This window comes from Camelina sativa, chromosome 7 (genome assembly GCF_030686135.1).
Source record: "Camelina sativa cultivar CO46 ecotype springtype chromosome 7, ASM3068613v1".
Taxonomy (NCBI): domain Eukaryota; kingdom Viridiplantae; phylum Streptophyta; class Magnoliopsida; order Brassicales; family Brassicaceae; genus Camelina; species Camelina sativa.
The window spans coordinates 25348701-25483985 of NC_141886.1; the positions used below are offsets into that span (position 1 = coordinate 25348701).

At 34.5% G+C, this 135285-nt stretch overlaps 26 protein-coding genes, 1 long non-coding RNA gene, 4 other non-coding genes and 6 pseudogenes across 61 annotated transcripts in view; 16 read left to right on the top strand and 21 right to left on the bottom strand.

Moving 5' to 3' along the window:
* The first annotated feature begins 774 nt into the window (after nt 1–774).
* Nucleotides 775–3123, top strand: LOC147941679 (transcription factor MYB32-like). Its single transcript, XM_087456995.1, has 3 exons — nt 775–1149; nt 2062–2191; nt 2300–3123. The coding sequence occupies exons 1-3, from the start codon at nt 1017–1019 to the stop codon at nt 2871–2873; spliced, it is 837 nt and encodes a 278-aa protein (XP_087313121.1). The 5' UTR covers nt 775–1016; the 3' UTR covers nt 2874–3123.
* A 1819-nt stretch (nt 3124–4942) lies between these two features.
* On the top strand, nt 4943–9100 carry LOC147941680 (NEP1-interacting protein-like 2). Of its 9 annotated transcripts, none has more exons than XR_015561092.1 (7): nt 4990–5333; nt 6020–6198; nt 6691–6774; nt 7103–7261; nt 7347–7533; nt 7812–7996; nt 8186–9100. XR_015561092.1 is itself a non-coding variant. In XM_087456997.1 (5 exons), exons 1-5 carry the CDS (start codon nt 5213–5215, stop codon nt 7473–7475), a joined length of 672 nt encoding a protein of 223 aa, XP_087313123.1. In that variant the 5' UTR covers nt 4943–5212; the 3' UTR covers nt 7476–7707. The 9 variants fall into 9 exon arrangements, 1 of the variants encoding a protein (XP_087313123.1); XR_015561093.1 differs by having other exon boundaries at nt 7823–7996; XR_015561097.1 differs by having other exon boundaries at nt 6695–6774.
* On the bottom strand, nt 7674–9910 carry LOC147941681 (fucosyltransferase 3-like). The gene is made up of 2 exons (XM_087456996.1): nt 9515–9910; nt 7674–9120 (listed from the first exon to the last, which is right to left on the bottom strand). Exons 1-2 carry the CDS (start codon nt 9765–9767, stop codon nt 7799–7801), a joined length of 1575 nt encoding a protein of 524 aa, XP_087313122.1. The 5' UTR covers nt 9768–9910; the 3' UTR covers nt 7674–7798.
* A 12436-nt stretch (nt 9911–22346) lies between these two features.
* On the top strand, nt 22347–24695 carry LOC104702167 (transcription factor MYB32). Its single transcript, XM_010417996.3, has 3 exons — nt 22347–22721; nt 23634–23763; nt 23872–24695. Exons 1-3 carry the CDS (start codon nt 22589–22591, stop codon nt 24443–24445), a joined length of 837 nt encoding a protein of 278 aa, XP_010416298.1. The 5' UTR covers nt 22347–22588; the 3' UTR covers nt 24446–24695.
* A 1819-nt stretch (nt 24696–26514) lies between these two features.
* LOC147941682 (NEP1-interacting protein-like 2) lies at nt 26515–30672 on the top strand. 9 transcript variants are annotated; one of them, XR_015561100.1, is made up of 7 exons: nt 26562–26905; nt 27592–27770; nt 28263–28346; nt 28675–28833; nt 28919–29105; nt 29384–29568; nt 29758–30672. XR_015561100.1 is itself a non-coding variant. In XM_087456999.1 (5 exons), the coding sequence occupies exons 1-5, from the start codon at nt 26785–26787 to the stop codon at nt 29045–29047; spliced, it is 672 nt and encodes a 223-aa protein (XP_087313125.1). In that variant the 5' UTR covers nt 26515–26784; the 3' UTR covers nt 29048–29279. The 9 variants fall into 9 exon arrangements, 1 of the variants encoding a protein (XP_087313125.1); XR_015561101.1 differs by having other exon boundaries at nt 29395–29568; XR_015561105.1 differs by having other exon boundaries at nt 28267–28346.
* LOC147941683 (fucosyltransferase 3-like) lies at nt 29246–31482 on the bottom strand. The gene is made up of 2 exons (XM_087456998.1): nt 31087–31482; nt 29246–30692 (listed from the first exon to the last, which is right to left on the bottom strand). Exons 1-2 carry the CDS (start codon nt 31337–31339, stop codon nt 29371–29373), a joined length of 1575 nt encoding a protein of 524 aa, XP_087313124.1. The 5' UTR covers nt 31340–31482; the 3' UTR covers nt 29246–29370.
* A 12436-nt stretch (nt 31483–43918) lies between these two features.
* LOC147941684 (transcription factor MYB32-like) lies at nt 43919–46267 on the top strand. The gene is made up of 3 exons (XM_087457001.1): nt 43919–44293; nt 45206–45335; nt 45444–46267. The coding sequence occupies exons 1-3, from the start codon at nt 44161–44163 to the stop codon at nt 46015–46017; spliced, it is 837 nt and encodes a 278-aa protein (XP_087313127.1). The 5' UTR covers nt 43919–44160; the 3' UTR covers nt 46018–46267.
* A 1820-nt stretch (nt 46268–48087) lies between these two features.
* LOC147941685 (NEP1-interacting protein-like 2) lies at nt 48088–52245 on the top strand. Of its 6 annotated transcripts, none has more exons than XR_015561107.1 (6): nt 48123–48478; nt 49165–49343; nt 49836–49919; nt 50248–50406; nt 50492–50678; nt 50968–52245. XR_015561107.1 is itself a non-coding variant. In XM_087457003.1 (5 exons), exons 1-5 carry the CDS (start codon nt 48358–48360, stop codon nt 50618–50620), a joined length of 672 nt encoding a protein of 223 aa, XP_087313129.1. In that variant the 5' UTR covers nt 48088–48357; the 3' UTR covers nt 50621–50852. The 6 variants fall into 6 exon arrangements, 1 of the variants encoding a protein (XP_087313129.1); XR_015561106.1 differs by having other exon boundaries at nt 48135–48478; nt 50957–52245; XR_015561109.1 differs by having other exon boundaries at nt 48135–48478; nt 49840–49919; nt 50957–52245.
* LOC147941686 (fucosyltransferase 3-like) lies at nt 50819–52786 on the bottom strand. The gene is made up of 2 exons (XM_087457002.1): nt 52660–52786; nt 50819–52265 (listed from the first exon to the last, which is right to left on the bottom strand). Exons 1-2 carry the CDS (start codon nt 52769–52771, stop codon nt 50944–50946), a joined length of 1434 nt encoding a protein of 477 aa, XP_087313128.1. The 5' UTR covers nt 52772–52786; the 3' UTR covers nt 50819–50943.
* A 2363-nt stretch (nt 52787–55149) lies between these two features.
* LOC147941687 (uncharacterized) lies at nt 55150–56178 on the bottom strand (annotated as a pseudogene).
* A 1911-nt stretch (nt 56179–58089) lies between these two features.
* Nucleotides 58090–59896, top strand: LOC104702169 (protein ROH1D). Its single transcript, XM_010417999.3, has one exon. It carries the CDS (start codon nt 58431–58433, stop codon nt 59634–59636), a length of 1206 nt encoding a protein of 401 aa, XP_010416301.1. The 5' UTR covers nt 58090–58430; the 3' UTR covers nt 59637–59896.
* LOC147941688 (uncharacterized) lies at nt 59897–60868 on the bottom strand. Its single transcript, XR_015562359.1, has 2 exons — nt 60163–60868; nt 59897–60050 (listed from the first exon to the last, which is right to left on the bottom strand). It is a non-coding gene; the product is annotated as an uncharacterized LOC147941688 (long non-coding RNA).
* Nucleotides 60244–60353, bottom strand: LOC147941689 (small nucleolar RNA snoR17). Its single transcript, XR_015563033.1, has one exon. It is a non-coding gene; the product is annotated as a small nucleolar RNA snoR17 (small nucleolar RNA).
* Nucleotides 60446–60540, bottom strand: LOC147941690 (small nucleolar RNA R44/J54/Z268 family). The gene has a single exon (XR_015563030.1). It is a non-coding gene; the product is annotated as a small nucleolar RNA R44/J54/Z268 family (small nucleolar RNA).
* LOC147941691 (small nucleolar RNA Z267) lies at nt 60659–60733 on the bottom strand. The gene has a single exon (XR_015563015.1). It is a non-coding gene; the product is annotated as a small nucleolar RNA Z267 (small nucleolar RNA).
* Nucleotides 60869–61048: 180 nt separating the features above from the next.
* Nucleotides 61049–64214, top strand: LOC104702170 (agamous-like MADS-box protein AGL65). Of its 3 annotated transcripts, none has more exons than XM_087456443.1 (12): nt 61049–61186; nt 61553–61740; nt 61825–61908; nt 62014–62032; nt 62124–62191; nt 62296–62311; nt 62403–62464; nt 62598–62694; nt 62778–62828; nt 62903–63030; nt 63109–63481; nt 63555–64214. In XM_087456443.1, the coding sequence occupies exons 5-12, from the start codon at nt 62142–62144 to the stop codon at nt 63564–63566; spliced, it is 789 nt and encodes a 262-aa protein (XP_087312569.1). In that variant the 5' UTR covers nt 61049–61186; nt 61553–61740; nt 61825–61908; nt 62014–62032; nt 62124–62141; the 3' UTR covers nt 63567–64214. The 3 variants fall into 3 exon arrangements, with proteins under 3 accessions (XP_087312569.1, XP_087312568.1, XP_087312567.1); XM_087456442.1 differs by having other exon boundaries at nt 61056–61186; nt 61849–61908; XM_087456441.1 differs by having other exon boundaries at nt 61065–61207; nt 61849–61908.
* On the top strand, nt 64165–65071 carry LOC147941692 (uncharacterized). The gene is made up of 3 exons (XM_087456444.1): nt 64165–64544; nt 64639–64700; nt 64818–65071. Exons 1-3 carry the CDS (start codon nt 64451–64453, stop codon nt 64944–64946), a joined length of 285 nt encoding a protein of 94 aa, XP_087312570.1. The 5' UTR covers nt 64165–64450; the 3' UTR covers nt 64947–65071.
* A 324-nt stretch (nt 65072–65395) lies between these two features.
* LOC147941693 (GDSL esterase/lipase At1g74460-like) lies at nt 65396–67276 on the bottom strand. Its single transcript, XM_087456487.1, has 5 exons — nt 66895–67276; nt 66661–66791; nt 66313–66552; nt 65968–66217; nt 65396–65824 (listed from the first exon to the last, which is right to left on the bottom strand). The coding sequence occupies exons 1-5, from the start codon at nt 67118–67120 to the stop codon at nt 65571–65573; spliced, it is 1101 nt and encodes a 366-aa protein (XP_087312613.1). The 5' UTR covers nt 67121–67276; the 3' UTR covers nt 65396–65570.
* Nucleotides 67277–68312: 1036 nt separating this feature from the next.
* On the top strand, nt 68313–71538 carry LOC104713087 (geranylgeranyl diphosphate reductase, chloroplastic). The gene is made up of 3 exons (XM_087457004.1): nt 68313–69404; nt 69515–69911; nt 69999–71538. The coding sequence occupies exons 1-3, from the start codon at nt 68700–68702 to the stop codon at nt 70301–70303; spliced, it is 1407 nt and encodes a 468-aa protein (XP_087313130.1). The 5' UTR covers nt 68313–68699; the 3' UTR covers nt 70304–71538.
* On the bottom strand, nt 70498–71679 carry LOC104713086 (protein RKD2). The gene is made up of 4 exons (XM_010430131.3): nt 71609–71679; nt 71384–71511; nt 70913–71289; nt 70498–70827 (listed from the first exon to the last, which is right to left on the bottom strand). Exons 1-4 carry the CDS (start codon nt 71677–71679, stop codon nt 70498–70500), a joined length of 906 nt encoding a protein of 301 aa, XP_010428433.2.
* Nucleotides 71680–72278: 599 nt separating this feature from the next.
* On the bottom strand, nt 72279–74649 carry LOC104702175 (putative serine/threonine-protein kinase PBL3). 2 transcript variants are annotated; one of them, XM_010418003.3, is made up of 5 exons: nt 74112–74649; nt 73401–73726; nt 73172–73307; nt 72831–73091; nt 72279–72725 (listed from the first exon to the last, which is right to left on the bottom strand). In XM_010418003.3, exons 1-5 carry the CDS (start codon nt 74191–74193, stop codon nt 72349–72351), a joined length of 1182 nt encoding a protein of 393 aa, XP_010416305.1. In that variant the 5' UTR covers nt 74194–74649; the 3' UTR covers nt 72279–72348. The 2 variants fall into 2 exon arrangements, with proteins under 2 accessions (XP_010416305.1, XP_087313131.1); XM_087457005.1 differs by having other exon boundaries at nt 73401–73749; nt 74112–74524.
* Nucleotides 74650–83004: 8355 nt separating this feature from the next.
* On the bottom strand, nt 83005–84334 carry LOC147941694 (uncharacterized; annotated as a pseudogene).
* An 80-nt stretch (nt 84335–84414) lies between these two features.
* Nucleotides 84415–93948, bottom strand: LOC147941695 (replication protein A 70 kDa DNA-binding subunit D-like; annotated as a pseudogene).
* Nucleotides 93949–95707: 1759 nt separating this feature from the next.
* LOC104702177 (transcription factor PRE3) lies at nt 95708–96368 on the bottom strand. Its single transcript, XM_010418005.3, has 2 exons — nt 96100–96368; nt 95708–96013 (listed from the first exon to the last, which is right to left on the bottom strand). The coding sequence occupies exons 1-2, from the start codon at nt 96229–96231 to the stop codon at nt 95864–95866; spliced, it is 282 nt and encodes a 93-aa protein (XP_010416307.1). The 5' UTR covers nt 96232–96368; the 3' UTR covers nt 95708–95863.
* Nucleotides 96369–103970: 7602 nt separating this feature from the next.
* LOC104702178 (F-box/kelch-repeat protein At1g74510) lies at nt 103971–106591 on the top strand. Its single transcript, XM_010418006.3, has 3 exons — nt 103971–104208; nt 104338–104410; nt 104912–106591. The coding sequence occupies exon 3, from the start codon at nt 104933–104935 to the stop codon at nt 106262–106264; it is 1332 nt and encodes a 443-aa protein (XP_010416308.2). The 5' UTR covers nt 103971–104208; nt 104338–104410; nt 104912–104932; the 3' UTR covers nt 106265–106591.
* Nucleotides 106592–106842: 251 nt separating this feature from the next.
* LOC104702179 (HVA22-like protein a) lies at nt 106843–108311 on the bottom strand. Its single transcript, XM_010418007.3, has 5 exons — nt 108047–108311; nt 107714–107740; nt 107481–107603; nt 107143–107386; nt 106843–107057 (listed from the first exon to the last, which is right to left on the bottom strand). The coding sequence occupies exons 1-5, from the start codon at nt 108106–108108 to the stop codon at nt 106986–106988; spliced, it is 528 nt and encodes a 175-aa protein (XP_010416309.1). The 5' UTR covers nt 108109–108311; the 3' UTR covers nt 106843–106985.
* A 1009-nt stretch (nt 108312–109320) lies between these two features.
* Nucleotides 109321–111954, bottom strand: LOC104702180 (uncharacterized). 4 transcript variants are annotated; one of them, XM_010418009.2, is made up of 10 exons: nt 111666–111954; nt 110881–111047; nt 110678–110742; nt 110537–110577; nt 110361–110449; nt 110150–110263; nt 109928–110005; nt 109784–109849; nt 109621–109695; nt 109321–109554 (listed from the first exon to the last, which is right to left on the bottom strand). In XM_010418009.2, the coding sequence occupies exons 1-10, from the start codon at nt 111805–111807 to the stop codon at nt 109444–109446; spliced, it is 948 nt and encodes a 315-aa protein (XP_010416311.1). In that variant the 5' UTR covers nt 111808–111954; the 3' UTR covers nt 109321–109443. The 4 variants fall into 4 exon arrangements, with proteins under 4 accessions (XP_010416311.1, XP_010416310.1, XP_087313133.1 ...); XM_010418008.2 differs by having other exon boundaries at nt 109621–109698; nt 111666–111948; XM_087457007.1 differs by having other exon boundaries at nt 110674–110742; nt 111666–111948.
* Nucleotides 111950–113871, top strand: LOC104702181 (cytochrome P450 98A8 pseudogene; annotated as a pseudogene). Its single transcript, XR_015561113.1, has one exon. The product of XR_015561113.1 is annotated as a cytochrome P450 98A8 pseudogene (transcript).
* A 3218-nt stretch (nt 113872–117089) lies between these two features.
* LOC104702186 (cytochrome P450 98A9) lies at nt 117090–118750 on the top strand. The gene has a single exon (XM_010418013.3). It carries the CDS (start codon nt 117131–117133, stop codon nt 118604–118606), a length of 1476 nt encoding a protein of 491 aa, XP_010416315.1. The 5' UTR covers nt 117090–117130; the 3' UTR covers nt 118607–118750.
* Nucleotides 118663–121092, bottom strand: LOC104702185 (NAP1-related protein 1). Its single transcript, XM_010418012.3, has 10 exons — nt 120785–121092; nt 120222–120344; nt 120087–120137; nt 119904–119975; nt 119687–119800; nt 119525–119589; nt 119316–119379; nt 119167–119223; nt 119040–119087; nt 118663–118907 (listed from the first exon to the last, which is right to left on the bottom strand). The coding sequence occupies exons 1-10, from the start codon at nt 120911–120913 to the stop codon at nt 118854–118856; spliced, it is 777 nt and encodes a 258-aa protein (XP_010416314.2). The 5' UTR covers nt 120914–121092; the 3' UTR covers nt 118663–118853.
* Nucleotides 121093–121356: 264 nt separating this feature from the next.
* Nucleotides 121357–121437, bottom strand: TRNAL-AAG (transfer RNA leucine (anticodon AAG)). Its single transcript has one exon. It is a non-coding gene; the product is annotated as a tRNA-Leu (tRNA).
* On the top strand, nt 121430–125712 carry LOC104702183 (uncharacterized). The gene is made up of 3 exons (XM_087457008.1): nt 121430–124451; nt 124619–124734; nt 124830–125712. Exon 1 carries the CDS (start codon nt 121721–121723, stop codon nt 124010–124012), a length of 2292 nt encoding a protein of 763 aa, XP_087313134.1. The 5' UTR covers nt 121430–121720; the 3' UTR covers nt 124013–124451; nt 124619–124734; nt 124830–125712.
* On the bottom strand, nt 124634–125595 carry LOC104702182 (glutathione S-transferase U10-like). The gene is made up of 2 exons (XM_010418011.3): nt 125272–125595; nt 124634–125190 (listed from the first exon to the last, which is right to left on the bottom strand). Exons 1-2 carry the CDS (start codon nt 125593–125595, stop codon nt 124816–124818), a joined length of 699 nt encoding a protein of 232 aa, XP_010416313.1. The 3' UTR covers nt 124634–124815.
* Nucleotides 125713–125860: 148 nt separating the features above from the next.
* LOC104702187 (pentatricopeptide repeat-containing protein At1g74600, chloroplastic pseudogene) lies at nt 125861–128972 on the bottom strand (annotated as a pseudogene). The gene has a single exon (XR_015561114.1). The product of XR_015561114.1 is annotated as a pentatricopeptide repeat-containing protein At1g74600, chloroplastic pseudogene (transcript).
* A 1249-nt stretch (nt 128973–130221) lies between these two features.
* On the top strand, nt 130222–131124 carry LOC104704884 (uncharacterized). The gene has a single exon (XM_010420897.3). It carries the CDS (start codon nt 130298–130300, stop codon nt 131084–131086), a length of 789 nt encoding a protein of 262 aa, XP_010419199.2. The 5' UTR covers nt 130222–130297; the 3' UTR covers nt 131087–131124.
* Nucleotides 131125–131412: 288 nt separating this feature from the next.
* On the top strand, nt 131413–132138 carry LOC104704885 (uncharacterized). Its single transcript, XM_010420899.3, has one exon. The coding sequence runs from the start codon at nt 131413–131415 to the stop codon at nt 132136–132138; it is 726 nt and encodes a 241-aa protein (XP_010419201.1).
* Nucleotides 132139–133892: 1754 nt separating this feature from the next.
* LOC104702189 (uncharacterized) overlaps nt 133893–135285 on the bottom strand; it is a 2216-nt pseudogene continuing 823 nt past the window's right edge. The window contains exons 3-5 of the transcript XR_015560829.1: nt 135114–135285; nt 134873–135003; nt 133893–134324 (exon numbers count right to left, since the gene is read on the bottom strand). The exon at nt 135114–135285 is cut by the window's right edge and continues 195 nt beyond it. The product of XR_015560829.1 is annotated as an uncharacterized LOC104702189 (transcript). The remainder of the gene's footprint in view (nt 134325–134872; nt 135004–135113) is intronic.

Below are 135285 nucleotides of genomic sequence, written 5' to 3' on the forward strand. Positions count from 1 at the left end.
TGGGTCATGATAAGGATCATGACGAGAACAGGTTTGATCTACACCGGACTATAAATTTTGGTATGCGGTTATTAATTATTTGACCAAAGCATTTGTAATACTTAGGTTGTTTTAGCTTCTTGAGGTTGTTATAGGTTTTAAACGATTCGTTTAATTAATTTAAAGTATATATGGTGCTAAACGTTTTGTGTAAACTAAATTAGACGTGCTGTAAGATGGATTATCCAAGCGTAAGTAACAATTTTAGCTAGGTAAACAATATATATGTATTAGTCTTTGACTCTTTGTGGTCAATCAAAAGCTTCAAAGATATATTAGCTTATAATTCCTAAAACAGTGAGAAAGTTGTAGGACGAGAAGGACACAAATTAAACACAGCTTCATTCAAATAAATAAAAGTACTGTATTCAGTAAATACTTGAAGTCGATAATAATCAAAACAATACTATATAAACAACTATTGCTCTGAAGTTTACACAACAAATTAACAAGAAAATTTGTTAATATGTTTAATTATTTTTCGAATACAGTGCTAAAAAAAGGAATGATCATTAGTATCCTGTGATGTGAATACGCTATATATGTGTGACTTAACCTCTTGGAATAGGCATGTTGCATATTCGGAATAACAAAAAAAAAATATACGTATAAGAATCAAGAAATGAAAGGAAATATCACCATCAAGATGTCCACATACATAAGAATCCAACGGTTGAAATAATTTATCAAAATAAAAATAAAAATAAAAATATGGAAGGGACTATATATATACACACCCATAATTCCACACTCTTGGAAAGACCATTCTACTTCTAAATAAGTGAGAGAGTGAGAGAGAGCCTCACAAAAATAAAAGTCTCCTAATCTGAAGAGTATGTAAAAATCATTTTACTAACAACAATTCACTTATCTTTAGACCCATCAAATCTGATTGAGTAAAAGGAAGAAGAAGACTCAAATCGACCGGAGAAGTGATACGTGTGGTTCACGAGAGAGAGAGAAAACAAACAAAAGCTATGGGGAGGACGACGTGGTTAGACGTTGACGGGATGAGGAAAGGAGAGTGGACGGGGGAGGAAGACCGGAAGCTTGTGGCTTACATCAACGAACATGGTCTCGGCGAGTGGGGTTCAATGCCTAAGAGAGCCGGTATGCATCTATACTTACACCATGCTACATATACATTGTGTACGGTCGTCTCTATATATACTATGCTACATAAATACATTATGTACGGTCAGTGTTTGTTTCTCTTTGGAAGTTAGGGGCTTTGAAATAGTTAGGAAGATCTTTATAAGATTCCCAGTTTCTGTCGGATTTGGACCGTAGATTTTGTTTTATCTATTTGGTTCGTTGGTTCTAATTTTCTCGATTTATGCACAATAATCTCTTCTTCTTTTTTTAATTATTATGCACAATAATTTTTTTTTTTTTGTTAAAGAGATTTATTACACAATAATCTTTTTCTGAAGAGATTTATTACAGACATCCATATTGTATCGTTTGTGAACATTTATATTATATATGTATATGTATTATTTTTGGGGAGTAAATTAAAGAGTACATGAAATTTACAGAAAATAGTTTTGCAATCATAATCTTCTTAATTACGAGCCTTAGGTTGTTAAATTTGTGTATGCATTACAAAATAATGTCCTAGATTATTTTTGTCCGATTATAATATTTCATAAATTTGTAGAACCTTCTATAGATCAGATTCGACAGAGTGGAAAATGGAAATGATGATATTATATCTAAACGCAATCTGTGAAACCCATGAAAGCCAAGTGTTTTCCCTTGTTCCTATTTCTTCTGATTATTTATATATTATCGTGTACAAGTGTGTAAAGCTCTAGAAATCTCTTAAATTATGATCTTTTTTTAGCCAGTATCAGATAATTTATTTCATTGTGTGTTTACTCCTCTCTTTTCTTTTCTTTTTTTGATGGAAAAGAAGGTTCAAACTTTTTTTTTTTTTTGTAACTTCTCTGTTTGCTACCATGTTAGATCTAATAATTTATGATAAAACTTTTTATTTTAAATGCATTATAAAAAAAATAGGTCTGCAAAGATGTGGAAAGAGTTGTAGGTTAAGATGGCTGAATTATTTGAGGCCAGGGATTAAAAGAGGCAAGTTTACTCCGCAGGAGGAAGAAGAAATCATGAAACACCATGCACTTCTTGGTAACAGGTAAAAATTATTATTGTGATTAAATGCTACCAACCCACCCTTAAATCATTATTGTGGTGTTAGTATTATTTTAGTAATATGGTCTTCTTCTTATTTTTTAATTACAAGATGGGCAGCGATAGCTAAGCAAATGCCGAACAGAACAGACAATGACATAAAGAACCATTGGAACTCATGTCTTAAGAAAAGACTTGCTAAAAGTGGAATCAATCCAATGACCCACCAGCCAAAAAGCCTCACGGTCGATGTCACCTCCTCCTCAACGACGTCGTCTCCTATACCGAGCCCTTGTTCTTCTTCTTTTTCCTCCTCTTCTTCCTCTGCTACTGGCTCAGCACGTCTTCTTAACAAGCTCGCTGCTGGAATCTCCTCGAGAAGACACGGACTCGAGAGGATCAAGACTGTGATATTGTCTGAACAACCAAAAGAAGCCGAGATTGAAGAAGAAGAGAAGATGGTGATAAGCATGGGAGAGGATGAAATGATTGCTTGTTTCATGGATATTGATGAAAAGCTGAATATTCGTGAACTGCCTTGTGATCATGACTCTGCTGCTACCACTACGACGTCGCCGCCTGGCTTCGTGGCTTTTGATGACTACTCATCAACAATGGATCCATACGCTCTGTACGAGTCTGATTTCTATGATGAGACTCAACAGCTTGACCTGTTCCTCCTTTGAATCACATCTTTTGTCTGATTAATCAGTTTCTTCAGTGTGACGAGAGAGAGACAGAGACAGTGGAGATGTGGGATTTCTGAAAAAAAAGCAACTGCCTTTAGTACTTTAAATGACATGCATGGTCAATGTTTTTTAAACAACTCTGACAGTTGTTACTTACTTTGCTCTGAGATTCTTGTTCTCTCGAACACATGCGTATGAGCCTATTTTATTTTGGACTTTTTCATTATAAGGTTTACAGTTTTTCTTACGATCGTTTTTTTACACATATAAAAGATATGACTTATTACTTATTACAGTTTCAGGAAATTAAATTAAAAAAACAAGGACATAGGTTTTATTTTTATATAGACATCCAAAAATATATAAATATATCTGTTCTGAAATTGAATTTTATCATCATTTTTCCTAACAAGAGATTCTTGGTTCCGTGGGATCAAAATGGATTTACAATGTAATAATTGATTCTCATCATCCTTTTCAGTAATAATGGGGTCCTAATTTTTTATTCCCTCGATTCATTTCAGACCCAAACATGCATCAAATGTTGTTAACCTGTTACATTGTGAGTTTGTGACAAACAGACGAAAAAGGTTAAAACTTTTTCAGTTTTTTTTTTTCTTTCTTTTAATTATTATTCAGGTGTTCACTTTAACTACTTTAACTTTTGTTGTTTTTTTTAAATACTTGTTTAATTGATATAATTTAATTTAATTATTTACGACTATTGATAAAAAAAATTAAAAATACATCAGAGCAAGAAAAAATGAAGAATCAAAGATAAGGTTAAAACATTTTGACAAATGTAAAATTGAAGACGACAATATATTTAGAAGATTCATTGGTTTCCAGTGAGAAGTCAATCGATTTGAATTAGAATCTAGTGGAGATGCATTTATTAAAAAAATTAATAATGTGAAGAGTAATGTCGTAAAAGTTTTGTCTATAATGAACATGAACACAAATTTTTTTTTATCTTTTTATTTCTTTATAAAAACTAAAAATAATTAAAATTTAAATTAAACCAACATAGTTTAACTATTTTGCGTTGATGGATATTATTATTCTATTATTCTTTATGGCAGTACAAAAATGAAAATTATTTTTAAGATTTAAAATGTTAGTAAAATCATTTTAAAGGTTCAAAGTGTTATTAAAATCATTTTAAAGGTTTATAGTGTTAGTGAAATTCTCTCGAGGTTTAAAGTGCTACCCAGTGACACTTTGAAGGTTTAAAACTGATTTTCCCGAATTTTAACTCCAATTATTGAAATAATGATCAAATTTGTAATTACTGTTTTTTTTTTCAACTCACAAACAAAATTTCAAAACAAGAAACACATTGACACATTAAATGTAGGGGTGGGCAAAAAAACCGAAATACAAAAACTCGAACCGAACCAACCGAAATAAATGGTTTGGTTTGGTTATGGTTAAGTCTAAAAATCCGTTCGGTTTTTATTTTAATTAACCATTTGGTTTAGGTTTAGTCTGGTTAAAAACCGTAAAACCGAATGGTTTTTTTGGTTTTTTATAAAAATTTAGGATAATTAGATATAATTAGTTTCTCCAACTTATAAATTTATATTGGGTTTATAGTTATTGATCTCCAAGTTTTTTTTTTGGTTTTTTTTTCTGGTTTTCTTTTTCAATAGCCTTTACTTTTTAAGAGTTTAAATTTCAATTAAGTATTTGGGTTTACAAAACTATATTTGGATTCTATTTTTTTGAATTATGTTTAGGTTTTACTTTTTATGCTTATTTTTTAGTTATGTATCAACTATCTATTTTTTAAAATATGGAATAACCGAAAAAACCGAGACCAAACCGAAACCAAACCAAACCATTATACGTATGGTTTTTATATGGTTTTATTTTTGAAAAAACCGAAAAAACCATAAACCGAAAAAACTGAAAAAACCGAACCATAACCAAACCGAAATTACATATGGTTTCTATATGGTTCAATTTTTATAAAACCAAAAAAACCGTAAACTGAAAAAACCGAACCGAAATCAAACCGAAAAACCGACCGCCCACCCCTAAATGAAACAGCCAATAAAAAAAGTGGGGGACTAAATTGATAACTTTAAAATTGGTATAAGTTTTCACTTTTATCAAAGTGGCCCCAAAAAAATAAACCAAATTAAGGAATAATAATTTTTTTTTCAAAGAATGATGGGTTCCGTCTTAGTTGCTTTTACGAGCGGTGCCTTGTCTCTCAACTTCCATGGCTGACATCTTAAATTTTCTCAACCAACCACAGAGTATCTCCTTTTTCTGAATATTTCATCAAACCCTAAGGTTTTTTCTCTATCCAATTCTTCTTCTTCTTCTCTATGGATGCGATCCTTTCACCAGCCGTGGAGGCTGAACGAGCCGCCGACTCAACGATCGACACAGTTTCTCGCTTGATCGCCGGCGCTTTCTCGGGCGCTCTTACTGGAGTTTTCGCTATGGGTAATTTAAAGTTTCCATTTTTATCCTTCTTTTTTTTTTTTTGGGTTTGTGCATTTGATTTTGACTGATCATAGATTATAGTTTGACTAAGACGAATGATGATTGTTACTTGTAAATTCTAAGTTTTTCTTTTCTATAGTTTGGTCAACTCTTGCTAAAATTTTGTGAAAAAGTTTCATTTTTTTTTGTCCTGCTGAGGAATTTGGTTGAAATAGCGATGAGCAGCTTACAGAATGAGCATGTGCATAAAGTCGTTGAATCTAAAGACGTATTCTTTCTTAGTTTCTGTCCTCCAAATTCATCGACTTTTAAACTAATGTTCCTTTTATGAACAAGAAGACTCAGTCTTGTTGAGATCATTTAGTCAAAACTCCGGGTATTGATGATCATACATGTTTTTAAATAGCGCTAAATGGTCTGACCTTCATTCTCAGTTTGAAGACCAATCCTGGGTTTGGGACTAGGAAGTTTTCATCTTTATATGATCCCTATAGCCCTTTGAAACTTCAATCTACGTTTGGACAAAATGTTTCATCTTTATATGATCCCTATAGCCCTTTGGAACTTCAATCTACGTTTGGAACAAAAAGTTTCATCTTTATATGATCCCTATAGCCCTTTGTTATATATTTGTTCTTCTTTTTATTTTTTAGTTAAAACCATTCTTGTTCTTTAATATCTTGTAGCTGGAGCTTTCACTGGAGCAGTAACTGGTGCGGTAGCAGGCAGAGCTGCCCAGTATGGAGTACTCCGTGGGGCTGCACTTGGCGCTGTTGCAGGAGCTATTCTCTCTGTTGAAGTGTTGGAGGCTTCTCGTGCGTACTGGTATTTAGAGCTATCAGGATCAAGGGGTCCATCATCTATGGTTAGTCTTTAATTCTAACTTCTGAAATATCTTACACGTTTGTCAAATTGGAGAGTTTTTTTGGAGTTTTTCGACTGACTTTATGATCGAGATGGAGAAAGGGTTATGAGAGAAAAGATGTTTGGTGAAATTAATAATGACATAGTCTTGACATGTTACTTGTGGGCCATCAGAATTATGGGATGACAGGATGGCTTGGTTTAGTCCCTTTTAATTGTTTGTTTCAAGAATTATATACCAAGATAATAGGAAGGATTTGTGTTGCTAATGATGCCATGAGGCAATTTAACAAAGGATTTTTAGCTCGACCCTTGAAGTCCGGGGGACTTAGTCTGAGTCTGTTTTTATTATATTTTTCTGTGGGAAGGACTTGAACCAATTGCATTTCGCAATGCTGCACAGACCTGTCTTTTTTTCCACCTTCTGCCAAATTCGGTAGTTTTGACTGTTAAATATGAGTAAGCTGCCTTTGGTCTTTTGTTTTGGATCCAGGCAGATTTTGTAGAGCAACTCTTTCGTGGGAGACTAGTAGATGAACAACTGATGTCAACAATGATAAATTCACACCACTGGCAGGTTCTTTTCTAGCTCATCTTCTTTTGTATAGTTAAAACTGTTCTCTGAAATTCTACTATCGAGAGAACTCTAAAAAGCACTACTGATAGCTACTATATGAACATGGCTGCTGAAAGTCTTTTAAGTATTTGAAGGATGTCTCTTATTATCCAACGTCGGCCCATACCTCTTTTAGTGTCTTGAGTCTATATAAGAATAGCTAGATTCCTTACATATACAAGATCTGTAAATGCTACTTCTTCCTGTTTCACTCGATGTTAGGCAATCTCCTTTAGTTTGAATCGATTGAGATAGACTGATGTAAGGAGTTTTTGTCTACGTTCTGTAGTTAAGAATTTCCGATGTAAGTTATGAAGAGCGGGATGATGTTAATGGTGAACTGGAAGCTAGAGGATTATCGGGTGACTCTTTAAGGAAACTACCATGCTATATCATGTCAAGCGAAATGGTCAAGAGGCAGGTCACTCACTGCACAATTTGTCTGCAGGTTTCATCTGCTTCTATTGCTTTTACATGAATTGTTGCACTTCTTAGCATGGCCATTTGTCCATCTCACACGCGCGCATTTACAGGACATCAAAACAGGGGAAATCACACGAAACTTACCGAGATGTGATCATACATTTCATCTGGTTTGTGTTGATAAATGGCTCATCAGACACGGCTCGTGCCCCATTTGCAGACAGGCCGTTAAAGGTTAAAACACCACTGTCTCCGAGCTGTGTACATAGCAAAAACACATTAACCTTATATGTTGTTGTAAGTCTTAAAATCCTTCAATATTTTTTCCCATTTCATTTAGAGGTTCATCCATAGGTTTCTCTACTTTGAATGTATATTATTGTAGGCGTGAGTAAGAACACCTACAGAGTGTATTGGAAAGAATATAGAACTCGTCATGTCATAAAATAATATATTAAGTTAATTCTAATATTCCTTACATGTCTGTTGAGAAACTCTGAAAATCTTGACCTTAAGATCTAGTCAAGGCACAAGAAGAGCCTTAGAGACTCTATTTCATCTTTTAATCTTTACAGCTTTGGAACAGTGTCACTTGGGAACGGGGCTCTATTGACCTTGCTCTCACACAGGAAGGTTCATGGGAAGTCCCGTTCTCAGCCTTGTTCAATACCCATGGTGTCAACCCTCCAAGGCCATGAGCCACGTCCATGAGTGAGGACCATGAGCTTGTGACCACCAGCACATCAGTACAACTCAGAAGGTATATTTCAGCCCATGCTCTCTTATACTCCATGTTCCTCGGGGTTTTTTGGTAGTCCTTGTGACTCAGCTTGTGAACGCTGATTATCTCTCCCATCACTGTTGGGTTTTCCCAATATATGTCCCTGATACTCTCAAAATACTCTGGAGAAGAAGATGAGATAAACACTGCCTTTGATTTTTGGATTAGAACTTGGCTTGAAGGGAGATGTCTCTGTTTGTCAACTTCAGGAAGCAGCTTATATCTAGTTCCACAAGCTAGAATCTGATCTACCAAACACTGGAACTGATCATTTCCAGACTCAGAGACCCCAATATAAATTCCTATTCTTTGATCAGCTCTAGCAAGATATGTGCGATAGTATCGTGTAATGAGACCCCAGACAACATTAGTTGGGTGAAAGAGATACTGACCCAAGAAGTAAAATGCCGTTTCTTTTTCCGGGAAGAGCTTTTCAAGTTCCTGCTTGAATGACGAGGTTGAGAAGAGAGATGGGAGAAAGAAACTATCTGCTTTCATGATCAGCCATGGGGTTTCCTCCAACAAAACTTGACTTTCCTCGCAAAAGAAAAGCTTTTGTTGGTCACTGGAATCATCAACAACACGGCGATATGCAAGCATCGAGTTGGCAGATTCGCGAAGTAGATACTGTTCAGTGAACCGGCTCTTGAGTGGAAACTCTAAGGGAAGAAACCAAGAAGTGTTTGGAAATGGCTCGCAGAAAAGATCAGCCATGTCAACTCCTGGTTCGACAAGTAAAACCCGATTTGTTAAGAGAGCATAAAGAAAAGCTGAAGCTAGACTCAGCATCCTATTCCCAAGTTCACCATTAGAGTTCAACCATATTACATATCTACAACCAGAGACTCCACCATCAGACAGATCGCCCGACTTGAGTTTGTCCAGAGTTAAGTAATAGGATTTAGTGAATGGTCCACACCGTCTATGAAGATCTTCGTATCTTTGTAATCTATAATCCAGGTAAGAGGATTGCTTGAAAGGCGATTCCTTTCTATATAAACTCGCTTCATACCTGCTCAAGCATGATTCTTTATCAAAACTAGACACAAGATTAATGTCACCAAGCGGTTCCTTTTCGCTTAATCCATCTTCTGAATCGATGCCTGAAAAATCAGAAAACCACCAACGAGTGTAACTAATGCAACATTACATGAAGAAAAAAAAAAGTAGAATCTTTTGAAGACAACAACTAACATTGTAGCTAAAGCATAGCAAAAGGAAACACACATGCATTTAATTTACATGGTTCACTACACGTACCATCCATCAAATTTGCTTTATACCCTTTTCATGGAAATGTCTAGATATCGTTTGAACTTTATTGAAGCATAAAAAAGACTATCCTAAAAAAAAAAAGAAAAAAAAAAGACTATCCTAATTTGACAAAACTAACCATTTTGGAGAAAAGATTCATACGCAAAAAATAGTAACTATTCTGATGGGGACTTTTGAGCTGATCCACTTAAGTATAAAGGGAGCAAAAATCAAATCTTTTACCAGGGTGCAATCTGATCTGAAGAACCCTAGAAGCTGCGTCAGCCTCCACAACACCATCTGAAGGTGGGTCTCTGAGTACCACCGACAGAGAAAACATAACCGAAGCAACCATAAGAACTGCCAGAAGTAGACCCATCGATTTCATCGAGCTCAAACTTGGTTTCGTCGCATTCAATTCGCTATACCCGGTTCGAGTATCCGAGTTGGATAACGGGTCACCCGCATCCGGGTTCTTCTTGCCCCGCTTCATCATAAGTTGGGATTGAGAAGACCGGGTCGGATCCTATGAGGAGAACTCGGGTATTGAAGATAGAGAGTTTGGTGAGTGAAGAAGACAGTGTAGGGAGATGAAGTCATCATGTGATGTTGTCTGAGAGAAACAGAGAGTGAGTACGTGGCTCAGACAACGACAACGACACCTTTTTTTGGTCGAAACATTTTTACCGTTTAACTTTGTGCTATTTTTTAAAAAAATTTTACATAATCCGTTTCATAGTTAGTGTTCTTATTGTAGAATTTTGTTCTTGATTCATATATGTGTCATGCAGATTTTTTTCAATCAAAATCCTACATTTCTTCCTATTACTTTAGTAGTTTAGTTAGGCAGAAACACTTGTAAGGGTATTAATCAATTTAGAGTACAAATGAGAGAATTTAACTATGTGTACTTTAATGAGAGAATTTAACTAATGTAAAGATTGTCACACACACTTGCCGCACATATGTAAACAAACTTTGTTTATTAGAGAGCGAAGGCCGCCCTAATAAAAACATTATAGATTTTATGAAGTATTTGCTGTCATATCTATTTGCTTGGACATTTTTGGATGCAAAAATAAAAAGTAAAGAAACTTTGTTTACTAGAGAGTGAAGGCCGCCGTTTGCCAAAAAAAAAAAAAAAAAAGAGAGTGAAGGCCGCCCTGAAGGTATAGATGTACGTCCATCATGCATGCTGCTCCACATGTAACAAGCTCGAGAACAATCCATATGAAAGATCCAAATCTTTAATATTTTTACATTTAATGTCATTTAATACTTATATAGTTATATTTATATTCAAACAAGTTTAATTAATTATCTCTACTATCCTTATAACCAAATAGAATTAAAATCTTTTAAATATCCATATATAATATTCTATAATTAATATAGATATTTAGAAGATTTATTCTATATTAAAAAAACTATTCTCCTATTATCTTTATTTTTTATTTTAAAATTTAAATGTAGTGAATCATCATATAATACATAAGGTTGATAAAAATATATATTTTTTGTTTGGTTGAAAAAAAATGTATATTTTTTCCTGCATATATTGTGATTTGATTTTTTTTAAAAGAACATATATTATTCAGTTAATATAAAAAGTGTGTGTTCAACATACATATATTGTAAATTTTCTTATATAGTAAATTTACCTTTTATAGTAAATTATAGAATTTTAAGAAGTTTATAATTTATAACTGATATATCTAAACTTAATAAAAAGTTTAAAATTATGAATATTTAAACATATTCAATTTTTAAAATAATACAAACGAGTTATATTACATGACGGGTTATATGATATTACATAATTGAATTGATAATACTAAAAAATAAAATATTATTAATATGATACTTGAATACATATTAAATCCTTATTTTACTATTTTAAGAACTAACAATATAAAATATATCGAATCAAACTGATTTAATTAAGATTGTATTTAAAAAAATTTGTTGTGCGGTATACCACTAATTATATACTAAATCACTAAAATTAACAAAAAATTATATTAGCAAAATTAGTATTAAAATAGTACATTACAAAAACAAAACAAAAAACTTGTCTCGCGGTATACCGCGGGTCATAATCTAGTCTATATTAAAGAAATAGATGTATCTAATTAAGTTGAAAATTAATATATCTAAAAAATAAATTATATTGCGGTATTTTATGGTTTACACCATAAAATTAATAATTATTATACAATTATAACATATTTAACAAAAACAACTTATATTCCCTCCGTTTCATAATATAGGATGTTTTAGAGGTTTTCTTTGTTTCATAATATAAGATGTTTTCAACTTTTTAGATAACTTTTAGATTACTTTTATATTTTTATTATTTATTTTTTAGATTACTTTTATATTTTTTATTATTAGTTATTTTTTTATGATTGGCTAAACTTATTAAAGTGGTTATTTCTTAATATGTGTATTTTCACTAAAACATCTTATATTTTGAAACGGAGGGAGTAACTCAAATATTTTAATTATAAATAACTTGTCATGCGGTGTGCCGCGGGTCCTAATCTAGTACATATGCATAAGTGCAATTGATATGAATCATTTCGGAAGTTTTTAAAGAATATGAAATTATCAGTTCTAGGATTACTTTCTGTGTCTCCATATATTGGTTGGTGAACTTGCATCTTTTACGTGTTTGTCACAGGGGTTTCCTTTATTTCTTGCTGAGAATAGAACCAAGAACAAATAAGAAACTTGTAGATGAATACTACAGTAATACATCTCGTACTCATACCCATACTGATCATAGTGACCGATTCTCATACGAGTGTGTGTAATTGATGTTTGATGAACTGATCACATTACTCTTCTAATGAATATTTCGAGTCAAATTTGACATCTCACGCCAACTTATGTATATTGTAAAAGGAAACACAATGAAGTTATGACTCTATTTCAGGTGCACCAATCGCAGGATCAGCGGTGGAGCAAGTAGAGCAAGTGGTGGGATATGTGAGTTTGGGATACCCATTTGGCCTAATGGCCTCGATTCTGTTTGGGCGGCACCACAAGGCCATTCTCTCATCCCCCAAACCCAAACTATTCGGTGGCTTTGTGAGAATGTTGATACGACTGTGTGTAGTTGATGAACTGATCACATTACTCTTCTAATGAATATTTCGAGACAAATAAGCAGGAAGCTTATCATAAGATGAAGAATCAAGGCTGCCGTTGGTGTTAGAAGCTGTTGTGTCATTGTCGAAGCCTCAAAACCCTGAAGCAGTATAAGAATCAAGGCTTGGCTCATTAAAACGAGAAATCAACACAATCACCGCCATGTATAAGAAAGATGGTGAAGAGAGCTTTGCAAACTGCAGGATTTGGCACCGGAGAGAGCTTTTGCTGATTTTTTCTCTGCAACTCAGTCCTCCACTTGGTGACCATCAACTTCCTAAGGTGTTTCACTCTCCTATCTACAACTGGCTTGTGTGTCTTCATGTACTGGAGCTTTTAGGTGTCACTTGGAATCAAAACTCTAGTTTGAGATTTTTTTTTTCTTGTTGTCAAAGAATCAACAATGTAATATATTTGTGTTCTTTTATTCTTAAGACATTCATATGTAAAAGATGATCAATGGAAGAGAAAAAAATAAATAGAAGTTAGTGGAAGATTTTAGATAAAATTATTATTAATTAATATTTAAGACACCTATTAGAGGATGACTGATGGGAAGCCTAAGAGCATCATTAGTGGAGTAACCCACCATGGTTACTCTCACATTAATTAATTATATAAATAATCATAAATTAAGTTAAGTAATTCTAAGAGAACTTAAGCAAAATTACCCTATTACTAGAGAACCCCAAATAGGTTACTTAGACATTTAAATAATAATTTTTTAATTTTTGTTTATTAATTATCAAACTTTAATTATCTAAAATGATAAAACAATTATTTAAATTTTTTATATTACATAAAATAGAAAACAATATTTTACAAATTGAAACAATTTTTTACAAACTTTAGAATATTAAACATATTTTACAAAATTCAAAATATTAAACATATTAAACAGAATTTGGAATAAGATTTATTGTGCGGTTGCACCAAATTTTTGCCAGATATGCTCAATCAAGTCTTTTTGCAAAAGATCATGCATTTCTGTATCATGAACATCATTTCGAGTGACCATCATATTATGTAGATTTGTTGGCGTATCTGTAGAATATGATAAATCGACTTGAGAACTTCCGCTTCCTTCTCTGTGATGGAATTCTGTTGGATCGTAGAAATTGTGGTCATGTCGTTCGTCTTCCACTATCATGTTATGCAGGATGATAGATGCTCTCATTATTTTTCCTATTTTTCCTTTATCCCAGAAAAGTGCAGGATTCTTCACGATTGCAAATCGAGCTTGCAAGACTCCAAATGCACGCTCTACATCTTTACGACATCCTTCTTGCCATTGAGCAAAGAGTTTTGCTTTTCGACCACGTGGAAGTGTAATAGATTGGATGAAAGTTGCCCATTTGGGATAGATACCGTCTGTGAGGTAGTACGCCATGTTGTATTGCCGTCCATTGACAAAGTATCTAACTCTCGGAGCTCGGCCCTGTAGGATATCATCAAACACCGGGGAGCGGTCCAAGACATTGATATCATTTAACGAACCCGGTGGTCCAAAAAAGGCGTGCCAAATCCATAAATCTTGTGATGCCACAGCCTCTAGTACGATTGACGGTTTACCTGATCCACGTGTATATTGTCCTTTCCATGCAGTGGGACAATTCTTCCACTCCCAATGCATGCAATCTATGCTCCCTATCATTCCGGGGAAACCGCGATGTTCTCCAATGTTCAGTAATCGTTGGAGGTCTTCCGCTGTAGGTCTTCTGAGATACTCGTTGCCAAATAGATTTATAACTCCCTCTACAAAATGTAGAAGGCATTTGTGGGAGGTTGTTTCAGCGAGTCGTAAATATTCATCCGCCGCATCTGCCGAATATCCGTAAGCCATCAAACGAATAGCTGACGTACATTTTTGAAGTGCAGAAAGACCAAGCCTTCCAGTAGCATCTCGCCTTTGTCTGAAGTATGGGACTCCATTCTCAACAGCGGTAACAATACGAAGGAACAATAGTTTGTTCATTCTAAAGCGACGACGGAACATAGCGTTAGTGTAAGTTGGATTATCACTAAAATAATCATTCCACAATCGAATGTGGCCTTCTTCGCGGTCTCTCTCAATGTGCACTCTTCGGATTATTGGAGCTGGTGGTACCTCTGGGTGAGTGTAGTTGTATTGGATCTCCTCCACTATACTATCAACCTCCTCCTCTACCATTTCTTCAATTTCTTCATCAGAACTCCAATTAGACATTTTTTGGTAACTTGGGTATAGTAGTAGGCTTATATTTGGATTTAGTAGAGAATGAGTAATAGAGTTGAGTAGTGAAGATAGGAGTTTGAGTAATAGATAGAGAAATATTTTTTTGTAATAGGAGGTTGATTCTTTTCAATGCAAAGGTGAAGAGAAAAAAAAGATACAGAATCGGAACACAATGCAAAGTTGGTTGCAAATGGGAAAGAACGATACATCAATATATAGACTTTAAGTCTCGAGATACAAGCAAACACACAACTTCACAGGTTAAAATAAAACCAAAAGCAATACACAAGTGACTGTCCTCTTGTGAAACAAATACACATGTGACTGTCCTTGCCAAACAAATACAACCAAAAGACAAAAGCCTTTCTGTCCTAACCGACACTCAAAAGCCAAAGACACAAGCAAACAAAACATCCGTGACATGTTCCACAAGCAAAAGACACAAGCCATACTGTCCTAACCGACACTCAAAAGCCAAAGACACAAGCAAACAAACTATCCGTGACATGTTCCACAAGCAAAAGACACAAGCCATCCGTGACATGTTCCACATCCGTGACATGTTTCCCAAATCCGTGACATGTTCCACATCAAGCAAACTTCTTCTCTTCACATGACATGTTCCACAGCTACATTTGTGTTCCCGAAACCCTGAAACAAAAGAATACAAGTAGAGTTAAGCACAACAAAACTTATTAAACACAGAACATAAAATAATTGAGTTAAACTTATTAAACACAGAACAAGAAGAGTTAAACATAACAAATGATAATAATTGAAACCTAAATGTTTGTCAACATTTGATCTACGAGTTTGTCTCTAAGAGCAACTTCAGCAGTTGTTAGTTCACTCTTGTTAAGCAGGCTGTTTAGCAATCTCATTTTGCCATGCTTCTCTTTAGCTGCTTGTTCTTGATCCTTCATTGCAATGATCTTGTCTAACTTATGGACAGAACCATCTTCGACATCAATACTAACAGTCGGTCTCTTCCCTTTGTTCTTAGCAGCTTTAACTCCCGGAGGCCTCTTCTCAGCACCATCATTACTCGAAGTAGGAGCCTCAGATGCAAGCTTAGTCCGCTTGTGGCTACATTCTTCTGTGAGCCATTTCTGATCGTGCTTCAGCTCCCTCCAGCAATGTACAAGGAGAAATGGCTTCTTCATGTCGTTATTGAAAAGCTCATAAGCCATTCTCAAGACATCATCTTCTGATTCTCCACTCTTCCTTCTTGTACACGCTTGTGCGTAACAGCCCACAAACTTGTTGACTTGGTGGTTTATCTTGTTCCACCTAGCCTTACACTGTGTTTGCCCTCTTGCGTTTGAACCAGCTGATCCACCATTTGCTTCGAAATACCTTGTAACTCTCTGCCAGAAACTATATTTCCGCTGCTCATTACTGGTAACTGGATCCTTGCTGGTGTTTAACCAAGCACTTATGAGGTTGACATCCTCCTCTGCAGTCCACCTCTTCCTACTTCCTCTGCCTCCGTCTTCTTCAGTCTCTTCGACCTCAATACAGTCTTCAGTATCGGATGCTGGGCTAAAGTTAAGATTCTGAGAAGAGAATGTTGAGCTAAAATGAGGTGGCTGAGAAGAGAATGTTGAGGTAAAGTGGGGTGGCTCAGAAGAGAATGGGTTGCTAAATTGAATCGGCTGAGAGGATTGAGCAGAATGTGGAGGGTTAGGATTATCAGAAACGTTGAGAACTTTTTGAGAATTCAAAAGATCAACAAAATTTTCATCTGACAAACGATAAGGATCCATTGTTTTTGTTTAATGAAAGCTTATGTTTAACGAAAAGAGTTTGTAGCTTGAGGGTTTATATTGTTTAACAATGAGGGTTTATATTGAACTCAAGGTTAGTTTATCTTTTAAACTGAAGGTTAGATAACAAAAGGTAAAGGTTTATTGAGTAAAAGGCTAATGAGTGTTTAGTTGAAAAACTTTTCAGTAAATCTACATGTGAAGAGAAAAACTTTTCAGTAAATCTATGAGTAGACAACTGAATAACTTTTCAGAAAATCTACTTGTGTACCAAATTTTCAAAAAGTTGATGTTTAAAGTCAATACTAATTTCAAATTCAATCATGTTTCTCAATAAACCAGTGTAATTATGCTTTTTATTCAAAATCACAACAAATATCAAGACAAGCGAAAGAACAACAATCGGGTTTCAAAAAGACTAAAAAACACTAGAGCAAAAAAAGAAAACAGCAATATAGAACAAGAACTCACAGTTTTATAAAAAAACATAAACAATTTATAAAACCAAACCTTTTCAAGTTAGAACAAGAACAAGAACAATCTATAACACCAACTCATTCATCCCAATCACAACTCAAAAAAACAAGAACAACAACATATGAGAGATATAGGACCATACCTTATCAATTTTGACTGTCCGTAAGCCAAGAGTGAGCTTACTCTTGTTGTAGCTTACTCTCTGACCTTGCTGCTGGCTTCCTCCTCCTAACTTACTCTGCACACACACACACACAATGAATAGCAAAAACCCAGAAACCAAAAAGCTAGTAGCAATTGAAATAGAAAAACAGAACAAAGTAAAGGTCATATCCGATAGAAAGCCATAAAATTTCTTGACAAACCCACAAACCAAGTAGAGTAAGAACAACGTAAAAGGGAAAAAGTCACAGTACACACCTTGATGCCGATGCAGCCATTAGCATCAAGAGTGGTGAGTGTAGCAGAGCATGTCTGCGAGAGAGTCTCTAGACATCTATCAGTCACTCCTACTATCCCAAACAAGCTGCAATTTTTCGGTTTTCATTGGATGGTGTCAGCAAAAAGAGTCACTGACAACAACAACAAAGCAAAATAGTTCTAGAATTGTAAAAGAATAATACCTGAGAAATTCGAGGGAGGTCCAACTATTAGCCATGGTAATCACACCTTCATCTGTGATACGCACACACCTGCCATGTTGAAGAAGCATTTGGAATGAAAAGCATCGAGGGAGGTACAACATATATAATCTGTACTATGGATTTGCTAGCAATCAAAATCCCTGAGTTATACTCTACAAGACGGTGAAAGATAATCCAAGATCTCAAATAAACTCATCTATCTATCCACCAAGGAAAAAGGACAAATGCAACCAAATAAATGGATTCATTGACTCCAACCTGAGCGCCACATAGATCCAAGAACCTTAAATCAGCTAGAAGTGATATTTTTTTGAGTGAGGAACGTTCTGGATTGAAGTGAACATCAAATTAATCTCATAATCGATGCCTAATAAGTCAAATTGACAGCAAATATTAATAATTCTAACAAACAATCGAATTAATATGAAACCCTAAAAATTAAAGACCACCGGTGATAAATTAGGGTTTAAACAAACAATCAAAAATCAAAAGACGAACCGTTTCTCACCGATTCGCTAGACGGTGGAGCTCGCCGGACATTCGCCGTTATCCCACCAATCGTACGCCATCGTGCTCCCACCGCTGTGAAACATTCGCCGTCGCCAAAGATTGCAAATCGAAACGGATAACCCCAATTACGCCAATTCAGTCACCAATAACCCTCCGTCTGACCAACAACCATCGAGATTTAGCCGGAAAATCAACGATTTGATGGTAATCGGTTGATTTTTCCGATGGTTGTTGATTCGGCTTTTATCTCCGACGGACGAGAGAGACGAGAGAGACGAGTGAGAATCGGGAAAGAATGAAAAAAAAATTAGGAAAAAAAAAATTTACCTTTTATATTTCTCAATCAACCAATCACAAACGACCACGTCGCGTGACTTAGGGTGATTCTCCCAAACCTTCCCATGGAACCGATACTCTGTGTTTTGGACTAAAAAATGGGTTTAATATTACATTTTTGGGGCCCAATATAGAGAGTAACCCAAAGAGTTACACCAGTAATCATGCTCTAATAAGTTATCGTTGTTCCACCTTACGCGTTTGGACATGATCCTTCCTGCTTCTGCTTGTAATTAAATTCCCCTTTTCAGATTTGTTTTTTTTTTTTTAACGTATATGAAAATATCAAGAAACTATATATTTATCGTTGCAAATGTTATGGTCCTGTGTGAGAATTTTCAACATACTTTAACATCATTTTAAAAATTAACAAAATGAATTCAAATTATTATAATATATAAAAAATATAAGCACGTGGAAGTAGGGGAAAACATTGATTGAAATACAAACCTGAGAGATATAATTGTTTCCGTATTTCTCATCATCTCAAGACTCCATATATATAGATCGATCACGCGGCGTTGAATGGGAATACGGAAATGTATATATGTTTTTTAACCAAAAGGAGATATTTCTAAGGATTTAAATATTGTTTCAATTATGTCGAATTCAAATTTAGGTACGTGATTATGTTGTAGCTAGTAGATATAGATGACATTCGGAAATTTGGTTAATCAGTTCAGTTTGAATTTTTCTAGTAAAAACTTGATTTGGTTCATAAGTGTTAAATTTGGCCTTTTAGTTTGATGTTCTCCATTCGGAATTTAATCAAATTTTAAAACAAACAAAAGATCCAGTTATGTACAATAAGGACATACTGAAACCAACCGGTTTGGAGGTTTCTAATCGAATAAAACTGGTTACCGAATCAAATCCAAATTCCTACCGATTTATTTATGAGGAGAAACTAAAATCAATCCAAATTTATATAATTTACATATGTGGGATTCGGTTCAACGACTTCGGATGAGAAATAATGCCTAGATATCACCTACATAGTGGAATTGTAGCGCTTCAAAAGTTTATATTATTAGGCTAGAGAGGTTTTCCCATCAACCAACAACATTCTGGACCTCGGCTTATATGGGTCTATTTGGAAAAGAGCAGGGGTAAATAAATCTTCTCCATATCTCTATAAGTATCATCAACTATATATAGTAGCCTTCGTCTCCCGTTTCCTTACCAAAAAAAAAGAAAAAACTATATATATATATATATATATATAGTAGCAATTAAAGTTGTTGTAGATGCTAATGTAAAAGTTGTATAAATAACACATATAGGTTAGTCACTCGCTAAGATAAGTTGCATATATACAACAACAAAAGTTACAAGTTTTAACAAATCACAAGATATGAAGATAAGACATTTTTTTTTCAAAAGAAACAAATAAAAAAAGACGACAGGGACGCGATTGAGCTAGAATGATTCCATTATCTAAAAACCTCTTAAACGTGAAATTTCTTGGCAAATAGAAATGCGCGTTTTCTTGAACGCGGATTCAAGAGCTATACACAGTAGCAGAGAGACTAGAGTGTGACTGTCTGTGTGTGTGACCACTGACTACACCACCCAAAGAGGTCCCCATGAAGTGAAACCGTTGAAGGGCCCATCATGAGATATCAAATATACAATAATTGTATTGAAACACCCCATGAATATAGATTTATAGTTATTACGTAAAATTCTAATATTTAACATGTCTTTTGGAAAACGTATTAATTTTATTTTATTGTAGCCTAAAGTCAATGTCATATTATATATTATAATATAGAAAACATAAATAAGTTCTGAAGATATTCCAATTTTTTTATTTTTTTTAAAAAACTTAATTGATATGGAGTCCAAATGTCCAATCAAGATTTACTCCACCCTATATGGAATGTCATACAAATATACACATAGTATGTACTATCAGTGGCTACAATAATTAACATGGATGATTCAGACAAACTCACAGTATATCGAATTTTTTTTTGTTTGTAACCATTTCTTTCAAAGTGTGATTGCAAAAAAAAAACAAAAAAAAAACTTTTGAGAAAGACATGTTCACATTATTAGTCAAAAAGATACGGCGTTATTAGGCGTAATGAAATGATGCTGATATAAATAAATAAAAAACTTTCAGCTTAAATTGTTATAGTAATTGTCTCACTGATAATGTAGCGAGGTGGATGTATAACAAATAAAATTTGGAGCCCATCAAATTTGCAGATAACAATTCTGAAGATTCATTTATGGGAGGATGTCTCACTGTCTATATATTCGTATATAGAGTCATGACAATAATAAATCGAAATATCCAAAAACCGTGGATTGGGTGGGTGGGTTATGAGATCGAGATGGGAAAACTGATACGGTACCACACAACCTTAATATGTTTTGTAGCTTTCGTAAAAGAGCAAGTCACCACTTTCAGTAACATTATTGGTTTTTGTCTAAAGGAAAGAGAGGAACGATTTGAAAATCAACACAATAAATCAGAAATAAAATCATTGATAATGTAAATCTCAACGTGTGTATTGGAAAATTATGAAAACTACGAGAGCACGAACCACGTCAATATATATACCAAAACCAAATCGAGAAGATGTTCACCAATAAAGTCTCGACACGAGGACAGTGTCATTTGACAGTGAATGGACCATTTTCCCTTTTCAAATATTTTCTTTTTCTGTTTTATGCATCAAAACAGGAACCATTTTTCAGGTAAATTCGTAAATGTGAATGTAATAAATTTATTTCCTAGGAAAAAAATCAAGATATTAATAAACTTTAATATATAGTTCCGCGTAACCCCACAAAGGCACAAAGAAAGGTTAAAATTATGCTGTTTTTCAATCATTTATTATTTTTACTATTTAGGGTCCTACTTATATTTGCAGATAATTGCAGATTTCACACTTACCAAAGTACGTACACTTTCTTCGTTATTCACCAACGTGTATTATATAAAGTTCACCTTTTCAACAGTCGTTACCTCCAAATCGTGTGCTTAAGCAATTAAAATACCATACAAAAAGAGAAAGCGAAATGTAATAAAGTTGTTTAGGGCTGTTGTTTCTCAGACATCAATATGAACTGGTCTGTCTATTGAGGTGTATATTTCTCATCACAACAAACAAACAAGTAGTAGTATCTTAGATCAACCACAATTGACACATGTGGTGTTTATTATAAAAACTAAACACACACGTTCTTGGGTCATGATAAGGATCATGACGAGAACAGGTTTGATCTACACCGGACTATAAATTTTGGTATGCGGTTATTAATTATTTGACCAAAGCATTTGTAATACTTAGGTTGTTTTAGCTTCTTGAGGTTGTTATAGGTTTTAAACGATTCGTTTAATTAATTTAAAGTATATATGGTGCTAAACGTTTTGTGTAAACTAAATTAGACGTGCTGTAAGATGGATTATCCAAGCGTAAGTAACAATTTTAGCTAGGTAAACAATATATATGTATTAGTCTTTGACTCTTTGTGGTCAATCAAAAGCTTCAAAGATATATTAGCTTATAATTCCTAAAACAGTGAGAAAGTTGTAGGACGAGAAGGACACAAATTAAACACAGCTTCATTCAAATAAATAAAAGTACTGTATTCAGTAAATACTTGAAGTCGATAATAATCAAAACAATACTATATAAACAACTATTGCTCTGAAGTTTACACAACAAATTAACAAGAAAATTTGTTAATATGTTTAATTATTTTTCGAATACAGTGCTAAAAAAAGGAATGATCATTAGTATCCTGTGATGTGAATACGCTATATATGTGTGACTTAACCTCTTGGAATAGGCATGTTGCATATTCGGAATAACAAAAAAAAAATATACGTATAAGAATCAAGAAATGAAAGGAAATATCACCATCAAGATGTCCACATACATAAGAATCCAACGGTTGAAATAATTTATCAAAATAAAAATAAAAATAAAAATATGGAAGGGACTATATATATACACACCCATAATTCCACACTCTTGGAAAGACCATTCTACTTCTAAATAAGTGAGAGAGTGAGAGAGAGCCTCACAAAAATAAAAGTCTCCTAATCTGAAGAGTATGTAAAAATCATTTTACTAACAACAATTCACTTATCTTTAGACCCATCAAATCTGATTGAGTAAAAGGAAGAAGAAGACTCAAATCGACCGGAGAAGTGATACGTGTGGTTCACGAGAGAGAGAGAAAACAAACAAAAGCTATGGGGAGGACGACGTGGTTAGACGTTGACGGGATGAGGAAAGGAGAGTGGACGGGGGAGGAAGACCGGAAGCTTGTGGCTTACATCAACGAACATGGTCTCGGCGAGTGGGGTTCAATGCCTAAGAGAGCCGGTATGCATCTATACTTACACCATGCTACATATACATTGTGTACGGTCGTCTCTATATATACTATGCTACATAAATACATTATGTACGGTCAGTGTTTGTTTCTCTTTGGAAGTTAGGGGCTTTGAAATAGTTAGGAAGATCTTTATAAGATTCCCAGTTTCTGTCGGATTTGGACCGTAGATTTTGTTTTATCTATTTGGTTCGTTGGTTCTAATTTTCTCGATTTATGCACAATAATCTCTTCTTCTTTTTTTAATTATTATGCACAATAATTTTTTTTTTTTTGTTAAAGAGATTTATTACACAATAATCTTTTTCTGAAGAGATTTATTACAGACATCCATATTGTATCGTTTGTGAACATTTATATTATATATGTATATGTATTATTTTTGGGGAGTAAATTAAAGAGTACATGAAATTTACAGAAAATAGTTTTGCAATCATAATCTTCTTAATTACGAGCCTTAGGTTGTTAAATTTGTGTATGCATTACAAAATAATGTCCTAGATTATTTTTGTCCGATTATAATATTTCATAAATTTGTAGAACCTTCTATAGATCAGATTCGACAGAGTGGAAAATGGAAATGATGATATTATATCTAAACGCAATCTGTGAAACCCATGAAAGCCAAGTGTTTTCCCTTGTTCCTATTTCTTCTGATTATTTATATATTATCGTGTACAAGTGTGTAAAGCTCTAGAAATCTCTTAAATTATGATCTTTTTTTAGCCAGTATCAGATAATTTATTTCATTGTGTGTTTACTCCTCTCTTTTCTTTTCTTTTTTTGATGGAAAAGAAGGTTCAAACTTTTTTTTTTTTTTGTAACTTCTCTGTTTGCTACCATGTTAGATCTAATAATTTATGATAAAACTTTTTATTTTAAATGCATTATAAAAAAAATAGGTCTGCAAAGATGTGGAAAGAGTTGTAGGTTAAGATGGCTGAATTATTTGAGGCCAGGGATTAAAAGAGGCAAGTTTACTCCGCAGGAGGAAGAAGAAATCATGAAACACCATGCACTTCTTGGTAACAGGTAAAAATTATTATTGTGATTAAATGCTACCAACCCACCCTTAAATCATTATTGTGGTGTTAGTATTATTTTAGTAATATGGTCTTCTTCTTATTTTTTAATTACAAGATGGGCAGCGATAGCTAAGCAAATGCCGAACAGAACAGACAATGACATAAAGAACCATTGGAACTCATGTCTTAAGAAAAGACTTGCTAAAAGTGGAATCAATCCAATGACCCACCAGCCAAAAAGCCTCACGGTCGATGTCACCTCCTCCTCAACGACGTCGTCTCCTATACCGAGCCCTTGTTCTTCTTCTTTTTCCTCCTCTTCTTCCTCTGCTACTGGCTCAGCACGTCTTCTTAACAAGCTCGCTGCTGGAATCTCCTCGAGAAGACACGGACTCGAGAGGATCAAGACTGTGATATTGTCTGAACAACCAAAAGAAGCCGAGATTGAAGAAGAAGAGAAGATGGTGATAAGCATGGGAGAGGATGAAATGATTGCTTGTTTCATGGATATTGATGAAAAGCTGAATATTCGTGAACTGCCTTGTGATCATGACTCTGCTGCTACCACTACGACGTCGCCGCCTGGCTTCGTGGCTTTTGATGACTACTCATCAACAATGGATCCATACGCTCTGTACGAGTCTGATTTCTATGATGAGACTCAACAGCTTGACCTGTTCCTCCTTTGAATCACATCTTTTGTCTGATTAATCAGTTTCTTCAGTGTGACGAGAGAGAGACAGAGACAGTGGAGATGTGGGATTTCTGAAAAAAAAGCAACTGCCTTTAGTACTTTAAATGACATGCATGGTCAATGTTTTTTAAACAACTCTGACAGTTGTTACTTACTTTGCTCTGAGATTCTTGTTCTCTCGAACACATGCGTATGAGCCTATTTTATTTTGGACTTTTTCATTATAAGGTTTACAGTTTTTCTTACGATCGTTTTTTTACACATATAAAAGATATGACTTATTACTTATTACAGTTTCAGGAAATTAAATTAAAAAAACAAGGACATAGGTTTTATTTTTATATAGACATCCAAAAATATATAAATATATCTGTTCTGAAATTGAATTTTATCATCATTTTTCCTAACAAGAGATTCTTGGTTCCGTGGGATCAAAATGGATTTACAATGTAATAATTGATTCTCATCATCCTTTTCAGTAATAATGGGGTCCTAATTTTTTATTCCCTCGATTCATTTCAGACCCAAACATGCATCAAATGTTGTTAACCTGTTACATTGTGAGTTTGTGACAAACAGACGAAAAAGGTTAAAACTTTTTCAGTTTTTTTTTTTCTTTCTTTTAATTATTATTCAGGTGTTCACTTTAACTACTTTAACTTTTGTTGTTTTTTTTAAATACTTGTTTAATTGATATAATTTAATTTAATTATTTACGACTATTGATAAAAAAAATTAAAAATACATCAGAGCAAGAAAAAATGAAGAATCAAAGATAAGGTTAAAACATTTTGACAAATGTAAAATTGAAGACGACAATATATTTAGAAGATTCATTGGTTTCCAGTGAGAAGTCAATCGATTTGAATTAGAATCTAGTGGAGATGCATTTATTAAAAAAATTAATAATGTGAAGAGTAATGTCGTAAAAGTTTTGTCTATAATGAACATGAACACAATTTTTTTTTTATCTTTTTATTTCTTTATAAAAACTAAAAATAATTAAAATTTAAATTAAACCAACATAGTTTAACTATTTTGCGTTGATGGATATTATTATTCTATTATTCTTTATGGCAGTACAAAAATGAAAATTATTTTTAAGATTTAAAATGTTAGTAAAATCATTTTAAAGGTTCAAAGTGTTATTAAAATCATTTTAAAGGTTTATAGTGTTAGTGAAATTCTCTCGAGGTTTAAAGTGCTACCCAGTGACACTTTGAAGGTTTAAAACTGATTTTCCCGAATTTTAACTCCAATTATTGAAATAATGATCAAATTTGTAATTACTGTTTTTTTTTTCAACTCACAAACAAAATTTCAAAACAAGAAACACATTGACACATTAAATGTAGGGGTGGGCAAAAAAACCGAAATACAAAAACTCGAACCGAACCAACCGAAATAAATGGTTTGGTTTGGTTATGGTTAAGTCTAAAAATCCGTTCGGTTTTTATTTTAATTAACCATTTGGTTTAGGTTTAGTCTGGTTAAAAACCGTAAAACCGAATGGTTTTTTTGGTTTTTTATAAAAATTTAGGATAATTAGATATAATTAGTTTCTCCAACTTATAAATTTATATTGGGTTTATAGTTATTGATCTCCAAGTTTTTTTTTTGGTTTTTTTTTCTGGTTTTCTTTTTCAATAGCCTTTACTTTTTAAGAGTTTAAATTTCAATTAAGTATTTGGGTTTACAAAACTATATTTGGATTCTATTTTTTTGAATTATGTTTAGGTTTTACTTTTTATGCTTATTTTTTAGTTATGTATCAACTATCTATTTTTTAAAATATGGAATAACCGAAAAAACCGAGACCAAACCGAAACCAAACCAAACCATTATACGTATGGTTTTTATATGGTTTTATTTTTGAAAAAACCGAAAAAACCATAAACCGAAAAAACTGAAAAAACCGAACCATAACCAAACCGAAATTACATATGGTTTCTATATGGTTCAATTTTTATAAAACCAAAAAAACCGTAAACTGAAAAAACCGAACCGAAATCAAACCGAAAAACCGACCGCCCACCCCTAAATGAAACAGCCAATAAAAAAAGTGGGGGACTAAATTGATAACTTTAAAATTGGTATAAGTTTTCACTTTTATCAAAGTGGCCCCAAAAAAATAAACCAAATTAAGGAATAATAATTTTTTTTTCAAAGAATGATGGGTTCCGTCTTAGTTGCTTTTACGAGCGGTGCCTTGTCTCTCAACTTCCATGGCTGACATCTTAAATTTTCTCAACCAACCACAGAGTATCTCCTTTTTCTGAATATTTCATCAAACCCTAAGGTTTTTTCTCTATCCAATTCTTCTTCTTCTTCTCTATGGATGCGATCCTTTCACCAGCCGTGGAGGCTGAACGAGCCGCCGACTCAACGATCGACACAGTTTCTCGCTTGATCGCCGGCGCTTTCTCGGGCGCTCTTACTGGAGTTTTCGCTATGGGTAATTTAAAGTTTCCATTTTTATCCTTCTTTTTTTTTTTTTGGGTTTGTGCATTTGATTTTGACTGATCATAGATTATAGTTTGACTAAGACGAATGATGATTGTTACTTGTAAATTCTAAGTTTTTCTTTTCTATAGTTTGGTCAACTCTTGCTAAAATTTTGTGAAAAAGTTTCATTTTTTTTTGTCCTGCTGAGGAATTTGGTTGAAATAGCGATGAGCAGCTTACAGAATGAGCATGTGCATAAAGTCGTTGAATCTAAAGACGTATTCTTTCTTAGTTTCTGTCCTCCAAATTCATCGACTTTTAAACTAATGTTCCTTTTATGAACAAGAAGACTCAGTCTTGTTGAGATCATTTAGTCAAAACTCCGGGTATTGATGATCATACATGTTTTTAAATAGCGCTAAATGGTCTGACCTTCATTCTCAGTTTGAAGACCAATCCTGGGTTTGGGACTAGGAAGTTTTCATCTTTATATGATCCCTATAGCCCTTTGAAACTTCAATCTACGTTTGGACAAAATGTTTCATCTTTATATGATCCCTATAGCCCTTTGGAACTTCAATCTACGTTTGGAACAAAAAGTTTCATCTTTATATGATCCCTATAGCCCTTTGTTATATATTTGTTCTTCTTTTTATTTTTTAGTTAAAACCATTCTTGTTCTTTAATATCTTGTAGCTGGAGCTTTCACTGGAGCAGTAACTGGTGCGGTAGCAGGCAGAGCTGCCCAGTATGGAGTACTCCGTGGGGCTGCACTTGGCGCTGTTGCAGGAGCTATTCTCTCTGTTGAAGTGTTGGAGGCTTCTCGTGCGTACTGGTATTTAGAGCTATCAGGATCAAGGGGTCCATCATCTATGGTTAGTCTTTAATTCTAACTTCTGAAATATCTTACACGTTTGTCAAATTGGAGAGTTTTTTTGGAGTTTTTCGACTGACTTTATGATCGAGATGGAGAAAGGGTTATGAGAGAAAAGATGTTTGGTGAAATTAATAATGACATAGTCTTGACATGTTACTTGTGGGCCATCAGAATTATGGGATGACAGGATGGCTTGGTTTAGTCCCTTTTAATTGTTTGTTTCAAGAATTATATACCAAGATAATAGGAAGGATTTGTGTTGCTAATGATGCCATGAGGCAATTTAACAAAGGATTTTTAGCTCGACCCTTGAAGTCCGGGGGACTTAGTCTGAGTCTGTTTTTATTATATTTTTCTGTGGGAAGGACTTGAACCAATTGCATTTCGCAATGCTGCACAGACCTGTCTTTTTTTCCACCTTCTGCCAAATTCGGTAGTTTTGACTGTTAAATATGAGTAAGCTGCCTTTGGTCTTTTGTTTTGGATCCAGGCAGATTTTGTAGAGCAACTCTTTCGTGGGAGACTAGTAGATGAACAACTGATGTCAACAATGATAAATTCACACCACTGGCAGGTTCTTTTCTAGCTCATCTTCTTTTGTATAGTTAAAACTGTTCTCTGAAATTCTACTATCGAGAGAACTCTAAAAAGCACTACTGATAGCTACTATATGAACATGGCTGCTGAAAGTCTTTTAAGTATTTGAAGGATGTCTCTTATTATCCAACGTCGGCCCATACCTCTTTTAGTGTCTTGAGTCTATATAAGAATAGCTAGATTCCTTACATATACAAGATCTGTAAATGCTACTTCTTCCTGTTTCACTCGATGTTAGGCAATCTCCTTTAGTTTGAATCGATTGAGATAGACTGATGTAAGGAGTTTTTGTCTACGTTCTGTAGTTAAGAATTTCCGATGTAAGTTATGAAGAGCGGGATGATGTTAATGGTGAACTGGAAGCTAGAGGATTATCGGGTGACTCTTTAAGGAAACTACCATGCTATATCATGTCAAGCGAAATGGTCAAGAGGCAGGTCACTCACTGCACAATTTGTCTGCAGGTTTCATCTGCTTCTATTGCTTTTACATGAATTGTTGCACTTCTTAGCATGGCCATTTGTCCATCTCACACGCGCGCATTTACAGGACATCAAAACAGGGGAAATCACACGAAACTTACCGAGATGTGATCATACATTTCATCTGGTTTGTGTTGATAAATGGCTCATCAGACACGGCTCGTGCCCCATTTGCAGACAGGCCGTTAAAGGTTAAAACACCACTGTCTCCGAGCTGTGTACATAGCAAAAACACATTAACCTTATATGTTGTTGTAAGTCTTAAAATCCTTCAATATTTTTTCCCATTTCATTTAGAGGTTCATCCATAGGTTTCTCTACTTTGAATGTATATTATTGTAGGCGTGAGTAAGAACACCTACAGAGTGTATTGGAAAGAATATAGAACTCGTCATGTCATAAAATAATATATTAAGTTAATTCTAATATTCCTTACATGTCTGTTGAGAAACTCTGAAAATCTTGACCTTAAGATCTAGTCAAGGCACAAGAAGAGCCTTAGAGACTCTATTTCATCTTTTAATCTTTACAGCTTTGGAACAGTGTCACTTGGGAACGGGGCTCTATTGACCTTGCTCTCACACAGGAAGGTTCATGGGAAGTCCCGTTCTCAGCCTTGTTCAATACCCATGGTGTCAACCCTCCAAGGCCATGAGCCACGTCCATGAGTGAGGACCATGAGCTTGTGACCACCAGCACATCAGTACAACTCAGAAGGTATATTTCAGCCCATGCTCTCTTATACTCCATGTTCCTCGGGGTTTTTTGGTAGTCCTTGTGACTCAGCTTGTGAACGCTGATTATCTCTCCCATCACTGTTGGGTTTTCCCAATATATGTCCCTGATACTCTCAAAATACTCTGGAGAAGAAGATGAGATAAACACTGCCTTTGATTTTTGGATTAGAACTTGGCTTGAAGGGAGATGTCTCTGTTTGTCAACTTCAGGAAGCAGCTTATATCTAGTTCCACAAGCTAGAATCTGATCTACCAAACACTGGAACTGATCATTTCCAGACTCAGAGACCCCAATATAAATTCCTATTCTTTGATCAGCTCTAGCAAGATATGTGCGATAGTATCGTGTAATGAGACCCCAGACAACATTAGTTGGGTGAAAGAGATACTGACCCAAGAAGTAAAATGCCGTTTCTTTTTCCGGGAAGAGCTTTTCAAGTTCCTGCTTGAATGACGAGGTTGAGAAGAGAGATGGGAGAAAGAAACTATCTGCTTTCATGATCAGCCATGGGGTTTCCTCCAACAAAACTTGACTTTCCTCGCAAAAGAAAAGCTTTTGTTGGTCACTGGAATCATCAACAACACGGCGATATGCAAGCATCGAGTTGGCAGATTCGCGAAGTAGATACTGTTCAGTGAACCGGCTCTTGAGTGGAAACTCTAAGGGAAGAAACCAAGAAGTGTTTGGAAATGGCTCGCAGAAAAGATCAGCCATGTCAACTCCTGGTTCGACAAGTAAAACCCGATTTGTTAAGAGAGCATAAAGAAAAGCTGAAGCTAGACTCAGCATCCTATTCCCAAGTTCACCATTAGAGTTCAACCATATTACATATCTACAACCAGAGACTCCACCATCAGACAGATCGCCCGACTTGAGTTTGTCCAGAGTTAAGTAATAGGATTTAGTGAATGGTCCACACCGTCTATGAAGATCTTCGTATCTTTGTAATCTATAATCCAGGTAAGAGGATTGCTTGAAAGGCGATTCCTTTCTATATAAACTCGCTTCATACCTGCTCAAGCATGATTCTTTATCAAAACTAGACACAAGATTAATGTCACCAAGCGGTTCCTTTTCGCTTAATCCATCTTCTGAATCGATGCCTGAAAAATCAGAAAACCACCAACGAGTGTAACTAATGCAACATTACATGAAGAAAAAAAAAAGTAGAATCTTTTGAAGACAACAACTAACATTGTAGCTAAAGCATAGCAAAAGGAAACACACATGCATTTAATTTACATGGTTCACTACACGTACCATCCATCAAATTTGCTTTATACCCTTTTCATGGAAATGTCTAGATATCGTTTGAACTTTATTGAAGCATAAAAAAGACTATCCTAAAAAAAAAAAGAAAAAAAAAAGACTATCCTAATTTGACAAAACTAACCATTTTGGAGAAAAGATTCATACGCAAAAAATAGTAACTATTCTGATGGGGACTTTTGAGCTGATCCACTTAAGTATAAAGGGAGCAAAAATCAAATCTTTTACCAGGGTGCAATCTGATCTGAAGAACCCTAGAAGCTGCGTCAGCCTCCACAACACCATCTGAAGGTGGGTCTCTGAGTACCACCGACAGAGAAAACATAACCGAAGCAACCATAAGAACTGCCAGAAGTAGACCCATCGATTTCATCGAGCTCAAACTTGGTTTCGTCGCATTCAATTCGCTATACCCGGTTCGAGTATCCGAGTTGGATAACGGGTCACCCGCATCCGGGTTCTTCTTGCCCCGCTTCATCATAAGTTGGGATTGAGAAGACCGGGTCGGATCCTATGAGGAGAACTCGGGTATTGAAGATAGAGAGTTTGGTGAGTGAAGAAGACAGTGTAGGGAGATGAAGTCATCATGTGATGTTGTCTGAGAGAAACAGAGAGTGAGTACGTGGCTCAGACAACGACAACGACACCTTTTTTTGGTCGAAACATTTTTACCGTTTAACTTTGTGCTATTTTTTAAAAAAATTTTACATAATCCGTTTCATAGTTAGTGTTCTTATTGTAGAATTTTGTTCTTGATTCATATATGTGTCATGCAGATTTTTTTCAATCAAAATCCTACATTTCTTCCTATTACTTTAGTAGTTTAGTTAGGCAGAAACACTTGTAAGGGTATTAATCAATTTAGAGTACAAATGAGAGAATTTAACTATGTGTACTTTAATGAGAGAATTTAACTAATGTAAAGATTGTCACACACACTTGCCGCACATATGTAAACAAACTTTGTTTATTAGAGAGCGAAGGCCGCCCTAATAAAAACATTATAGATTTTATGAAGTATTTGCTGTCATATCTATTTGCTTGGACATTTTTGGATGCAAAAATAAAAAGTAAAGAAACTTTGTTTACTAGAGAGTGAAGGCCGCCGTTTGCCAAAAAAAAAAAAAAAAAAGAGAGTGAAGGCCGCCCTGAAGGTATAGATGTACGTCCATCATGCATGCTGCTCCACATGTAACAAGCTCGAGAACAATCCATATGAAAGATCCAAATCTTTAATATTTTTACATTTAATGTCATTTAATACTTATATAGTTATATTTATATTCAAACAAGTTTAATTAATTATCTCTACTATCCTTATAACCAAATAGAATTAAAATCTTTTAAATATCCATATATAATATTCTATAATTAATATAGATATTTAGAAGATTTATTCTATATTAAAAAAACTATTCTCCTATTATCTTTATTTTTTATTTTAAAATTTAAATGTAGTGAATCATCATATAATACATAAGGTTGATAAAAATATATATTTTTTGTTTGGTTGAAAAAAAATGTATATTTTTTCCTGCATATATTGTGATTTGATTTTTTTTAAAAGAACATATATTATTCAGTTAATATAAAAAGTGTGTGTTCAACATACATATATTGTAAATTTTCTTATATAGTAAATTTACCTTTTATAGTAAATTATAGAATTTTAAGAAGTTTATAATTTATAACTGATATATCTAAACTTAATAAAAAGTTTAAAATTATGAATATTTAAACATATTCAATTTTTAAAATAATACAAACGAGTTATATTACATGACGGGTTATATGATATTACATAATTGAATTGATAATACTAAAAAATAAAATATTATTAATATGATACTTGAATACATATTAAATCCTTATTTTACTATTTTAAGAACTAACAATATAAAATATATCGAATCAAACTGATTTAATTAAGATTGTATTTAAAAAAATTTGTTGTGCGGTATACCACTAATTATATACTAAATCACTAAAATTAACAAAAAATTATATTAGCAAAATTAGTATTAAAATAGTACATTACAAAAACAAAACAAAAAACTTGTCTCGCGGTATACCGCGGGTCATAATCTAGTCTATATTAAAGAAATAGATGTATCTAATTAAGTTGAAAATTAATATATCTAAAAAATAAATTATATTGCGGTATTTTATGGTTTACACCATAAAATTAATAATTATTATACAATTATAACATATTTAACAAAAACAACTTATATTCCCTCCGTTTCATAATATAGGATGTTTTAGAGGTTTTCTTTGTTTCATAATATAAGATGTTTTCAACTTTTTAGATAACTTTTAGATTACTTTTATATTTTTATTATTTATTTTTTAGATTACTTTTATATTTTTTATTATTAGTTATTTTTTTATGATTGGCTAAACTTATTAAAGTGGTTATTTCTTAATATGTGTATTTTCACTAAAACATCTTATATTTTGAAACGGAGGGAGTAACTCAAATATTTTAATTATAAATAACTTGTCATGCGGTGTGCCGCGGGTCCTAATCTAGTACATATGCATAAGTGCAATTGATATGAATCATTTCGGAAGTTTTTAAAGAATATGAAATTATCAGTTCTAGGATTACTTTCTGTGTCTCCATATATTGGTTGGTGAACTTGCATCTTTTACGTGTTTGTCACAGGGGTTTCCTTTATTTCTTGCTGAGAATAGAACCAAGAACAAATAAGAAACTTGTAGATGAATACTACAGTAATACATCTCGTACTCATACCCATACTGATCATAGTGACCGATTCTCATACGAGTGTGTGTAATTGATGTTTGATGAACTGATCACATTACTCTTCTAATGAATATTTCGAGTCAAATTTGACATCTCACGCCAACTTATGTATATTGTAAAAGGAAACACAATGAAGTTATGACTCTATTTCAGGTGCACCAATCGCAGGATCAGCGGTGGAGCAAGTAGAGCAAGTGGTGGGATATGTGAGTTTGGGATACCCATTTGGCCTAATGGCCTCGATTCTGTTTGGGCGGCACCACAAGGCCATTCTCTCATCCCCCAAACCCAAACTATTCGGTGGCTTTGTGAGAATGTTGATACGACTGTGTGTAGTTGATGAACTGATCACATTACTCTTCTAATGAATATTTCGAGACAAATAAGCAGGAAGCTTATCATAAGATGAAGAATCAAGGCTGCCGTTGGTGTTAGAAGCTGTTGTGTCATTGTCGAAGCCTCAAAACCCTGAAGCAGTATAAGAATCAAGGCTTGGCTCATTAAAACGAGAAATCAACACAATCACCGCCATGTATAAGAAAGATGGTGAAGAGAGCTTTGCAAACTGCAGGATTTGGCACCGGAGAGAGCTTTTGCTGATTTTTTCTCTGCAACTCAGTCCTCCACTTGGTGACCATCAACTTCCTAAGGTGTTTCACTCTCCTATCTACAACTGGCTTGTGTGTCTTCATGTACTGGAGCTTTTAGGTGTCACTTGGAATCAAAACTCTAGTTTGAGATTTTTTTTTTCTTGTTGTCAAAGAATCAACAATGTAATATATTTGTGTTCTTTTATTCTTAAGACATTCATATGTAAAAGATGATCAATGGAAGAGAAAAAAATAAATAGAAGTTAGTGGAAGATTTTAGATAAAATTATTATTAATTAATATTTAAGACACCTATTAGAGGATGACTGATGGGAAGCCTAAGAGCATCATTAGTGGAGTAACCCACCATGGTTACTCTCACATTAATTAATTATATAAATAATCATAAATTAAGTTAAGTAATTCTAAGAGAACTTAAGCAAAATTACCCTATTACTAGAGAACCCCAAATAGGTTACTTAGACATTTAAATAATAATTTTTTAATTTTTGTTTATTAATTATCAAACTTTAATTATCTAAAATGATAAAACAATTATTTAAATTTTTTATATTACATAAAATAGAAAACAATATTTTACAAATTGAAACAATTTTTTACAAACTTTAGAATATTAAACATATTTTACAAAATTCAAAATATTAAACATATTAAACAGAATTTGGAATAAGATTTATTGTGCGGTTGCACCAAATTTTTGCCAGATATGCTCAATCAAGTCTTTTTGCAAAAGATCATGCATTTCTGTATCATGAACATCATTTCGAGTGACCATCATATTATGTAGATTTGTTGGCGTATCTGTAGAATATGATAAATCGACTTGAGAACTTCCGCTTCCTTCTCTGTGATGGAATTCTGTTGGATCGTAGAAATTGTGGTCATGTCGTTCGTCTTCCACTATCATGTTATGCAGGATGATAGATGCTCTCATTATTTTTCCTATTTTTCCTTTATCCCAGAAAAGTGCAGGATTCTTCACGATTGCAAATCGAGCTTGCAAGACTCCAAATGCACGCTCTACATCTTTACGACATCCTTCTTGCCATTGAGCAAAGAGTTTTGCTTTTCGACCACGTGGAAGTGTAATAGATTGGATGAAAGTTGCCCATTTGGGATAGATACCGTCTGTGAGGTAGTACGCCATGTTGTATTGCCGTCCATTGACAAAGTATCTAACTCTCGGAGCTCGGCCCTGTAGGATATCATCAAACACCGGGGAGCGGTCCAAGACATTGATATCATTTAACGAACCCGGTGGTCCAAAAAAGGCGTGCCAAATCCATAAATCTTGTGATGCCACAGCCTCTAGTACGATTGACGGTTTACCTGATCCACGTGTATATTGTCCTTTCCATGCAGTGGGACAATTCTTCCACTCCCAATGCATGCAATCTATGCTCCCTATCATTCCGGGGAAACCGCGATGTTCTCCAATGTTCAGTAATCGTTGGAGGTCTTCCGCTGTAGGTCTTCTGAGATACTCGTTGCCAAATAGATTTATAACTCCCTCTACAAAATGTAGAAGGCATTTGTGGGAGGTTGTTTCAGCGAGTCGTAAATATTCATCCGCCGCATCTGCCGAATATCCGTAAGCCATCAAACGAATAGCTGACGTACATTTTTGAAGTGCAGAAAGACCAAGCCTTCCAGTAGCATCTCGCCTTTGTCTGAAGTATGGGACTCCATTCTCAACAGCGGTAACAATACGAAGGAACAATAGTTTGTTCATTCTAAAGCGACGACGGAACATAGCGTTAGTGTAAGTTGGATTATCACTAAAATAATCATTCCACAATCGAATGTGGCCTTCTTCGCGGTCTCTCTCAATGTGCACTCTTCGGATTATTGGAGCTGGTGGTACCTCTGGGTGAGTGTAGTTGTATTGGATCTCCTCCACTATACTATCAACCTCCTCCTCTACCATTTCTTCAATTTCTTCATCAGAACTCCAATTAGACATTTTTTGGTAACTTGGGTATAGTAGTAGGCTTATATTTGGATTTAGTAGAGAATGAGTAATAGAGTTGAGTAGTGAAGATAGGAGTTTGAGTAATAGATAGAGAAATATTTTTTTGTAATAGGAGGTTGATTCTTTTCAATGCAAAGGTGAAGAGAAAAAAAAGATACAGAATCGGAACACAATGCAAAGTTGGTTGCAAATGGGAAAGAACGATACATCAATATATAGACTTTAAGTCTCGAGATACAAGCAAACACACAACTTCACAGGTTAAAATAAAACCAAAAGCAATACACAAGTGACTGTCCTCTTGTGAAACAAATACACATGTGACTGTCCTTGCCAAACAAATACAACCAAAAGACAAAAGCCTTTCTGTCCTAACCGACACTCAAAAGCCAAAGACACAAGCAAACAAAACATCCGTGACATGTTCCACAAGCAAAAGACACAAGCCATACTGTCCTAACCGACACTCAAAAGCCAAAGACACAAGCAAACAAACTATCCGTGACATGTTCCACAAGCAAAAGACACAAGCCATCCGTGACATGTTCCACATCCGTGACATGTTTCCCAAATCCGTGACATGTTCCACATCAAGCAAACTTCTTCTCTTCACATGACATGTTCCACAGCTACATTTGTGTTCCCGAAACCCTGAAACAAAAGAATACAAGTAGAGTTAAGCACAACAAAACTTATTAAACACAGAACATAAAATAATTGAGTTAAACTTATTAAACACAGAACAAGAAGAGTTAAACATAACAAATGATAATAATTGAAACCTAAATGTTTGTCAACATTTGATCTACGAGTTTGTCTCTAAGAGCAACTTCAGCAGTTGTTAGTTCACTCTTGTTAAGCAGGCTGTTTAGCAATCTCATTTTGCCATGCTTCTCTTTAGCTGCTTGTTCTTGATCCTTCATTGCAATGATCTTGTCTAACTTATGGACAGAACCATCTTCGACATCAATACTAACAGTCGGTCTCTTCCCTTTGTTCTTAGCAGCTTTAACTCCCGGAGGCCTCTTCTCAGCACCATCATTACTCGAAGTAGGAGCCTCAGATGCAAGCTTAGTCCGCTTGTGGCTACATTCTTCTGTGAGCCATTTCTGATCGTGCTTCAGCTCCCTCCAGCAATGTACAAGGAGAAATGGCTTCTTCATGTCGTTATTGAAAAGCTCATAAGCCATTCTCAAGACATCATCTTCTGATTCTCCACTCTTCCTTCTTGTACACGCTTGTGCGTAACAGCCCACAAACTTGTTGACTTGGTGGTTTATCTTGTTCCACCTAGCCTTACACTGTGTTTGCCCTCTTGCGTTTGAACCAGCTGATCCACCATTTGCTTCGAAATACCTTGTAACTCTCTGCCAGAAACTATATTTCCGCTGCTCATTACTGGTAACTGGATCCTTGCTGGTGTTTAACCAAGCACTTATGAGGTTGACATCCTCCTCTGCAGTCCACCTCTTCCTACTTCCTCTGCCTCCGTCTTCTTCAGTCTCTTCGACCTCAATACAGTCTTCAGTATCGGATGCTGGGCTAAAGTTAAGATTCTGAGAAGAGAATGTTGAGCTAAAATGAGGTGGCTGAGAAGAGAATGTTGAGGTAAAGTGGGGTGGCTCAGAAGAGAATGGGTTGCTAAATTGAATCGGCTGAGAGGATTGAGCAGAATGTGGAGGGTTAGGATTATCAGAAACGTTGAGAACTTTTTGAGAATTCAAAAGATCAACAAAATTTTCATCTGACAAACGATAAGGATCCATTGTTTTTGTTTAATGAAAGCTTATGTTTAACGAAAAGAGTTTGTAGCTTGAGGGTTTATATTGTTTAACAATGAGGGTTTATATTGAACTCAAGGTTAGTTTATCTTTTAAACTGAAGGTTAGATAACAAAAGGTAAAGGTTTATTGAGTAAAAGGCTAATGAGTGTTTAGTTGAAAAACTTTTCAGTAAATCTACATGTGAAGAGAAAAACTTTTCAGTAAATCTATGAGTAGACAACTGAATAACTTTTCAGAAAATCTACTTGTGTACCAAATTTTCAAAAAGTTGATGTTTAAAGTCAATACTAATTTCAAATTCAATCATGTTTCTCAATAAACCAGTGTAATTATGCTTTTTATTCAAAATCACAACAAATATCAAGACAAGCGAAAGAACAACAATCGGGTTTCAAAAAGACTAAAAAACACTAGAGCAAAAAAAGAAAACAGCAATATAGAACAAGAACTCACAGTTTTATAAAAAAACATAAACAATTTATAAAACCAAACCTTTTCAAGTTAGAACAAGAACAAGAACAATCTATAACACCAACTCATTCATCCCAATCACAACTCAAAAAAACAAGAACAACAACATATGAGAGATATAGGACCATACCTTATCAATTTTGACTGTCCGTAAGCCAAGAGTGAGCTTACTCTTGTTGTAGCTTACTCTCTGACCTTGCTGCTGGCTTCCTCCTCCTAACTTACTCTGCACACACACACACACAATGAATAGCAAAAACCCAGAAACCAAAAAGCTAGTAGCAATTGAAATAGAAAAACAGAACAAAGTAAAGGTCATATCCGATAGAAAGCCATAAAATTTCTTGACAAACCCACAAACCAAGTAGAGTAAGAACAACGTAAAAGGGAAAAAGTCACAGTACACACCTTGATGCCGATGCAGCCATTAGCATCAAGAGTGGTGAGTGTAGCAGAGCATGTCTGCGAGAGAGTCTCTAGACATCTATCAGTCACTCCTACTATCCCAAACAAGCTGCAATTTTTCGGTTTTCATTGGATGGTGTCAGCAAAAAGAGTCACTGACAACAACAACAAAGCAAAATAGTTCTAGAATTGTAAAAGAATAATACCTGAGAAATTCGAGGGAGGTCCAACTATTAGCCATGGTAATCACACCTTCATCTGTGATACGCACACACCTGCCATGTTGAAGAAGCATTTGGAATGAAAAGCATCGAGGGAGGTACAACATATATAATCTGTACTATGGATTTGCTAGCAATCAAAATCCCTGAGTTATACTCTACAAGACGGTGAAAGATAATCCAAGATCTCAAATAAACTCATCTATCTATCCACCAAGGAAAAAGGACAAATGCAACCAAATAAATGGATTCATTGACTCCAACCTGAGCGCCACATAGATCCAAGAACCTTAAATCAGCTAGAAGTGATATTTTTTTGAGTGAGGAACGTTCTGGATTGAAGTGAACATCAAATTAATCTCATAATCGATGCCTAATAAGTCAAATTGACAGCAAATATTAATAATTCTAACAAACAATCGAATTAATATGAAACCCTAAAAATTAAAGACCACCGGTGATAAATTAGGGTTTAAACAAACAATCAAAAATCAAAAGACGAACCGTTTCTCACCGATTCGCTAGACGGTGGAGCTCGCCGGACATCCGCCGTTATCCCACCAATCGTACGCCATCGTGCTCCCACCGCTGTGAAACATTCGCCGTCGCCAAAGATTGCAAATCGAAACGGATAACCCCAATTACGCCAATTCAGTCACCAATAACCCTCCGTCTGACCAACAACCATCGAGATTTAGCCGGAAAATCAACGATTTGATGGTAATCGGTTGATTTTTCCGATGGTTGTTGATTCGGCTTTTATCTCCGACGGACGAGAGAGACGAGAGAGACGAGTGAGAATCGGGAAAGAATGAAAAAAAAATTAGGAAAAAAAAAATTTACCTTTTATATTTCTCAATCAACCAATCACAAACGACCACGTCGCGTGACTTAGGGTGATTCTCCCAAACCTTCCCATGGAACCGATACTCTGTGTTTTGGACTAAAAAATGGGTTTAATATTACATTTTTGGGGCCCAATATAGAGAGTAACCCAAAGAGTTACACCAGTAATCATGCTCTAATAAGTTATCGTTGTTCCACCTTACGCGTTTGGACATGATCCTTCCTGCTTCTGCTTGTAATTAAATTCCCCTTTTCAGATTTGTTTTTTTTTTTTTAACGTATATGAAAATATCAAGAAACTATATATTTATCGTTGCAAATGTTATGGTCCTGTGTGAGAATTTTCAACATACTTTAACATCATTTTAAAAATTAACAAAATGAATTCAAATTATTATAATATATAAAAAATATAAGCACGTGGAAGTAGGGGAAAACATTGATTGAAATACAAACCTGAGAGATATAATTGTTTCCGTATTTCTCATCATCTCAAGACTCCATATATATAGATCGATCACGCGGCGTTGAATGGGAATACGGAAATGTATATATGTTTTTTAACCAAAAGGAGATATTTCTAAGGATTTAAATATTGTTTCAATTATGTCGAATTCAAATTTAGGTACGTGATTATGTTGTAGCTAGTAGATATAGATGACATTCGGAAATTTGGTTAATCAGTTCAGTTTGAATTTTTCTAGTAAAAACTTGATTTGGTTCATAAGTGTTAAATTTGGCCTTTTAGTTTGATGTTCTCCATTCGGAATTTAATCAAATTTTAAAACAAACAAAAGATCCAGTTATGTACAATAAGGACATACTGAAACCAACCGGTTTGGAGGTTTCTAATCGAATAAAACTGGTTACCGAATCAAATCCAAATTCCTACCGATTTATTTATGAGGAGAAACTAAAATCAATCCAAATTTATATAATTTACATATGTGGGATTCGGTTCAACGACTTCGGATGAGAAATAATGCCTAGATATCACCTACATAGTGGAATTGTAGCGCTTCAAAAGTTTATATTATTAGGCTAGAGAGGTTTTCCCATCAACCAACAACATTCTGGACCTCGGCTTATATGGGTCTATTTGGAAAAGAGCAGGGGTAAATAAATCTTCTCCATATCTCTATAAGTATCATCAACTATATATAGTAGCCTTCGTCTCCCGTTTCCTTACCAAAAAAAAAGAAAAAACTATATATATATATATATATATATAGTAGCAATTAAAGTTGTTGTAGATGCTAATGTAAAAGTTGTATAAATAACACATATAGGTTAGTCACTCGCTAAGATAAGTTGCATATATACAACAACAAAAGTTACAAGTTTTAACAAATCACAAGATATGAAGATAAGACATTTTTTTTTCAAAAGAAACAAATAAAAAAAGACGACAGGGACGCGATTGAGCTAGAATGATTCCATTATCTAAAAACCTCTTAAACGTGAAATTTCTTGGCAAATAGAAATGCGCGTTTTCTTGAACGCGGATTCAAGAGCTATACACAGTAGCAGAGAGACTAGAGTGTGACTGTCTGTGTGTGTGACCACTGACTACACCACCCAAAGAGGTCCCCATGAAGTGAAACCGTTGAAGGGCCCATCATGTGATATCAAATATACAATAATTGTATTGAAACACCCCATGAATATAGATTTATAGTTATTACGTAAAATTCTAATATTTAACATGTCTTTTGGAAAACGTATTAATTTTATTTTATTGTAGCCTAAAGTCAATGTCATATTATATATTATAATATAGAAAACATAAATAAGTTCTGAAGATATTCCAATTTTTTTATTTTTTTTAAAAAACTTAATTGATATGGAGTCCAAATGTCCAATCAAGATTTACTCCACCCTATATGGAATGTCATACAAATATACACATAGTATGTACTATCAGTGGCTACAATAATTAACATGGATGATTCAGACAAACTCACAGTATATCGAATTTTTTTTTGTTTGTAACCATTTCTTTCAAAGTGTGATTGCAAAAAAAAAACAAAAAAAAAACTTTTGAGAAAGACATGTTCACATTATTAGTCAAAAAGATACGGCGTTATTAGGCGTAATGAAATGATGCTGATATAAATAAATAAAAAACTTTCAGCTTAAATTGTTATAGTAATTGTCTCACTGATAATGTAGCGAGGTGGATGTATAACAAATAAAATTTGGAGCCCATCAAATTTGCAGATAACAATTCTGAAGATTCATTTATGGGAGGATGTCTCACTGTCTATATATTCGTATATAGAGTCATGACAATAATAAATCGAAATATCCAAAAACCGTGGATTGGGTGGGTGGGTTATGAGATCGAGATGGGAAAACTGATACGGTACCACACAACCTTAATATGTTTTGTAGCTTTCGTAAAAGAGCAAGTCACCACTTTCAGTAACATTATTGGTTTTTGTCTAAAGGAAAGAGAGGAACGATTTGAAAATCAACACAATAAATCAGAAATAAAATCATTGATAATGTAAATCTCAACGTGTGTATTGGAAAATTATGAAAACTACGAGAGCACGAACCACGTCAATATATATACCAAAACCAAATCGAGAAGATGTTCACCAATAAAGTCTCGACACGAGGACAGTGTCATTTGACAGTGAATGGACCATTTTCCCTTTTCAAATATTTTCTTTTTCTGTTTTATGCATCAAAACAGGAACCATTTTTCAGGTAAATTCGTAAATGTGAATGTAATAAATTTATTTCCTAGGAAAAAAATCAAGATATTAATAAACTTTAATATATAGTTCCGCGTAACCCCACAAAGGCACAAAGAAAGGTTAAAATTATGCTGTTTTTCAATCATTTATTATTTTTACTATTTAGGGTCCTACTTATATTTGCAGATAATTGCAGATTTCACACTTACCAAAGTACGTACACTTTCTTCGTTATTCACCAACGTGTATTATATAAAGTTCACCTTTTCAACAGTCGTTACCTCCAAATCGTGTGCTTAAGCAATTAAAATACCATACAAAAAGAGAAAGCGAAATGTAATAAAGTTGTTTAGGGCTGTTGTTTCTCAGACATCAATATGAACTGGTCTGTCTATTGAGGTGTATATTTCTCATCACAACAAACAAACAAGTAGTAGTATCTTAGATCAACCACAATTGACACATGTGGTGTTTATTATAAAAACTAAACACACACGTTCTTGGGTCATGATAAGGATCATGACGAGAACAGGTTTGATCTACACCGGACTATAAATTTTGGTATGCGGTTATTAATTATTTGACCAAAGCATTTGTAATACTTAGGTTGTTTTAGCTTCTTGAGGTTGTTATAGGTTTTAAACGATTCGTTTAATTAATTTAAAGTATATATGGTGCTAAACGTTTTGTGTAAACTAAATTAGACGTGCTGTAAGATGGATTATCCAAGCGTAAGTAACAATTTTAGCTAGGTAAACAATATATATGTATTAGTCTTTGACTCTTTGTGGTCAATCAAAAGCTTCAAAGATATATTAGCTTATAATTCCTAAAACAGTGAGAAAGTTGTAGGACGAGAAGGACACAAATTAAACACAGCTTCATTCAAATAAATAAAAGTACTGTATTCAGTAAATACTTGAAGTCGATAATAATCAAAACAATACTATATAAACAACTATTGCTCTGAAGTTTACACAACAAATTAACAAGAAAATTTGTTAATATGTTTAATTATTTTTCGAATACAGTGCTAAAAAAAGGAATGATCATTAGTATCCTGTGATGTGAATACGCTATATATGTGTGACTTAACCTCTTGGAATAGGCATGTTGCATATTCGGAATAACAAAAAAAAAATATACGTATAAGAATCAAGAAATGAAAGGAAATATCACCATCAAGATGTCCACATACATAAGAATCCAACGGTTGAAATAATTTATCAAAATAAAAATAAAAATAAAAATATGGAAGGGACTATATATATACACACCCATAATTCCACACTCTTGGAAAGACCATTCTACTTCTAAATAAGTGAGAGAGTGAGAGAGAGCCTCACAAAAATAAAAGTCTCCTAATCTGAAGAGTATGTAAAAATCATTTTACTAACAACAATTCACTTATCTTTAGACCCATCAAATCTGATTGAGTAAAAGGAAGAAGAAGACTCAAATCGACCGGAGAAGTGATACGTGTGGTTCACGAGAGAGAGAGAAAACAAACAAAAGCTATGGGGAGGACGACGTGGTTAGACGTTGACGGGATGAGGAAAGGAGAGTGGACGGGGGAGGAAGACCGGAAGCTTGTGGCTTACATCAACGAACATGGTCTCGGCGAGTGGGGTTCAATGCCTAAGAGAGCCGGTATGCATCTATACTTACACCATGCTACATATACATTGTGTACGGTCGTCTCTATATATACTATGCTACATAAATACATTATGTACGGTCAGTGTTTGTTTCTCTTTGGAAGTTAGGGGCTTTGAAATAGTTAGGAAGATCTTTATAAGATTCCCAGTTTCTGTCGGATTTGGACCGTAGATTTTGTTTTATCTATTTGGTTCGTTGGTTCTAATTTTCTCGATTTATGCACAATAATCTCTTCTTCTTTTTTTAATTATTATGCACAATAATTTTTTTTTTTTTGTTAAAGAGATTTATTACACAATAATCTTTTTCTGAAGAGATTTATTACAGACATCCATATTGTATCGTTTGTGAACATTTATATTATATATGTATATGTATTATTTTTGGGGAGTAAATTAAAGAGTACATGAAATTTACAGAAAATAGTTTTGCAATCATAATCTTCTTAATTACGAGCCTTAGGTTGTTAAATTTGTGTATGCATTACAAAATAATGTCCTAGATTATTTTTGTCCGATTATAATATTTCATAAATTTGTAGAACCTTCTATAGATCAGATTCGACAGAGTGGAAAATGGAAATGATGATATTATATCTAAACGCAATCTGTGAAACCCATGAAAGCCAAGTGTTTTCCCTTGTTCCTATTTCTTCTGATTATTTATATATTATCGTGTACAAGTGTGTAAAGCTCTAGAAATCTCTTAAATTATGATCTTTTTTTAGCCAGTATCAGATAATTTATTTCATTGTGTGTTTACTCCTCTCTTTTCTTTTCTTTTTTTGATGGAAAAGAAGGTTCAAACTTTTTTTTTTTTTTGTAACTTCTCTGTTTGCTACCATGTTAGATCTAATAATTTATGATAAAACTTTTTATTTTAAATGCATTATAAAAAAAATAGGTCTGCAAAGATGTGGAAAGAGTTGTAGGTTAAGATGGCTGAATTATTTGAGGCCAGGGATTAAAAGAGGCAAGTTTACTCCGCAGGAGGAAGAAGAAATCATGAAACACCATGCACTTCTTGGTAACAGGTAAAAATTATTATTGTGATTAAATGCTACCAACCCACCCTTAAATCATTATTGTGGTGTTAGTATTATTTTAGTAATATGGTCTTCTTCTTATTTTTTAATTACAAGATGGGCAGCGATAGCTAAGCAAATGCCGAACAGAACAGACAATGACATAAAGAACCATTGGAACTCATGTCTTAAGAAAAGACTTGCTAAAAGTGGAATCAATCCAATGACCCACCAGCCAAAAAGCCTCACGGTCGATGTCACCTCCTCCTCAACGACGTCGTCTCCTATACCGAGCCCTTGTTCTTCTTCTTTTTCCTCCTCTTCTTCCTCTGCTACTGGCTCAGCACGTCTTCTTAACAAGCTCGCTGCTGGAATCTCCTCGAGAAGACACGGACTCGAGAGGATCAAGACTGTGATATTGTCTGAACAACCAAAAGAAGCCGAGATTGAAGAAGAAGAGAAGATGGTGATAAGCATGGGAGAGGATGAAATGATTGCTTGTTTCATGGATATTGATGAAAAGCTGAATATTCGTGAACTGCCTTGTGATCATGACTCTGCTGCTACCACTACGACGTCGCCGCCTGGCTTCGTGGCTTTTGATGACTACTCATCAACAATGGATCCATACGCTCTGTACGAGTCTGATTTCTATGATGAGACTCAACAGCTTGACCTGTTCCTCCTTTGAATCACATCTTTTGTCTGATTAATCAGTTTCTTCAGTGTGACGAGAGAGAGACAGAGACAGTGGAGATGTGGGATTTCTGAAAAAAAAGCAACTGCCTTTAGTACTTTAAATGACATGCATGGTCAATGTTTTTTAAACAACTCTGACAGTTGTTACTTACTTTGCTCTGAGATTCTTGTTCTCTCGAACACATGCGTATGAGCCTATTTTATTTTGGACTTTTTCATTATAAGGTTTACAGTTTTTCTTACGATCGTTTTTTTACACATATAAAAGATATGACTTATTACTTATTACAGTTTCAGGAAATTAAATTAAAAAAACAAGGACATAGGTTTTATTTTTATATAGACATCCAAAAATATATAAATATATCTGTTCTGAAATTGAATTTTATCATCATTTTTCCTAACAAGAGATTCTTGGTTCCGTGGGATCAAAATGGATTTACAATGTAATAATTGATTCTCATCATCCTTTTCAGTAATAATGGGGTCCTAATTTTTTATTCCCTCGATTCATTTCAGACCCAAACATGCATCAAATGTTGTTAACCTGTTACATTGTGAGTTTGTGACAAACAGACGAAAAAGGTTAAAACTTTTTCAGTTTTTTTTTTTCTTTCTTTTAATTATTATTCAGGTGTTCACTTTAACTACTTTAACTTTTGTTGTTTTTTTTAAATACTTGTTTAATTGATATAATTTAATTTAATTATTTACGAGTATTGATAAAAAAAATTAAAAATACATCAGAGCAAGAAAAAATGAAGAATCAAAGATAAGGTTAAAACATTTTGACAAATGTAAAATTGAAGACGACAATATATTTAGAAGATTCATTGGTTTCCAGTGAGAAGTCAATCCATTTGAATTAGAATCTAGTGGAGATGCATTTATTAAAAAAATTAATAATGTGAAGAGTAATGTCGTAAAAGTTTTGTCTATAATGAACATGAACACAAATTTTTTTTTATCTTTTTATTTCTTTATAAAAACTAAAAATAATTAAAATTTAAATTAAACCAACATAGTTTAACTATTTTGCGTTGATGGATATTATTATTCTATTATTCTTTATGGCAGTACAAAAATGAAAATTATTTTTAAGATTTAAAATGTTAGTAAAATCATTTTAAAGGTTCAAAGTGTTATTAAAATCATTTTAAAGGTTTATAGTGTTAGTGAAATTCTCTCGAGGTTTAAAGTGCTACCCAGTGACACTTTGAAGGTTTAAAACTGATTTTCCCGAATTTTAACTCCAATTATTGAAATAATGATCAAATTTGTAATTACTGTTTTTTTTTTTCAACTCACAAACAAAATTTCAAAACAAGAAACACATTGACACATTAAATGTAGGGGTGGGCAAAAAAACCGAAATACAAAAACTCGAACCGAACCAACCGAAATAAATGGTTTGGTTTGGTTATGGTTAAGTCTAAAAATCCGTTCGGTTTTTATTTTAATTAACCATTTGGTTTAGGTTTAGTCTGGTTAAAAACCGTAAAACCGAATGGTTTTTTTGGTTTTTTATAAAAATTTAGGATAATTAGATATAATTAGTTTCTCCAACTTATAAATTTATATTGGGTTTATAGTTATTGATCTCCAAGTTTTTTTTTTGGTTTTTTTTTCTGGTTTTCTTTTTCAATAGCCTTTACTTTTTAAGAGTTTAAATTTCAATTAAGTATTTGGGTTTACAAAACTATATTTGGATTCTATTTTTTTGAATTATGTTTAGGTTTTACTTTTTATGCTTATTTTTTAGTTATGTATCAACTATCTATTTTTTAAAATATGGAATAACCGAAAAAACCGAGACCAAACCGAAACCAAACCAAACCATTATACGTATGGTTTTTATATGGTTTTATTTTTGAAAAAACCGAAAAAACCATAAACCGAAAAAACTGAAAAAACCGAACCATAACCAAACCGAAATTACATATGGTTTCTATATGGTTCAATTTTTATAAAACCAAAAAAACCGTAAACTGAAAAAACCGAACCGAAATCAAACCGAAAAACCGACCGCCCACCCCTAAATGAAACAGCCAATAAAAAAAGTGGGGGACTAAATTGATAACTTTAAAATTGGTATAAGTTTTCACTTTTATCAAAGTGGCCCCAAAAAAATAAACCAAATTAAGGAATAATAATTTTTTTTTCAAAGAATGATGGGTTCCGTCTTAGTTGCTTTTACGAGCGGTGCCTTGTCTCTCAACTTCCATGGCTGACATCTTAAATTTTCTCAACCAACCACAGAGTATCTCCTTTTTCTGAATATTTCATCAAACCCTAAGGTTTTTTCTCTATCCAATTCTTCTTCTTCTTCTCTATGGATGCGATCCTTTCACCAGCCGTGGAGGCTGAACGAGCCGCCGACTCAACGATCGACACAGTTTCTCGCTTGATCGCCGGCGCTTTCTCGGGCGCTCTTACTGGAGTTTTCGCTATGGGTAATTTAAAGTTTCCATTTTTATCCTTCTTTTTTTTTTTTTGGGTTTGTGCATTTGATTTTGACTGATCATAGATTATAGTTTGACTAAGACGAATGATGATTGTTACTTGTAAATTCTAAGTTTTTCTTTTCTATAGTTTGGTCAACTCTTGCTAAAATTTTGTGAAAAAGTTTCATTTTTTTTTGTCCTGCTGAGGAATTTGGTTGAAATAGCGATGAGCAGCTTACAGAATGAGCATGTGCATAAAGTCGTTGAATCTAAAGACGTATTCTTTCTTAGTTTCTGTCCTCCAAATTCATCGACTTTTAAACTAATGTTCCTTTTATGAACAAGAAGACTCAGTCTTGTTGAGATCATTTAGTCAAAACTCCGGGTATTGATGATCATACATGTTTTTAAATAGCGCTAAATGGTCTGACCTTCATTCTCAGTTTGAAGACCAATCCTGGGTTTGGGACTAGGAAGTTTTCATCTTTATATGATCCCTATAGCCCTTTGAAACTTCAATCTACGTTTGGACAAAATGTTTCATCTTTATATGATCCCTATAGCCCTTTGGAACTTCAATCTACGTTTGGAACAAAAAGTTTCATCTTTATATGATCCCTATAGCCCTTTGTTATATATTTGTTCTTCTTTTTATTTTTTAGTTAAAACCATTCTTGTTCTTTAATATCTTGTAGCTGGAGCTTTCACTGGAGCAGTAACTGGTGCGGTAGCAGGCAGAGCTGCCCAGTATGGAGTACTCCGTGGGGCTGCACTTGGCGCTGTTGCAGGAGCTATTCTCTCTGTTGAAGTGTTGGAGGCTTCTCGTGCGTACTGGTATTTAGAGCTATCAGGATCAAGGGGTCCATCATCTATGGTTAGTCTTTAATTCTAACTTCTGAAATATCTTACACGTTTGTCAAATTGGAGAGTTTTTTTGGAGTTTTTCGACTGACTTTATGATCGAGATGGAGAAAGGGTTATGAGAGAAAAGATGTTTGGTGAAATTAATAATGACATAGTCTTGACATGTTACTTGTGGGCCATCAGAATTATGGGATGACAGGATGGCTTGGTTTAGTCCCTTTTAATTGTTTGTTTCAAGAATTATATACCAAGATAATAGGAAGGATTTGTGTTGCTAATGATGCCATGAGGCAATTTAACAAAGGATTTTTAGCTCGACCCTTGAAGTCCGGGGGACTTAGTCTGAGTCTGTTTTTATTATATTTTTCTGTGGGAAGGACTTGAACCAATTGCATTTCGCAATGCTGCACAGACCTGTCTTTTTTTCCACCTTCTGCCAAATTCGGTAGTTTTGACTGTTAAATATGAGTAAGCTGCCTTTGGTCTTTTGTTTTGGATCCAGGCAGATTTTGTAGAGCAACTCTTTCGTGGGAGACTAGTAGATGAACAACTGATGTCAACAATGATAAATTCACACCACTGGCAGGTTCTTTTCTAGCTCATCTTCTTTTGTATAGTTAAAACTGTTCTCTGAAATTCTACTATCGAGAGAACTCTAAAAAGCACTACTGATAGCTACTATATGAACATGGCTGCTGAAAGTCTTTTAAGTATTTGAAGGATGTCTCTTATTATCCAACGTCGGCCCATACCTCTTTTAGTGTCTTGAGTCTATATAAGAATAGCTAGATTCCTTACATATACAAGATCTGTAAATGCTACTTCTTCCTGTTTCACTCGATGTTAGGCAATCTCCTTTAGTTTGAATCGATTGAGATAGACTGATGTAAGGAGTTTTTGTCTACGTTCTGTAGTTAAGAATTTCCGATGTAAGTTATGAAGAGCGGGATGATGTTAATGGTGAACTGGAAGCTAGAGGATTATCGGGTGACTCTTTAAGGAAACTACCATGCTATATCATGTCAAGCGAAATGGTCAAGAGGCAGGTCACTCACTGCACAATTTGTCTGCAGGTTTCATCTGCTTCTATTGCTTTTACATGAATTGTTGCACTTCTTAGCATGGCCATTTGTCCATCTCACACGCGCGCATTTACAGGACATCAAAACAGGGGAAATCACACGAAACTTACCGAGATGTGATCATACATTTCATCTGGTTTGTGTTGATAAATGGCTCATCAGACACGGCTCGTGCCCCATTTGCAGACAGGCCGTTAAAGGTTAAAACACCACTGTCTCCGAGCTGTGTACATAGCAAAAACACATTAACCTTATATGTTGTTGTAAGTCTTAAAATCCTTCAATATTTTTTCCCATTTCATTTAGAGGTTCATCCATAGGTTTCTCTACTTTGAATGTATATTATTGTAGGCGTGAGTAAGAACACCTACAGAGTGTATTGGAAAGAATATAGAACTCGTCATGTCATAAAATAATATATTAAGTTAATTCTAATATTCCTTACATGTCTGTTGAGAAACTCTGAAAATCTTGACCTTAAGATCTAGTCAAGGCACAAGAAGAGCCTTAGAGACTCTATTTCATCTTTTAATCTTTACAGCTTTGGAACAGTGTCACTTGGGAACGGGGCTCTATTGACCTTGCTCTCACACAGGAAGGTTCATGGGAAGTCCCGTTCTCAGCCTTGTTCAATACCCATGGTGTCAACCCTCCAAGGCCATGAGCCACGTCCATGAGTGAGGACCATGAGCTTGTGACCACCAGCACATCAGTACAACTCAGAAGGTATATTTCAGCCCATGCTCTCTTATACTCCATGTTCCTCGGGGTTTTTTGGTAGTCCTTGTGACTCAGCTTGTGAACGCTGATTATCTCTCCCATCACTGTTGGGTTTTCCCAATATATGTCCCTGATACTCTCAAAATACTCTGGAGAAGAAGATGAGATAAACACTGCCTTTGATTTTTGGATTAGAACTTGGCTTGAAGGGAGATGTCTCTGTTTGTCAACTTCAGGAAGCAGCTTATATCTAGTTCCACAAGCTAGAATCTGATCTACCAAACACTGGAACTGATCATTTCCAGACTCAGAGACCCCAATATAAATTCCTATTCTTTGATCAGCTCTAGCAAGATATGTGCGATAGTATCGTGTAATGAGACCCCAGACAACATTAGTTGGGTGAAAGAGATACTGACCCAAGAAGTAAAATGCCGTTTCTTTTTCCGGGAAGAGCTTTTCAAGTTCCTGCTTGAATGACGAGGTTGAGAAGAGAGATGGGAGAAAGAAACTATCTGCTTTCATGATCAGCCATGGGGTTTCCTCCAACAAAACTTGACTTTCCTCGCAAAAGAAAAGCTTTTGTTGGTCACTGGAATCATCAACAACACGGCGATATGCAAGCATCGAGTTGGCAGATTCGCGAAGTAGATACTGTTCAGTGAACCGGCTCTTGAGTGGAAACTCTAAGGGAAGAAACCAAGAAGTGTTTGGAAATGGCTCGCAGAAAAGATCAGCCATGTCAACTCCTGGTTCGACAAGTAAAACCCGATTTGTTAAGAGAGCATAAAGAAAAGCTGAAGCTAGACTCAGCATCCTATTCCCAAGTTCACCATTAGAGTTCAACCATATTACATATCTACAACCAGAGACTCCACCATCAGACAGATCGCCCGACTTGAGTTTGTCCAGAGTTAAGTAATAGGATTTAGTGAATGGTCCACACCGTCTATGAAGATCTTCGTATCTTTGTAATCTATAATCCAGGTAAGAGGATTGCTTGAAAGGCGATTCCTTTCTATATAAACTCGCTTCATACCTGCTCAAGCATGATTCTTTATCAAAACTAGACACAAGATTAATGTCACCAAGCGGTTCCTTTTCGCTTAATCCATCTTCTGAATCGATGCCTGAAAAATCAGAAAACCACCAACGAGTGTAACTAATGCAACATTACATGAAGAAAAAAAAAAGTAGAATCTTTTGAAGACAACAACTAACATTGTAGCTAAAGCATAGCAAAAGGAAACACACATGCATTTAATTTACATGGTTCACTACACGTACCATCCATCAAATTTGCTTTATACCCTTTTCATGGAAATGTCTAGATATCGTTTGAACTTTATTGAAGCATAAAAAAGACTATCCTAAAAAAAAAAAGAAAAAAAAAAGACTATCCTAATTTGACAAAACTAACCATTTTGGAGAAAAGATTCATACGCAAAAAATAGTAACTATTCTGATGGGGACTTTTGAGCTGATCCACTTAAGTATAAAGGGAGCAAAAATCAAATCTTTTACCAGGGTGCAATCTGATCTGAAGAACCCTAGAAGCTGCGTCAGCCTCCACAACACCATCTGAAGGTGGGTCTCTGAGTACCACCGACAGAGAAAACATAACCGAAGCAACCATAAGAACTGCCAGAAGTAGACCCTGTTTAAGTAGACCATAAGATGGAACCGAAGCAACCATAAGCTATTCTGTTAGAAGAAACTTAACTAACTAACAGAACTTAATTCTACTCCAAGAAACGAGCTCCTGCACTTTTAGACAACCTAGTCCAAGCTTTTCTAATGGGTCCTTTCTTCCTCTTGCTCGAGGTATTATTGTCTTTCCTTCTTTTTTTTTTCTTTTTTTTTTTATGTTCTTTCCTTCCACGGAAGTGATTAATCACAATGGATTTGAATTAAAAAAAACAGGTGTTGCACTACATTTATATTTTCTTATGGTCTACTTCTGGCAGTTCTTTATTTTGAGTGCACTCTAATATGGACGTGGGTTCATGATTCTCATTTATTTGAAGTGCTACTTTGTATGCAAATATTTCATCGATGTCGACATCTTTACAGTTCCATTTTATTCCAGACATGATATAATTGATTGAGATCTCATTATTATCAATACCTTTAGGTCCTTGAGGTTCAGCGTCCCAAACCTCATTTGGTATCTTAGGATTTGCCGCGGCCATGTCTATAATTTCCTTAACCTCGGTTTGTTTTGCACCTTTCTTAGATTTCTGAGGGTTCTTATCTTTGGAACCTAATGGTCTACCACGTTTCATACGGGCCTTAGACTCTGTAGCAACTTGATTATTGTGTTCTTTTTGAACATCAATACGTACTGGTGCATTACAAGTTGGTATGTACGATTTTCTTACTCTCTTTGGGTCAACAAAGGAATCTGGCAATTGAATTGCTAGCTTTTGCAAATGTATAATCTTTTGGACCTCTGCCTCACATGCTAGAGTCCGAGGATCTTGCCAATTTAAGGATGTTTGATTACATGATATTTCTTTGACCAGCTTGTTATTATCTCCACCCAACATAGGAAATTCAGACTCAACAAACTGACAATCCGCGTATCTGGCCTTAAATAAATCACCCGTAGTTGGCTTACGATACTTAATAATGGTGGGAGAATCATATTCAACATATATTCCCATTCTCCTTTGAGGTCCTATCTGAGTTCTCTGTGATGATGCAATCGGTACATAAACGGCACACCCAAATGTCTTTAGATGGGATATGTCTGGCTCATGACCCGTTAATAATTGGGATGGTGAATACTTATGTTCACTAGATGGCCTGATGCGTATAAGTTCTGCTGCATGCAATACTGCGTGTTCCCAAGCAGACACATGAAGCTTCGACCTCATAAGTAATGGTCGAGCAATTAATTGAATGTGTTTGATGAAGGATTCAGCTAATCCATTATGTGTATGTACATGTGCCACGAGATGTTCCACACTTACCCCCATGGACATACAATATTCATTAAACGCTTGGGATGTAAATTCACCAGCATTGTCTAGACGTATAGTCTTAAGTGGAAAATCTGGGGGCTCGCAGACGTACGATATGGGCCAACAATCTAGCAAACGCAAGGTTTCTAGTTGACAATAAACAAACATGTGACCATCTGGTCGATGCATCGATAAGGACCATGAAATATCTAAACGTCCCACAAGGTGGGTGTATTGGTCCACATATATCGCCTTCTATCCTTTCGAGAAAGTTTAAAGTCTCTTTAGTGACTTTCACTGGTGATAGCCTTATAGTGAGTTTTCCTTGTGCGCATGCTACACACGTGAGATTCTTAGGAATAATTCTTCTCTCTTTTAGAGTGTGCCCATTTTAATTTAATATAAGCTTACACATCATTTTTGAACCCGGATGGCCAAGCCGGTCATACCATAAAGTGAATTGATCATTGAACATCTTGTTCATTGCCAAATTAGCCTCTTTCATATTTATCTTAGCATGGTAAAGACCAGTGGCTAATGCGGGTATAGTCTCTAGGACCTTCTTATGGCATTGGGTGATTTCAGTAATATATAGGAACTCTTGGTTTCCTTCACCCTTAGTTTCAACATGTAGACCATTCAAACGAATGTCTTTAAAACTCAATAAGCTTCTCTTTGAGCTGGGTGAATATAAGGCATCACTTAGTTCAAGATGTGTGCCATTTGGTAATAAAATATGTGCTTGGCCGTAGCCTTCAATTAAACTTACTATACCCACTATTATGCTAATATTGTTATTTTTCATAATGAGATTAACAAAATATCTCTTATCCTTCAAAATTGTGTGTCTTAATCCACTATCCACCACAATTATACTCTTGTCCTTAACCATTTCTCAATATAGACAAGAATTATGTTTTAAACATAAACAAATAATTTTATATTGATGGAAATAAAATAATTGAATTTAAACCAAAATAATAATTCAATAAAATCAAAGTCATAAAACATAGATAATTAAAATAAATTAATACAACCAATGTAAAATTTAATTATCCTCTCTTAGGCAATCAGAAGTTTCATAATCCAATTGGTCATCATTCTCATGGTCGAAATCTCCTTCACCATCGAGATGAACCAAGTTAGCTTCTGGATTCTTTTTCAAACTCTCTTGATAGAGATCAATGAGATGCTTAGATGTCCTGCATGTCTTAGCCCAATGATTTGCCATACCACATTGGTGACAAACCGATTTAGTCTTATGTTGCGGTTTGAAAATTCTGCGGCCTCTACCACGACCACGACCGAAGTCGGATCGGTTCCCACGACCATAACCATCATATTGGTTTCTTTGGTATTGGCCACGACCACCACGTCCTCTACCATGGCCACGGCCGTGATACTTGTCTCTATGGACGTAGTTGGACTCTTTTGTTTCCTTGGGCTCTTTAGGCTCATTCTTAGCAATGTCAACATTGTGAGCCTCTGGTAAGGGGTAGATCCAGGAGGCCTCACTGCATTGTTCATCAACAATAGCTCATTGTTTTGATCAGCAAGGAGAAAACAAGAGATGAGGCTTGCATATGTCTTAAAACCCTTTTCACGATACTGTTGCTGAAGCAGTATGTTATTAGTGTAAAAGGTTGAGAATATCTTCTCAAGCAAGTCTTTCTCAGTAACCTCAGTACCACATAACTTCAAGATCGAGACTATCTTAAATAGCTCTGAGTTATACTCATCCACGGATTTAAAATCTTGGATCCGTAGGTTTTTCCAATGAAATTGAGCCTTTGGTAGGAGCACCATCTTTTGGTGTCCATATCTGTTTTTCAACTCTGTCCAAAGGTCAAGAGGATCTTCTATGGTAAGGTACTGGTTCTTGAGACTCTCAGCAAGGTGATGGCGTATATGTAATATCGCCTTATATTTACTATTTTCAGTGCAATCATTCTCATCCTCAATGCATTCGCATAGGTCTTTTGATTTCAGGTTGATCTTAGTGTCCAATTCCCATTGTAAGTAATTGTCTCCAGAGACATTTAAGGGCAGCATATTGGAGATTGTTTAGCTTTGTCATCTACACAATACAAGCCATGCATCTGATCATTAGCATGCAGTATTTGAGACCGAACCATGCATTTATTTTACTCTTTAGGCCATGCGGTATTTGAGACCGAAACATACCTTGCCTTTATTCTTAATTTCGTGGCTTAACATGCATGAAAATATAATCCTAGACAAATTCTAGTATGAACAAGAAATATGCACATAATTTTAGGTTTTAGCAATTTTCCTTTTTCTTAGATAAGATTTCCTTTTTCTTAAAAACAGGATAATGACAAAATTTTAAGGAAATATTTTCTAGGCTTTTAGGATAATGTCTAGAATTAATTTGGGAGTTATCCTAATTTTGTTTTGATCTTTCATGCAAAACATAAGACAATTCCGATTTTAAGATCTTAGATTTTAGGCTTTTGATTTTTAAGCAAACAACCATTGGTAATCAGATTAAACTTAGAACAAGCTGCATAATAATTTTCTCTTATGAATTTCGAATTTAGGTTTCTAGTTCTAAAGTTTTATGCAACCGATTTTACAAGCAATCAAACAACAATAACAACCGGATTTAATCAAGGCATATTTGGTTTAATTTTGCAAACAATCTAAGCAGCCCTAAACCTCATAACAACCGATTTTAAAGTTTTTAAATTTTAGGGTTTTAGGGTCTAAAGCTTAGGGTTTTGTTTGTTGGTTGTTTTACTTGTAAATTTTATAGTTCCATTACATTTAAGAGATCAGGTTCGATTCATAGGTTCTAAGGGGGTTTGATTTATTTACCTTCCACCGTTTGGAGGTTGACTGGAATTGAACTGGGAGCTAAAGACCTCGGTTATATCTTATGTTGATTCACGAACCTCGAACTAGACAAGCACACGAACCGATCACGAACAGAAGCTAGACCACGAACACGCCTTGATCACAAAACAGGGACCGACCGCCGAGAGTTGAATGAACAAAGGATGTTATGCGGTGGTTTAGGGTTTAGGGTTTTGTAAGTGGAGTTTTAAGGCTTTCGTGATGATAACGTATTATAAACTAGAGAAATTCGAAGGAGGTTTTCTCTTTTCTTATTATTGATTCAATCATTTAGAAGTTACATATATATAGTAAAGTAAAGGCTTAAACATAAATCGACTTAAAATAAAGACAATATGGCCGATAGACCTTTGTGGTCTTGGACATGTATGAGCCGGTTATGGAAGTCCACTCCAAATATTTTATATCAAATTGCTCATTTTTAAAATGATAGTATTAGAGTCTAACTAGTGTAGTGTGCATCTTACGTCTTGTATTAATTAATAAAAACAAGTTCATAAAAGATCGGTTCAAACATGATTCTCAACTTTGAAACACATCATATTAAATTATGAATATATCGATTTGTAATTTAGTACTAAAATAGTCTACTAACAACAAATAAGCTTTCTATATAGTTATGAATATACAAATTATCGACCAAGAAATAGTTCTCAAAATTAAATTGACTTGCTCCTTGATTTTTGTTTTTCGTCATTTATAGCAAATAAGATAAAAACACGTCAGCAAATTGTAACTTGGGCTTAAGGTTTCTAGAAAGAAAAAAGTTTGCAAAAAGAAAAAAAAATAAAAAGAAGAATAAAAACGGGACCAAGTCTCTATGACGCGCCAACTAAGATTGAGCTGTTACATTACATTGACGCCTTCTCCGTCACACTTTCCCCAACTCATGTCTCGCCACGTGGCCTCCGTTTCTTACATCCTTCACGTGCTGTCATTGTCCCTCGTCTTTCACAGCCATATGTTTATGTCTTCCACTTCTTCATCCAACGGCTGAGATTTTTCTTTATAATAGTATGTTCCTACTTGGGTTAACATACGCTTGACGTGTTAGCTGCGTGTTTCGGACGAGTCAATATATATAATTAGAACCAAATTTAAAAATAAACAAAATAGACAAAAAAGATCTTTATCGTTGGGAATGTTATAGTAGTAACTTTTAAAAATAAATCTCAATTTTCCATATTTATCAAAAATTAAAAAAAAAGAAAAAAAAGACGCGGTCAAAATTGTCTCTCGATATAAAGCCAAGATCTTTATTAGGGTTTTATTAATTTTTTATCATCACTCTCTCTCTCTCTTTCTCTCTCTCTCTCTCTATCCTAAAATCACAAAAAAAAAAGGAACGATTTTTATTTTTTTAGGGGAATGAGAAATTTCTCTCTGATTTGATTATTATCAATCTCACATTTTTCATCATCATCATCTGGGTTTTGGTTTTTTTTTTTGAGGATGCCAACGACGGAATACCAAAGATCATTCGGGAGGTCATTACTGAATCTACGGCGAGACTCGGCTGTGAACTCTGTTGACTCATCGGCGTCAAGTACAGTTACCGGCGAGTTGACTGGGATGGAGGCGGAGTTGGATTCTTTCCAGAGAAAAGTCGCTGAGAGGTTTATCAATCTCAATGCCTCTGGTTGTGAAGATCTCTTGTCTCTCGAATGGGTTGGCAAGCTTCTTGATTCGTTTCTCTCTTGTCAAGAAGAGTTTCGTGTCATCCTCATCAACCACCGCTCGATGATCACTAAACCACCCATGGATCGATTGATCGCTGATTACTTCGAGAGAAGCGTTAAGGCTCTCGACGTCTGTAACGCGATCCGTGACGGTGTTGAACAGATCCGTCAATGGCAGAAGCTGATCGAGATCGTAATCTGCGCTTTTAACAACACCGGTGGTGGAAGTGGAAGCAGCCAGAGACCTCTCGGTGAAGGTCAGTTTCGTCGTGCGAGGAAGACTTTGATTGAGTTAGCTATCGGTATGCTTGATGAGAAAGATTCGTCTTCGAGCTCTGTTTCGTCTCAGCATCGTAACCGTTCGTTTGGGAGGAACAAGGAACATCTTCACCACAAAACAATCGGGCATTTCAGATCGCTTTCTTGGAGTGTTTCGAGATCATGGTCAGCTTCAAAGCAATTGCAAGCTATTGGGAACAATGTAGCTACCCCTCGGGCTAGTGACATTACGGCAACTAATGGTCTCGTTGTTCCGGTTTATACAATGACTTCGATATTGCTGTTTGTGATGTGGGCGCTTGTGGCAGCGATTCCTTGTCAAGACAGAGGCTTGCAAGTGCATTTCAATGTTCCTAGGAACTACCCGTGGGGAGGGTCTTTGATGTCGTTGCACGATAGGATCATTGAGGAATCGAAGAAGAGAGAGAGGAAGAACACTTGTGGGTTGTTGAAAGAGATACATCAGTTTGAGAGGAGCTCAAGGTTGATGAATGATTTGGTTGATTCTGCTCAGTTTCCTCTGTCTGATGAGAAAGAGATGGAAGTGAGAGAGAGGGTTGAGGAATTGGGGAAGCTTCAAGAAGCTTTGAAGAATGGTTTGGATCCGTTTGAAAAGAAAGTGAGGGAAGTGTTTCATCGCATTGTAAGGAGCAGAACAGAAGGTCTTGATTCTGTCGGAAAGCATCACGGTTCTGAATGATGTTTTAGTGAAAATTTAATGGGAAGGGGTTTTTGTACAAGTAAAAAATCTGGACAAATTCAACTATGTTTATCAATTGTGGAATTGATTGTCTACATGTTTCATAGAGAGAAAATGCCGGTGAAGGAAAACTTCATTTTTACAATCTTTGATGCTATGTATAATTTTCTTGCCGAAGATTGTTTAATTTATGTATTTGGTTCCATTTGATAAGGATCAAAAACTATAATTCAATTAAAAGTTATGGCTTCTTTCGCACATTTGGTTAACTTATTCTCTTTTTATTACATAGAAAAGATGTAAATATACAAGTAGAAACTCAAATCAGAATTACAGATACAATCTGTAATGGTTCTAATGTCACAAAAGAGGTAGCACTAACACTTTCAAATTACAAGTCTTGGATACGTCCTCCTGCAGAAAAAAGAAACCAAGTTCAAAGCTAAAAAAATGTGAAACAACTATGATATGGATTAGGATCTAGATAAGATGGTGGCCTTCATATACAGTTAAGCAAGATGATTACATTGGGTAGTGTTTTGGAGCCCAATACAATGCACTAGGCTACAACAAAACAACCATTCATATCTCCGTTCTTAGATGCAATCATCAGGCTTCTCTAATTAAGATCAAATATAGGTAAACAAAAACAAAACAAAAAACCTAGAAAAATATGCCTCAGAGGTAGTGACAACTGTGATGTAATTCATCACTGAAAAAATCCGATGAAAACACATATATACATCACCGGCATAACCAAACATTCAAAAACACTTTTTTTTTAAACTAGGTTAGGAAGGTTTGGGTGAAGTGCATCAGAGAGATTCCCATCTAGACAATACTCATCATTCTAATTTCTCCGAAAAGAATCTGATGTCCCTGTCTTTTTATCATCATCTGCACTCAACACTTAACCTCTAAAAGAAACATGAATAACACCTACATAAACTGGACAAAACCTCGTAATCCTAAAGTAACACAAAGGAAATCAATTAACACTACTAGAGAAAGAAAACAGATTGAAATAGCCTCAGAGTTGATTTGTTTTCCTAGAGACTTAGCTCTCAAAGTATATTTAACACCATCACAGGCAACATCAATCAAGGCATCAAAACAAACAACAACAATAAAACGGAAACAACATCAACACACCAAAAGATTGAATTTTTTTCAAAAGCTAAGAGAATAAACAGAGATAAAAAGACTAGGGTTTCAAGAGAAGTGGCTCCAATGTCTCCAAAGAATCCACGATGGCTTTAAATAGATAAGCAGAGGCGGCGAAAATTAGGGCAAAAAGAAGGAACTCAAAAGATATGACTGGGCTTGTATGAAAATATGAATTGGCCCATAATAGAAACTAATGGCCCAATAAAATTGTAAAAGTAATAAAGAAGTTAAACTTTCGAATAATCAACTGTTAATTAAAACAAAACAAAACAGCTTCAAAACAGCTTCATTGATTACACAGTCTTCCTTCTCTTCCCTCTACGCAGAGCAGAGCACACTGTTCCGTTGGTCGACGTCTTAAAGTTTTCCCTGCGAAATCGAAGGTTGTCCCTTAGTCTGCTTGTGTAAGCTCTTTGTTTTCACCATTTCTCTCTCTGCTGGAATCTTTTTTTTTTTACCTCCAATGGTTTTAGTCTGCTTGTTCATGTTCTTTTGAATTCGTTTGTTGTTTCCAAGAGAACAAATCCTTAATCCTCTGTTTCTATTTGTCTTAAAGACTTTGTCTTTCCTATATATATATGAATGCTCCCTTTGATCTCGTCTTCAGGGAGAGATTTTTCTTTGATGTGTTAAGCCAATTTCGGATTTGGGGATTCTTGTCTTCTGTGTACTCGATGAAATGCTCATCCTTTTTGTTTATTCATTCTTCTGTGAAAATTTGTTAGATGTGATGAATTTTGGGTGTGCAGAATGGGTAGGGTTAAGCTGATGATAAAGCGGATAGAGAGCAGTAGCAACAGGCAAAACACATACTCAAAGAGAAGAAGTGGGATTTTAAAGAAAGCCAGAGAGTTGTCTGTATTGTGTGATATTGATATCGTTCTTCTTATGTTTTCTCATCTACCGGAAGGCCTACCGCATTACATGGACATCGTAGGTATATAATTGGATACTCAAGTGGATCATGTCATTGTTCTTTCTTTGATCTTGGCTGAGGGAAATTAACCTGAATCTTGAGAAGTTCATTTGTTTCTTGTTTATGCAGATGTATTGGAGATGTCATTTCCAAGTTTGCGCAGTTGACTCCTCTAGAAAGGACAAAACGGTATATGTTTCTGCTTATTTCTCGCTCAACTCTCAAACACATATAGACTTCGAACTTGATGTATTTGTGTTGTAAAACTGATAAGTTTTCTTTTCATCATAACAGAAAATTGGAGAGCCTTGAGGTACAAACTTTATTGGATCTCTCACTTCCTTTTTCATAATGGTTATTGGTTTGGGATACATATTGAGCTGAAACATCTACCTATTGTATAGGCCCTCAAGAAGACTTTTATGAAACTGGATCATGATGGTAATATAAAAGAGTTCTTCGTAGGTTCAAGGTACCTTATTGATAAGTTCTATGCAATTATAAGTTCGGCAAAGTATTTGTCATTATTATCCCTTGGTAAACCACTTGAACTGTGGTACTTTGTTTATCCGGCAGGAATCAAACTAATGTGGTAAAGATGATGGACCAACGAATTTCTCCTGGATATATATGCTCGTGAATTCTGACTGCTAAAAGTCTGTATTTGAACATTTCATGAGCAGGGTCTGACTAACCAAGTAGCGTTTTTTCAAGCTCAGGTTTTGGAGTGTCACAGGAGACTGAGGTGGAACATTGGCGCTTTTCTATTTTAAGTAGCGTTTTTTTAATACTTTCTATTTGTTTTTGCAACCCTCTTAACTTACTATGCTTGTGATAGATATTCATATTGAATCTTCTTCTGTCGTGTGTGTTTTCAGCCGTTGGACAGATATTGTTAGAACTGAAAACATCGAGCATCTGGAGCATTTTGGGGAATCATTGAGAAATTCTATTGAAAGAGTTCAGATTCACAAGGTATGTAATGTTATATATGACTTGATGACAAACATATATGAAAGTGTTCAGAGCTAGTAATGGAAGCAGCTTTTGCCTTGCAGGGACATTTCAGAAAGAATCAACTCTTATTACTAGAATGTACAACAACACAGGTTAGTATAAGTTATGACACTTGTCCCCCTCTCTTCTCTGACATTCCTGAACCAGACCAAACCTTCTAATGCAGTTTCATAGCGGGATATCATCACCTTTGGTAATAAATGGCATTCAAGAAAATCATTTAATCTCATGGCTTCCTGATAACAGTTACCAACAAATGATCATACCTGCTGACTCAAGTTTTCTTCCTCATCAGTGAGTTCACTGTTAATTTACTTAATGTATGCCTTGGAGTTGTATGTTCTGCTCAATTCCAAGATTTGTGATCAACAGTGAGATGGAAAATACTGCAACTGCATCACTTCCGGTTTACTCAAGCTTCTTCGAGTCTAGAATTCAAGAAGATCAGAATTGCAACCTTGAACAACAACTTGACCGCTTAAGAGAAGAAGGCAATATGCTAAACGAGCTAAACGGAAACAGCTGCTCGAGTTTACAACTCGGCGAGGAGTATTCATATCTTACACAATTTGGTATGCAAGAAGAGAAGAAGTTAGAATCAGGTTTTGAGTTTAACTTCCAACAAGATCTCTCTATGTATCCTGTTAGCAACAGCTTCCAATTCCCTGATCAACCAGTGTTTGCTGCTACTGATCATCATCAAACTTGTAGTAACCCAGTGTTTGGCCACTCTGATAACAATCAGGTTAGTGCACAGATAAATTGCTTTAGACAAAATCAAATTCCAGAAACTAATCTTATGTTTCTTCATTTTGCAGCAATCAGATTGACTCGGAAGAGGTCATGAGTAATAATATCTCTGTCTTGTGATCAAAGATTAGTTTTGAGTTACTGTAGCAATGTATATACAAGCTAGGTTGCAGAAACGGGTACGGGAACAGGAATCGGGTACGGAAACGGGGACGGAAAACGGTGAAGTAAAAATTTATAGATACGGATACGGTATGGGTACTTCAATAAACATATAAGAAAATATACCCATACCTTGAATAAGAGGGGATTAGTAAAGCTAATGGGAAAAGGAGAGAGGGGAAAAGAGTCTAGAAAGTAGAAAAACATGAAGAAATGAAAATATGCTTATGATAAGAGTGCTTTGAATGAAATGAAATGGATACAAATATCAAAAAATTCGATGTTATCTTCCTCTAAAGCATCTAAGGCGTCCCCATAGAGTCCCCGTAGAGTTTCCGTCTCCAACATGTCCCCGGTACGGGGACGACTACCAAATAGACGTACCCGTGCATCATAGCATACAAGTCTTTTTTGTGTATATGTATACTATAGCGTACATGTCTGCGTATGTGTGTACACGTACATGATATTCAGCAGATTTGTGTATATCTATGTGTGTGTCTGAGTGTATTAAATAATACAACACTACTACTTAAAAAAGAAGAGTTTTAATTTGATGAGCATCATGTGATGTCTCCAACTCAAAAGGTTAATTTCCACAATCAACGGTAGAGATGTAAAGAAAATGAGAAATTTTGCACAATCTTCTTTTCTTTAATATCGATATCTTCTTCCACGATAATCCTACAGATCCAGAAGAAGAGCACACAGGGATTCTTTTGTATAAATTCGACAAAGCTTTTAACTTGAAGAACAGAGCAAGAAACAGAACATATCTTGTGTCTTTTAAGGGAAGGTGTAGATGGCGAGAAGACAAGTCTTTCGTTTTCAAATGTTGTTGGTTTTAGCTCTTCTTTACCTCGTGATCTCTTGGAAGCCTGTTCTGATCACTGCAAGTGTGTAATACCTCTCTATTTCTAATTGCTAAAGTCCTCAAGTTTCTTGCTCTTGTGCTGTTTCTTTCTTGTTTTAATTTCTTGTTTAATGTAGGAATTGAGAAGTTAACAGACTTTGAAACCAAAGGACATGAGTTTAATCAGATTAGCCAATTGGTAAGAATTTACTCCACAAACACTGACACACAAACAATGTGAGCAAAGATCAAGTCTGTTTTGTATTTTGATTCTTGTTCTTGATTTTTCTTGTCTGGATGCTTCATGTTTTTATAGAGACGCACTGAAACTGATCCTAAGAGAAGAACAAGGACAAGGAGGATGATGATGGACGTGGAGGAGATTAACGATTATCCAGGATCAGGTGCTAACAACCGCCACACTCCTCACTGTTCTGAATGCTAATTCCAAATTTCTTGTTAATTCTAGCTTCTATATATATTGTAATAATCTTTTTATATGATATGTATCAAGATTTAAGAGCATGGAGGAGTCTTCTTATCTTAATACAATGGAATCTTAATCTAAAAGGCTATGTGAAGATATTAAATATTTGATAACACTCAAACTTTATTAAACATTTAAACCCATGTGTAAAAAGGTTATGACTCAATTTTTTGACATTTTAAAAGAAAAGTCCCACCATTAAACTTAGCTCAGGTTAGGTCATCCACTGAAGCACAAAAAGGTTTTGCTCTGCTTTTTCCCTTGCTCTGTTTTAAATATGCCATTTTTGTTAACATTTTTATTATCTTTTACGTAATCTTTTTCCACATGATTATTTAATCGTTGTTTTCGTTTTATTTGGTGGAGAGACACTGAAGACAGTGGAGGACACACAACCACCTCAAACATGATAATAACTTTACTATTATAAGACAAATTCTGGAAATTAACAGATACAACAGAATGAATAACAAAATACATATAATAAAACATTATTGTTTCACATGATTAAAATGGAATTGGAAAACGAAGCTCTCCACAACATGATCAAACAATATACATATAACTTAGACATCAATTGGATCAGTTAGTGTCGGAAGAAGGAGCAATATTTGGCGCTGGAGAAGGAGCCTGGGAGGTACCGTCATCGGCACGCATGAAGTCAAACCTTTTGATGAGTATATTAGCAACGAGCTCGTTGGCCTTGTCGGTGGGGTGATACTCGTCCCAAAACACGTACTTACTTCTGTCTTTACACAATGTTGACGCCGGGATACATGTCAGCGCCGGCCTGATTTTGTAGAACGAGCAACACGGCGAATCCGAGTTATCAAACCCTATAATATTTTGCACACAAACATTTAAATAAGTTAATCCGATAATTTTTTTTTTGGTATTTTTATGACCTTTATGTAAAATTTTGTGTGAAAAATGTCGTAAGTAAATGCTTCTTTTGACTATATCAAAGTTTGTATGTTACCGTATTTTTGGGGGTTAGTGATGACGTCGTTGACGAGGTCATAGGCTTCACCAAATTTGTAGCTTGAATTAGGGAGCTTGGACTCGAGATCGAGGAGCATTGTGGAGGCAGCTTTGTTGAATCTCTTAGCAAGATTACTCGCTTTGTTTTGACATTTGCCATCGAGGCTTAGAGCTCTTTGTAGTGGGATACAACCCATTGGTCCTAGCCCAAACACCATTAACTTCCTCGCTCCTAAACTATGCAAGACCTATAACATTACAAATATATATGTATCAGTCGATTCATATATAAAAGATAACAAAAATTGAAGTGAATGTGTTGAATTTGTGTAGACTAATTAACCTTGAGTTGAGATTCAAGTGTTTCCATTAAGTAGTCTACGAAGGTTACATCATTGTAATTCCAAGAGTCGCTATAGACAGGCATCAAATAGTTGTTAATGAAGTCATTGCTGCCTAGAGCGACGACGTATCGAGCATCTTGGAAGAACTTGTCTGCCTCTTTTTTTCCTATCTTTGCCACAACTACATCTTGTGTCCCTTGGAATAATTCTATTTGCTTCCACAGAGAAAGTCTTTGGATCTTCACAAATACAACCCCCATGAAAAAATAAAAACATCATTTCTTTGATGAATGGATCTTATCAAATATATTTTTATAATTATAACATCATATATTCACGAGACTTACGAAATAACCACCAGTTTCATTCAAGATTCCACCACCTCCTGAAGCATAGTTCACTCCATTTTCAAGTATTACATCTTCATTCATTGATGGATCCAAGAAGGCTACTGGTCTTGGCAACCCAATTTTATCACCTAAAATTTGTTAACCAAAAAAATTATAAGATTGTACTAAAATGTAATTCACATACTATACCATGATTATTGATTAATTTATAAGTTCATAAACATGACTTACCTATAATGTCTGAAACAGTGCGGCCATTGGTGAACCTTCCATTAGGCAAACCATTGCCAAAATCAATCCCGTAATAGGGCAGATTCGCTGTCGCTAAACTTCTTGGTAGATTCTTATTGTTGCCTACATCAGACAATGAATCTCCGAATATAAACTGGACTATCTTGCAATCGTAGCCGTTGATTCCAAGAAGGATGAACAACAATAATATTGCGCAAAACTTCATGTCGCCAATTCAAAATGTTTGTTGATTGAAAAAGATTTGTTAATTTGGTGGGTTTTTAAAGGGTTTTGGAGGTGAAAAAATAGGACTAATTAGTAAGAAAGGTGGAGGAGTAATGTGAGACTAAAGAGGTGAAGGTAGATTTTGAGTTGATGAACCAACTGATTTTGTTTTTCTTTCTTCTTTAATAATTATTTTTGTTTTATGTTTGATTCAAACCTACTTCAACTACTCTTTCCTCGTGTTGGTGTCGTAAGTTGTAACCGTTTCTTGTCCGTAAACTTGAAATCTTGTCATTTTAGGGAATTATCAAATCTTGCAGTAAATAGTTTCAAGTTTGGGGTTTAAGAACTCATTTATCGAGTAACACCAGATATCAGTTTTACCTTAATGCGGAATATTTCGTTGTAGTGTTAACTAAACTAAAACCTCTCAAAGAAAAAAAAAACTAAAACCTCTTTAAAAAAACAAAAACCTCTATTAAACTCTGACGATTTTCCTCATGCATGTACTCTTCACTTGCTTTTTCGTGACTCTAGCTAGTAGGAGGTAGAAGTTACTCTTACTAAAATATCACTAGAACCATTTGTTAATGAAAAAATACTATTCATGCCAAAGAAAGGAGATTTTTTTTAAAAAAAAAATAGAAGATTCTAAAGTTTCCACTTTCCATGTTTGTCCAGAATTTGTTTTTTGTTTTTGTTTTCTTTCACGTGGGCTAAGATTGGAAAATGTTTAATCATGGCCCATGATTCATCGGACAGTATCAAGCCCAATGGACCAAAGGTGAATGGTTGGGCTGCTGGGTGAAATCAAGGTGATTGAGTGGGTTATTCTCGTAAAATAACCAAAAGGTGAGCGTTTGAGACCGTTGGACAATAAAGAGTGTGTATAGTACAAGGCTATTTCTGACTGAAACAGAGTATGTACTTGTATAAAACAGAGTGAGTTAATAATTGGGGGGGGGGACCTTTAATACTTTGATCTACAAGTGTTTTGAAAAATCCAGACTAACCGGGCCGGTTAAGATAGTAAACCCGCAATTTGGACATTATTTTGGTCTGATTGTACCTTTAAAAAGCCAGTGTTTTTAAAACCGGACATACAAATTAATTTTTATTCAAAATCCTTTGGTCATTAAAAAAAAAAGAAAAAAAAAGAAGTAAAATACTGAAATATCCATTGAACCATAATTGTGTGAACCAAAGTCTACGGATGTCTTGTGCCCATAAAAATAAGTGATCAAAAAGACACACACAACATACTAGTTATATAACTTATCCTACGTGGCCAAAACACAGCCGTTTGGTCCACATAATGGGCACCACATCTACACAAAAGAAAGAAAACACAAACCCGTAACTTTATCCTCATCTCATCATCACCGTCCATTTCTTAATCCAACGGTATATACTCCTCGGAAATCTCTAACAATATCTCTAATCCACTCAAACAAAAACACATTTAACCAAAACAAAACTGAAGCAGCGAGAGGCCGAGAGAGGGAGAGACTCCATTGTTGAAGTGCGTGTGTGTGTGTGTGTTCACAGAACTCCTCAAAGCTTCTTTTCTCTAAAGAACAATGGCGACGGTTACACTCAAATCCTTCACCGGTCTACGTCAATCATCAACGGAGCAAACCAACTTCGTCTCTCATCATGTACCGTCATCACTTTCTCTCCCTCAACGACGTAGCAGCTCTCTCCGTGTTACCGCAGCCAGATCCACTCCCAAACTCTCCAACCGTAAGCTCCGCGTCGCCGTCATCGGTGGTGGTCCTGCAGGCGGAGCTGCTGCTGAGACTCTAGCTCAAGGAGGTATCGAGACGGTTCTCATCGAGCGTAAGATGGACAACTGTAAGCCCTGCGGTGGCGCCATCCCTCTCTGTATGGTCGGAGAGTTCAATTTGCCGTTGGACATCATTGACCGTAGAGTGACGAAGATGAAGATGATATCGCCTTCCAACATCGCTGTTGACATTGGCCGTACGCTTAAGGAGCATGAGTATATTGGTATGGTGAGAAGAGAAGTGCTTGACCAGTACCTGAGGGAACGTGCTGAGAAGAATGGTGCTACTGTTATTAACGGTCTCTTCCTCAAGATGGATCATCCTGAGAACTGGGACTCGCCCTACACTCTGCATTACACTGAGTACGATGGCAAAACTGGATCTACGGGAACAAAGAAGACAATGGAGGTTGATGCTGTCATTGGTGCTGATGGAGCTAACTCTAGGGTTGCTAAATCTATTGATGCTGGTGATTACGACTACGCCATTGCGTTTCAGGTCAAATCCCTTAACTTCTTTGAGTTTAATGGTTGTTGGTTGATCAGTAGAGCTGTTTAGGATTTTTGAAAGATCATGTTTTTTATGGAGTTTTAGTTGGAATCTTTCAGGAGAGAATTAGGATTCCTGATGACAAAATGACTTACTATGAGGATTTAGCTGAGATGTATGTTGGAGATGATGTGTCTCCAGATTTCTATGGTTGGGTGTTCCCTAAGTGCGACCATGTAGCTGTTGGAACAGGGACTGTGACTCACAAAGGTGACATCAAGAAGTTCCAGCTCGCTACTCGTAACAGAGCCAAAGACAAGATTTTGGGAGGCAAGATCATCCGTGTTGAGGCTCATCCTATTCCTGAACACCCGAGACCACGTAGGCTCTCGAAAAGAGTGGCTCTTGTTGGTGATGCTGCAGGTTATGTGACTAAATGCTCTGGTGAAGGGATCTACTTTGCTGCTAAGAGTGGTAGAATGTGTGCTGAAGCCATTGTTGAAGGTTCACAGAATGGTAAGTTAAAACAAAACCGCCTTTTTCAGGTTCTTGAGTTTTAAGTTTTGTAGTGAATCCTAAAGTCTATGTGTGGTTTGACAACAGGTAAGAAGATGATTGATGAAGGGGACTTGAGGAAGTACTTGGAGAAATGGGATAAGACATACTTGCCTACGTACAGAGTCCTTGATGTGTTGCAGAAAGTATTTTACAGATCGAATCCAGCTAGAGAAGCGTTTGTGGAGATGTGTGCTGATGAGTATGTTCAGAAGATGACATTTGATAGTTATCTGTACAAGAGGGTTGCCCCAGGTAGTCCTTTGGAAGACATCAAGTTGGCTGTGAACACCATTGGGAGTTTGGTCAGAGCTAATGCTCTAAGGAGAGAGATTGAGAAGCTTAATGTTTAAGAACCAAAAAGATGAGGTCTATCCCTTTTCTTCCTATCTCTCTCTTTTTGTTTCTTTGTTAGTAGCATCTACCGTACACTAATGTTAATGCTCTTCAAGGTGGTATTATTCAGTATCATATTTTATGTTTTTTTTTGTTTGTTTATTGAATTAGTCAAAAGCATTTGCCTTTACAATCACCAAAAAAAACAGAATCACAAACCACTACTAAACTCATTTGAGAAACCACACAAGAGATACTTGACCTCTTCATCACTCTCCTCCATTACTGCATCATTAACCGACTCATCACTAGCGACTGATCCGCTGCTTGAACACGAAGCTATATGAGCCTGATCGGACTTGAGACTTCTCTTCTTCTTCCTCTTGTGGTTAGCCTTGAAACAAGCTTGTCTCAGCCTCTTTGTCTTTTCCTCAAACTCCAAATCTGGTAACTCCTCAATCGTCCTTTTCTCCTTCTCCAGCATTTTCAACGCGTTCTGCAGTTTCCCTGCATTCTCTTCGCCTTCCATCTTCTGCAGCTCCTAATCACAGAGAATTAAAAACATTTTCAATTCACTAATCCAAAAAAACAATTAATACTGAGTTTAATGTCTTGTTTCTACATACCTTGACGTTACTGATCAAAGTTTTTAGGCTCATGAGTTTGCGATGAGGCCATCTCCGAATACCCAATTCACGACATCTTCTTTTCAGAAGAGTTAAACCAACGTTGAGCTCTATAGCAGCTTGAGTTATAGGCATATAGAAGTAGCGGGAGACAGTTTCCATTGACAATGCCTTTGAAGCTGGACAAGTCGTGTAGGTAGTAGTATTATCGCTGATGATTCTGACGCTATTTTCTCTGCGTCTCTCGTTAAGTTTCCTCTTCTTTGTCGTCTCTTGCACTGCTCTATGTTTAGTCTTGTGTTCCGATGAAGCACCACCATATCCTCTGTTATGCTCTGTTTCGTTCCATGATCCAGAGCTGTATGAATTGAGTAAATCTACAGAACAAAGCAAGACCCATGACACCTCTACATACATATACATATATATGTAATTATGTATCTGACAACTCTAAAACTATATGTTGTATACCTTCAGACAAAGGTTCAAGATCAGGTAATGGCAGAGAAGTTGTAGTCAAAGGAAAAGATTGAGAGGCAGAGCTTTCGTGGAGAGCAAGAAGATCGTCTTCCCAGTCAAATAGAGGATAGCTTAAGGAGCTGCATGCGTTTGCAAAAAAACAAAAACAGAGAAATTAAATTATAAGAAAACATAAATACTACTATTAACCAATTAACCTCTAAACAAGAAATTGACCTTTGATCAAATGATGGTGAATGAGTTAGGAATGAGAATGGCTTATCTTCTTTGGTTTTGTGATCAGCCATTGTAGAGAGGAAGGGAGAGAGAGAGCGAGAGAAGTTGTGTTGTAAAAATCGATGAGGGAGAAAAGATTTATATATTATGCATTCAGATGAGAGAGTAGCACAGTAGTAAGATATGGAGAGAGAATAAAAGCGGAATTTAGTGATGATGAAACTATTAGAAGTGGGGTATTGAGTATTGACGGCGAATTGATAGCCCTGTTAAATTTGGAGTTACGAGAGATATGATTAATGTTAATTAGTGGTGGTTATATTGTTAGAAGCGTTTTGGTTTGGATTAGACTTCTCTTTTCGTCTCTCCATGCATATATGACATGCAATCATTTCGAGTAAATAGTTACCAGTACTGATGATAGTTACTAGTACATATACAATCCACATATGTGTAGACTGTAGACTATGTACATGTTCTTATATACGTACATTACACATAACAATGATCATGATGATTGTGTATAAACATAATTAATAGCCACTAACTGAATGAGGTGTGCTCAGTTAAGATTACAAGATGTAACGTATGGTTAAAAACTTAATTATAGATCATGGCCAAGCTTTTTTTTCCTTTTTTCTTTTCTATATTTCATAATTTATCAATGAAGTAACAAAAAGAGGTTTTTATATTCCACTTCCACAAAAGAAACGATCCGAAAGCCAAAGAGTTTTTAGTTCTTAATTAGGGTGTCTGAGAAACCGTTTGGAAGAAGAGTTAGTAGCAAAACCTCTGCTTCTACTCTTTCGATGTCTTGGAATTGGAACTTTCTCAAGAAGAGACAAGACCTCAGGCATCGATGGTCTAACTTTAACCTCTCCAATACATTGTAAAGCCAAGAAAGACATCATAAACGCTGCTTTCTGAGGGTATTGACCCACAAGTTTCGTGTCCATTATCCTAAACACTTTTCGCTTGTCTCGCAAGTAAGGTGTCGCCCATTCCACTAGGTATTCTTCTTCTCGAGCTTTGGTTTTGTCTATTGCTCTACGTCCAGATAGAATCTCTAGCAAGACTACACCAAAGCTGTAGACGTCGCATTTCGTTGTTAGATGACCTGACAGAGACCAAAGCAGAGACCAATAAATGTGTTTTAGAAATATCATGTTATGTCGTTGTTAATTGAAATTGGAGCAAATGAAACCATCAAACAAAGAGAAACCTGTTGCTAGATATTCCGGAGCTGCGTAACCTTCTGTACCGATGACTTGGGTTGTCACATGTGAACGGTTGTCTTTTGGACCTTCTTTGGCCAATCCAAAGTCCGAGAGTTTTGGGTTGAATCCTGAATCAAGAAGGATATTTGCTGCTTTGAAGTCTCTGTAAATGACTTGGTCCTTAGCTTCGTGCAAAAAACAAAGCCCACGAGCAGCACCAATCGCCACTTTCATACGCAGTGACCAAGAAAGCACATTAGAACCCCCTAGAATAAACAAGATTCATCAGGTCATGAACAATGCAAAGTAACATAAACATAAATGTTGGATTTTAATTCTTACTTACTCTCAAACAAATGATTTTCAAGACTACCATTAGGCATATACTCGTAAACCAAAAGACGTTGTTCGTCTTCCAAGGAGTACCCAATCAGTTTCACCAGATTTGGATGATGCAATCTTCCAAGATAATTCACTTCCCTCTTTAGAAAGAAAGCATACACATGTAAATATTTTAAAAGGGTATATATAGCCTCAAAGGAAATCATAATAAAGTAATTAGAAAAGAAGCTTACCACCCACTCCTTGTGTCCCTGAAACCCTTCAGTTTTAAGCTTCTTTACAGCAACAGCGACTTCGATTCCAGCAGGTCCACCATTAACACAGCCCTTGTGAACAAAGCCAAACCCTCCTTCTCCAATTAGACTCTCTGGACAGAAGTTTCCAGTAGCATTCTTTAGCTCATCTAAGGTAAATGACTTCAGATATTGAGAATGCATGATGTCTCCTTCTTCACGCGGTGCAGGTAGAGTGCTGTTAGCTTCACATTTTCTTGTAATCAGAGGCTTTAAACTCCATGGATATGAAAGATTCGAGCTTCTTCCAGTATCACTATTAGCTCCTGGACCAGAACAATACCACATTCTGACATCAAAGGTGGGATGGGAAAATTATCAACAGCACAATTAATAATTTAAGAACAGGGGAATTAAAGCCCTCTCTGCTTCTGTACGTACCACTAGAGATGAATCAAGTAACTACAAAAAAAAAACCTATTTCATATCTGCTTCTGACATTCCTATGCTTAGTCGAGTAAGACTTCATTAATTAGCAGTACATAGAAATTCTTAAGTCAGCTAGAACACCTCAAAAACCCAAATATTTCGTCTTCAATTCACATTCACATTCACATTCAGCTAGACTACGAGAATCCAGGACAATGTAGCTCTGTCCGTATTGGAACAACAATTAGATCAAATAGAGAGATAGATGAGAAAGGGGCTTACGTGAAAAGGGTTTGGAGTTCACTGAGGAGTCGTCAACGTTAACATCCTCATTCTTTGAGGAAGATCCAAAGCAATTCCCCATTATAGAGGTCTAAATCCTCCAAAACCCTAGAGAGACCAATTGTAATGGGAAACAAACACTATCATTTATGGATGGATCTTTGTCACCACTGCCTCTGTCATCGACATTCTTCCTCCGGGGCCAAAAAAGGAAGAACGATGTAAATGAGAGAGTGGTGAGGTTCAAAAAATGTGTTTGGATTTCGAAGGTTTTTGGAATTTGAGAGATCAGAGAAAGCAAAAGAAAGGTTGAATATTGTAAAACTAAAATTGTTACAAGAAAAAGAAAAAAAAACCTAAAAGCTAAAATTAGAGAGAAAGGAAACGAGTTTCCGTGTTGTATTAACTTCCCTGTCAGAGTCACCACCCCCCTATTGTATTAATTACCCTATTGACTTATTTACATCACGTGCAACTCTCGTGTCCCCCACACTCTTTGTCTTTCAATGAATTTTCGTTTTTATATAATTTAAATCCTGTTTGACAAAAAAAAATTATAATAATTTAAATCCTTTTTGTTTTTTCGTTTTTAGTAACTTGTTAATTTATTTTTTCTTTCTTTTTTTAACAATACTTTTTATTACTTTTTCTCTTAAAAAAAATTATATGCTTCATTTTATTATCTCTTAATTTTTTTTAATAATCTCGATCTAAAAATGATTATTTTTCGATTAGGATAACTGTTATAGGTTTTACATACCTATGAAATTTAATAACTAGAGAACGATCAGATCTATCTATTATTTAATATAATTACTAGGTTCGGACCCGCACATACGTGCGGGGTTATATTTGCGTAAATATTTTTAAAATTGAAAAAATTTCACGTAAACCTCTACTTATACCTGCATGAGTGATATATATATATATATAAATAAATTAAGATAAGTGATATTATGTGTATATTATTTTAAGCTAATACAAACAATTGACATTTAAAACTGTTTGTTTAGGGGAGTTAAATCAAATTTGGATTCAGCTTCAGTTTCATTTATTTTATGTATTTAACCTAGATGTATATATTTTGGAACGGGATACTCTTTTGGTTCTCTATGCGTCAAATTTTTTTGTCTCATAACTGTTCTTTTTTAAATAATACATATTCGACTATATTTATTATAATAGGTTTAGACAGAATATATGTATTCTCTCTTTATAAATTTAATTTTTATTAACTTTAAATATTTATTTGGTATAACATATACATAATTTGAACGCATATCAGTTTGATATTTGGTTTAGTTTCACAAATGAATGATGATTTTTTTTAATATCAATAAAGAAGACAACTAAATTTGAAGACAATGAGAAAGTGATATTGTCCTTAGGCATAATCAAAACTAAACCATAATCGTATTTTGGACCGTAGCCGTATATAACATTTAGAAACCTTAACCGTTAATCATAAATATATGGTTAAATTTATATTAATTGTAACTGTTAATTACCGTAATCGTATCAAAACCGTTAGTCAATCAGATAGTTAAAATATACATTTTTTACCTAACTATTTTTAAAATATAATAAAATATACTAATAATTATTTATTTAACATGAATAGTATGATATATAGATATATGATTACAATAAAAGAGCATATCAACTAAAAATAAATAATATCAACTGTATTATATCATCAAATAATATCAAATGTATCATATCATCAAATAATGCACCGTATATAACCATAACCGATAGTTAATAAACCGTAATCGTACCTATGTTATGCCTACTTGTCCATATCCATCCCGTTGCGTATCATAGAATTTCCAGATGACCTAAATATAATTGTCAAGCGTTCAAATCCGTCTAATATATCTGCTTGCAATGTGTAAAATTTTTTGATCCGAAATACTCCATTCCGCGTAATTCACATGAGTAAATAGTATGTTCGCATATGTTCTGCTGGAATTCGTGTTCCCAAAATTTTCGTCCCGTATTTTGTCAAAAATAGTTTAGATAATGATTTTTATTTTCTAAATTACACGTTTCTTTCTCTAACCCATTATTTAATGTCTCGATATTTTGAAATAAATAGAGAATTGAATTTGAATTTAGTTATTTTATATTTGAAAGCCACAATAAAATTTAAACATTTAAATTTTATACTATTTTATTTTTACCTCTATTTCTTGTCCAACTTTTTATGAGAAACAGTTTAGATAATGGCCGTGTTCTTTTTACAATCGCAGATGCAGTGAATGCAACACAAATTAATAGCCCAAAATGGTTTGTAGTCCGGTAAAGTAGGGAGCCGCTGTTGTCACAACGACTGAAAAATTAAGAAAAAACAGAGTTTCAACAGTCGCTGGAAATACCAGCGTTGATCTTAAAAACTGTTTTTGCTTGCTGTCATAGTCGGAGCGACTCATTTATGTTGAATTTGTTCCCAAAACAGTGTTATTTTCTGGTTGCTGTCGTTGTGACTGTGAAAAGAACACGGCCAATGTCATTATTTTTTGAATTTCTTGATCCCATTTTATACCGGTTATTTCCTATTAGATCATTTTTTAAAAACCATTTACATCTTATATAAAAAAAAAATCGTCTTAAAATAGAGATTTACACTTCTAGAAGTTGACCCTTACTCAAATAGGAGATTTTGAAAATTATATATCACTACCAATTTTTTTGTATTTAAGGATAACAACATTAATAAGAAAAGAAAATAAGAGATAGTAGTTTTTATTTTTATATATAATAAAATTAGCTTTTGAAAGATTTAAGTTTAATATTAAAATTAAATGATTACAATTTTAAGTGTTTTGGGCTACCAAAAAAAAGAAGTGTTTTGTTAGATTTAATCTGTGGTATATGTGTAAGTTAGACTTTTAGTATTAGAATCACATATTTAGATGTGCTAAGGTAACTTAACAAAAGCTATAAATATAAATTCGGTTTTCTTATTTCCATATATATTAATCATAACTAATTTAATTTTATCTAAAGATGATTCAGAAACTGATGCTTTAAACATTTAAAAGAACGTAGTAACTAATTTATAAACACGGTAACAACCACCAAAAAGGGGTCTTACCATGAGACTCGGATATGTTCTGTTTAGTGACATATAACAGCAAATGGATCCATCAGGTAGATTATTTTTCATATAAAAATTCTTTGTTTTTTGTAAATAATTTTGTGGGCAAATTCTTAATATTTTTTTAAATATTATTTTTAAGAAACAGGTGAGAAAATTAGAACAGAAAAATAGGAAAAAAAAGAAAGATAATGTAAAGGCAGAATATATAAGTCAAATATCATTTTGGTGTCTCAAAAATTCATTACAATTTTTACGTAATGAAAAAAACAAAATGTCAATCTATAAACTAAAATAATCCCAAATTGCTTTTACCAATTTCAATATTAGTCCCTCATATTTTTTCATGTAACATCCTAATTAAAACAAAGTTCACAAAAGATAACTAATTTTCGATAATTCTAATTATAAAATTAGCACCTTCTCAAATCTTTTCCTTTCAAAAGTATACTAATCACTTTCGTGAACCAAGATTTAACTCTTGAAGATATTAACTTTGATTTTTTTTTTATGAACTTTTTCCACTTAAAAACATGTAAATAGAGGTCCATATTATAAACATATAACTCAGGGTCTGAATGGTAACTGTGGTTGGAGCGGACAAATCCGTCTGCGGACCAGACCACCCTGTTTTAAGTGTGGACAACAAACCGCAGTGGTCTAATTCTATTTGTAAGGAAAAGCGGTCCGCAGTTGGTCCGCTACGGTTTTGTTTATGTTTTCTGTAGACCGCACCACTACGAACTACACATGATGAATGGTAAATAAAAAGCGGTCTGATCCGCAGGGGATTTGTCCGCCCCAACCGCTGCAACCATTCACGCCCTCAGACTAATTACGTTGTTACTCTTGAAACTGAAAAAATAAAAATAATAATAATCAATAGATTATAGCTTCTCCTTCTATTGCTTTGTACACCTTTAATGATTGACAAAATCAGTGTTCCTCAATAGATTACTCCATTACCAAGTATGACCTGCTTCAAGATCCTTCCTTTGAATTCACCTAATAGGCCACCTTTAACAATATAATCATGGAGCATAAAACTAATACACTATCACATTTACAGTTAATGTATATTTGTGCTAACATATTTAGATAAAAAAAGAGAATGATAAGAAAAAATCGATTAGAACAATCTGATGGTTTCACCAGCACCAATATTTTAAATGTTTAAAATTTTAGCTTTTATGTTTCACATGTTTCCGAAGAGTTTCAAATCTGAAACACTAATAATAAAACAAAATGAAAAATAAAAGTTAGAAAACTCATAAACTCAATTTTGATGCTCAAAAAACCATTTTTGTGGATGAATGAAACGAAAGAGTTCGACACTTCTTATATAGAGATCATATTAGTTAGGGTTTCCTAACACAAAATATTTTAAAGTATTAAGGAAAAAAATATTTTCAATTAGGATAACTGTTATAGGTTTTTATATAGATATGAAATTTAATAACTAGAGAACGATCGATCTATCTATCATTTAATACAATTATATATAGTTGAAATAATGTATGTGTGACTTTCCTTAAATTCGAGAAAATGACTGGTTTTATTCTCTCATACTAGGATTTAACCCGCGGTACACCGCGAGACTATATTTTTAAAATTTTAAATATTAAAAATACATATATTATATTTATTTGTTATTTTGCTGTTGTTTTATTAATTTTTAAATTATATACCTATAACTATTTATTGAATTTACGAGATGATTTTAATGTTCATATATGATTTTAAATAAAATGGTTAAGTTTTTTTTGTTTTTTAATATAAATGTTACTATGTTATCTAAGTTTTGACCCGCAATACACCGCTTGATTGTGTTTTTTTTTTAATGTAAAATAATATAGAGATATGTGAGAAGTAATAGTATTTTATGTGTTTAATGTATATAAAAATTAATTATTTTCATTTTTAATTTATCAATTAAAATTCATTGTTATAAAAGTAAACAGATCATGTTACTATGCATTGCATATATATATATGTATATATATATATATGTGGGTAGAATATGCAAGTTAATAAATTTCAACACATATGTCAATTTTATAATTTACGAAATTAGTTAATAATTAATTTATTCAATTATTTTATAAGGTTTTAATTTTAGAATTTAATCCACAGGATATTTTTATTATTATATTAAATTTTATAAGATTTTAGAAGTTTTTAATTATAGTATTAAAATTATAGGATTTTTTTGAAGTGATATAACCGTGGTATATGTATAGTCTAGTAATATTTTTGCTATGAAACAATTACCATAATTAAAATTAACAAAAAACCTATCTTGATTTTGGCATTAGTCAAATAAAGGTGTTTAAAAGAGAATAACAATTCCACTTAACTCATCCTATATGGGACTAATGCCAAAATCAAGATAGGTTTTTTGTTAATTTTAATTATGGTAATTGTTTCATCAAATTAGCATTTATTGTTATAATTTTGTCATGGTAATGTGCAGTTAGTGACACCTACATTTCGAACACCCTGATTCAATAAAAAACTGATATAAGAATAAAAACTAACCAAGACTGGTTTTGGGTCGACACTTATAACAGAGATCTGTCAGAAAAAAAAGGATGCCATTAGCAAATTTATAATTTTGTATTTGTAACAGAACCAGTTTATGTATATATATTATTACTGTATTATTGTTCAATCCCATACTTTTTCAGCTACACAAAGAGTGAAATAGTATATAATTGATTTTCAAAGAATTTAACAGATGAAGAATATAAGGATGAGCACCAAGGCTCTTCAAAAGCAACATCACACATTTCCTTCATAATCAAACGATCTCCTAAACATGATTGAGATCCAAAATGAATTTTTCACGTTAACCATATCAAATAACCCACGAAAATGTTGTTGACTTTCTTGAAGGGATCCTTGGCATAAGTTTTTTTTTTTTTTTGGTGGTGTAGAAAGAAAAAACGCTATATTGATAGAACATTGATATGCTAATTTATTTTGTATATGGTGAAAGATTATTTATAGAGGTCGTAATAGTTAGGTTTATGTTTAAAAGAAGTCTAGAATATTGTGGTGATCAAATCTTTTTGCAATCTAAAATGAATGCTAAATATATATAGTTAAATATGATAGTCATATTAGTAGAATCATGCGTCGAACAAGTTTTTTTGATATAACTATTTTAAGTTTTTAACACAAAGATTTGATGTTGATTGCACGCTTTATTGTTAGCATTTACTCGTTCTCTTTGTTATTCTTGTTTAGGAAATTGGAGATATTGTTTGTTTCTATTCTCGATTTTAAGCTAATATTATGTATATTTCTTCAATAAATGTATAAAATATATAATATTAAAGATCTATTAAAATAGGTTTGAAGATTTTTATGGGATTAAAAATTTAATGTGTAGTGTTGTTTGTGGAAAAATCGAAATGTATAGATGTTGTCCAGCTATTTATGGCAATAAATGTATCAAATTAGGTAGATTTAAATAGTTCAATTAATTGAGTTTCTACGAAATGTTATTTTAGGAAAATTATTAGGGGTTAATGTTGTAAATAAAACATATTAAATAAGCAAAACTTGAAGGGCATAAACCAAAATGTACTTCAAAAATAATAATATAGACTAGGTTCGAACCCACGGTACACCGCAGGTCAAATGTTTTATAATTTGTAAGTTATAATTTTTTATGTTTATTAGTCATAAGGTAGATTAGTTTGCAATTAATTAGTAACTATTTCAAACATCAAATTAAACCTAGTTATAATATGAGTATAACTTAAAAGTGTATTATATTGTTAATATAATTTAAATCTTTTAGCTAAATAGGATTATTATTTTTAAATTTTTTTTATACGTTAAAATGTGTAGTGTTTAAAAATTGTAATTAATATATAGTATGAAGTTTTGTTTGTGTATTTAGTTTGGAAGTATATTTTGGGATATTGTAACAATCAGTAGATTCACGTTACTAATATTGTAATGGTACTTTGTGTAGACATATGATAATCATGTCCTAAACATTCAATTATTTAGGACAATTCATAAGGAATAATAATATAGACATGTGAACAAAAACAAAAGAAAGGAAAAGACCAAGCTTAAAAAAAAAAAAGACACTCGAGTTTTGTTGAGTTTTCTTCGGGACTATCTGTTTTGTTTTTTTACCTTCTTCCTTTATTTTTATTTAAAAAGGAACAAACATTTTTTTTTCTTTTATCGAAGAACGGAAACCAAAATCTCAGATCACGATTGTACAACAAATTCTCACCTTCTAGATCTCTATATTCGATTGCTTATTGATCTACTTACTTGAATTCAATCCGAGATGGTTGATTTCAGTCTCCGATCTTGTTGCTTGGTAAGTTCTTGATTAAAAACTCTCTGTATTCGGTCTTCTCAATAGTTGGATTATTTGATACTTCCAAACATATAATCGGAATTGTATATCTTTTCCTTTCAATTGTTGTTCAATTCGTAAGTGTAACTAAGTTCAAATTTACAATCTAAATTTTCGTCCAGAGGGTTATATCGATATATTCAATTCACTCTATTACAATCTGACCTTAAATTCGATTTTTAGGGTCTGTGTTTTGAATTTTTTTGTTATAAGATGAATTCAGATCTTAACCAATCTATCTCTTACAGGTATTTCCTGAAGTTGGTAAAGTATAATGATTCAACACCAAAGCAAGATAAGTTCGAGTTTGATTTTGTTTATCCAAATTACAATATTCTTTAACCTTCCTCATACAATAATATATGTTCTTTCCATGTATACAACGATTCTGCAGAAAGCTGGAGTTATAACGTCAACAATTACAGACAAATAAAAGGAAACAGTGATGACGTCTTAATCGGTTAGTTACATTCCTCTCTGTTTTTGGCATTTTTTGTTAAATTAGTCTATGAATGAATGGTCATGTGAAAAAAAATAACGAAAACAAAAGATTTTATCACCCCTAAAGAAATTAAAACACCATTGTTTTGTTTTAGTTGGTCTATGCTTATTTCAGATAACAATATAATACGAAATATTAAGTATATTAAGTAAATTTCTTCAAATACGAAACAAACCAAACATCCCCAAAATGTTTAACTAATAGAAGACTGGAAAAACAAAATTCACACTTGCAATTTAAAAATTTAAAACAACAAACACCAAACCAGACCTTACTTCCATAGATTTTGAAATTTTTCCTTGAACACAATATTCATCGTTTGCTTTATTGTCCCTCCATCTTTATCTAAGATAAGCACTTTCAAACCCTTCTTCGATGTGACCCTAGAAAGGGCCACATATAACTGGCCATGAGAAAACACTGGTGAGGTAGAAAAAGACCAACTTCTTCGAGTGATTGTCCTTGAATCTTGTTTATAGTCATCGCAAAAGCTACAGACAATGGAAATTGTCTTCTTCTCATCCGGAAAGGCAGTTTAGTATCAATCGGTTTAATTAAAACCTTTGGAATTAACACTTTCTCTCCAACTCTTTCACCGGTAATAACGCAAGCTTCTAGGACATTAATCCCCATCTGAGTAATCTGCAATCATGTACCGTTGCATAAACCACCTTTTAGGATCTATATTTCTCAGTAACACTACAGGAGCACCAATCTTAAGACGAAGACTGTGATTTGGCAACCCTGAGAGCTTTATACTATTTAAGAAGTCAGAACTGAAAACAGGGTTGTTTATTGATTCGTTGTCCTGAGGATCAATACTATCAGCACTTAAGTACACCACTTCTTCATTTGTATAGATATATGATCACGTTATTATTGTAATTAACTAAGATCGGAAAAACTAAAAATCCAGCTGATTTAAAAGTAGATACTAACCTTGGAGCTTCTCAAGCAGTCTTTCATTGATGGTGTTAATATCACTATTTGTTGGACATAAAATAGCTCTTGTTTGGAAAAACTTCGGATCTGTTTTTGTATGCAACTTTTCCAAATCACCATATACGGCCCTACTTATAGAATCAATAGGATCAACTACATCTGTTATTAGCAATTCTTCTGGAATATCAATAAGAGCTTCCCCATCGTTTGTTTCGGGAATTTTCCCATCTCCAACAGCTAGAATCCAATCAGAAAACTCCTTTATATTCCTTGCTTCAATCTCTGTCATATTCTTTGACATAAGCCGCATATTCTTCGTCAAAGACAGAACCTGACAATGTTCTCATAGATACGAAGAGTTCAATGAAGCTAGAACAATCTGAGCCCTACCAGCACCAATTATTACAGGTAATACCTGTCTGAAGTCGCCTCCAAATACAACTACCTTTCCACCAAACGGCTTGTTGTCTGCCTTTCTCATTATATCTGATAAACTTCTATCCAGATTCTCAAAACAATATCTGCTCATCATTGGTGCTTCGTCCCATATGATGAAAGACGCTTCTTTCAACATCTTAGCCAAATCAGAAGTAGGATTGATATTACAGGTTGTAAAATCATCAGGATTTATAGGGATACAAAACCTTGAGTGTACAGTCCTTCCACCCTCTAACAGCAAAAAAGCTATACCACTTGAGGCAACATTTATAGCTATCAATCCCCTGTATCTAACAGCTGCAGAAAGAGTTTTCCACATAAATGTCTTTCCTGTTCCACCAAAACCGTAAACAAAAAAGACTCCTCCACAGTAATTTAAAACAGCTACCATTATCTCATCATATATTGCCCTTTGCTCAGACGTCATCAACTCTATCCATTCATCATGTTTTTCTTTCAATTCATCACGATTGTAGTTCTTCTCCTCTGTTATATAACGGTTGGAATAATCTAAACCTATGCTGTTTGGCTTTGGCATTTCTTCAATTTCTTTCAGAGTTCCACCATTGCATAACAATATCTCTTCAATTTCTTGAAGCGTATAATTCTTCTTCTCCTTATCTGTTAAATTTAAATCTGCAATATCAAAAATATATGGAAATATAATTAGTTTCTTAGTTTTCGCAAACCGTACATACGGATGAGATTATCAAACAAAAATACAATACAAATAATTAGAAACCTGGATTATTGTATTTTTCTCTTTTCTTAGCTTCAATGTCTTCTGATAAAACATGCCATGTTTCTTCCCACACATGTAGTGGCCTTGATAAACAACAATCTAGAAGCATCATAGCAAAAAGATTCTGAAGTTGGTCTCCATAAAACCAGAAGCTTGCTTCAATAATACTATCGATATAAGCTTTGTCGTCTTCTAAAATACCTCGAGCCCAACATACTTTTTGTATGTATCATACACAACACCTCTGTATGTCTTGATATCTTCATCAGTTTTGGGACCTCTAACGATTCCAAGAAGGATTCTCATATAATATTCCGCTTCCATTCTATGTGGAACATAATTGATCCTTCCAATAGCAAATCCCCTCTGCCTTACCTTCCATTGTTTATTTTTACCATCCCAAGTAAAGTATTTAGGAATTTCTACATAAGTAAGCGTTCTAGCAAATGCATTAACCTTATTCAGATTTAGGTAGGCCATGAACATAGAATCGACATTAGCTCTTCTGTCAAGTACATCTTTGATCTTCTCCTTCTCTTTATAAAAAACTGGTTGCTTCCCTGGTGGATGAAATAGAAGTTTCATGACTGCTATACTTCTATACTGTATTGGAAACTTGAAAAGCTTCCACGCTGCTTCAGAAGCTGAAACATATCTACAAAAAAAGAAAAAAAAATTAGTAAAGAAAACAAATACAAAAGAAAGGCAATTAGGAGTCTGTGATTCGAACCTGCAATCAAAGTATTCCTTTATTTCATCCTTTTTTGTTTTCTCACCATCTGTAACATTGTTACTCCTAGCTTCAGTCTCATTCGTATCCGTAGTTTTCTTTTTAGGTTCTAGAACAACTACAACACGATCTTGCCCTTTGTTAATATACTTAAATAAGTACTTTATTGAACCGGATTGGTTGCACCACTCAACACTGATGTGAGCACGATATCGCAATGATAGGATACGATTGTAAGGAACAACATATCTGTAATCACACTTCAGTGGACCTTTCTCTACAAAATTAGAAGATGCTCGCCTTCTATAGATTGGATATCCGTCTTTACAAACTGAAGTTTCTTCAACATTCTCTTTTGGGTAAAACTTAGAACACTTTCCATCCACCATACACGGAGAATTTATGTTAGCCGCACCATAAGGTCCATGAATCATACAATCCTTAACAAAGCTGTATAGTTCAGGATCTTCATCCTTATCTGGTATCTCAGCTGAGATTATTTTGTTAATGTCATCAGCTGTTGGCAATTTAGAGCTAGGATCCATGAATAACAAAATATGAGCATGAGGAAGTCCCCGCTTCTGGAATTCAACCGTGTACATAGCTGCATTTTATTAAAAAAATCATGAATTAAAACATGTATGTGAAAGATTGCAGTGAATAAACTGTCAATTAATATTCTTACCAGCTATAGTCTTCCCTAGGAGATAGTCTTTCGTTAAATCTTTCATCAAAGAATCAAGTTTAATTTTGAAGATACGACACATAATGTCTGGTCTATCATCAGAATTAAGCTTCCGCTTTTTCAAATACCTTGTTACTTCTGGCCACTTAGGGTTACATGTAAATGTAATGAATAAGTCAGAAAAGTTGTACTGTTTACATGTAGCCATTGCATCATAATAACTATGCAACATATACCGAGGTCCACCAGTGAAAGAGGCTGGTATACGAACTTCCTTTCCTTGCTCTTCCATGCTATTTGTTCCGGCCTCTGTTGCAGCTTGAATTGATGCATAGTTATCACAACGGATAGTAGAGTGATATATTTGATATACGACAACCTGTTTGATTCTAAAGTCGTGTATGCATCAACCAAAAATTGTTGGAAAAGGCGCTTAGACCGAAGTAGAGTCTGAGCCTCATTTTCTCTTTCTTGGATTCTGAAAGCAAACCACTGCTGGATTGAAATAAACTTTTTTTTTTCATCTTTCTGATTACCGTTTAAACACTTCTCATTTCCAACTCTGAAACCATCTTCACCATATGGAAAAATAAGAGGATACTGTAGTGCCAAGTAAGCAACATGAACTTCACTTATTCTTTGTAATCTGCCAGAGCTTTTTTCTTGTACAATAATATCACGTCCGGGCATCTCAGGGTGAAAATCACCTGGGATCAATGCAGCTACTTCTGATGATGTTGGCATAGAATAGGTTCTTCCATCTTTGCCTACATGATCACTTACAATCCGCATGTGAAACTTCGCATTCTCATCAGTAGCAAACTTATCTTTAGCTTGCCTAAATGACTCAACATACGGATTAACTTCATCCAACAGACGAATAAGTTTTGCAATTAGTTCTTTTCGTATACTCTGTCTACCTTTCAGACTTCCGGACTGCTTTCCCTTGCTGTGCATAATAATAAAGTAACACACAATTAGTACAATAAATAAAATAGACAATTTAAATCAAGGTTGATCATGTAGAATGCGAAAATTCGTTAGAGAGTATATTTATTAACAATAAGAACAACATCTCATTATAAATGATCTGTTTTCAATCTCATTATCTGTGTCAACGATATAGAGCTGGGAAAATTTAGCATAGTCACCATCTTCGGGTTTCAAACTACCAATTTTGTGAAAATTCTGGCGATGAAATTGAAATTGCTTAGGACCTTTACCCTTTTCAACTGAACGATCTACTTGACCACCAAGAGAAGTAAATGCAAATAGCATATTATAAGCCCTGATATTCTCACGAAAATGCCTGCTAAGCGCATAATCCTTACTAAGAAATTCCCTAATAAGTTCAGGTGTTTCTTTCAGAAGTGGTAGTTTAACGGTTCCTTGTAAGCAACATAATGAAAATTTCGGCTTTCTTGACCTTCTGCGTTTGTTTATTCGCTCATCATACCACATCATTGCACCACAGTAAGAACACTTGAATGTTGGGTCACCATGGTCTACATACTTTTCATCTGACACTGTATTTCCATTAAGAAGATTCATCTATTAGAAGACTGCTTCAGGAAATTATAAACATTTGATTTGTGTAAATGACTCACCTTTGGTAACTTTTGGTCTTGAACATTGACCCCTTGCATTTAATTCAGTGATTCTACTCATTTCAGGAGATCGAACTTTAAAACCTTTATGACGCCTATTATATGTACCACAAATCTTCTGAACATTAATCCTATTCCTTGTGCCAATAGAATGATCACTATCAGTTTCGAATTATCTGAATCATTCTCTTCTTGACTACTCACATCAAAGTGTTGTTCATTATCTGAGTGGTCATCTCCTGTATTATAATTGTAATTGATTTTACCCAAAAAAGGATAATTGTCATTAAAAAAAATAAAAAAATTATTCAACGATACCTCCTGTAGACGAAGCATCATCATTTTGATGAGAATAGACTTCCAGATTAGGAACCGATGTCTTTTTTTCCTTTCTGGCCGCATGGACAAATTGTTGTAATGGTGAATCTGAAAGGAAAGATTAATTTTAAATGTACTATTTTATTATTCAGTTAAATATTCTTTCTAAATTAATAAGCTAAACCTGTTAAATTTGTGTCTATTAATGCAGAATGACTTGTCGCTGGAAGGTGTGGCTTCTGTCTTCTCCTACTATCTGGTATGTTTGTAATATCTTGTAAAATCTTACGTGAGCATTTCTTTAGCTTTCGCTCAAGAATCTTCCTTGTAGTTTTTTTGGTAGGAACAGTTTCTGTGAGTATAAATGCAGACTTCAAAATTTTAACTATATATATCTAATAAATAAACATAGGAACTGTAATTAAGTACAAAGACATACCTTGTGAAATAGCACTTTCAGGAGACACAGTTTGTTGAGTTATAGTTGCTTTTGTTGGTCTTGGGTTAATATGAGCTGTGCACAATAGAGATACCAAACGTTATAGGAAAGGTTCTTTGTAGTGGGGTTTTTTAAGAAGATGTCAATCATATTCCTTGATTACCTTTTAAAGATTCATTCCTTAAGTTCTCGACAAAATTGCTAGTTCCTAGTTTAGAATATGATTGTCTTATATTCACTGCAGACAGAACAGAGTTTTCTTGTTCGTCGATCCTTCTAACTGCACATATTGGAACAATAGATTTACTTAGTAATGGACAGTTAATGACATTTGAAATGGATAGATATTAAATAGGGTTGGCTTTTTTTTTTGATTTTACATTTCTGAGATTGCTTTCGTATGGATGATATGAATTCATGACTTCCAGGAGATGAGTAAGATTGGTTTACTTTCACGGGTGTGAGATTTTCACAATGTTCGATTACAGACGGTACCGTCCTGCAAATGTAGGTAATAAATTTTATTTCTGGTAACAATGTAAACATTTCTATTTATTTTCAAAATAGAATACGACTAACCTGTCGAATACATTGAAGGTAGTCCTCTTTCAAGCGTAGTAGTGGCAGGAGTATGTTGGAAGCAAATGTCCTCATCTACAATGGTAACTCCTTGACTCAAACTTTCTCGGATTGGAACATGTATAAAACCATTGTTTTCTTCTAATCCCGGAAAAGCTTCTACAGGCAGAATATTACACGACAAAGTAAATTGTGTGAAAGAATAATGGCTTCACAGGTAAGTTTTGTCTACGTTACTACCTGCATTGCTGGGAATAATACTTCTTCCGGTTGGATCAATGGATTCATCTATAATAATAGGCGTCAAGTTTGTTATGTCACTAAAAATCCGCCCAAAAACGCCTCTAACATTCACCAGATTGGATTGATTTGTTTTTTCGGTTTGAGCTGAAGACGAACATATTCTTTTAGTCGGTTGTTTTTCATGATCAACTACTTGTTCCAATAACCCTCTCTTGGTCTTCATTAATAAGTATGCATAGCAAAATGTGTTAATAATTTGTCGTCTTTTTAAGAAAAACTCAAATGAAGAGATGGTTTCATGTTTATATGTCAATAGAATTGCTTGTAAAAAGTTACTTGTAAATCAATTTGGGATTTTGTAAGGTTGTGGTACCGGTATTTTATCCGGTAATTTTGCTAATGTTTAAATGTGGAAAATCTTTTAGATTTTAAGTTGACTTTACATTTATATGTGTGAGATAACAATTTCGGTCCTCCTTGGGTGCAGGTACTATAAATTCTACATGGATTCTGACCGTAATCTTCGCCAACATAAAAAAGGTATGTAAACAGACTCCTAATTTAAAGGACTAACTATTAAATTTCCATTATAATAGTTGAAATTTATCAAACAAATGGAGAATATGCTAATTTAAAATTTAAAATTGTACTTATGGTTTTAAATAAAACAAAAAACAATAAAAATTTTAAGAATTTTCAGAAAAAAATATTTCAAACGTTAATCATCAATTACATAAATATAGATTCTAAAAGGGATTCTTAGTTAATTTAAAAGTTTTGCTCAACAACCTCCATCAAGACTTCATCTTCTTCTCACAGTTCAAGTCCACTGTCATATGAAAAAAAAAGATGGTTACCAGTCCAAATTTATATGTTGTCGATATATGATGATTAAATGACTACACAATCAAACCTGTAATTTTTCCTGTAGATTTCTGGAAATTCTTTATCAAAGAAGCATCTTGAAGAGGCAGAATCAGACATTAAGCAATTTTGAGCTACGATTGAAATAATTTAGAAATGATTAATAGTAAATACTTTGACAAATCTATAAGTAACATACACTTTTATTTTGGTAAGATACATAAAAGTTACACTCACCTTGGAATGAAGCGTATCTCTAGAAACTTAGAATGCAAAGGATTGACCCATTAACATAATTGATATCAGATACCCTTCTAGACCAATTCTTAACAAAGTCATCACACGTTTTTCCTATTGCAACACATTTCATAATCCTCCCACTAACAGAGTTTTAAGAACAGATATATACTTTGTCTGGTTAGGATATTACGGATTATACAAAACATAGAAGGATCTTTAAAAGGTTTAGTAGCTTACGTGGTATCTTTTAGTTTGAAAATGACCATATTTGCTTCAGATTCACATCCACTATTCTTGTCCATATAATGTATCTTTGCAATCGGAGTTACACTCATGAGAACTCCACATGCATCTACATAAAAACATGAATAAAACTTTTCAATATTCAGTAAATATATAAAAGGGATTAAACCTGATAATCAGAAACATACCAACAACCCCTTTCTTATCAGCTTCTGTTGCATTCGCAATTTGTGTTGCTGAAGTAAACTCAAAGAACTGACTCGTCGATTTTGGACCGATGGGATCCATTGTTGTTTTAGGAATAAAAATGAGATGAAAGGGGTGAACTGAGTATGGATTCGACTTTGGAGTCATAACAACCTTGAAGAAGTCCAAAAGGTACCATTCACCTTCTTTGAGGTATCTCTTAAATTTCTCTTTATACTTGATCGAAGGTATTGAAGCATCAATTCTAGATCTCTGCGATAAAATAAAAATAAAAAGGAACTTAAAACAATTTCAAAACCAATGGAATTACATAAACTGTGAGATAAGGTATATAGAAGATCACGAAAACTAAAAAACAAAACAAAATCTCGCGTATCTTCTCATCTGCGAGAATCATTTCAACAAAATTCTCTTTTGCTTTCCAAATACTCAGAATTTTGACAAAAATAGTCCACTTTGTCTTCCTTGATGAATCTAAAGTACTATCTTCGAAAAAGGACCGATGAGACATGGTGAGTTTTTTTTCTGAAACTTTTGATATTGGAAACTTTTCGCTTTCCCTGGGGCTTATAGTTTTCTCTCAAAACTTAACACTGACTATCTATTTATATATACGTTGAGAGAATAATTTCTCAAAGTCATAGACATAAATAAATAACGACTGCCTCTTGTATTTTATATATATATATATATATAAAATATTTGAATTTTAATTTTATATCTATTTTCAAATTTGGTTTAAACTGGTTTTGATTGACAGATTGATAACTACAAACTTTTTAAGTTACCAAGATGGTTGCAATTAGTTTACTTGTTTCGATTATCAACAAACCTACTTTTTACTATTTGATCTTCAGCTTTTTGTGTATTTTCAAATATTCAATATATATATATATATATAATTAGAATTTTGAGTTCTTAAAGTTGTTCAGCAATTGTAAAGGATGAAAATAAGGAATTCATCCTTTTATTATTATTGGGAAAATAGAAACAAATTATTCTGACCAGATTCATCACACTGGATCAATTCTTCGAAACTGGAAACTTAAAAAACTTGCAAACAACTTTTAAATCCTTAACATAAGAAAAAAAAACTCAACCCTTATTCTTTTTTCTTCAACGAAGCAGTCTTAAAATCTCTCATTGCTCACGGCTTCTTCTTCTTTGCCTCATTCACCATCTCTGCCTTCGTCAACTTCTCCTGCTTAATCTGGACCACCTTGATGTTGTCCAGACACAGCTTCTTTGTAGTAGAGGAACTATCAGTAGGGGAGTCTTTATCAAGACTTGAACGCTTTGAAAATGGAGTCGTGAAGTCAGAGACTTCCTGACTGCTGGCCAAGCACATGCTAGCCTAGAACAAATAAATATTATAAAAATATAAGTATTAACATTTGAATGCTATAAACGTTTTGTTAATTTCATTGAGTTGTAAAATGAAACCTAATATCCGGTGCTATCATCCGGAGGATTATCCCCACTATTTGAATCATCATTAAGATCATCATCCGGTACACCATCATTAACCAGCACCCTTGAAACCTTGTAGATATCCAACTCATTCCACAGGTTTTCACGTTCAACAATCACAAGAAACTGGAATGTTTTTCCGACCAAATTCTTGATATCATCTGGCAAGTTGTCAGGATCTTCCATCTATTATTATTAAACAGCAGGAATTTTAGATAGTTAACTTTGTAAAACTTGTTTATTAAGTCATTGCTATAGGATAATCATATGAAATACCTCATAAAATGGCCCATCAATGAGTGAGTTTGCTGAACAGCCTACAATCTCTGTGGCCATGCTATCAAAGATCATCAACTTCAACTCACCAGAATTTTCCATAACGTTGACATGTAGTTTGTACCTACCACCATAACATTCAAAGATGAGTATGGAGATTATACACCTATAATTGGCACTAAAGTGTTGAAATATTTGTATGTGTATACCTTGCAAGAACATTAGTAACATGTCCTCGACACCCATCACACCAGAACTGGGGTTTCTTTGCCGTTGAGACAGAACCATTGGTGATTGCGTTGATAGGTGTAACCTTCTTGTTACACCTTTTGCACGAGATATAGTACCAAGCCCAATCACAATCTATGGCATAAATAGTACATATCAATTTGACCTTTCCTTCCTACACATATGTATATATTCGGATTATAAAAAACACTGGTATAATTTGAAAAGAACATCCTGATAATTTTATGATTTTTAACACTGATACAATGAAATTAATTACCTCAATCATATCCAAGATAGCTTGTATGTTCCTCCTTGGGAAGTTCTGGTAGAACTCGCCTACACTTGCTAATTGCAAATTATTCCTTGGTCTCCTCTCAATTAAGGTAATAGCAAGCCCATCATTTGGCAACCTTACATATATATACATATATGTTAAGTAGGGCTGATAAAATCCAATATACACTAAGCATAACCGGGTCTTAAATATATGTAGTTAAACTTACTTATTCTGCCACTCTAGGATGTCAGCATAGTCGGGATTAATTACCACCACAGATGCGTTGAAAGCATTGGAGATACTCCTCTTCTCTATAAGAGTAAACAACATTGAAGATTTTTTAAATCCCGACTGGTTAAAACTTACAACATTGAGGTTTTTTAAGCAAAAAATTACTACTCTAAGATAAGGTTAAATGATTAAAACTTACCATTGTAAGTCTTGATTTTCGCAAATCTCACCAGACAAATAACACGTGCTTGAGCATCAGGTTCACAAGCACTATGCACTTGCTCAGCGAATGTACCCCACAAAGTGCATGGTATTCTATCATCACTAATAAAAGCAACGCACAATTAAACAATGTTATGAATGTTCGGATGACATATGTTTTCACATATAAAGTATTTAGAATAAAATGCTACCTCTCATCCCAAAGCTCAAAACTGATCTTCTTAGTGGGTCTGTTGTTGACATCGATGGTTTCCATCTCTCCAACATTCACAATTTGACCAACAATATCTGATGAATGATGTCATTGAATTAGCAAATATTTTAGTTTTCTTTAAACATTCGATATGGTAAAATTAAAATAACTCCCCAATCAGATGGTTTTCATTCAGGTTGTCGGACATGACAGAAACAAATGGGGAAAGAGTTAAATACGGATCATCAGAAACAGAGTCCATCCTACTGACAATGGTTTGAGTGATGAAAGACATCTTGTAACGATGGGCAGTAGGCTTGAATTGACCAGTGGCGATACTCAAACCAAAGTTCTCGACAGTTCTCCATTGCCCGATCACGACCTTGTTTTCAAAACGACTGATCAAGTCTTTTCTTGACAGAAGCGTGAATCTTCGTCCCCTGGTAAAGAAGTTATAAGATACATTGTAGTTGCATTATAAAACATAAAATTACAGGTGAATGATGGGTGACACCAGTATTTAAAATTACTTGGACATCTGAGAGCACCATATCGAAAGTTTCACCAAACCTTGTTGAGTAGGTCTTCCATGAATGAAGGACCCTGACTTGGACCTTCCAAGAAGTCTTGTAAGGCTTAATGTCTCGAAGGTAAGCGTAAGTTGCAGCCATTGTTTGTTGCTTGTTGAATTTTGCTTGAGAAATGAGTTTTGCTTGATGAGTTATGAATGTGTTTGATGTTGGATTATTTATAGTGGTCGAGTATCCTAGGGTATCGTATAGGATTTGTAACAAAGAGACCGTTCATGATTGCGAGATTTTTGGTTATGATTAGGATTATATTATGTATCTGATAGAATTTGCTTTCAATGTTGATTGATTGTCAAGATTATGTAGAGAGATTTGAGGGTGGGATTGATTGAGAAGATATTGTTTGAATAGTTACCAAAAAAAATACCAATGAATATTCTTAAGTGTGTTTGTCGAAGGCTGAAAATATTGGGCTTATGGACACTTTTAAAACCTCTTGGTATTAATAATATGGCCCATAGGAAAATAGAAACCGGGTTTTTTTTAAAAACACGTGGATCCTAGCTGTTTGGGTGGGTTTTTTTTTTAATAATTTCTGACTCATTTACCCTATTCAATTAATTGATTCTTTTTCCTTTTATATGTATTCAGTGGCAATTGCTGTAAAAACAGTGAGAATTTCGGACATTTATAAAAACGTACTCCTATTTTAATTATAAGAAGATGTAATTATTTTTTCATATATTTCTCTAATATGACAAACCAATCGGATCCATTGTTATTGTAGTTGTTGTGTTACTTAGCTATATCGATTGAAATTGATGATATATCATCTAAATAAGAAAATCATTTATAGTTTTCAGTTATCTAAGATTCACCATATAAAAATCGTAATTGTTAAAGGATATTTAATCATCTTTGATCATTTAAATGACAATAATTTTCCAACTTACCACAACCGTTAGTAAAACATTAGTCTTGGGTTTTAATTTACGGCACGAGGTCTCGATCGTGGTTATAAGAAAGCAAAATTCTCTCAAATAATCTATTTCAAAATTAAAAAAAAAAAATCTCTTTGATGGGAAGAAAATAACATTTTGAAAAACATAAAATAAAAAAGTGACAAAAAAACAAAACTTAGGTCATGGCTTGAAATTTGCAGCCTTTTGTGCTTCTTTTGAGTGCATAGCGTCAAGTTCACCCCATACTTTATTGCCCATAAACATAATCTTCCTATTCCTTCAAAGTTATAATATGCGAATGACAGTCTCATTTTCATCGATGGCTCTGTCTCCTAATAAGTAATAAGTTCATTAATAACTAGTACACCCATTTGATAATATATAAAAAAAAACTTTGTATTCTTCTTTCGCCATTTTGAAAGCCCATAAAATTCATAATGCTTCCTTCCTTTTTTCTTCGACACTATGTGGTCATGAACACCAAACTAACTAGTGGACTGTATTTTGAATATGTTCTTGGAAGATTTGGGGAATAAATAAAAATCATTTGTTCGGCATTTTGTTTCTTAAATTTCAGAAGAATGTCTCCTAATTGCTCCTTTTTTTTTTGAATGTGTCAATAAGAACTTTTACCATTTTCTTAGGATTTCTAAGCTTCTTCTTATCAGTTATATATGACAAGATCGATACAATATGAAATTCTTAAATGGCATATTTTAATTACAACTTACAAGTACGTCGTTCTTTATGTATCATATATCTTGGTCTGACATGTTTTAAATTACTAAAAGACACAAAACCAATAAAGCTTAGAGAATGAATACAGCCAAGTATTTGTGGTGACAAAACCCTAACGGAATAGATATTTGGAAGAAAAAAAGAAACAAACAAGATAACCGAAAAAAGGGCGAAGGTTTGATATAGGAAACACGCGAATATTTATGACCGAAGGAGAAGTGACGAACTCGTATCATTAAACGTTTATAAGGTCATCATCATCTATAGAAAAAACAAATCCGCAAACTATTATTATTATTATAGAAATTTTAAAAAAAAAACAAAAAAAAAAAAGAAGAAAGAAGACCAGATAGAAATTATTGGGTAAGTAAGCTTCTGATTAACGCAGCTTGAGCAGTGTCTGTGTTTGCAAGTAACTCAGATAGCCTCTCACTTAGATCATCGACCTCTCTATGCAGATTCCTTATGTAGTTGCACGTATCTTGTAACACCCTTGCTGCTGAAACCTGTTAATATACTATATATCATCATTTTCATGCCATATATATAGACCATATTCTAAATACATAACTTGTTGAGTTAGTTAGCGTACCTTGTCGGAGCGACGACTATCCCTGAGCTCAGGAAGAAGCTGCTGCAACTTGAGAATGAGATCGTTGATTTGATCTTCGGAGATCCTTGATGTTCCTGATGATTGTCTCGAACGTGATCTTCGTCCCGACATTCTCTTTTTGTGACTGTTGATTAGGGAAGAAGTAAGACTAATAGATTGAAGCAAATGACACTTGATCGTAGAAACAAGTTATGGAGTTTAGGGGTCACACACAAGTTATGCCGGAAAAGGAAAAGAGAGAGAGAGAGGGGTTGATAGTATGAAGGAAACAAGTGAAGTAACGGTTGTATTTATGTAGCCATTTTTATTATTTGTTTATGAAATTTATAATAAAATTACCTAATTATTTTTAAATTTTCAAAATAATATATATCGAATCTTATTTTTCAAATATTGAATTATATGCCCCCTCCTGACAACTTTTGTTATAATAGAACGACTTCAGAGAATCTCATATTTTTATTATAGATCTAAGTTTGATAGCTAGCTAGGGTATAATATTATCGTTGAATCTAGCCAAATCTTGTTAAACATTTACCTTATAACGTAACTTTTGTTGATATGTTTTAAAGCTTAATTTTAGTTTGACAGTCGCCTAGCGGTTCATACTTCCGATATCAGATTGCTAAAGCTTTTTTTTTTGGTAGAAAGATTGCTAAAGGTATGTTTAAAATTCTTGCTACCTTTTTTCTGAGCAACAAATTCTTACTACCTAAATAAGCTATAGTAATATCTTTTTTTTTTTTTTTTTTTTGAACAAAGCTATAGTAATATCTTAAACGTAGTTATATCCATTATTTTATAGGACAGACATGGACGTCATGTAACAGAAATAAACATTGTATTTTTCATTTTTGTTGTACATAGAGTGTTTTTTTCTTCTTCTTTTTTTCCTTTTTTTTTTTTTTTGAGTTTTGTTACTTCTATGGTGAGTTATTTTGTTGGTTTCGTCAAACAGTGAGTTTTATTAAAAGAGCTAAAGAAGATGAATAACTCTTTAACAAACAGAAAAATGTATATTTCAACTGGATTTTTTGTGCGTTTATCAAGAAAGTAGTATATATACTTTATAACTAAAATAAGCATATCCATTCCTCGAAACACAACTTCAATTAATATATAAATTTCACATTATCGATGTTTGGGATTTCGCTCTACCGCGTCCACACATGTAACCTTTTTTAAGTTTTATAATTTTTAAATTATAATAGAATTTCATCCGCGATAAACCGCGCACATAACTAAATTATAAATTATTATATTGTAATTAATAATTTTTAATTTATTTAGTTTTCAAATTCTCAATTAATTAATTTTTATCTAATTAATTTACAATTTTGTTTAGAATTTTATTTTTTGAAATATTAAAAATATGTTATAGTATGTGTAATATTTTGTAATTTATATACTAAATAATTTATAAGTTAATTTTCAAAACTATGATTACAAATCATATTATATATGAGATAAACAAATAGTTTTACTGTTAGTTCTATAGTCCAAATCCGCCATGCTAGGCGGGTCAGACAATATATTTAAAAAAATTTAATCTTCAAAAACTCATCATATGAAACCGGTGAAAGTAAAAGTTAGTTTTAAATACGTTGAGATCAACGCGATGAGATCAAAAAAATCTCGGCCACGGATACTCCTCCAATATCGAAAATCAATTCATTTATTGATTAGGCCGATTGTTTAGGAAATTTGTGTATGGAAAAAATATTGTTTTGTAAAATTGGAAACTTAATATTAATTAAATTAATTATAAATTTAATACTTAATGTTAAAGAGAGTGGTTCTAATTGTTTTGGAAATTTATTTAGGATGGGAAATCTTGTTTTCAAAAATAGAAACTTAATATTAATTAATTAAATAAATAAATAAATTAATAATTAATGTCAATGATATGCTTGTAAATAATTATGAACTTCATAATTTATTTTATAAATGTGAGATAAACAAATTTCCTCTGCTTTAGTATTTTTGTATAAGACTCTTGTGTTTATATTTTCATACAAACTAAGAAAAAAATGTTCGACCTTATTAAAACATTTTTAATTCATAATTTTGTTTCTTTTTGTAAATATGGATAAATTAGATATATTCATAGCAAATTTAGAGATATATTAAGTACATGTCTAATCACTTGTTTAAAAGAGAAGCTCATCAACCAAACACACACACACAGCTCATCAATAATTACGACGTTTCAAAACATATACCCACAGAATTATTAGGAATGCCGAAATTGCATAGCTTATACGTAGAACAAATGATGATGTGTCTACGTATATACAAAGGTGTGTGTATAAAGGAAAGTGCCAAAGTAAGAGTGATTTGACTGGTCAAGGGATCACACACACGCCCATGTTCTTTGATCAACAACACACACGTGGCATTTCGGGAGGCACGTACCCTTACACCGACCGACGTTGAACACTTCATCAGCGGCTCATTGTTATTTATTATGCACTAATTTGCTGCACCACAAAAAAACGTATCCAGGGCCCCTATTTAGAAACTCATTGGCCTAAATTAAGATAAATATACTATTTAATTAATTTTGAAATTATTGTTTCATTAAAAGACAGAAAACAGAAAATCATTATGATGAACAAGAATAGAAAAAGGAAACAGATTTAAAGTATATATTGAACTCTTCACTAAAAGCATTTAATCACTATGCTAGATAATATTTTAACAAAGTTTTACATATAATTTAGAAACGTAAGGAAAATGTATCAACTTGCACGTATCGATACACAGAAATCGTTTATATATTTTTGCTTTGACATCAATCCATATATCTACCACATTTTTTTTCTTTGTAACTTTTATACTATGGTAGAACAAAAAGTTTGCAGGGAAAAAAGGTAACCAACTTCATACTTTTACGCGTTGTTTATGATAACTCTGACATCCTTCTAGTTCTGAGCCTGAAAAATACAAATTCTTGTATAGTAAAACTACATTTTTTGTAGTTAAAATAAGCGAAGAAATTAAGGAATTGTGTTTCAAAAAGATGAAGTAGACCACGACAAGAAAAAATGTAAACTCGAAGAGTGAGCTGTGGAGGACGAAACACAAAATCTCAGATTTTAATACATTGGAGAAATATATGGCAATGCAATATACTTTTGATTCATTAAATGCAAAATTCCTTGTATGTTGAAAAGAAGCGACCCTTTTCAGTAAAACCTTCTAGAAGAACTTCGTTGTACTGCTGTATAGTACAAACTCAACTCCATTATCACTCATTCAAACGGTAAAAAGATAAAAAAAAACTGGCGATAAGATGATGGTGAAAAAAGAAGTAGAGATTTAGCGACAAGAAAATGTACTCCTAACACCACCATCAGTTTTGAAACGGTATATACTAGTATTAGCGATAATCAATTATATCAAAACGTTTCTAAGATCATCAAATGTTTTTGGTAGTCTAGTGGTAAGCAATTAAGATCAGCCAAACGAATTTATTATCTTCTTCGTGTTTTCCATTCTTTACATGAAGGTCTTCTCACCAAGTTTGTTCTTCTACATCTAGGAGAGCCAATTAAGATCAAGCATAGTTTAGTTTATGATAAAGCATATCAGGCATAGTTTTAAAACGTTTTCCAAAGATAAATTAAATTATTTCACAGGAATTAATTAGAAAGATAATGAAAAAAAGTTAGAGTCTTCTCGATAATTCTATATCAAATCATCCAACAAATATGATATATCTCGTGGATAGGATTGAACATGAACATGACGAGAGAACTAAGAATATCTAGAGATAAAAAGTTTGAATAGGAGACTTGGAATTATAATAGCGGGTGAGCTTAAAATAGATATACAAGGTCAACCAAAGCAATCAATAGATATATTTAGAATTGATTACATTAGAGAGATAAGATCTAATTGTATGTTTTCTTTAATATAGAAAATAAGATTTGCTTTGAGTGTTAATATCTTATTAAGAAACCAATAAACAAAGAGCTCAGATGTGTTAAATTTGTGGTCAGCGTGTCTCTCGCGGCACATGATCGCTAATCAATCGACAGCGAACATTAAGCTTTATTTCCCGAGCATTCTATTCTTATTACAGTCTTCTTTGTTTTTTAGTTTTTAAGAACTTCAAATCCGTTTGTTTTATTCGTTTTGCTGCTTATAAGTTTGTCTTGTTCTCTCCTCTGTTTTTAACTAGTGCTTTTTTCTGTTCTACTATACAATAAAGCATCGATGTTGAATTAAGTATATTACAAAATTTCAGTAAAAGGAAATTAATAATATTATTTAAATTTGATGAGTGATGAATAATTTTTCTACTGTATCATTTATACATTTTTTGGCCAATTGTCTATTTTTTAATAACTAAAAGATTTAAAGGTATAAAGAGATTTAAAGTTTAGTTCCATATACATTTTATTGGAACAAAAATTAAATATTTTATATAGTTTTTTTTTTAAATACCACTCTAATTAACGATCTCTATAATTTACATGAGATACTTTGTCAATTGAACTACTAATGAGTAATGACACTTGATCTATTTACACATTTCAAAAAAACGTATTTGCTTATTTCATTACAAACATTAAACACATCAAAAATGGTGATTAGCGCATTATTTGACAATTTTTACGTTTATCGTTAATAATCAATATAAGTAATTATGGTGATTTAAGTTTTCTATCTAGACCTCTATATTAATAGATGAGATTATAAATTTAGAATCACATATAAATTATTCAAAGATGCTTAAATAAACTACGATCTACATTTAGTCCTTAGTTTAGCTCAGGTGGTCTCTCTCTCCACAACGACACCGACCAAACAAGCTCAATCGTATAGTATTGCTAGAAAAACGTGATCCAGCTATATATATATATATGTTTACTCGTACTTATACCATATTATTAAAATCAAATTATTTTAAAACAAAAGAATAATCACCTATAACAGCATAATTTTTGAGGCTCATGTACTAATTTGTTTAGCTCTTTATAGTATTTATCGATCAATAATTTAAACTGTAATGTGGCGAATAGTTTGAACTTAATATGAAGGTTGAAAGGGCACACTCCGATCCATTTATAGAATGCGATCATGAGTTTTATGAGTTAGGATGAGTCCCAAAAGCCTATAAATTTTGGTTTTGCACGTGAAAATTAATCAAACCCACAAAAGCATCTTCTCTCCTTCCAATGCGTTGACGATGAAGAAGACAGAACAAACAAGGTAATTCCACTGTTAATTCATTCTATTGAGAAGGAATTTCAGCATTATTTACGTCTTGTATTTAACAATTTTAATGTTTTTTTTTTTGAGTATTAGTGGAACTTGTGTTACTGTATATATTATCCAATCCTAGATATTTTGAGGAGATGTGTTGTTGTGGATCGTCATTCGATATCATAGGTTTGAGAATGTGGGTTAGATGTATAGTTGATCTCATTTGGCTAATGCGGCCATAACTAATGTACTATACAGCAAGTTTTGATATATTTTTAGGTTTTTAGCTGCACACACAATATTCATAATCTTCGCTAGTTTGTATGTATAAAAAGCCTAAAACCACTTTTATTTGAAGATAGTTTTATATGCAGACGCAAATGCTATACAAATTAAACATATAGTTTTATATGCAGACGCAAATTAAATGCTATACAAATTAAATGCATGGAATTTACGTTTAGAAATTATAACTAACAAATGAATTTACACAAATAAAAATAAACAATCGAGGTGAAACCGCTACCTAAACTTAGCTAGGCCTGGTGAGTTTACACTCTACAAAATATATATAGATATAAACGCAATATTATAAATATTGACGATATAGCTTTATGGAATCATGCGTTGTGATTCGAAATATAAAACTTTCCCTAAAAGGATATACCTCTTGCACATTCTAATCGGTCACCATATGATTTTTTTTTCTTATTAAACAACCAAAACCAAGACAGTAAGTTGCTGGTTTTAACGTGTCTGATCTAAACAACACAAATCAAAACTTGGTCGCTCTACGTCATGCAGATTCGTTTCTATGTTACAACTTGGTACTTAAAACCTAAGTTTGTCAGCACTTTAATAATAAGACGAAGACAACGTCCACCATCGTCTAAGGTTCTTTCCCTTCGCAATTTGCAATTTTAAAGTGATTACCTTAATCCAATAATTAATCTCCACGATTATGTTTAATGATTGTAATTAGCGTCAGAAACTTTATTATGTGGTCCCATGATACGAAAGAAAAGTAGTTGCATGAGGAGGTTCCATGTACACAGACTAACTCGTGTGGGGGTAAAGTATATACTCATCACTCCATTCTCGCGTATCCATATCTCTCTTTCTAGTAAGGAGAAAAAAAAAAGAAGGTTTTGTCGCGCATTGATATAATCTTTTAACAGAAAAAAGTGTGGTCCTATTCCTATATCCTAAGCTTATTAAGTCATAATTAAAATTACAAGTGGTGGGTCATCAAATAATATAGCATAATAATCCTTTTTGATAATGATATATTGATAAACATAGAGTAGATCATGAAGATGCTATACGTTACAGAATATTCTCAGTTAATCACATACAATATATGGCTCTACTGCTACCTACATCTATAGAATACTTTAGCTTACAGGAGAAACAAGATGAACATTTTTTTTCTTCAAAAAGAGAGAATAAAGGAGTTAAGCGCTATAGTAAATTAGTTTATATCAAATTATTAATAACTCAATAACTCAACCACAGTTACAGCAATTCTGGCCCATTACTATAGGAAGTTAGCAGGTTGGGATTTACAAACTAAATGGGCCTGAAGACCTTTTAACTTTTGATCCCAAACTCCTGATTGGTTAAGCCTTTTAGCAAAAAAAAAAAAAAAAACTCCTGATTGGTTACGCTCGAATACTGAAATTCGACTAATATGAACCTTTTTCTTTTGAATTACGTTCTCTGTTTTACTCGTCTTCAGTTTTTATTTTCATAATAACTTTGATCGTTTGGTTTTAAAAAAAAATGATATTTCAAATTTCTGTAATTTCAGAAATGCAACTTATAAACATTTATATGCCTTATGTCTTTATAAAATGCATGTTGATGATCCAATATGTTTTTCCTATCACTTCTTCAAAATTCTATGGACTATTTTTCTGTTACTAAAAAATTTATCCCTTTTTGTTCCCATACTATCGGAGGGACACTCTTTAAGTATATGTTTCTTTCCTAATTCCGCAGCTAACTCGTAAAAAAATGTTACTACTATAAATTATTATTCGACAATTTTCAATTAAAGAGTTACAAAAGTCTAGAGATCGCTAGTTCGAGAAACAAGGTTTAAGAGGGGACCATATAAAATACTTTGATCCCTGGTTCGAGAGGATGTACGGGCCTAGGTCCGAAACCTGTTGCTAATTAAAAAAAAGAAGTGATGAATCGTAGTTTCGACTCAAATGCAAAACTACTTCTTTTTGAAAAATTCAACATAATCAACTAGGAACATATGTTCTTTAACTGCAATCACAAGACGCAAATATAAACCATCCACATCATACTTCTGGTTTATATCATCTTTTTTTATATATAAAGAAGATAAAGATGTTTGTTTATGTTAAAGAAAATAAAGTAGTATTAAAAAAAAATTCAAATTGGATTAGGTTAAAATCCAAAAACAAAATACATAAACGTGAAGAAGCAAAGAAAGAAAAGAAAGAAAGAAGCCTTTAGTTGTCCGAAGCAGAAACACGTGCAAAAGAGCTAAGAATCAGCCGTTAAGTGGCAAACGGCGTCGTCCGTCGACTCTAAACATAAAATACCGAAACTACCCTTCCGCTCTTCTCTCCTATGAATACGATCCGAGTAATATACTTTACTTATAAAATTAGTATAAAGAATAAAAAAAAATATTTCATCAGCTTTTATTCATTCATTCTTCAATTTTTATATGTATATAAATCCACCACTGGTTCATTCGTGCATCTTTCTTTAATCCAAAAATAAAAAAAAAAATAAAAAAATAAAAAAATGCAAAATCACAGCTCAAATATGGTACCAATTCAGCTAAAAATGTGAAGCCGGAATGCGAAGATGCAATATTATCATCATCCATAGGTTGAGAGCTTTACACATACTCTGTTTCAGTTTTTTTTTTTAAATTCTTGTCTGAATTTTTTTTGTTGAAATCATTGGAATCTAAAGTTTGGGGTTTTTTTTTTTGTCTGGATTTCTTATAAATGTCAGATCTTTAAATCGACTCTGCTTGACGAATTTATCGAGGAATCTGGGATTTATTCTTCTTCGATAATTAACTCTGGTGAGATTGATTTTACTTAACTCTTTGTTTCAGTTTTTTTTTTTTTTTTTTTAAATCGAACTTGAGATCCGATGATGATATGTGATTTATATATATATATATATATTTATTGGGTGTTCTTGAATCTCTCAGCTTTGTCCGTTTGATCCAATAGGTAGCTTTTGCATGTTTCCTGATTGTGAAAGTTTGTTTTTTTTTTTTTTTTGGATCCTGATCGTAATTACGATTTCGACCAACCAAAATCTGTTTTTGTGGAGAGAGAGGAGTCTAATGATGACTGGCTTTTTTTTTTTGCTTAATTAGAAAAAAATCTTAATCTCAAGAATTGTACTTTTTTTATCTTACTCTGGCGTGGCGGCGATGATTTTGATTGATGATGGATCATTCATTGATATGTTTTTGACAAAGATCACACTCACTGTGTAAAAAATGTCATAATGCGTGTGGTTTGATTTAATCTTATTGTTTCTGAGATGGGATTGGTTTGTTTCTTTGTCTTAGCATCCATCCATATCCATCATCATGTTGGAGGCTCCGATTTATCTAGTGTCAAGAGATTTACCATCTTCATGTGAGGAAGAGAGCAAGTGGATTTATAACGCACACTGTGTGCGTCAGCTCTCCCTAAGGAAACGGTTCTTGGATGATGATATCGACGAAAGTGGAGGAAGCTCTGTTAAGAAAATGTTACGGGTTGATGAATCTGACAAGATTACTGATATTCTCCAGCTTGCTAAAACAACCTACCAGAGGTCTAACCAGAGTCAGCAAAGTGGTCCACCGATAACTCGGCTTGATCATAACGCACTTCTCAACTGCTTGGCTCACTGCTCCTTGTCTGATTTCGGGTCCATTGCCTCCACCAATAAAACCTTCCGCTCGCTTATTAAGGATAGCGAGTTGTATAGGCTGAGACGGGCTAAGGGTATTGTGGAGCATTGGATTTACTTTTCTTGTAGGCCTTTGGAATGGGAAGCTTATGATCCAAATGGAGACCGCTGGTTACGTGTACCGAAAATGACATTCAACGTGTGTTTCATGCGTTCTGATAAAGAGTCTCTTGCGGTTGGCACCGAGCTTCTTGTTTTCGGTAAAGAGATCATGTCAAATGTGATTTACAGGTATAGTATCTTGACCAATGCATGGACATCAGGTATGCAAATGAATGTCCCGAGGTGCTTGTTTGGATCAGCGAGTCTAGGCGAGATCGCGGTTGTAGCTGGAGGATGTGACCCTCGTGGTCAGATATTGAGCTCAGCTGAGCTTTATAACTCGGAAACCGGGGAATGGACTGTACTTCCAAGCATGAATAAGGCGAGGAAAATGTGCTCGAGCGTGTTCATGGACGGGAATTTTTATTGTCTCGGAGGTATCGGAGAGGGGAACTCGAAGATGCTGATGTGCGGTGAAGTCTATGATCTGAAGAAGAGGACATGGACACTGATACCTGACATGTTACCGGAAAGAAGCAATGGAGGTGGAGGAGATCAAGCGCAAGAGACTGCCGCTGCAACGGCTGCTTCAGCGGCGCCACCGCTTCTAGCAGTTGTAAAAGACGAGCTCTATGCTGCGAATTACGCGCTGCAAGAGGTGCGGAGGTATGACAAAAGGCTTAATGTATGGAATAAAGTGGGGAGTTTGCCAGAGAGGGCTTCTTCGATGAACGGTTGGGGAATGGCGTTTAGAGCATGTGGTGATCAGTTAGTGGTGGTTGGAGGGCCTAGGGCAATAGGAGGAGGGTTCATAGAGATCAATGCTTGTGTCCCAGGCGAAGGAGCAGAACTGCATTGGAGAGTTCTTGCTTCTAAGCCGTCGGAAAACTTTGTGTATAACTGTGCGGTGATGGGATGTTGATGAAGAGGACTTGAGAGAGAGAGGCATTTCAAAGCTATTGACTTCTTTATCAGAGGTTTTTATTTTTCTTCTTTCTTGTTTTGTTTTCAAACAGTTTGGGTGGGGGGGTTTCTTCTTCTTTTCATGATTGGGGTCAAAAGAGAGTCTCTCTGTTTCCTTCTTTGTCTTTGTGGGATTATTGTTGTTGTTCAGGCATAAAACTGGAACTGAAAAAGTTTCCAATAAATTTGAACAAGTTTGGCTTGTCTCTCAACATCTTATATTGTAATTTGGTTCCATTGTAACTTCTTTTCTAATAAATTTTGAAAGATTTATAGAGTACAGAAATAATCTTTTCATTTTTTTTTCTTTTCTTCTGGAAGACATAGATTTATAGAGTTAACATTTTACAAGTTTGGCATAACAGTTTTGAGTCTTTCTGATTTAATGATGTTAGATTTGAGAAAGAAAAAAAAAAGTTTCTTAAAACTGCTTATATCTCTTCTCATTCTTCAATATAGCAAAACATGATTAAGTACTTTGTTGAAAGCTTGAAATATGATGCATAGATAACAGATTTAAAGGAAACATAGGAAACGTTTGAGAATAAAGCGTCTTCACTTAATTATCAGGCTTTTTTACACGACAGAGATCCACAAAATTAAGAGCAAGACAAACAACATCAAAGACATGAAACTTGCTTCACACATTCTAAAATATTAATAGCTTTTTTCAAGCTGTCTTAGTACTGATAACCCTCACCATACATCGTTTCATAACTTTCATGTTCATGCTTATATCTTGATTTATCGGCCTGCGAGAAAAGAGATATCTAAGTAAAAAAAAGGATCACAATTTATAAATAAGAAGAAGAGATCTAGTAGAATAAAACCACATACCCGGCTTAAGATCTTCTCGAAAGCATCAGGTCCATTCTCAGCAATGTACTTCTCAGCAGCTGTTAACACGTCGTCTGGCTTTCTGAAGAAATCCATCGTCTTAGGCACATACCAAATATTAATGCTCTGTGGGTTAACAAAGACAGGCCTCACAAAATGTTCATAGACATAAGCAGCGCCGCTGAAGTAAGGAATAACAAGCCAGCAAGTCAAGATCAGCTTCATGTATGACCATATCGGTAACCTGATTACACAACAATAACATTGTCAGACAAAAGGATTGACTTGTTTCTGGTTATGACTAAATGGCTCTGAATGAATCATCATCGAATTCTTACCACTCGATGAGTTTGGCAAATGTGAGCTCGATGAGTGTAAGTAGAGAATAAAGAACCCAATATGTTAGCCATTGTTTGTCATCAGCGTGAGACTGAGTTTCAATCGCTTGAACTGAGGCATATCTAAACCATTGAAACATTCAAAAAACAAGGAAGACCATTAGATCAAAGCTTCTGCAGTACATATATAAAACAATGTAACTAAAACAGAGGAAATATTGAATTCAACTTACAGAGGATAAACGAGACTAACCACAGGCCTGCAAAACAAAATTCAAAACCAGAGATTGTGATTAAATTTCACTCCTAACATTCCAAAAGATTCAAACTTTATAGAAATCAACCAGTCAACTTCGTAACTTAAACTAGGGTTATGTCCAAAAAAAATAGAAACTAGACCCTAGGCTAAGACGATTTGAGTATAATATATAAGAACTCATTCGGAAAAAGGAAGGAACTTTAAAGAGATTTAGGTGACTTCATTAATGGTGAAGTAGAGGCAAAAGCAGAAAGAGAGAAGAGAAACTTGATTTAGAGACAAAATTGAAGAAAAATAAGCAAATTACCCAGCAAGAACATCGAAGTTCCTGAGAAGAACCTTGAGGAAATTTCCAGCTCCAGATCCCATCACCCAAGCTTTGAATTTTTTTGGGGGCTTTGAATCTGACTCTTCCTCCACTAGAAAACACAACTCAGTCACTGGAGAGATTAGATTGAGAAAGAGAAAGAGAAAGAGAAAGAGAGCGAATATGATTTGCGTGGTAGACCTGTTGAAAGCTTTTTAACTTTATAATTGGTGTCAAAACAAAAAGTGTGAAAACGATGTGAATTGGAAAAAAAGCAGCTAACCATTTATTTGTTTTTGGAATAATCCAAAGCTTTTAGGAAATTGTTACCAACAAGACAAAAAAAGAAATGGAAATTAGCTTAAAGTTAAAACTTTGACACGAAAGATAAATAGTAATCTTTTTCTTTGGGTAATATGGAAATTAGCTATCTTTAATTATGTATTTGGAAATTTTGGCGAAAAAGGTAAGCATAATACTACTACTGTATGTATTTAGTTTAGCTATCTTTTATTCTTTTTTTAGAATGATTCATTGATAATAACTTCAAGGTAAAAATACAAATACCAATAAAGAAATTAAGAGGAAGTTATTAGATCTATGATTTTAATGGATTTGGAAATCCAAACAAAAATTATGTGTTATTCAATCATTAATTTTAAAATACTTATCAAAATTATGTGTTATTGGTTCTATGATTTATAAATACTTTTTAAAATCTCATATTATTCATTTAATGAATTGTTTTTGGATTTTAAAATCCACAATATGATTTGAATGGATTTGAAAGTGTAAAATAGAAGAATTCAAATCCAAGGATAAAACATGTTATTTCAAAATCCATGTGTTTTGATTTCTACAATTTACAATTCCATATGGATTTAGAAATCATCTCTCTAATAACAGCCCCTAATTCTTTTGGAAACTTAACCCGGCGAGTACAAGAACACTCTCGGAAACTAAAGGGAAAACAACCCAAAAAGATAAATTACACAACATCCATTCATTATTTTTCGGAACAGAATCAAAAATTCAAAAAAAAAATTAAAACCTAAATATCATGATATAATTAAAAACAAATCTTTGATTTTTTTCTATAGTCGACATAAGAAAATAGCCCTTTTTTAATTTTGATTTTTATATGTCAAAAAAAAAAACCTTATGTCGGCTATCGAAATTAATTTACATTGTATTTATTTATTTTTTATTTTTTTATGTGAATAACTCCAAGAAAATATCGTTTTGATATACGTAAGAAGTTAAAAAGAACTCTCGATTATAACATAGTATTTTATCTTCACTATAAGTTAAAGAAAATTTACATGAATAATGACGTAATGGTTTTCAACTTAGTGATGTTTCATAAGTTCTTAAATTACTACAATCCGGTTTACATATTAGCTCTTTGTTGCACAGCCGAGTGGGAATGATCGAACCTTCATTCTTCCTCCCAATGCGAGAGCCAACAGATCAAACTCTTCTACATACCACAGCTCTGATACTATTGCCTGTATCAACAGAGAGATTTCTCAGTTCTTGGTCAAGAAAAAACTTCACTTTTGTTGTGAGTTTACCTTGAATCCTCGGATTTGGTTGTTTAGTCTTGTGACCAACTCATGGAGAATCTGGAGATGGTCGTCAGAACCAGCCTGCTACATAAAAGAAACATCCAACTAAGTCATGGAGATTGTCTGAAACATTGGATTCTTTAGTTTGTCGACTATAAGTGATACTTGCCTTAGTTGGAGATATTGGTGGACCAAGCAGCCTTGCCAATGATGTATGCAAAATTGCAGCATCATACTGAAACAAACACAAGGATCAGAGACAAGTGGTTTGCGTTCATTGAGAGATATATACAGTTTCTGAAATAGATATTACAAGTTGTTTCTCTGGTGCACGTGGAAGAACAGATCTCAGTTTCGAGCGGATTGTTATGGGATCATCTCCAGACTTAACCTGGTGAAACATGAAACAGGGCATAAGTCCCAGATATTTGATTAAGCCATTTCTAAAGAACTTGTTAGCATAGTTTTTGTCATGGAGGACGAAATGGAGATCTGACTCACATTTGTTGAGGCAAAGTGAAAGTAGCAAAATTACCTTCCAACATCCAAGAAGAACACCAGTCGAGGTTAATAAAACTCTATCCAAGATAATCTCCAAAGGGCAAAGCTTATTAGCAACTGCTTTAACAGCAGCTGCTTCTCCTTCAACCTGATAATGAAGAAGTGATTCAGAGACTAGAATCTTCACAAGAGAAGAATTCTAGTGGACTGGTGATAAGATAAATGATAAAGTAAAAACAACAAACCTCATCTTCAGTAGCTGGAACAGAGAAAATGTGATTTGATGCATGAAACATGCTGAAGTGGTACATCTTAGAGTCCTGAAACCAGATTGCTAAAAAAAAAACCATAGTAAGAGCAGAAGAATACAATTACCCGCATTATATATAATTCATATATATGGTAATAGCGGCAGGCTTACTATTTTCAAAGTAAGGGCTGAACACATCTTTTACTGCTTTCCTGCAATAGAACATGAAAGGACACCTTTTTAGAAGTAGAACATTTTGAAAACAGGATAAATTTGCATTGAGAATGTGGATGGGGCAAGTTACACACTCACGAGACTAGGACAGAGTACTCTGTGCTGAGATGTAATACATTAGCTCGCACAGGGGGATTCGCAACCTATATATGATCAAACTAAATATTTAATACAATCATACATGATACTTAGCTATCACAAAAATCAATTATAAACTTCACTATACAGAGCCACTACTCCATACTAACAATAGTAAAAGTAGAGATGTAGCATTCTACTACCTTCAGGACAGGTGATATTTCTCCATCTTTCAGTGTGAAGAGATCTGAAAGTGAAAATGACTGAGAGGTTTCACCTTGTTTAAGGAAGACCGGTCCATTTTCTTGTAAATCCCGTTCCATCTTATCATACAACCTTGTGCTTAGCTCTACATAGGTGACAAAGGAATCTGAAACATACCAGACTTATTATTGCTATGAGTAACTATTTACTTCAGATACAATCTTGACACAGATAAAGAAAGCACTTAACAAAGGTACTACATTTTCCCTTTGCATCAGATATTCATTCCACTATGTTCTGCATATGAACCACTAAAGATGTTGGCTAAGTAGCATACCAAATTTTCGCTTTCATAAATAATAAACATGTTGAGTGTTTCTTTAAGCTGAGGATAAACAAATGAAGAACGGTGATTTAAGTACCCATTTGATCCCTAAACACAAAGTTCAGCTCAAGATCCAATGCAAAATCAAAACCTTTGAGTACAAAAAACAGAGACATATCTTCGGAAAAAAACATACATAGACATTAAAAACTAGTTCTTTACGTAACACTAACTACACTCAGTGCTGATGAATCCTTCTGTTAGCAAGTCAACATCGATGATCCAATTACGAACCCCATGTTCATTAAAAAAAATACAATTTAGCTAATAATCAGATCGGGGTAGTAAAATTAACACATCATCGTAATCTCAGAATATACAAAAAGGTACTTAATTTCGAGTGATTGATAAATCAACGACCTTTTTAAGAACTTCAAGATGATAAAAATGATTTCTTACCTAATGATGATGACGAAGAAGATGGCGAATATCGAAGACCCATTTGGAAAAGATAGTAGAAGATGGTGAGAGAGACTGTCCAGAATAACACAGCGGTTCTCCAAGTCGGTGTCCTAATCGCAGACGTCGTCGCTGTCGCCATTTCCCCTTTTGTTTTGTTTCTTGGGATAACTCCATTACTCTTTCTCCATCAGACTCTCCCCATTAACGTCAAGCTCTCTCTCTGTTTGGCGTTAATTTTTTTTTTTTTTTTTGGTTATTTTCCATTTAATTTTTGCTTCTCAATTTTTTTTTTTTTTAACAAATTACTAGATTTATATCCAAAAATTCCCAAAATATCAATAGAAAAAAAAAAAAAAAAAAAAGTAAACAGAAAATGCTAAAAGTGTGAGAGAGTACGAAGGGGCCATACCAAAGTTGTGTGTTTCTCTAAACTTACGTAAGTAAATCTCAAAAGCTTTCTCCTATGTTTACAGTTTGTGTATAAAACTTCAGTGTAAGGTAGGTGTTACAATGTGTACATCAAATTTATATCATTAACTGTCTCACATTGTGGAAGCAAAAATGGTTCTATATCTAATTTCGTTACTCCCTATCCTCGTCGCCACCATTATGCTTTATCAACGATGGTGGAGATCCAACATACCGCCTGGACCAAAACCAAAGTTTCTTATCGGAAACCTCCACCAAATGAAACCACTTTGGACTCATTCTTTCTCGGAGTGGTCAGAGACTTATGGTCCCATCATATCAGTGTGGATAGGTTCACAGCTCACGGTTGTGGTCTCGAGCTCTGATTTAGCCAAACAAGTGTTGAGAGACAAAGACCATCAATTGTCTAACCGAAACAGGATCGCGAGGATGACTCAGACCGGTACCGATCTTGTTTGGTCTGATTACAGTCCTCATTATGTAAAACTGAGGAAACTCTGTACACTCGAGCTCTTCTCTCTTAAAAGCATCGAGAATTTCAGGTCGTTGAGAGAGATGGAAGCAAGATCGATGGTTGTGTCGATTCTAAAGGACTTAATGAGCAATTCAGCCGATGGCCAGGCAAGAAAACCATTAGTCGTGAGGAAGTACCTAGCTGCGGTTGTTTTGAACACCATCTCAAGACTAATGATCGGGAAAGAGTTTGGGTCTGAGGAAGGAAAAGAGTTTAAATCGATCGTTGAGAAAGAACATCTTCTCAGTGGCTCAGGGACGCTTCTTGATCACGTCTGGTGGCTCAAATGGGTTTCGTCTTGGTTCATTAGCGATAAGGAATTCTTAGCACACAAGGATCGGAGAACAAAGTGGTTTAGAGGTGCTATAATGGTGGAAGAAGATGTAGCGATAGAGGACCACAAGGGTTTTGTTCGGAAATTGTTTGTGTTGAATGAGCAGAAAGAGCTGAGCGAAGAGACGGTTGGGGCACTAGTCTGGAACATGTTAACCGCGGGCGCTGACACAACTGCGGTTGTTATCGAATGGGCTATGGCAGAGATGATCAAGTGCCCTACCGTGCAAGAAAAGGCGCAACAGGAGCTTGATTCCGTGGTTGGATCCGAACGGTTAATGTCTGAATCAGATATTCCGAAACTGCCATATCTGCAATGCGTGGTTAAAGAAGCTCTCCGGCTTCACCCATCAACACCGTTAATGCTTCCACACAAAGCAAGCGAAACAGTTTGGGTAGGTGGCTACAAAGTCCCTAAAGGAGCCACGGTTTATGTCAACGTGCAAGCGATTGGGCGGGACCCGGCAAACTGGAGAGACCCGTATGAATTTAGACCAGAGAGGTTTCTTCAGGAGGAAACCGATGTTAAAGGTCGAGACTTCAGGGTTCTTCCGTTCGGATCAGGAAGACGGATGTGTCCAGCAGCACAGCTCAGCATGAACTTGATGTCATTGGTGATGGGAAATTTGTTGCATTGCTTCTCGTGGAGTTCTCCAATTCCTGGAGAGAGGATTGACATGAGCGAGAATCCAGGATTGCTTTGTAACATGAGGACTCCATTGCAGGCTCTAGCTTTGCCGAGAGCTGCAGCAAGAGTTATACCTTTACCTTTAGATTAAATCAGATTAATAACCAGAGACACCAAGATAAGATAACCAAACTCCATAGACCATGATGTATGGAAACGAACATGTCGTCAAACCTAAGAGACATGTAGCTATTTATATAAATGGATAATTAAAGAGTATATATATTCACATGGAGAAAGCTCAAAATCTCATGATAAGCATTGCCAATACTACAACCTCAAAACACAAACATTACACATCTATATATAATAGCAAACCCACTTTTGGAGGTCAACTTTAATCTAACGAATGAGATTGTTTCTATTATCTTATCTAACGGTTTAAAATTATTAATGATCCCAACAGTTACAAGTTTTTTTCTTTCCAATAATTGTGTTTCTTCGTCGTACCCTCATCTTTTAAAAATCACACCTATTAATTTTTACACTTTTTTGTTTCACACTTTTATGTTTTCACACCTCTTTGTTTATATATATATATATATATACATATTTTTATGTACTTTGAAAATAGTTTTTGTTTTTTAAGTATTATAAATGATCTCACCTTTTGTTAATGATCTCAAAAGTTGCAAAGTTTCGATCCAACAATTGTGTTTCTTCGTCCCCAGATTTCCATGTTGGCACCTATTAGTTTTCACATATTTTTGTTTTACACATCTTTGTTTATATAAAGTTGCAATGTTTTGATCCAACAATTGTGTTTCTTCGTCGTATCACTTGCTTTCAATGTTTGCAATTGTTAGTTTTCGCACCTTTTTGTTTCACACCTCTTTGTTTTCACACTCTTTGTTTTTATATATATACAGATTTTTATGGACTTTGAGAAGAGTTTTTGTTCTTTGAGTATTATTAATGATCTCATCCTTTGTTAATGATCTCAAAAGTTGTAAAGTTTCGATCCAACAATTGTGTTTCTTCGTCGCACCCCCAACTTTCCATGTTGACACCCGTTAGTTTTCACACCTATTTGTTTTACACCTCTTTGTTTATATAAAGTTGCAATGTTTTGATCCAACAATTGTGTTTATTCGTCGTACCCCTAGCTTTCAATGTTTGCACTTGTTAGTTTTCACACCATTTGTTTCACACCTTTTTGTTTCACACCTCTTTGTTTTCACACTTTTTTGTTTTTTATATATATACAAAATTTTATGAATTTTGAAAAGAGTTTTTGTTCTTTGAGTATTATATTTTTAATGATCTCACCCTTTGTTAATGATCTCGAAAGTTGCAAAGTTTCGATCCGACAATTGTGTTTCTTCGTTGCACCCCCAGCTTTCCATGTTGGCACCCGTTAGTTTTCACACCTTTTTGTTTACACCTCTTTGCTTATATAAAATTGCAATGTTTTGATCCAACAATTGTGTTTCTTCGTCATATCCCTAGCTTTCATTGTTTGCACTTGTTAGTTTTCGCACCTTTTTGTTTCATACCTCTTTATTTTCACACTTTTTTGTTTTTTTATATATACATATTTTATGGACTTTGAAAAGAGTTTTTTTTTTTGAGTATTGTTTCACACCTCCAAGTTTTAAAAATTATGACTATTATTTTCTTTTAATTTATTAATCAACATGATTCACTCATCTACATTAAAATTTGGATTGTTTTATTTATTGATTCCTTCATCTAACCTTTGTTTGGTGTCGTTTTCCATTTATACCAGCATCGATCATCTCTTCCAACTATTAATCTAGGTAATTGATTGTGATTTCTAATTTTTCATAGATTTATATGTTTATATATTATAGCAAACTCACTTTTAGGAATCAATTTAAATATAACGGATGAGATTGTTTTTATTATCTCATCTAACTGTTTAGATTTGTTAATGATCTTAAAAGTTGCAATATTTTGATCCAGCAATTGTGTTTCTTCGTCGTACTCCCAACTTTCAATGTTCACATTTGTTAGTTTTCGCACATTTTTGTTTCACACCTCTTTGTATATATATATATATATATTTATGGACCTTGAAAAAAGTTTTTGTTCATTGAGTATTGTTTAACACCTCCAAATTTAAAATTTTTGAATATGATTTTCTTTCAATTTATTAATCAACATTGATTCACTCATCTTTGTTAAAAATTTTGGATTGTTTTATTTATTGATTCCTTCATCTAACATTTGTTTGGTGTCGTTTTCCATTTAGACCACATCGATCATCTCTTCCAAGTATTAATCTAGGTAATTGATTGTAATTTCTATTTTTTAATAGATTTATACGTTTATATATTATCGCAAACTTATAGAGGTTAATTTAAATATAACATATGAGATTGTTTTATTATCTCATCTAATTGTTTAGATTTGTTAATGATCTTAAAAGTTGCAATATTTTGATCCAACAATTGTGTTTCTTCATCGTACTCTCAGCTTTCAATGTTCACATTTTTTTAGTTTTTGCACATTTTTGTTTTACACCTCCAAAATTTTATTCTTGAAAAATGTTTTTGTTCTTTGAGTATTGTTAAACACCTCCAAATTAAAAAATTCTGAGTATTATTTTCTTTCAATTTATTAATCAACATTGATTCACTTATCTTTGTTAAAAAATTTGGATTGTTTTATTTATTGATTCATTCATCAAACTTTTGTTTGGTATCGTTTTTCATCTAACCCGTATTGATCATCTCTTCCAAGTATTAATTTAGATAATTAATTGTGATTTCTAATTTTTCATAGATTTATCTTTTAGTCAATTTAGTTGATTGCAGCTATGAGCTCTTTCTCCCTGATTCTCTTATTATTTTTTTTATAAATTTTGATAGAATAATGATTTAATTTTTTTTTTATGTGAATATCTTTCAAAATTAATTATCTAAATATGATATAGTAAACCTAGATTTATATATCATTAATATTATTATTGTCACTGAATCAATTTTTCTTGCTTATATATATACAACAAATATTTTATTTAATTAATTTGGTTGATTCATCTTAGTCATTATTTATGACTTTTATATTATACCGATAAAGAATTACCATAAAGTTTTTACTCGAAATGCAAAATTAACAACGTTAGTCATTTAAGTTTTCACTTTCCGGTGCGTGACATCCTAGTCTATATAATAGAATCATACCAGCAATGTTGTCATCTAGAAATTTGATACTACTTAGTTGGGGTATTTTATCGAATACTCGGTGTGCAACATTAGAAAACACACAGAAATGATGTTACGAGTTCAACATAGTCAATATGACTATATGAGTATGCCTATATAGACTAGGATGCAAAACTGATTTTACTAAAATGCAACTAGTGTGGGAAAGCAAAACTGAACCAAATTCATGACAATTTCATGCTAAACTACGTGCCGTCTAATTAGCTTATTCATTAATGATTTAATATTTCGTGTATATAATAAAAACACTTCGCTGTGAGTATGCATCAAACTTGTATTACAATCTTTTTCACTTTGTCGAAGCAAAATGGATTTATTACTGATTACACTAATCACTATCATAATCGCGGCCGTCATACAAAATCTACGACGTCGGATATCCAACATACCGCCGGGACCACCACCGCAGTTTCTAGTTGGAAACCTTAATCAACTGAAACCACTATGGACACAGTCTTTCTCCGAGTGGTCACAGACTTATGGCCCGATCATATCGGTGTGGTTAGGGTCACAGCTAGCTGTCGTGGTCTCTAGCTCTGACTTAGCTAAACAAGTGTTGAGAGACAAAGACTACCAACTTTGTAACAGACACAGAACAGCACGAATGACTCAGAACGGTAGCGATCTTATTTGGTCTGATTACGGAGCACATTATGTGAAAATGAGGAAACTATGTACACTCGAGCTTTTTTCTCTGAAAAGCATCGAGTTTTTCAACTCAATGAGAGAGATGGAAGTAAGATCCGTGGTGAAGTCTATTTTTAACGACTTGATGAGCGATGATCAGAAGCCGGTGGTGCTGAGGACCTATCTAGGTTCGGTTGCTTTGAACATTGTTTCAAGATTAGTGATCGGCAAAACGTTCGAACCAAAAGAAGCAAGAGAGTTTAAATCGATTGTTGATAGGGAGACTCGTTTGCCTGGTGCAACCAAGATGCTTGATTACGCAACTTGGCTTAAACGGGTTTCCTCATGGTTCACTAGCGACAAGGTGTTCATGAAGCACATGGCTCGGAGAAAAAACTGGTTTAGACGAGCTGTAATGGATGAAGAATACGGAGGAAGAGACAAGAAGTGTTTTGTTCAGAGTCTATTAGCGTTGAAAGAGAAGAATGAGCTGACCGAGGAGACTGTGATGGGACTGGTCTGGAACATGTTAACCGCAGGTGCTGACACAACCGCCATTACGATTGAATGGGCAATGGCAGAGATGATCAGATGCCCTGCTGTGCAAGAAAAGGTGCAGAATGAGCTTGATTCCGTGGTTGGATCAGAACGGTTTATGTCTGATACAGATATCCCAAAGCTGCCATATCTGCAATGCGTACTCAAAGAAGCTCTCCGGCTTCACCCTCCTACACCATTGATGCTTCCACACAAGGCCAGCGAATCAGTTCAGATAGGTGGGTACAGAGTTCCCAAGGGAGCCACGGTTTATGTCAACGTGCAGGCGATTGGTCGAGATCCAGCAAACTGGAGTAACCCAGATGAGTTTAGACCAGAGCGGTTTCTTGTGGAGGAAACAGATGTCAAAGGTCAAGACTTTCGGGTTCTTCCGTTTGGATCAGGAAGACGGGTGTGTCCAGCGGCACAACTCAGCCTCAATATGATGACGTTAGCACTAGGTAATTTACTGCATTGTTTCTCATGGACATTCTCTACACCTAATGAGCACATCGACATGACTGAGAAGCCTGGATTAGTTTGTTACATGAAGACTCCATTGCAGGCTCTAGCTTCGTTCAGGCTGCCACAAGAGTTATCTAACTTTTCACTGAAATAGATCACACATATTAATCTACCTAAGATAAGAGTGATTCTCAACTGAGATAAAACAGATGTAGCAATGGCAGGATTTAGGACATGGCTGATGAGTTCGTACAAACAGAATGTAGCTAATATAGTAAATAAACTAAATATTCCAAAAGAGAAAGCTTAGTCTCATCATTGCTAAAATCGAGAACCTCATAACACAAACTTTACACATCTGTTATAGAAGCAAGCCAGCAATGTGTTATCTTAGGCTCCCATCATTCCTCACCATCTTCCTCCTCTTCATCGTCCTCATCGTCGTCTTCTTCTCCCTGAAGAGATTTTAGTTTTCAAACATTTATCAGGTTAAGTGATGTAGTACAATAACAAACCATGTGACTCATAATAACTAATATACTCAATTAATCAATGCATTTTGAGGAGCAATGAAATGATTGTTTTACCTCTTCGTCACCATCATCATCTCCATCAAAATCCTCTTCATCAGCATCCTACGTACATTAAAAAATCTTTAGCAACTTTTTCCATCTACAGAAAAGAGGACTGAAACTTAACTGAGGAATAGATTACATTGTTGAAGTAGGTGAGGGGGTTGGACCACAGATCTTCCTTGATGATATCAGCAACCTGCTCCAAGAGGAGATTGCCGATTTCAAATTGGGCAGATAATGAAAACGGTCTATAACTTATAACAAGTCAGAAAGTAAAGGAGCCTGTACCTCATCATGAATCTCATCCCCAGCATCTTCCTTATGTTGAGCATCAGTAAACCAAGTAAAGAAACTGAAGAGAAAGATGAAAGGAAAATTGTTAATCATATGCAATTACCAATAAGAAAGAGTTAAACTTTGTATCATGTGCAGCATCTATCCATGACCACAAGAATTTCACTAAGACTATGATCATTTAATAGGCTCTAGAACAATACCTCTCCTCTGGCAATGCACGTTTGTTTCCTTTCTTATCATCATGGTTCACTCCATTTGGCAAGCCCTACATAATTGAGAAACATCATTAAGAATAATGCCGAAGTGAGACAGATAAAGTAAAAAACTTCTTATATTGCACAAGCAGAAATATATATATTCACCTTGCCCTCCTTCCACTTGATAGGAGTTGCTGTGATATTTGTTGTTCCTTCTTCAAAGAAGGTAAACGTCTTCGTAAGTTTGGCATCCTCAAAGAAAGGGTTGGAACTGAAGTTCTGTGATTGATGCCCAATTTAACAATACCCAGTAACTTCTTAGATCAATAGGAAAAGACAATAAAAACGAATAGTAAATTAAGATGGATAAAGAGAAACATACAAAAGTTATAGAGTATCCAGATTTCACATCTTTGGCATCCTCCACTTCCAGAGAGCTCAAGTACTTAAAAATCTGTAAAAACAGGGAAACCAAATGAAGAATTATAATAGGTGTAACTGCAGAATATAATGATACTTTATCAACATTATAATCTTTGAAATCATGTCGAAAGATAGCTCAAACCTTTTGGTCTTCTTCAGTCAAGAGGTCACCTAGTGCTGGATGACTCAAAAACTACAACGAACATGTGGACAGTGAATAAGAGTAAAGGAAGTTTTAAACAGTAATTGGAAACTACCTATAAGATATATAACTTACAGCAGTCAACCAAAAGTCTGGAATGGACTGGATAATTTCGTTACGCTTGTCATAGACAGGTTTCCGTATCTCGTTATATTTCTGCTCCACTTCCAAGACCTCATCACTGGCCTTTTCGTTAATCTAGAACCAACAAAGTAACAAACCATCAGAGAAAACAAAAAAGAAGAAAAAGGAACACTTCTAACTGTACTTATGAGTTGTTTGAGCTTGAACTTCTCAAATAGTACTCTTTCCAGTAACTTCTCTACAGGCATTACAGAAGCTACTAATTGCCGAGAGCAGTCACATGATAATATAAATACAAAAATCTCACAAAAACGTTCTCAATTTGCATCTGTAGCAAACAAGACAAAAAGACCAACCTTTCATGTAAAATTCAACAAAGCCGTAAAGTTAGCAACATAAACTTTGAGTAAAAGCTGTAAAATTAGAATTGGAATACATTCAATCTTAACCACGATACAGAGCATAGACAAAAAAAAAAAAAAAAAGCGATAAATCCGGAGAATTAGAGCAAATTAACGAAGATATGAATGAAAGAAGAGATTTATAAAAAAGACCTTCTCGAGGTTTTCTTGAATCTCCTGAAGCTTCTCAATTGAGAGAACAAGCTCTTTATCGATTAGCTCCAAGTTCTCATCTTCGACCTTCTCTTCAATTTTCAACTTCTTGCTCTTATCCGCGACCATTGTCACTTCCAGAAACCCTAATTCCCAAAGAAAGAGAGGGATTCCTCTTTGGTTGCTTCTCTCCTCTCTTTTTTTTGTGTTTCCGTCGCAAAGAGAGAATCAGCTAAAACCCTAGTTCCTCTTGATGGAGTTTTATGTTGGGTTGAAGAAGTGTGAGAGTGTGGGCAAAAAAGGGACTTAGGGTTTTGAGGGGTTTATGTGTACCAATCAGATCGCGCCATCTGAGGCCAATAAGGGTATAATAGTCAATTTCTTAACCAACCTTAGGGTATTTTAGAAATTCTCCACTTCGCTTGCTTTTTTAAGTTATCCTATTAGAATAAGTTGATTTAATAAAAGCGGATTATGTCATTTCCCGTTTTCTGTCGTATGATTTACTTCTGGACCACTTAAAAGTAAAACATTATTGCTCTTAACAGAAAATTAAAAAAAAATAAAAGGAATGTTGACAGTGGGATTTGAACCCACGCCCTTTCGGACCAGAACCTTAATCTGACGCCTTAGACCAACTCGGCCATATCAACGTTCTAAGTGAATAAATTATTTATCCAAACTTTTCCACTCGCTTCTGCGCCGGAGTCCCAACTCGGCCATAGCCGTTGTAGTTTCGTCGGTGAATTTTACAATCCCATTGCAATCGATTTCCGGGTCTTCTCCTCAGTGATAAAGAATCTGGCTTTTCCGATTTTATAATCAGATTTTGTTAGGGTTCTTCCGTCTTCTTTGCTAAATATCTCTGTGAAACGAAATCAAAGCTTCTGGATTTTTAGGGGTTAGGTTACGATTTTTTGTTTTTTCTTCTCCTTCATGGGTCCTCCTCTGCTTCCGAGACATGTAACTGCAGTTATAAAATGTCAGAGGGATCCAATGAAAGCATTAGAAATGTTCAATTCGATGAAGAAAGAGGATGGTTTCAAGCATACTTTATCTACTTACCGCAGCGTGATTGAAAAGCTTGGCCTTCATGGGAGATTCGAAGCCATGGAAGAGGTTTTTGTGGATATGCGTCTTAATGTTTCTAACCATATCCTTGAAGGTGTTTATGTTGGCGCAATGAAGAACTACGGTAGGAAAGGTAAAGTTCAGGAAGCTGTGAATGTGTTTGAAAGGATGGATTTTTATGATTGTCAGCCTACGGTTTTCTCTTATAATGCTATTATGAGTATCTTGGTTGATAGTGGTTACTTTGATCAAGCTCACAAGGTGTATTTGAGGATGCGTGACAAGGGGATTACACCTGATGTGTACTCCTTTACGATTAGGATGAAGTCTTTTTGCAAGACGAGTCGGCCTCACGCTGCTTTGAGGCTTCTTAACAATATGTCTTCTCAAGGCTGTGAGATGAATGTGGTTGCTTATTGTACGGTGGTTGGTGGGTTTTATGAGGAGGATTTTAAGGATGAGGCGTATGAGTTGTTTGGGAAGATGCTTGGATCGGGTGTTTCTCTTTGTGTTAGTACGTTTAACAAGCTTCTACATGTTCTTTGTAAGAAAGGAGATGTTAAGGAGTGTGAAAAACTACTTGATAAAGTTATCAAAAGAGGTGTTTTACCGAATCTGTTTACTTATAATTTTTTCATTCAAGGGCTTTGTCAGAAAGGTGAGCTTGATGGTGCTGTTCGTATGGTAGGTTGTCTCATAGATCAGGGGCCAAAGCCTGATGTTGTCACGTATAACAATCTTATATGTGGCTTATGTAAGAATTCCAAGTTTCAGGAGGCAGAGGCTTACTTAGGCAAAATGGTTAATGAAGGGCTTGAGCCTGATAGTTTTACCTATAACACACTAATAGCTGGATATTGCAAAAGTGGAATGGTGCAACTTGCAGAAAGGATTCTAGGTAATGCTGTTTTCAATGGGTTTGTGCCTGACGAGTTTACATATCGCTCCTTAATTGACGGATTGTGCCACGAAGGTGATACAAATCGTGCTTTAGCTTTATTTAATGAGGCCTTAGGGAAAGGAGTAAAGCCTAATGTTATTCTTTACAACACACTGATCAAAGGATTGTCTAACCAGGGTTTAATTCTGGAGGCTGCTCAGTTGGCGAGTGAAATGTCTGAAAAGGGTTTGATTCCCGAGGTGCAGACTTTTAACATACTTGTAAATGGATTATGCAAGATGGGGTGTGTTTCTGATGCTGATGGTCTTGTTAAAGTTATGATCTCCAAAGGGTACTTTCCTGACATATTTACTTTCAACATTTTGATTCATGGTTATTCTACACAGTTGAAAATGGAAAACGCACTTGAGATCTTAGATGTTATGTTGGACAGTGGCGTTGATCCTGACGTGTACACTTACAACTCTTTGTTGAATGGTCTCTGCAAAACTTCAAAGTATGAAGATGTGATGGAAACATATAAAACGATGATAGCAAAAGGTTGTGCCCCCAACTTATTCACGTTTAATATACTTCTGGAGAGTCTTTGCAGATACCGAAAAGTAGATGAAGCCTTGGGGTTGCTGGTAGAAATGAAAAACAAGAGTGTGAATCCAGATGCGGTTACGTTTGGAACGTTGATCGACGGGTTTTGCAAAAATGGAGACTTGGATGGAGCATACACGCTATTTCGGAAGATGGAAGAGGTTTATAAGGTTTCGAGTTCAACGCCAACATATAATATCATCATTCATGCTTTCACTGAGAAGCTAAATGTTACTATGGCGGGAAAACTATTCCAAGAGATGGTTGATCGTTGTATTGTTCCTGATGGATACACATACCGGCTTATGGTTGATGGTTTTTGCAAAACGGGAAATGTCGATTTGGGGTACAAGTATCTACTGAAGATGATGGAAAATGGGTTTATTCCATCGCTCACAACGCTTGGACGTGTAATAAACTGTCTTTGTGTGGAGGATAGAGTTTACGAGGCTGCCGGTATTATCCATCTGATGGTCCAGAAAGGACTGGTCCCTGAGGCTGTCAACACCATTTTTGATTTTGACAAAAAGGAGGTGGCTGCTCCTAAGCTTGTCTTGGAGGATCTGTTGAAGAAGAGCTGTATTACATATTATGCTTATGAACTTCTTTTTGATGGCCTTAGAGATAAAAGGCTACGCAAGAAAAAGGGTTTCACAGTGGTAGGCATATGAATCTGATACAATGGCTTACCTCATATCTGGTTGTTTAAAGAACTGCTCAAGTTCGTGCATCTCAGGACTTTGTTGAGCCATTCCTGGAGAAGATGGTAACTTAACCGTTGGTCTGAGCAGCTAAAATCTGTATTGAATTGCCATTTTGGGGTGTAGAGCTCCAAGACACAAAGATGTTGGAGCTGCTCTGTTCTTTTAAACATGATATCTGGTGATGAAGCTTTTGTTTTGTCCTGTTGCAATACTCAACTCCTGAAAAGTCGAAGAAAGTGGTTCTCTGCTTTGATTCCATTTCTTCTTTCCCTTTTTTGGTGATGCTTCAAGATAGAATTGAACACAGGCCAAAAGCACTACAGGAGCATGCTCCAAGTCGTTCTCAACTTCACATTTAAGAAGCCCTAGACAAGGAACACCTAGCCACTTTAAGAAGTTGCACGAGGTATTTGGAGCTTCCTGAGTACTATACCCTTTTTGTTATGTGTGGTTAGTTGCTTACAATATCTGTGAAATAGATCTTACAACGATCAAGTCACATCTTGATTAGAAATGTTATCATTGATGTTACCAACTTATTTCTCGCTAAAGTATAACAAGAAAGCGTTTCAGGTGGCTATAGAAAGATTGGAGATACCACAAATGCTTTATTTAGTTCATTATCATACATTAGTAGCTACACAAGTCCATAAATATCTGCCTCAAGGAATTATTTCTTACTTCAAACGGTAATCTAACTCTCAATCTGTTATCCTCTGAGACAATATTGAATCTAGATGATTCATCACTAGACCAACATCTTGATCTAGTTACGCACTTGCAGCCTGCTGGAGAAGCTTTTGTCTATAGTTTTGGAGAAAGTTCACCAACTTATCACGAGGCACTTCGACTTCTTTCATCACAGTCAGATCTTGCAGACGTTCTATCCAGTTGTATAAAGTCGGAGTGTTCACTGGATCAATTATCTCTACACCAAGTGCTTCACGATAGGCTTTGTGGGCTCCAAAAGTAGCAATGATGGTGATTTCCAAAAGCCCTACATCATCATTCTCTCTGATGTTTTTATTCGGGAAATGCTTCTTGAGTCCCTCTTCAAGAACTTGGACTCTCTTTCTTGCCTCTTCTACAGACTTTGCTTGAGCTTCACCCTCTTGAAACACGACTTGACCCATGACCTCAAACACCTGCAACAAGAAATAGTCATTAGTCTGCTAATCATATCAATGTATGAGGTTTATTTTGCATAAGAGATTTGGGGAAGACACCTGTTGGTTGATGTAGCTGACCCAGAACCTGACCTGAGCCCTTTCATAAGTATCCTCTGGAAAGAAACGAGGAGAGTTCTTCCACGTCTCATCGATGTATTCAAGAATCACAAGTGATTCAGCCACTGGTTTCCCATTATGGACAAGAACAGGAATCTTCTTGTGCACTGGGTTGAGTTGAATCAGCGATTCACTTTTGTTCTGAAGATCTTCTTCGACATACTCATAGAGTATGCCTTTGAGTTTAAGGGCGATTTCTACCCTCTTTGAGTATGTGCTTGTCCACATCCCATGTAATGTCACTTTGCTCCTCTGCTCCTCCATTCTCTTAAAACTCTTTTTTTTTCTTCTTTTCTTAAAATCTTGTTGGGGAATATGAATTTTGCTTCATTTTTCAAATTCTTATATAGAGTTTTAAGACCAGAGAGTCTACTTTGGATATTTTTGTCTTGTTCATCAAGCATATTGTGTGCATTATGCCATTATCTTATCTTTCATTCAAAGTCAAAACTTTGAACGTTGAATGTTTTAATTAATATTACATTACGATTGTTTATTTCATGAATGTCGTTACTTTTAGAGATCAAGATGAAGGAACCGAGCCAAGAGATAAATTATTGAATTATGTTTGACTGTATTGCCGCCCAAGAAAATGGAAACCAGCAACTACTTTACAACCAACTATTTTCTCTGGAATGATCTTAAGTGATATCATTACGAAAAATAATAAAAATGGTTTTGAGAACTGACTGTTGTCCAGGAGATTCCTCTAATCAATCATACGAAAAGGCTTGTCTTCTACAATGCAAGCAATCTCCAACTATTTCCAGTTCTTCCTACATCATTACCTTGGGCAGGACTGCTGCATCCATTTCTGAACATTTTGGATTATCCCCACACACAGGACAATAATCAACCTCACGGCTTTTCACCAGAGCTTTAACATCAGACAGAACTCCAACCTGGTTCCTTCTGTACACCTATTCCTTTCATCAGCTTACGAGTTTCTTCCACTTCGTCCCACTCACCAACCTCTGCAAGGATGTTCGAGAGTGAAATATACGCTCCAGCGTCTGATGGCTCTAACTTTATAGCCATTTTCGCAGCTAGCTTCCCAAGTTCAACATCCCCGTAAAGTTTGCAAGCAGCAAGCAATGTTCCCCAGACCAAGGCGTCCGGTTTTATAGGCATACTTTTGATAAAACTCTCAGCTTCTCTAAGTCTTCCTGACCTCCCTAGAGCATCGACCATGCAGACATAATGTCGATTCTCAGGTTCGAGACCATACTCTTTTACCATCGAGTTGAGATGGAAATAGCCTTCTTCGACCAAACCACCGTGACTACAAGCAGACAAGACTCCCACAAAAGTAACTTTATCAGGCTTGAATCCTTTTTCCTTCATAAGATTGTACACTTGCAACGCTTCAGCGGCCTTTCCATGTTGAGCAAAACTTGCAATCAGAGCTGTCCATGCTATTAAATCTGGGCCATTGATCTGGCTAAATGCTTTACAGCAGTCCTCAATGCTTCCAAATTTCGAATACATTGTCAGGAGTGAGCTACCTACAGAAGGCTCTGTGTACAATCCAATTTTTGTGATGTAGGCATGAACTTGAGCTCCCAGAGATGATTCGTCTGAGAGAGCAGTGGCTTTAAGAATGGATGAAGCTGCAAAAGAATCCATGGTAAAACCAGACATGACCATATCACGAAATAAGAAGAAGCCATCCTGGATTAACCCGTGTTGTGAATATCCTGAAATTAAAGATGAACATGACACTGGATCCAGTTCTGGGAGCCTATCATAAACCTGTCTAGCCAACTTTAGTGAGCCACATTTTGAATACGCGTTTACTAGTGCAGAACCGAGAGGCATTCCCTTGTCGATTCCAGCTCTTAGTGTGTACCCATGTATCTCTTTACCTCTTGGCAGAGAAGGAAGTGAAGAACACACAGTTAGAACAGCAGCTAGAGTGCTTTCATCAGGGATTATTCCATCATCCAACATCTCGCGGAATAGTCCGACAGCTTCTCTTAGATAACCGTACTCATTGAAACCAGAAATCATGGAAGCCCAGCAAGCATTGTCTTTGAAAGGTATCTCTTGGAATAATTTGTATGATTCTTCCAAACTACCACATTTGGAGTACATTGTAAAAAGAGAACTTCCCACAGTGAGATCAAGGACTAACCCACTTTTAAGGGTGTAACTGTGAACCTGCTTACCTAAATTCAAACAATCTAATACACTAATCAAACTGCATACACTAAACTCATCGGGTCTCAAACCTTCCTGAAGCATTCTAGTAAACAGTCTTATTGCTTTACTAGGCTTCTTATTTTGCGAAAATGAAGTGACCATTACGTTTACTATATTTTGCCTCTGAAAATCGTCCAAATCCTCAAACACCCGCTCGGAGAGATCAATATCTCCACTCTTTGAGTACATACTAATCAAGGCGGCAGCCACTGAGAAATCGAGACAGAAACCACTCTTAAAGACCCAAGCATGGACCTGGCTTGCTTCACAGAACATAGAAGGTCTACCACAAGCAGAAATCACACTAGTTACAGTGCAGCTGTTGATCTCAACACGTGAGTGTCTCATTTCCTTGAATATTTCAAGAGCAGAGATAGCATCATTACTATTTGTGTAACCAGACAGCATTACTGTCCAAGAGACAACACTAGGGTTGGGGATACGTGAGAATACTTCCCTAGCTTCAGCCATATGCCCAGATTTGGCATATAAATCAACAATTGCAGTACAAACAAATACATCTTCTGCTCCGCATTTAATCACCCGACCTTGAACAGCTTTTCCAAACATAAGTTCCTCAAGGGAAGCACACGCAGCCAAAACACTGGAATATGTATAACTATCAGGTTTCTGAAACCCAACACACATTTCATGGAAAAGATCAAAGACAGCACCATAGTTTTGGTTTCTCAGTGCCCCAGCTATGATAGTGTTCCAACAATACACATTAGCAGATAAAGTGTCACGGAACACCTTAAAAGCATCCTCAAACCTGAGATTCTTCGAGAATGCATCTATCAAAGACGATTGAACAACTTCATACAAGAAATAACCAATCTTTATAGCATGACAACACACAAGCTCACTGAACAGAGGAGCCTGAAGAGCACTAGAAGCCGAAATCACAGACCCATAACTAATCTCATTAGCCTCAAAACCAAAAGAATGCATCTTAGAGAAAAATCTCAATGATTCTTCAAACAACCGATGCTGTTTGTAACCAGAGATCATAATATTACAAGAAACAACATCTGGTTGAGGAATTGTATCGAACAGCTTAGCTGCGTTGACCATGGAACCGGAGTTTGCATACCAACTAAGCAAAGATTTAGTAAGGAACACATCAAAAGGCAAAATACATCGCCTAACCAAATGGGCTTGCAGAACTCTGGTTGTTCTGAGGGTGCAAAGCCTTGAATTTGATCGATCATTGAAGAATTGAAAAGGGTTAAAAAAAGAAGTGCAATCTTTGCTGGGAAGTGACAACTGGTTTCGGGAATTGGTAACGGAAGATAATAATCTTAAGGAAGATGATAAAGGAGAGATCTTTAAGGAGTTTAAGCTCGCCTTCGCTACACAAATCATTATATTAGCTCATCAGCGCTATACTGTAGTTGAACCGGAATGAAGAAGGAAACTTTCAAAAAACGGAGCTTATAAATATTAGTATATGATATAAAAGTATTATATAGTTAGTAGTCATTTTAGTCAACAAAAAGTCAAGATGGCCGAGTTGGTCTTTTGATTTTTTTTTTAATTATCTCTTTTTGTTTTTTCCTGTATCTATTTTAAAGCACACAAAATTTTGTTGAATAAAACACAATTTTTTTTCTTTTTAAAAAAAATAAAAATAAAATTGTTAATACTGTTGTTTGTTTATGGGATTGCTTTTGGTTCGAAATCCGAATCAATTTCAAAAAATTAGGAATTTCGATATTTAAACTATTGAAACGTATAATGTGGTGGAGAGAGATAATCACAACAAATCACATATATTTGCAAGATTTGGAAGGTTTATCCATAAAGCAAATTTTTATAGTTTTACGTTTACCCAATCGAATATATACTATTGGACGACACTTTCGTGTAATTCAGATAAAATCTAGTAAATAATAATTTACTAGGTAACAACCCGCACATAGTACGGATAAATCAATTTAAATAAAATTATTATTTTGAATCTAAGATTAGTTTGTGTAAAACAAAATATGTAACTAAAGTTTTTGTTTGTTTTATTTAAATTTGGGTTTATTTTGTGTAAAACACTTGTGAAATATATATTTCAACGTGGAAAATAATTTTAACTTGGTGAAAAAAATTGTATGAAATTTATTTTAATAAATCGTGAGTAATTATTATGTTTTTTAAAAATATATTTTGTTGTTTTTTAAAGGAGTATTATATAGATTCAAATTAAATGACAAATGGTTTTAATTTATCTAATGAAATTTGATTTAAATCTATAATGGTATAGATGTAATTAATATTAATTAATGAGGGTTGACAACGACACATCAGCATTTTTTGCAAGAATGTTTCCCTATTAATATATAGGGGATTTCCTTTTATTTTACTCCTTCCGTTTCAAAATATAGGATGTTTTAACTAAAATACCCAAATTAAGAAGTTTTTACTTTTAACAAGTTCAACCAATCATAAACAATACTGCATAATATAAAATATTAAACTAATCTAAAAGTTGCATAAAAAACTTGAAAACATCTTATATGAAACAAAAAACTTCTATAAAATATCTTATATTTTGAGATAAAGGGAGTATTAATTAACTAAATACTCATATCCTAGCCTCCTAAGTCCTAGTAACCTAGTTGGAACATGAATAGGATATAGAAAATAAATGGCTTTTTCCACTATAAAACCATCATCATAGATAGGCCTGATGATGCCTCGTCTCAAAAAAAAAAAAAAAAAAAAAAAAAAAAAAAAAAAAAAAAAAAAAAATCTCGTTAATTATTCTCTCTCCATGGATTGCACTATTTTTGAGAACAGTGTTGAGTACAGTGTCTCTATACGCCAGCACTCAACCACTCGGCCGCTTACCGCTGAGCTAACCCGCACTAAAGTCCTCCGCAAAAAAATCCATCTCTTCATGGACGAAAGAAAACCTTTAGTGTCTCTACCCGATCAAACCATCGAACATCACACCAGCTTTATTTCACTACTGAACCAACCCACTTACTCCACAAACAATCAAACCGTCGTCGCCAGTATCGTTCGTCGTTGTCCCAACGAAGCCACCATTATCTCCAGACCAAGCAAGAGCACTACTAATTACTACTCACTAGACTACACCAGAATATCAGATATCATGAGCAGCTTCGGCGTCACCAAATACGGTTGCTCCACCCTCTTGCGCGATATCGACATGGCTGTTAAATCATCACCATCGAGAGGCAGAGGAATGGTTGAAATCAAGATTTGGAGGATCAGGACTGAGGTTTATAAATTCAACAGAGCTGCAGAGAGGTTGTTGGTCAAGAGCTACGATCCACCGGGGTACAGGTCGGCTATACCTATAGATTTGGATTCGATGAGGGAGGAGAAGCAAGAATGCGTGATTTGCATGGAAAGTTATTCGTACGGATCAGTAGTGACTAAATTGCCATGTAACCATGACTTTCATGGAGTTTGCATCTACGACTGGTTGCAACTCAATCGTCTGTGTCCCTTGTGTCGATCGCCAATTACTAAAGGTGTTCAATCCGGATTTCAGTTCTGTTTTGGTTCGGTTGTTCAGTTTGTAAAATTATGAAAACTAGTTACAATATTTAGTTTGGTTTGGATATGGTCCGTAATTATGTTTTCTGCTGTTCTTATAATTGTGAACACAAGTTTTGATAACATATAACAAGGGAAACAAGTAACTAAAATTCATTCGTTTTCGGATTAAACAGATGAAATAATAAAAAATTACATTTATAAATTGTAAAAACAAAAATACTTAATCATCTCGTTGAGATTAAATAAAATTAATACTTATCCAAAGTCCTTATTTACCGTCTAAATTGTAACATAAAACTATAAAACCATCACATATGTCTCTTCTTCTCCTCCCCCAAAAAGAGAGGTCAAATTAAGATGGATTCTAGTGAGTTTGCGTACACTGTTACATCTTCCATGCAAGTAATTAATCCGCTTACCGCCGAGCTAACATGCGCCGAAGTCATCCGCAGAAGTATCCGTCTACAAACAGCAACCTCCTCCTCACTCGCTCTTCCCGATCAAACCATCGACCATCGCACAACAAGCCTTACGCCCCTACACGCTGAAAACTACGCCGTCTGGTACTCTAGTTGTCCCAACGGAACCACTTTTATCTCCAACCCCTTTACTTTCTCCCTAAACTGCAACGGCATCTCCCATATCATGAGCCGCTTCGACGTAGCCAATGACTGCTCCACTATCACGCGAGAGATCGACGTAGCTCTTGCGTCTGTATTGTCAAAAGGCAGAGGAGTTACTGAAGTCAAGATTTGGAAGATCAGTACTAAAGTTTTTGACATCGATACAGACTCAGAGAAACTGTTGACAGAGAGGTATTGCTCTGTTCCTGCGGATGATGATTTACCACCACCACCGGCGATCAAGTTGCTCCGATATAACTTTAATGGTTCGACGGGATGTGTGATTTGCATGGAGGATTACGTTGAAGTATCAGTCGTCGTGAAGTTGCCTTGTGAACATGATTTTCATGGAGTTTGTATCAACCAGTGGTCACAGATCAATCAACGCTGTCCCTTGTGCCGGCTTCAATTCTCTTCTTCATCTTCTTTTTCATTTTTTCTTTGGATTTCTGATTTGTAAAACAACAATTTTTTTAGTGTTTATGAGAATACTAGCAATTGACCCGCGCTACGCGCGAGAGTTAGATAAAAGTGTATTTTGGATTTTTTTTGTGTATATTAAATTTTGGTTATGTAAATTCATTTTTATGTCTGTTTTTGTGTTTGATTTGGGTGTTTATGTTGTTTGTTGGATATTTTTTTAAAAAATAGGTTTTCCAGTAAGTATAATTTAGTGTGCTGTTTACTTTTCAAAATTTGAGATCATCTTCTATGTTTTTTAATGTTTTTTTCAATAATTGTGATAAGAAGTTAACATTGTGTACTTAAAATTGTTGTTTTGTTGTAGTTGTTAGTTGTGATTAATTTATTATTATTTTTCATTTTTTCATTGTCTAGTATTTGGTCGGTGCTTCACGCGTGAGTTTGATTAGGGTGTGATATGTGTTTTTTTGGTGGATATTTTTAATGTGTTTTGTTATTTCTCTTTATATTTTGTTGTTATTTTTTCGTGTTTTTTTTTTGAAAATGGTGATTTTGGCTTTCTTGCTTTCTTTTTTTGCATTAAATACAATCTACTGTGTAGTTTTACATTTTTATTTTATATTAGTTATGTTTATTTTAAAATTTGTTTTTGTTTTTCAGTTATTTAAATTGCATATTTGTAGTGTCTGATATTATTTTTTTCTAAAAGTATTTGTTAAGTTAGTGGTAAAAGATTTGAGGAATGGTATCGATTTCCTCTATTTTCATACTCCATTTTAGCTATAAAAAAAAAAAAAACAATTCAACAACTTTATTTACATAGAGAGATCAAGTCGAGTTTGGTTACATAGAGATGATTCAACAACCACATTTATCTAGAGAGATAGATCAGATTGGTTTCGACCCGGACTAAAGATTTTCAAATGATATATATATATATATATATATATATATATATATATATTTTAATAAATGGTTGATTTACAAAACAGTTATAATAAAGTGGAAGTGCTAAATACTTTTGTTTCATCACTGCTACGTTATCGGGTTTGTAAGCATATACAACATTCTAAAGTAGGAAACATACACACACAAAAAACAAAAAATGTCGACGGTTTTGACAAAAAGAAAAAGAAAAAAATAGAGAGACAAATTAATTGTCCAGATCAATGAGCAGTGTCATTTATGATTCTACGAAATTATTCAAATTTGGACCACCACTGTCTAAATCTTGTATAAACTGATTATAGCTTTTCAAAATTATAATAAAGCGGATGGTCTCTGAGCAGTGTCTTTTTTTTTCTTTTGTAAATTGAATGATGTCTCTTTAAGTTGATTGTAGAAAACAAACGATAACGACTGAGCATCACCTTTCATAAATATGTAACCAAGTAGGCAGTAGCAGTTTTGACATCATATTGACTGTAGTGTCAAAAAAGTAGTGTTTGAAACTTCAGTCTGCCTGCAATGATGATTTATAACTTTTTAGTTTTGTTTCTTAACATTTCTCCTTGTGATGCGTATATCATAATTGCTAACTTTTAGAATGCAACTTTCGGTATCCAATATGATAACAATGTTGAATGAACTTAATTTTAGACTTCTTGATCTTATCATCCCACCAAGTTTTACGATCTCACCACTGGGCACTGGGTTACATATGCTTCCATGCATACTATTTTTGATACCATTCATAATGACAATCCAGTACAATTTTGTTGTTGCCAAATTATTTCGGTACGTCAAGATATTTTTATATGCAATAATGAAAGCAGCCGAAACCAGTTAATATGGTACGTCAAGTGTTGAAATGTCATTGAAGGGTTATAAATAATAAATCAAAAACCTTCAAAATATGGAAGAGAGCAGCCTATGGAAGATGGAAACATCGCCAAATAAAATGAAGTTTGCTAGTACTATTCTATTATTCTTTTTTTTTTTTTTTACCTTACAGTTTCTTTTTACCTTACAGTTTGACTATCATGATAGGTACTGATCATCGTCTTGGAGATGAGAAGACTCTTCTTGTACACAGCCATATCAAAACCTTCAGAAGCTCTTCTGTTTTTTGGTTTCAATCCATAGTATCCTTGCAAGGAGTTCATGGCTGGAGACACCTTCTTTTCTGAAGGCTTCAAACTCAAAGACTGGAAGGAGTCAAATAATACGTCTTGGTTGTTGCCATTGCTTGCTGACGATAAAGCTTGCTCCGAACACCCCTCTCTACAAGAAGATTTCATGGGAATATGATTACTTTGATATGTGGATGTCCTTTAATGCAAATCAGTAGACGATGATAATGATCATTTTTACGACTCTACTTAATTGTACTTTTACTCATTCTCTCTTACTTGCTTTAAAGAACATTGGTTGTAAGGAACTAATCAAGATAAAATAAACTTAAGAGTTCATAGCCTTCTGCACAAACTCTAGCGCCGATAGAAACTTTACATTTTTCTAGTAGTAACTTTGGTTCTGCGGTGACATGATGAACAACAGAATTCAAAATGTCAAAACGGTTCTTTTACAAGGGAAAGCTGTACCCATCTTGGTTTGATATCATCGCTCCTTAACACGATCCTGATCTTATGGAACTTTCTTTCAATGAGCTTGCTAACCTAGTCTAAGTTTCTTAATGTTACTTGGAAAATGCACAACAGCATAACTTACATGTAATCTAATGTAAACAGCTCAAGTTCTGCAAAAACCTTTTAAGTCACTGTCACAGACTACATACCACGAAGAGAGGATGAAGAGGCTAAAAAAAATACCCAAGATTAAGAGAGCCGTTAGATAAGCATGGGGAAGGAGGATGTCTGCCAGGTAATGGTATCCGGAGAGACTTGAGAGCAAACATCTGAAGATCAGACACAAGCCCATTCGGCTTCGTAATATCTGCAACCTGATCAATCACCACACTTAATTAAAAAAAAAACACACACACACAAGCCCCCAAAAAGAAAAAACTAATCCTTGTAAACACGATTCATTCAGCTTTCTAAACTATAATACCTCAACGCCGTATTTGATGGCAATGCCAGCGAGAGTATCAAGCTTGGAGACCTCGTGTTCGATATAACCAGCGCCGGTAGGAGTGGTCGAAGGTGGAGATACGCAGTATCTTGGAAACAGATGATGATGATGATGATCTTCTCGAAGGACTATAAGGTGCCATTCTAGGATT

Coding starts and splice junctions, on each gene's coding strand:
- LOC104702175 (XM_010418003.3), bottom strand. CDS start 74,193: ATGGGGAATTGCTTTGGATCTTCCTCAAAGAATGAGGATGTTAACGTT. Junction 73,727..74,111: donor GAACTCCAAACCCTTTTCAC/GTAAGCCCCTTT, acceptor GTTCTGGTCCAG/GAGCTAATAGTGATACTGGA. Junction 73,308..73,400: donor AGGGACACAAGGAGTGGGTG/GTAAGCTTCTTT, acceptor TTCTTTCTAAAG/AGGGAAGTGAATTATCTTGG.
- LOC104704884 (XM_010420897.3), top strand. CDS start 130,298: ATGGATTGCACTATTTTTGAGAACAGTGTTGAGTACAGTGTCTCTATA.
- LOC147941685 (XM_087457003.1), top strand. CDS start 48,358: ATGGATGCGATCCTTTCACCAGCCGTGGAGGCTGAACGAGCCGCCGAC. Junction 49,920..50,247: donor TAAATTCACACCACTGGCAG/GTTCTTTTCTAG, acceptor TACGTTCTGTAG/TTAAGAATTTCCGATGTAAG. Junction 50,407..50,491: donor ACTGCACAATTTGTCTGCAG/GTTTCATCTGCT, acceptor GCGCATTTACAG/GACATCAAAACAGGGGAAAT.
- LOC104702183 (XM_087457008.1), top strand. CDS start 121,721: ATGGGTCCTCCTCTGCTTCCGAGACATGTAACTGCAGTTATAAAATGT.
- LOC104702178 (XM_010418006.3), top strand. CDS start 104,933: ATGTTGGAGGCTCCGATTTATCTAGTGTCAAGAGATTTACCATCTTCA.
- LOC147941692 (XM_087456444.1), top strand. CDS start 64,451: ATGGCGAGAAGACAAGTCTTTCGTTTTCAAATGTTGTTGGTTTTAGCT. Junction 64,545..64,638: donor GCCTGTTCTGATCACTGCAA/GTGTGTAATACC, acceptor TGTTTAATGTAG/GAATTGAGAAGTTAACAGAC. Junction 64,701..64,817: donor TTAATCAGATTAGCCAATTG/GTAAGAATTTAC, acceptor ATGTTTTTATAG/AGACGCACTGAAACTGATCC.
- LOC104702179 (XM_010418007.3), bottom strand. CDS start 108,108: ATGGGATCTGGAGCTGGAAATTTCCTCAAGGTTCTTCTCAGGAACTTC. Junction 107,741..108,046: donor AACTTCGATGTTCTTGCTGG/GTAATTTGCTTA, acceptor TTTGTTTTGCAG/GCCTGTGGTTAGTCTCGTTT. Junction 107,058..107,142: donor TCGAGAAGATCTTAAGCCGG/GTATGTGGTTTT, acceptor CTTTTCTCGCAG/GCCGATAAATCAAGATATAA.
- LOC104702170 (XM_087456443.1), top strand. CDS start 62,142: ATGAAACTGGATCATGATGGTAATATAAAAGAGTTCTTCGTAGGTTCA. Junction 62,695..62,777: donor AAAGAGTTCAGATTCACAAG/GTATGTAATGTT, acceptor TTTGCCTTGCAG/GGACATTTCAGAAAGAATCA. Junction 63,031..63,108: donor TCAAGTTTTCTTCCTCATCA/GTGAGTTCACTG, acceptor TGTGATCAACAG/TGAGATGGAAAATACTGCAA.
- LOC147941681 (XM_087456996.1), bottom strand. CDS start 9,767: ATGATGAAGCGGGGCAAGAAGAACCCGGATGCGGGTGACCCGTTATCC. Junction 9,121..9,514: donor TCAGATCAGATTGCACCCTG/GTAAAAGATTTG, acceptor CTGATTTTTCAG/GCATCGATTCAGAAGATGGA.
- LOC104713086 (XM_010430131.3), bottom strand. CDS start 71,679: ATGGCTGATCACAAAACCAAAGAAGATAAGCCATTCTCATTCCTAACT. Junction 71,512..71,608: donor TCACCATCATTTGATCAAAG/GTCAATTTCTTG, acceptor AAACGCATGCAG/CTCCTTAAGCTATCCTCTAT. Junction 71,290..71,383: donor TCTTGAACCTTTGTCTGAAG/GTATACAACATA, acceptor TTTGTTCTGTAG/ATTTACTCAATTCATACAGC.
- LOC104713087 (XM_087457004.1), top strand. CDS start 68,700: ATGGCGACGGTTACACTCAAATCCTTCACCGGTCTACGTCAATCATCA. Junction 69,405..69,514: donor ACTACGCCATTGCGTTTCAG/GTCAAATCCCTT, acceptor GGAATCTTTCAG/GAGAGAATTAGGATTCCTGA. Junction 69,912..69,998: donor TGTTGAAGGTTCACAGAATG/GTAAGTTAAAAC, acceptor GTTTGACAACAG/GTAAGAAGATGATTGATGAA.
- LOC104702186 (XM_010418013.3), top strand. CDS start 117,131: ATGGATTTATTACTGATTACACTAATCACTATCATAATCGCGGCCGTC.
- LOC147941693 (XM_087456487.1), bottom strand. CDS start 67,120: ATGAAGTTTTGCGCAATATTATTGTTGTTCATCCTTCTTGGAATCAAC. Junction 66,553..66,660: donor ATGAAACTGGTGGTTATTTC/GTAAGTCTCGTG, acceptor GTATTTGTGAAG/ATCCAAAGACTTTCTCTGTG. Junction 66,218..66,312: donor CACTTGAATCTCAACTCAAG/GTTAATTAGTCT, acceptor GTAATGTTATAG/GTCTTGCATAGTTTAGGAGC.
- LOC104702180 (XM_010418008.2), bottom strand. CDS start 111,807: ATGGCGACAGCGACGACGTCTGCGATTAGGACACCGACTTGGAGAACC. Junction 110,578..110,677: donor GAGTACTCTGTCCTAGTCTC/GTGAGTGTGTAA, acceptor GTTCTATTGCAG/GAAAGCAGTAAAAGATGTGT. Junction 109,555..109,620: donor ACCAAATCCGAGGATTCAAG/GTAAACTCACAA, acceptor CTGTTGATACAG/GCAATAGTATCAGAGCTGTG.
- LOC104702167 (XM_010417996.3), top strand. CDS start 22,589: ATGGGGAGGACGACGTGGTTAGACGTTGACGGGATGAGGAAAGGAGAG. Junction 22,722..23,633: donor TTCAATGCCTAAGAGAGCCG/GTATGCATCTAT, acceptor TAAAAAAAATAG/GTCTGCAAAGATGTGGAAAG. Junction 23,764..23,871: donor CATGCACTTCTTGGTAACAG/GTAAAAATTATT, acceptor TTTAATTACAAG/ATGGGCAGCGATAGCTAAGC.
- LOC104702169 (XM_010417999.3), top strand. CDS start 58,431: ATGCCAACGACGGAATACCAAAGATCATTCGGGAGGTCATTACTGAAT.
- LOC104702177 (XM_010418005.3), bottom strand. CDS start 96,231: ATGTCGGGACGAAGATCACGTTCGAGACAATCATCAGGAACATCAAGG. Junction 96,014..96,099: donor ATAGTCGTCGCTCCGACAAG/GTACGCTAACTA, acceptor GTATATTAACAG/GTTTCAGCAGCAAGGGTGTT.
- LOC147941683 (XM_087456998.1), bottom strand. CDS start 31,339: ATGATGAAGCGGGGCAAGAAGAACCCGGATGCGGGTGACCCGTTATCC. Junction 30,693..31,086: donor TCAGATCAGATTGCACCCTG/GTAAAAGATTTG, acceptor CTGATTTTTCAG/GCATCGATTCAGAAGATGGA.
- LOC147941680 (XM_087456997.1), top strand. CDS start 5,213: ATGGATGCGATCCTTTCACCAGCCGTGGAGGCTGAACGAGCCGCCGAC. Junction 5,334..6,019: donor TACTGGAGTTTTCGCTATGG/GTAATTTAAAGT, acceptor AATATCTTGTAG/CTGGAGCTTTCACTGGAGCA. Junction 6,199..6,690: donor CAAGGGGTCCATCATCTATG/GTTAGTCTTTAA, acceptor TTTTGGATCCAG/GCAGATTTTGTAGAGCAACT.
- LOC147941682 (XM_087456999.1), top strand. CDS start 26,785: ATGGATGCGATCCTTTCACCAGCCGTGGAGGCTGAACGAGCCGCCGAC. Junction 26,906..27,591: donor TACTGGAGTTTTCGCTATGG/GTAATTTAAAGT, acceptor AATATCTTGTAG/CTGGAGCTTTCACTGGAGCA. Junction 27,771..28,262: donor CAAGGGGTCCATCATCTATG/GTTAGTCTTTAA, acceptor TTTTGGATCCAG/GCAGATTTTGTAGAGCAACT.
- LOC147941684 (XM_087457001.1), top strand. CDS start 44,161: ATGGGGAGGACGACGTGGTTAGACGTTGACGGGATGAGGAAAGGAGAG. Junction 44,294..45,205: donor TTCAATGCCTAAGAGAGCCG/GTATGCATCTAT, acceptor TAAAAAAAATAG/GTCTGCAAAGATGTGGAAAG. Junction 45,336..45,443: donor CATGCACTTCTTGGTAACAG/GTAAAAATTATT, acceptor TTTAATTACAAG/ATGGGCAGCGATAGCTAAGC.
- LOC104704885 (XM_010420899.3), top strand. CDS start 131,413: ATGGATTCTAGTGAGTTTGCGTACACTGTTACATCTTCCATGCAAGTA.
- LOC147941679 (XM_087456995.1), top strand. CDS start 1,017: ATGGGGAGGACGACGTGGTTAGACGTTGACGGGATGAGGAAAGGAGAG. Junction 1,150..2,061: donor TTCAATGCCTAAGAGAGCCG/GTATGCATCTAT, acceptor TAAAAAAAATAG/GTCTGCAAAGATGTGGAAAG. Junction 2,192..2,299: donor CATGCACTTCTTGGTAACAG/GTAAAAATTATT, acceptor TTTAATTACAAG/ATGGGCAGCGATAGCTAAGC.
- LOC104702185 (XM_010418012.3), bottom strand. CDS start 120,913: ATGGTCGCGGATAAGAGCAAGAAGTTGAAAATTGAAGAGAAGGTCGAA. Junction 119,801..119,903: donor CTGGATACTCTATAACTTTT/GTATGTTTCTCT, acceptor CATCAATCACAG/AACTTCAGTTCCAACCCTTT. Junction 119,224..119,315: donor GGGATGAGATTCATGATGAG/GTACAGGCTCCT, acceptor CTCTTGGAGCAG/GTTGCTGATATCATCAAGGA.
- LOC104702182 (XM_010418011.3), bottom strand. CDS start 125,595: ATGGAGGAGCAGAGGAGCAAAGTGACATTACATGGGATGTGGACAAGC. Junction 125,191..125,271: donor TCAGCTACATCAACCAACAG/GTGTCTTCCCCA, acceptor TTCTTGTTGCAG/GTGTTTGAGGTCATGGGTCA.
- LOC147941686 (XM_087457002.1), bottom strand. CDS start 52,771: ATGGTTGCTTCGGTTATGTTTTCTCTGTCGGTGGTACTCAGAGACCCA. Junction 52,266..52,659: donor TCAGATCAGATTGCACCCTG/GTAAAAGATTTG, acceptor CTGATTTTTCAG/GCATCGATTCAGAAGATGGA.